Source organism: Oreochromis aureus, linkage group 13, assembly GCF_013358895.1.
Source record: "Oreochromis aureus strain Israel breed Guangdong linkage group 13, ZZ_aureus, whole genome shotgun sequence".
NCBI classification, from domain to species: domain Eukaryota; kingdom Metazoa; phylum Chordata; class Actinopteri; order Cichliformes; family Cichlidae; genus Oreochromis; species Oreochromis aureus.
This window is the reverse complement of record NC_052954.1, coordinates 9817077-9919650: the sequence shown is the minus strand read 5'-3', so window position 1 is coordinate 9919650 and position 102574 is coordinate 9817077. Positions and strand designations below refer to the sequence as shown.

At 40.7% G+C, this 102574-nt stretch overlaps 5 protein-coding genes across 11 annotated transcripts; all 5 read right to left on the bottom strand.

Moving 5' to 3' along the window:
• Positions 1 to 5453: 5453 nt before the first annotated feature.
• Positions 5454 to 14272, bottom strand: sgpl1 (sphingosine-1-phosphate lyase 1). 3 transcript variants are annotated; one of them, XM_031737889.2, is made up of 14 exons: positions 14261 to 14272; positions 11596 to 11761; positions 11109 to 11176; positions 10653 to 10800; positions 10409 to 10488; positions 10051 to 10179; positions 9623 to 9711; positions 9416 to 9524; positions 9233 to 9331; positions 8991 to 9137; positions 8605 to 8843; positions 8361 to 8507; positions 8158 to 8278; positions 5454 to 7283 (listed from the first exon to the last, which is right to left on the bottom strand). In XM_031737889.2, exons 1-14 carry the CDS (start codon positions 14270 to 14272, stop codon positions 7140 to 7142), a joined length of 1698 nt encoding a protein of 565 aa, XP_031593749.1. In that variant the 3' UTR covers positions 5454 to 7139. The 3 variants fall into 3 exon arrangements, with proteins under 3 accessions (XP_031593749.1, XP_039477775.1, XP_031593750.1); XM_031737890.2 differs by lacking the exon at positions 14261 to 14272 and adding an exon at positions 12204 to 14220 and having other exon boundaries at positions 7140 to 7283; XM_039621841.1 differs by lacking the exons at positions 11596 to 11761; positions 14261 to 14272 and having other exon boundaries at positions 11096 to 11175.
• Positions 14273 to 20780: 6508 nt separating this feature from the next.
• pdlim1 (PDZ and LIM domain 1 (elfin)) lies at positions 20781 to 26624 on the bottom strand. Its single transcript, XM_031737920.2, has 7 exons — positions 26383 to 26624; positions 25188 to 25339; positions 24596 to 24680; positions 23397 to 23581; positions 22493 to 22635; positions 22241 to 22358; positions 20781 to 21443 (listed from the first exon to the last, which is right to left on the bottom strand). Exons 1-7 carry the CDS (start codon positions 26473 to 26475, stop codon positions 21257 to 21259), a joined length of 963 nt encoding a protein of 320 aa, XP_031593780.1. The 5' UTR covers positions 26476 to 26624; the 3' UTR covers positions 20781 to 21256.
• Positions 26625 to 32032: 5408 nt separating this feature from the next.
• LOC116318771 (sorbin and SH3 domain-containing protein 1) lies at positions 32033 to 71919 on the bottom strand. Of its 5 annotated transcripts, XM_031737907.2 has the most exons (26): positions 71798 to 71919; positions 61542 to 61584; positions 61206 to 61292; positions 60711 to 60827; positions 59837 to 59943; positions 59531 to 59672; positions 59086 to 59115; positions 57726 to 57868; positions 57200 to 57260; positions 56993 to 57067; positions 54326 to 54361; positions 54115 to 54217; positions 53091 to 53205; positions 51130 to 51213; positions 47211 to 47260; positions 45184 to 45362; positions 40475 to 40539; positions 40090 to 40260; positions 39436 to 39482; positions 39029 to 39143; positions 38750 to 38875; positions 38433 to 38627; positions 36988 to 37083; positions 35878 to 35930; positions 35656 to 35762; positions 32033 to 35331 (listed from the first exon to the last, which is right to left on the bottom strand). In XM_031737907.2, the coding sequence occupies exons 3-26, from the start codon at positions 61237 to 61239 to the stop codon at positions 35264 to 35266; spliced, it is 2319 nt and encodes a 772-aa protein (XP_031593767.1). In that variant the 5' UTR covers positions 61240 to 61292; positions 61542 to 61584; positions 71798 to 71919; the 3' UTR covers positions 32033 to 35263. The 5 variants fall into 5 exon arrangements, with proteins under 5 accessions (XP_031593767.1, XP_039478111.1, XP_039478112.1 ...); XM_039622177.1 differs by lacking the exons at positions 32033 to 35331; positions 35656 to 35762; positions 35878 to 35930; positions 36988 to 37083 and adding an exon at positions 37107 to 38225; XM_039622178.1 differs by lacking the exons at positions 32033 to 35331; positions 35656 to 35762; positions 35878 to 35930; positions 36988 to 37083; positions 59086 to 59115 and adding an exon at positions 37107 to 38225.
• LOC120443448 (sorbin and SH3 domain-containing protein 1-like) lies at positions 40566 to 43399 on the bottom strand. Its single transcript, XM_039622181.1, has 2 exons — positions 41682 to 43399; positions 40566 to 41579 (listed from the first exon to the last, which is right to left on the bottom strand). Exons 1-2 carry the CDS (start codon positions 42745 to 42747, stop codon positions 41530 to 41532), a joined length of 1116 nt encoding a protein of 371 aa, XP_039478115.1. The 5' UTR covers positions 42748 to 43399; the 3' UTR covers positions 40566 to 41529.
• A 1405-nt stretch (positions 71920 to 73324) lies between the features above and the next one.
• pik3ap1 (phosphoinositide-3-kinase adaptor protein 1) lies at positions 73325 to 84215 on the bottom strand. The gene is made up of 17 exons (XM_031737936.2): positions 83831 to 84215; positions 82623 to 83048; positions 82103 to 82347; positions 81797 to 81941; positions 81562 to 81704; positions 81322 to 81454; positions 80660 to 80856; positions 80392 to 80569; positions 80225 to 80287; positions 79876 to 80130; positions 79730 to 79786; positions 78392 to 78585; positions 78224 to 78296; positions 77866 to 78033; positions 76398 to 76465; positions 75456 to 75556; positions 73325 to 73800 (listed from the first exon to the last, which is right to left on the bottom strand). The coding sequence occupies exons 1-17, from the start codon at positions 83859 to 83861 to the stop codon at positions 73686 to 73688; spliced, it is 2592 nt and encodes an 863-aa protein (XP_031593796.1). The 5' UTR covers positions 83862 to 84215; the 3' UTR covers positions 73325 to 73685.
• Between the last annotated feature and the right edge of the window lie 18359 nt (positions 84216 to 102574).

Here is a 102574-nt window from a genome sequence, read left to right as displayed (position 1 = left end):
TGTCGAACTCCAGGCCTCGAGGGCCAGCGTCCTGCAGGTTTTAGATGTGTCCTTGATCCAACACAGCTGATTTAAATGGCTAAATTACCTCCTCAACATGTCTTGAAGTTCTCCAGAAGCCTGGTAATAAACTAATCATTTGATTCAGGTGCGCTGACCCAGATTGATATCTAAAACCTGCAGGACACCGGCCCTCGAGACCTGGGGCGTTTATCAATATGCGTACTTGTGCGTACTTGCGTTCTCGTGTACTCGTGATACGTCATCAGTCGGAGACGAAGTACTGTTCCAATTCGAAGTACGCATCAAGCCGAGAACGCGAAAAAGTCCCGGATGTGTTCTCGCTCCGCCCGTTTTATCGAGCATGCATCGGTGTGGACTTGGTACAGCTAAATATCCCAGAATGCATTTCATCCAAAACTCAACAGCGGACTCCCGGCACATCGTTTTCAACCCGCAGTCAAGTGAGCCCTCACATACGAAGTCACAGTCAAGCTAGCCGCACCTAAAATGTTGTTGCACTATTCTTACGCATATTACGGTACGGGTGCCGAATGACTTAGAAACACGAGTCTTCTGTAAACTGGCATTTCACTATTTTACTGCTCAATCCACTTCGACTTTTGAAATATTAGCAGTTGATATATAACAAATTACTTTATGATTCTCACACTACACATTGAAAATAACAAAAAATGTTACATATTCTGTAAGAGCTGATAATATATACAAAGCATTGTCTTCTCACTATACTGTACATTTCTGTTCAACCTGACCTTGTCCCCTACTAAATAAAATTGCTGTACTGTATTTTTGATATTGTGGTTTTTTGTGTGTGTTGTTTTGTTTTGTTTGGGTTTTTTTTGTTACAAGAAAACCGTTTGAGGTGACGCTAATATTTCAATGGATTCTTACTTCCACTCTTCCTCCTCTGCCTCACAGCCCAAAGAATTGTACAGTTTCAGAGAAAATTATTAGTAAATTCTTTCCAAATTACATTACTGTAATTCCAATACTCTCATCTTTGAACTGATAATACAGGGAAGCTGTAAGAGGTGACGCTAATATTTCACTTGATTCTTACTCTAGGTCATCCTCACTCTTCCCACGCTGACTCACAGCCCAATTAACTGTATGGTTTCAAAAATTAACTCTACCCAATTTACATATTCTCAACTTTCAGCTGATATTACAAGGAAACTGTAAGAGGTGATGCCAATATTTCACTGGATTCCTACTCTGGATCACCCCTCACCCTTCCTCTTCCTCCTTACAGCCCATTGAACTGCCCACAGAAAATTCTACATAGAGAGAGAGACAGATACTGTATTTATCCTGCCACATAATGAAGAGTTATTTTACACTTTTACAGAGAGAACTATAGGAATGATTTCCTGAAGTGTTCTTCATGGCTGAAAGTTTGAATCAGAGGGAGAAGGAGCGCTGCTGCTTCTTTACAAGGGTGGAATGGAGCAGGTGTGATGGGTTGTCCATAATTTGTTTAGTGACCTCTGACCCTCGCTGACTCAAACTCCTCCAAATTCTCACCACTGCTGCTTCTAACCTTGCAGAATAATTTGTTCTTCCATTTGGCATCTCTGGCAAGAGATGCCAAGATTTCATTCACTTTATCAGTTGAAATTAAGTTACAGCGCACTGGGCCTCAAATCAAATCACATCCGTCAGTCCGTCTGTCAGCAATTTGAATATTGTGAAAAAAGAATAGCATATATGTAAAATATGGAGTACACAGTGTTGAAGTTCTGGTACTTGAGAGCGAGGTGTCTATGAAGTGTCACTGTTCAGCAGTCTGATGGCCTGATGGAAAAAGCTGTCCTTTAGTCTGCTGGTTCGGGACCGGATACTGCAGTACCTCCTGCCTGACGGAAGTAGTTTGAACAGTTTGTGACTGGGGTGACTGGAGTCTTTGATTGATCCTCCCTGCTTTCCTCTGGCAACGCTTCTTGTACAGTTGTGGCCAAAAGTTTTGAGAACGACACAAATATTAGTTTTCACAAAGTTTGCTGCTAAACTGCTTTTAGATCTTTGTCTCAGTTGTTTCTGTGATGTACTGAAATATAATAACAAGCACTTCATACGATTCAAAGGCTTTTATCGACAATTACATGACATTTATGCAAAGAGTCAGTATTTGCAGTGTTGGCCCTTCTTTTTCAGGACCTCTGCAATTCGACTGGGCATGCTCTCAATCAACTTCTGGGCCAAATCCTGACTGATAGCAACCCATTCTGCCATAATCACTTCTTGGAGTTGGTCAGAATTAGTGGGTTTTTGTTTGTCCACCCACCTCTTGAGGATTGACCACAAGTTCTCAATGGGATTAAGATCTGGGGAGTTTCCAGGCCATGGACCCAGAATTTCAACGTTTTGTTCCCCGAGCCACTTAGTTATCACTTTTGCCTTATGGCACGGTGCTCCATCGTGCTGGAAAATGCATTGTTCTTCACCAAATTGTTGTTGGAAGAAGTTGCTGTTGGAGGGTGTTTTGGTACCATTCTTTATTCATGGCTGTGTTTTTGGGCAAAAATGTGAGTGAGCCCACTCCCTTGGATGAGAAGCAACCTCACACATGAATGGTCTCAGGATGCTTCACTGTTGGCATGACACGTGTTGCATGACACAGGACTGATGATAGCGCTCACCTTTTCTTCTCCCGACAAGCCTTTTTCCAGATGCCCCAAACAATCGGAAAGAGGCTTCATCGGAGAATATGACTTTGCCCCAGTCCTCAGCAGTCCATTCACCATACTTTCTGCAGAATATCAATCTGTCCCTGATGTTGTTTTTGGAGAGAAGTGGCTTCTTTGCTGCCCTTCTTGACACCAGGGCATCTTCCAACAGTCTTCGCCTCACTGTGCGTGCAGATGCGCTCACACCTGCCTGCTGCCATTTCTGAGCAAGCTCTGCACTGGTTGCACTCCGATCCCGCAGCTGAATCCTCTTTAGGAGACGATCCTGGTGCTTGCTGGACTTTCTTGGACGCCCTGAAGCCTTCTTAACAAGAATTGAACCTCTTTCCTTGAAGTTCTTGATGATCCTATAAATTGTTGATTTAGGTGCAATCTTAGTTGCCAAAATATCCTTGCCTGTGAAGCCATATTTATGCAACACAATGATGGCTACACGTGTTTCTTTGCAGGTCACCATGGTTAACAATGGAAGAACAATGATTTCAAGCATCACCCTCCTTTTAACATGTCAGGTCTGCCATTCTAATCCAATCAGCCTGACATAATGATCCCCAGCCTTGTGCTCGTCAACATTCTTACCTGAGTTAACAAGACGATTACTGAAATGATCTCAGCAGGTCCTTTAATGACAGCAATGGAAAGCAGTGGAAAGGTTTTTTGGGGATTAAGTTAATTTTCATGGCAAAGAAGGACTATGCAATTCATCTGATCACTCTTCATAACATTATGGAGTGTATGCAAATTGCTATTATACAAACTTAAGCAGCAACTTTTCCAATTTCCAATATTTATGTAATTCTCAAAACTTTTGGCCACGACAGTAGATGTCCTGGAGGGAGGGAAGCTCACCTCCAATTATCCTTTCAGCACACTGCACCACTCTCTGGGGAGCTTTGCGGTTGTAAGCGGTGCTGTACCATGTGGTGATGCATTCAGTGAGGATGCTCTCAATGCCACAGCAGTTCAAGGTCCTGAGGATGCGGGGGCTCATGCCGAATCCCTTCAGTCTCCCGAGAAAGAAGAAGTGCTGCTGCACCTTCTTCACTGTTTTGGTTTTGTTTACTGACCATGTAAGATCCTCCACCAGATGTACACCTAGTCTGCTTCACAAAAAGGATGCCCCTCTTAGCAGCCAAAACAGTTTTATACCACAACAAAAACAAGTATTAGTATGACTATCTTCTTCTGGATAGCGACGTGGCGGTCCTGCCATTTCCCCCTGCGGATCTTCTCCTCCACTCCGTCCACGTCTCAGCTCGTCTGCATCTTCTACTTTCCTGGAAAAAAGACAGAAAGAAAAACACCTCCCTAGCCAAACCTGGATTATTAATATTATCTAGCAATTCTTAGCCTGTTATTTTCTACCTACACTGAACAAAAATATAAACGCAACACTTTTGTTTTTGCTCCAATTTTTCATGAGCTGAACTCAAAGACCTGAAACATTTTTTACACACACAAAGGACACATTACTCTCAAATATTGTTCACAAATCTGTTTAAATCTGTGTTAGTGAGCACTTCTCCTTTACCGAGATTATCCATCCCACCTCACAGGTGTGGCATGTCAAGGTGCTGATTAGACAGCATGAATGTTGCACGTTTCCCTTAGACTGCCCACAATAAAAGGCCAATGTCGGAACTGGGTTGACCACAACACCAGCACAATCTTCATATCTGGGCCTCATCTAGTGCTCAGCCAACAGGAGGATATCAGATCGTGCAGCGTGAGACTCATAAAGTAATTTATGTTATATTTCAACTGCTAATATTTCAAAAGTCGAAATGGACTGAGTAGTAAAATAGTAAAATGCCAGTATACAGAAGACTCGTGTTTCTAAGCCATTCGGCACTCGTACCATAATATGCAACAACATTTCGGGCTGTGACATTTCGGACTATGACTTCGTATGTGAGGGCTCACTTGATCGCAGTCCAATTGTCCAGAAATCCAGCTGTTACACACACATCTCAGGTTTTTACAGCGAAGCAACCCTTCTCTGAAGGAAACACACAACCTGCCTCTCTTGAACAGCTGTCTCAACAAGATCACGGTTTTAACCGGTTACAAATTCACTTATTCTGGAAGGAAATAAGCGAGAAACAGAGAGAGCAGGAGGGAACCTGAGTTGAAACTAGTCTAACATTTGATCGTGTGATCAGTGACAAATGAATAAGTATGTAAACTGCCACTATGTTTACATGCTCCGCTTAACGTGGAAATGCACGTGGTCGGTGCGCTCTGGTAGTTTATCACATAGCTCCACACCTCTGGTCCCAACATGTGTGTTGTGTACTACGTGTTTTTCAACTTTGTCATTAAAATGATTTTTTTCCCCGTCACACTGTTTTCTGTTGTAACTTAAAAAGACGACTAAGAAATGATTTGAATCCACTTTATTGAAAACATCACTGTAGAGCCATCTGCTACAGTCAGCTAAGCCCAATCCCCTTTGTTGGAAAGACTGCAATGTCAGCATGAGGTCAAACACATCACTGCTACATAATGTCACTGCCAGGGAAGATTTACTGTGTAGACCTTCAGAGAATCTTTTACAGGATTATCCGTGCCAGCTGCTGCCTAAAACAACAATGCAGAGTTCTTGAACATTCAATCATTAGTTTGTCGCATTTCTTGAACGCAATAGGATTAGTCCTTTTTAATTGTTTGTATCAGCATGGCTTTCTGCACCTTATTACTGACCACAGTATTTCAGGATGAAAGAATGGACACACGATGGTATGAACTTTAACTGTTAGTTGGATTGTTTAATCAGTCTTTAAACCAGGCACTGGCTACAAGATGGGAAATTCTTGCAAGTGTGAGACTGTAATTACATTCATGCCAAATCTCTTCAAAAAGTTCCCAGTAAATAAAAACAGTTGAAACACAAACATTCACAAAAAGAGTCAAATGAAGCAAAATGGAGCGGTCACACAAATGCTTAAAATTTACTAATCAAGGCTGATAAGTTGTCATTCACTACAATGTTTCTGCTAAACATATAGAGCATTCCCATTTGTTACACTTCATCAAGGAGAAGTTACATATTGCACAAACATGGAACTAAATTCAAGGAATTTTCAGCAATGTTAGATGAAAGCATGCGAGAAACAGAGAGCAAGGTCCTTTTGGTGTTACAGTATGCATTGTTAAGTTATCAACCTGTGAGTAACATATCCTGCTGACTAGATATTTACTAGAATACATCATGTCCACAGTAAGTCAGGACAAACAGCTGATTTCTCCCAAGTTTAAAGAATCTCCATCTGTGGATCGGTCACAGCGGAGATGTTCCCTTTCAGTGTATTTAAGAACACTTTAGTGCAGTCTGTCAAATGCCCCAAATGCTGTAACGCTTTTGTTATGTGAGAAATGGAAAAGTGACGCCCAGTTTGAATGGGTTTCACTGGATGAAATAATGATGTTTGCATTTAGTGGAAACTGAGGTAGATTGAATTAGGACACAAATTATTACAACGAGGTGACACACAGGTGACTTTGCAGAATACAGAGGAATAATTGAGTTTCTGCTACTTGATTATCCAAGTAACTGATAAGTGGCTGAAGAGCTTTGGATATCACTAGCCTCTTTCAAAATACTAATGCCCCTGTTCTCTCTTATTAAAATTAAGAGTTTTAGTGGATATTAATAACATTAAAAACTCCCATTCCCACCATCTACAATACCAACCACAGTAGATGGACCACAAATGAAGGTAAATGAGTGCTAACAAAACAAGGACATACATGTTCAGGTTTGCAGATAAACTCTGGTTTCAAGTGATGTACATAATAACCTGATATGTAGTTTTTAGGGCATTGCAGTGCTTTTACATTAAACCACCTTTTGATGATAATACACAGGCATGTACAGCCAGTTCAGAGCAGTACATCAGTTTATAAGCTACAGGCAGCACAGCGATTTGAGCAAATTTTAAGCTTTCGAGTGGTTTGTTTTTGCAAAGTCGTCGTGGACAGCGAAGTGAAGCGGTGACGGCATTGAGTTGAAATGTTCTGGTATTAAAAAAACTGAAAGGTTTTACTATGCAATCAGTAGATATCATGACAGACATGTATTAAATGAAAGCTAAAATTGAAATGAAATGTAAAACAGAAAAAAAACAACAAACACATTTCTTCTACATAATTTAAAATCAAATCATAGGTTAAAACTCGTTTGGACCCAGTCATGTCTTCTCTGTACCATTTAGGCGCAGTGTTACAAGGAATTTCCCTCTAGGCTGATTAGAATGACAATGGCTTGTGCTTCAAAGATTGCTGCAGATGTTTGTTTATATATATATGTATGGTGCAGGTATGCAAGATAAGGCAACCGTTGAATGATTTAAAAATCAGAGCTCTGGGAGGAGGCGAGAGCATTTCCCTGCATGCAGTGTTGTCGGGCCAGGAGGGACCAATCCCTTTTCAGTGGGCTTTGCCGTTGCCATTCATGTGGCTGATGTTTGACTTGGTCACCTCAGTGCTGTAGAGACAGTCCAAGAAACCTCGGGAGATCTCCGTGACCAGGGATCTATCTGGGATGGCCTGGGCCATGCCGTAGATCGCTCCCTGCAAGAGCAGGAACATCAGTGAGCTTACAAACATCCAGACACATCATCTGTCTCCTAAAATAGGTTTTCTCTTAGCTATATACTTTCAGACGCAGAAGGCAGCTGCATTAATAAAACGTTCCAGTTAAATGGCAGCACAGATGTTACAGTTTTGGGGGTTTTTTTTGTTGTGTTTGGATTCATATAACCTCTTGTACCTCTCCAATGTGATGAGTGAACTGACTGAAGAACAAATGAAACTTGAGAAATTGAGAAACTAAACTCTAGTTATATGGAATTCACCTTAATCTGCAGCGAGATCTGTTCTCAGTGTTAACTACACTGCTGACAAACCTGTCGGGCACAGTGCTGCTTGTCCCCACGTGGGTGGAGTTTAAAAGCTGACACACAAAATAGCTGCTTGTGTCGACTCAAATCGAAGGTTTTATACAACAACAATGCAAAATGCCACTTCCCTTCCCAAAATACCCACAGAATGTTAAACAGAAAGGAAAGCTAAATATACAGCACTCAGCATGGTTCCTCTCCAGTGGCTACACTTGCAAGCACTACAAAGATGAAGTCAGCTTGATTTGAATGATAAAGGTATTGTTTGGATCTACAGTAATATGTAATCTCCCTTGGTTTCCTCCTACAGTCTAAAGTCAGGTGAAGTAGCTGAATAAGGTATGAATTTGTCTATATGCAGTAGGCTTAGACTGTGACCCTGTCATTACAATAGGATTACAACATCCTGTCTTCGATCATCAAAGCAAAACTGTGATGTAATGATAAAGAATGATTGGTGTCTTTGTGTTATTTAAACTTCTTAAAAAACCCACATGGTGCTAAACTGTTAATGATGACTATGTAGATAACTAAAGCAAACTCACCTTTCCTGTAGTTTTCTCTTTGGGGTTCTTCATGATGATGGCGACCTGCTCTTTGACATCACGAATAAAGTGATCAGCGACCCCTGGCTGAGTGTGCAAAACTGTGCAGCAAATGTGGATGCTGTGAAAGCGACGATTGTGAGGTGTAAATATTTATCATGCCATCACATTTACTGAGACGTTATCGTTTGTTTTACATCTACCTGGACGGGTACTGCAATGTGTTCAGATTCCAGCCCTTTGACGTCAGTGCGTTAGACAGACGGAAAATATCAAAATCATCCGAGCCGATGGCCACCACCGACACCTCCGGATCCCCAAACACAAACACCCCTTTAATCTTGCGGATTCTGACCAACAGAAAAGAAGACAGAAGAATGTTAAAGGAGATAACAAATTACGGACTCCGTAATTTGTTCTCTTCAGTGTAACAAATCTGTGTCTTACTCTGTTTTGATCTTGCGAGCTGTGCTGACGATCTTCCTGGTGGCGTCTACGTAGCCGTTCTCTCCCATATACATCATGGTCGCCCAGCAGGCGGCGATGATTCCTCCTGGCCTGGAGCCCGCTATAGAGGGTGAGGCATAGATCCCCCCTTGCCAGTCAGCAGCTACAAAGTATTGGTACTGACGGTACTTTTTATCGCTGTAGAGGATCACTGAGGAACCTTTGGGGGCGTAGCCATACTGGAGAGATACATGCACACAAGGTACAGAATTAAAGCAAGCATATCCCTGTACATACCACACATAGATTGTTCTATGTGTGGTATGTACACACATGTATATTGTTCTAGAAAGATTTGATCTGAAGGCTGTTCAGCCACTCCTTACCTTGTGTGTGTCTGCAGAGATGCTGGTAACACCTTTTACCCTGAAGTCAAATGGGGCGAGTGGGTAACCAGCCTTGGCCATGAACACAATAAGAAAACCACCCAGACAGGCATCCACATGCATCGGGATGTTGTAGCGTACAGCCAGCTGCAACACATCGAGGGAAAGTGTGAGGGATTTGACTTCCCAGTTTTTGTCAAGAGTACATAAAAAAAAAAAAAAAAAATTGGTGCACTTCTAACCTTGGCTACTTCCTCAATGGGATCTATGATTCCATGAGGAAACTGGGGAGCTGAGCAGACAAGCATGGCTGTGTTCTTGCTGATGGCTCTCCTCATGGCCTTGAAAGAGAACAAACAACACTGAAATAAATAATGCCTGGAAACAGAAGTCAGCACATGCTGTCTACACGTGTTCTCTCTCACCTTCACATCCACTTTCATAGTTTTCTTGTCGAGAGGAATGTGAACCAGCTTCATCCCAAAATAATGTGCCGCTTTGTCAAAAGCTGCGTGGACGCTCACAGGTGCAAGGCTGCAGAAACAAAAGCAGGACACGAAAATGATTTCATGACTTTTTCTGGCAGGAACAAGCCTTGACATGGCCCCTGTGTCCTGTAAAGCTCGGCTTACATTTCAGGGTGTTTGACACCTCGCTCGTATGCCATGTCTCTGTATGCTTTGCAGGCCATCAGTATGCTCTCGGTTCCTCCTGAAGTGACCTGCACAAAGGAGATGTAAGCATAAGACAAATTCAGTCCACCTTTTCTAAATGTAGGGATAGAGGTTTGTGCATCGGTCTGATAACAGAGTTGCAAAAAAGAAATCTTTGGGATCACCAGAATTTCTGCATTGATCATAAAAGTGGTCAGATATTCAGCAAAGTCTTATTATTACTTTTCATGACTTTGAGTTACTTTTGAGTTCTTTGTATTTCTATTAAGGAGACTAGACTAAAAGTGTATTATTATAATTATTGTATAACTGTGACTGTGACGGAAATCCTGCTGATATAGAAAATCAATCCTTTTCTTGCAAGTGTATACTGTATGGTGACTTACTGTGCCACAGGAGTTAGGCCCACCATGGAAGAGTGTGCAAGCCATTCTGACAACCTCTGCTTCCATCTTCCGTACGCCAGGAAAAATGTCTGGGTGGAGTGGATTGCTCCATGCAAAATCTCCATATACCTAAAAATAACCCCAAACAAACAAACAAATGAATGACAAAAGTAGTAAAGTGTTGCATAAACTGCAACCCTCAAACCAGGGTGAAACCAATGTCATCGAAAGGACCGACCAGGAAATGAAATCAAAAAATAACTTTGCTACTGTAAAAACTCCAAAACGTATTCAAGCTTGACCCTGGCCATTAATGCTTGGAATGCCAAAATCTGCAAATGTATACAGAGATGCATACCTTCACTAGGAGTTTGGTCAGTGACTCATCACCCCAGTACACTGCCCCAGAAACCAATCCCTTCTCCCACTTCACCTCATCTGCAACAAAACATTGAGTCTTGAGAAATCACTGGCTTTCTCAAAGATATCTTTTTATCCTTTTGAAAGATAAGTACACAAGTTTTCTTATCAGCAATGAAGATTAGAAATACTTTGTGATACTGATAAAGAAGCAGGAATCTCAGGGCTGAATGAGGACTTACTCAGGGTGTCATACTCCTTGATTTTCTCCATTACTTTGGCCTGAGAGAGACCTTTGGAGGGAAGCTCTGTGGTGTAGCTCATCCCTTCCTTGAGGGTACATAGACTAGCAGACATGTCATCCAAAGCCTTGTTCAGCTTGCTCTGGATCTGATACAAAGAGAGGACAGAGTTACTTTACAGGCACAAACAGTCACAAACAGCAGTAGAGTAACGTAACCCATAACCTAAAATGGATATAGGAGAAGTAACAATATTGCTGACTGAACAGAAGTAACCACATGTTATCACCAGAGCATCATCTTAATTGTGCCAAAGGTCCTTCATTCCCACCCAACCCCTCCATGACTTTGATATGCAGTCATCCAAGAATGACTCATAATAACCCCAGACACTCATCAGCGCACACCAGAAGGGGGGAAAATAAAAAAGGGAAGAGATTTACCACTGATACTTACTGCCCCGCCGACGAAGGGTATTTTTCTGATGAGTCTAAAGCACTGCTTCTTGATTCGTGATGTCAGACCTATTAATCAGAAAACACAAGGCAGCAGCTGTGGTGAAATGTTGGCATGCATGCACCCACAAATATTAAGCAGCTGACTGTGACCCATAATCACACGTTAAGGGAAGGCGTAGTCATGAGCCCCTTTCGCTCTGCTCGCAAACACACTAAAGAGCTAGATTTTACCAAGAAGCCACACTGACCTTTCCCTCTCAGAGAGCTACAGATGCTGGCTCTGACCTACTCGCTGAGGAATTTAAGCACCGATTCATTGAAAGATCTGGAAAGTCTAGACAAATGATGGCTTTGCTCGGTTGTGCCGCAATTCTAGATAGTGTGCACTACATTAGCAGATGGTTAGCTGATTACATGCGTTATCTAAAGTCTCAAAGACTCTAGCAGGCCTACTTTGGACCCATTCTTCTTGTGTGAAAGATTACTTTCTTGCTGGAAGAGGAAGCCTTTGACCCATAGTGCTCCCACTGTGGTGATCACGGTCACTCCGATGATCTGCCACGGCTCCAGATGGGCGCAGCGCGAGTTCACCTGCTGCCGGCCCTCCTCCAAATACAGCAGCACCATCTCCTTATACACCTCCAAGACACTCTGGACATAGAGACACACAATATGCATTACAACAGAAGTGCAGAGCAACCATCAGCTTTTCTCTAACAACATATTGGATTTACAGAAGGGTCAAACTATTCAGTCAACAGCACTCATGTTTCCTGTGATACAGATCTCTCACACGACTGTGGTGATATGGGGAAGTTACCACTGCGTGCCATGTATTGAGAAAGTTAGTCACTGTTTGACAGCATAATGACTGCTTTTCCTGCAAAATGAGGTAACAGTTAAATTTCAGCTCACTTAATCTGAATTTCTTTTTTAAACAAGACACGTGACTTGTGACTGTGCGATAGGCGCAGATGTATAGATGTCCAGTAAAACACTGCAGGTCAGGCCATAAACCGTCAAAGACAGTGACTGACAACACATCCAGTTACTTTAAAGGAAAGTAACTAATCTTTCAAGTGTGAGTACTTACTTTTGAAGACATTGCCAGACCTACAGTTCCCACCCTCACACACTTTAAACGCACTCTGCACTTTTCCTGACTGTCAGGTGAAGAGACAGCCAGCACTCGGTACACCAGGTGAAAGTGAGAGAACACGTTGAGCGAACTGTAGATCTACAAGAAGACTCCTCCCACTAGTCACATAACACATCCAGCCCGCTAAGGTAATGAGTCAGGATTAGACGAGACGGGAAAGACTGAGCTACAAATTTACGACAAGGTATAATTTACGTCTCTTTCAAAGCACGATCACAGGTGAATGCTTTCCTGTCAGTCCAAATGTGTATGTAGCGATTTAGCCCGAGGAGATCTAAGTGAGCCTTAATCGGAGTGAAATGCCCGTCAATGGGATTGCATAAGCGCAGCAAATTTATCTTTCCATTATCTCCCTCACAAAGTCTTTTTACAACACAACTGCAGGCAGTTTGATCGTGAGGACTTGCCACCTCAGCTGCAATAAGGAAGCTTAAGGTTCAACAGCAGTATCTTAACTAATCACAATCTGTTCTGCCACAGCAAAAATAACACAATGAGGCGAGTCCTCTTAGTGCGACGGAAAGGCAGTTTATTGTGTGAAAGAACAACCTAAGATGTTGTTTCCCCCCCAATTAAATCCTAGGTAAAGGGTTGTTAGTGAGCCATGGGAGTACTACCCCCTGACCAGACAGCAGCTGCCATACCTGCCTGATTTGGACAGCCTGTTCTCATACAGGTTTAGCAAGATCCGCTGCAAAGAGCCGACTGAAGCAACAGAAAATAAGCCACTAACATATGTTGAATGGGAAGCTTGACTTGAGTCATGACAGGCATGTAACTTAGCACACAGCCCATATTTGATCGCTGTCACACATCTGTCAACTAAACAAATAAATAAATACATGAATAAATAAATAAAGATTAGATCACTCCCTTTTTTGACTCTACTTCAGCCTCAGATCCCACACACACAGCTTTCCCTCAGGAAAACTTACACCAAGTTCACACAAAGCCTCTTGTACCAGTTTTGTGCTACTCATTGTTGAACAGTGGACACCCATTCTTTTGCTCACCCCCACCCTAAACAACATTTAACTATTCTTCTAATCAGACCTTTTGTTGTTTCAAAGGGGAGGTCATGTTCTCATGGAAATATACTGGGCGTGAGGTGGCTGCTCCTGGATACATCAAGGAAAAAACAGTCAGCTTGCTAAAACATCACCAAAGCTCAAAGAGAGATGAGGAGATCACTGAGGGGGGAGAATAATTACAGATGTGGTGTCTGGAAATTTTTTATTTAAACCTCTACAAAGCCTCGAGACTGCCACAGTATCAAACGATATTTTGGTCAACATCAAAAGTATGTTTTTTGTTTAGTTTTTTCCCCCCTTGAGATAATTACTTCTCTCTCCTGTGATGACCTGGAGGAGCTCAGAGTGATTTCTGCCCTGACAGCAGATCTGTGTCAGACCAGCTGCCATCTACTGCCGTGTCTTTTGTCTGCCTCTGATGACTTCAATTAGAAAGAAAGAAAAAAAAAAAAACACTGCTTGCACAATCTTAAACAACTCTCCCGTGGGACTACTAAGAGTAGTGCTTTGTTTAAACTTCCTGCAGGTTTATGTTGAACAGGATTTCTACTTTTAAACAGAGGCAGGCCACAATAAACAATAGTGAAGGAGCCGCAAAACACGCACACAGAGAGGAAGGATCTCATTTTATTAGACTTTAAACCAATAAAAGTGCACCATGAACCTGCAGTTACATCTTTTATACCATCTTTTTATACCAGGGCCAAAAAGTATCGATGAAGGTTAAATGTTTTCTGAAAAACAACCATATGTCTGTAACACGAAGCTCTCATAACAAAAGTGCCTGCCAGTGTTTGTGGACTCGGAGCATCCCTCACAGCAAAACAACTCGGGCCATTAGCTCACTTCAGTACTGATAAACAAGTCTGCTTCTTCGGGCGTCCTGAAGCCGCACTGTCATTGTCCCGTCTGCCACACTGCCTGTAACGTGAGACGAAGAGAAAGTACAGAGACACCTACCCAGTAGTCCATGTTCTCGAGGCAAACTGTAACCGAAAGTTCCCTTTATTTAGCCTGCTTCTCGGGAAAGTCACCTCCAGCAGCCTTTGCTATGAGTCCTCTACTCTCATCTACATGCTACTACCAAACACAGCAGCAAGCTAACCCTGATTGAGGAAGTAACAAATAGACACGCGTATAACTGCGCATGTGTAGATCTGAAGACGCTGCGCCGCTGTGAAAACCAGCAATCTGCCAGGCACCGCGTGCTTTGTAGATCTTCCCTCCGAGTCGCAGGAACGTCGCACGTTTTCACACCCACAACTGGATGTGAAATGCTGCGTTCAGAGACGCCACGTAAAAGACAATTCACCATCATGTGAGTCCAGTAATGCCATGGAAACCACCGTATTTATTGAAATATTTACGTCTTGAGTCAGTGACCTTTACCCCAGAAATGTTTGACGAGCAGACAACAAAGTACCTTTTCGTAATAAATCTTAATTTATGGACATTTATTCAGATGTATGACTGTGCATTGCTCAGATCATTTCGGCATTTGAGTTTTCTTCAGGGGAGAACAATCAATATTTTTGGCAAGCTAAAAAAGGTATCTAAAAACATATATTACTAAAGGTCACAATCTCTGATTCTCACATAATTATAAAGACAGATAATGGTTCTCATTCCGTGATAGACACGTTCTTGTTTACAACTGGATCATACTCGTTTACTTTTATTCTACTTAAAATAAACATATTTGTAACATCAGTGAACGCCTCATTTAGCATTTTGTGTAACAAGACGAAATTTTGTCTAGAAGGGAAAACAGCGCCGCAGAGCTGCCGGGTACTGTAACTGCACATCTAAATACACTATAGTTTTCAGTGGAATATCTTCTTTTGGAGACAATTAAAAAAGTAATAGTACTGCTGCCGTTTTATTGATCAAATTAAATTGGTCGTCTTAAAAGCAAATAAATAAATAAAGTTACTAAATTAGGTTGACTTGTGGAATAAGGCTGGACCAACACAATAACCCAGACACATTATGTGTTGTGCTCTTTTGCTGTTGTAGTGGTAACTGAAGTCCATGTAGTTAAATTGCCCTGGATAGTCTGTGCGTCACTTTAATCATATTTACAGTTAAGCTCTTCATCTGTTTGTCATATAAAACAAGTAAAAAAATATCCTAAATATAATTCTTTTTGCCTGAAATGTATTTATTTTTTCCCCCGAAAGTGACCCAAAATATACAAAATTCAAACATTTTAAAATTTTAGCCTGTGGTACAGGTGTTATTAAATCTTGTGCAATGAGGCTGTTGTGAGGTACACCTGAAGCTTTTATGTTTTGTGTTCTAAGTGTTACGCTATTAAAAAAATGTTTATATCAATCATTATAGACGATAGTGATGATATTTTTTAATGATACAGAACTGAGCAGAGTGCTTAATGGATGTAATGGTTATAAATATGTATATAATAATTCCCAATTGTTCCAGAATGATGCTCTCGCCATTTTCACTTTCAATAAAACATATTTGAGTTATTATGACTGTTCTTTTTTCATTTCTTAAGTAAAGGGAGGTATGATATTACTGATAATAGATGTTTTTCCTCTAAAATGAGTGCTGTAATACCGGTAAAATAGATTCCCCCTGCTTTCTGAAACATTCATTAAGGATCAATCATCCATTTATTACAGTTCGATGGGAATTTTTATATTCTAAATAGATCTATTGTTCAAAATTGAGTATAGGCACTTGTTATGAACGAAGTCTTGGCCAGGGTCAATTTTTACATGCATCTTACTATGCGTATATATCATAAATACTATGATGTATACGAATAACCCAAATTAAACACCTAAAATATGACAGGTTTGAAAACTCCTCCAGAATTGTGTTTTTAGGCTAATTACAATTGTTTGGGATTTTGATATGGAAGCTTTCACCCTTTAGATTGTGTTACTTTCATCAAACAACTCAGCTGACCTGACTCTTTTTTCTTTTTCTTTTTTTTTTTGTTAACTGTTCATTGTGATTCACTAGAGTTGTGAAAGAAATTGGGCAATTAGTGCATATGTTTGTTAAATTACAAGTTTATTAAATTATTTCTTTATCGTTGACTTACTGAATATACAACGCTGCAAATAAAATCATATTTTTGATTTATTCAGGTACGTTCCGGCCAGCAGACAGACAGGTAAGTGCAAATTCACCGTATTTCTTTACGGGTTCTGTAGAAGACTAAAATAGTCTTCTTAAATTAAAACCTCCAAGAGAAATAACTTTTTATAAATAGGTTATCTTTACTGTCTAAATGAAACATTTATAACCGATTAAAGCCTTAATGTCACATGTCCCCTGAAGCTACCATCCCCTCGCTGAAAATTCAACATTTGCTCTTTTTTATCTACAAAGAGCCGCTAATGAACACGAGGTTTCGCAAATAAGCTATCAGAAACAAAGAAAAAACATTACGTAGTAGTTTAGAGGGTGAAAGGGGGCGACTTGCAGCCACCGTCCTATTTGTGTTTAAAATCTCCAATCTTTACAAAAAGACAAACTGTCTCCAAAGGACACCTATTCCGCTATAATTGGTGTACACTGCCTTCAAAAGCTGGGGTGAGAGGTACAATGCCTTGCCTGTGAAAGGAAACTCCAAAGCACATTAAAAGTGAATTACTTCTTGTGTAAAGTGTGTTCGGGGTCATGCTGGTCACGACGCGCGCACTTCTCCAAAAGCGCACACGTCTCCAAAGGCGCACTCCATACTTTCTAAAAGGCAGTCATATTGTTGAGGGGTCTCACAAGAGGTGTACATATGGCATCCGGGTTGCAATTAAATGTTTTTAAGATGTTTTTCCTTTCTTGAAGAAGTTTCCTTTTCCTTTTTTTCTCTCCCGGCAGCTCTTTGCTAGAAAGAACAAGAGGAGGGGGGCACATTGAATGGCTTCGCTGCTAGTTTGGGATGACAACAATCTGGTCAGCGAGTTGTTGGACTTTGATTGTCCCCCTCAAAACGTCCTTCAGACAAAAAGCCGAAGACGAAAATAAAGCCCCACCTGGTACCTCTGTTTGCTAAAATAATAATAAATAGATTTCGTTTAATAAATAAGCAAAGGAGACTGTAAAGTGAAGTAGCAGAGGAAGTATTAATCAGGAGCATCGGGCAGGTATCACCTGCTCGGTAGCTTGCTTAGTTTATTGTTAAATATTGTTAAATCACTTTTCGTACCAAGTCTGCTCCGATATCTACCATTACCACAGCAACTGGCCGCTTATGTTTGCCTATACTTTGCATAACAAGCAGGACACTACAGCACACTGATAAAAAATCAAGGAGAGAGACTGACAACTTCAACCCACACCTGTCCACGATATCCTAATATGGATTTGGCATCAATGAATATTTGTAAAGTGGTAATATTCAGTTTACTTTAGACTTTTCGGGCCTTTTATAACAGCAAGGCACCATCTCCTATCTCCCTTGGATATTTGTCTAGTTTATTGAAAGCATATGGTTATCAGATTGTTCCCAAAACACATATTTAGACAGAAAGTTAAGGAGAGCTTTTTGTGATCCTTTGTTGGCAATTGTAAATCATGCTTGAGCCCCGCCACGCTTCCCTTTCCTCCCTTACCCAAGCTGAAACGTATCTGCACACTGTTGACTCGTTTTACTAATCTTTAATGTTGTTAAAATAAAGTTTTATTAGAAAAAAGAAACGCGTCACTGAATTGTGGCGATCTTGGACAAGTTTTTGGAGATGTCATAGCGCACAGACACAGGCTCACATTGTAGAAGAAAACGAGCTTTTATTTTTGCGACACACAAAAAGACCCTTTGTATTATCGATTTACACAGCGGATTTCACCTTCCCACCTCCCATTTTTTAGTTTGCTCCATGCGTAATTGTCTTATCCAAATACCGGAGCTTTGCGCTCTAACGCAATAAACAAATGTTTATCCGAATATATGCCATTTAAAACAACACTTCTTTAATATAGGTAAGGTTTTCTGAGCTAACAAAGAGGTAAAATAATTTTAAAAAGACTCATCGGGGCAATGTTCAAGTAAGGACCAACTTGTAGGAGCTTAAAGTTCTTTTAACGTCCACCTCACCAGGTAGTATAATGTGCGCAGAATCGCAAAGAGTATCTCCATCTTTAATAATAAACAATAATAAAATAATAACTGCAGAGAACTTTTGCATTTTCTTCTTCATCTCCGTTTTTAGCGTACTCTGGTGCACATGGAGCTGATTTTAAAAGCCAGTTTGGCAATAATGTGCCCTGCAGGGCATGTGCCGATGTTTTAAGTGCGTAAAATGTGGCATTACAAGTACCTCTTATGGATAGAGATCGGATAATATTTCCAAAATAAAACTTTGTGTACAGTGATATTTAATTAAACTCAGTACAAATATTAACTATGGTTCCAACTTTTGCGCATAAAACTAAACGTTGCTTATTTTAAACCACTGCCAAAGTCTTTTAGAAAACACAACATTGTGATTTACTATAACAATAAACGATAGCAAAGATTAAGCTAGCCTTGAAAGCTTTAATGGGAATTAAAGATCATCTGTAATCGAGTATCACATCATATATACAAGATCCATATTGTGTCTCGTGTGAAGCTTTTTTTTTTTCGCCTCACTAAACCGAGGTCAAAGCAAAGCTCACAAAATGTTTTGGTTTTCTTTTCCTACCAGGACCTCGGGCATTTGACCAGCAAAACAGGGAAATTAGTGAATGGCTGGCATAATGATAAATACAAGCAATAAACAGATATATTAAGATTCCCAGAGTGGTAGTTTAGAACCAGCAGAATCCTGAACGCTGCATGTTTGTTGCCCCCAGACAAACTTATGGAAATCGTCTCTTAATGTTTACCTTCTCCAAGAAAAAAAACATGACCCTAGTCCATAAAATCGGAGTATTATTAGCCTGGCATACATCCGTGGCACTTTGCCATCCACGTGTATTTAATTAACTATTACAATGAATACACAAAGAAATGCAAGCACACTGAAGGATGAGGGAGAGAGGGAGAGGGTGAAGGACACGCTGCCTGGAAGCTGATTGGCCACTCGACGAGCGCTGTTGATTCAGGCGTCCACGGTGCAAAAAACAGATAAGATAAAGGCCATATAAAGTGACAAGAGATGCGCATCCATCCCTCACTGTCACCTGCACATATACGCTGTCTGCTGCCTCCAGCTACAAGAGCGGACTACCTCTTTATCCCAGCTTCGCCTGTCAGGAGTAGGCCTACAAACGTAAGTGCGACTACACTCATTCAGCAGAAGTTTATTTATTTATTTTAAAATTTGTCCTGTAATGCTTTTCAGATATTTCCTTTCTAGTTACTAGTGCAGTTACATTGTTATTTTTAATCAGTTAAATCGTTTAACTAACTCAGAGTCTAGATACACGTTTCCAGTCTCGTGGAAAAAAATGGGAAACGTGATTTCCAGGATTTGTGGCACATCTCAGGGGATCATTTGGAATTTCTTTTTCTCTTTATAGCCAAGCTGTCTCATTGGCATCACTTTTAATTATTTTCATCTTCTTCGTCGGCACAGGATGTATCCTAAAGTAATCTGCGTCCCCGACGCCCTGCGCAGGTTTTCTCCAACACTGCGTAACCGAGTGAACGAGGCCGATGACACTTCAGGAGACTCACGAGGACAACTCACGCGAAAACCAGCAACTGTTACTCGAGGAGACGTGTCCTCAGTGAAAAACCCCAAACACAGATGTGAGCAGTCCGGGCAGCGGGGCAGGCGAAGGATGAAGGCGAACGACAGAGAGCGCCACCGCATGCATAATCTGAACTCCGCCCTGGACGCGCTGAGGAGCATCCTGCCGGCTTTGCCAGAAGACGCGAAACTAACAAAGATCGAGACTCTGCGATTTGCCCGCAACTACATCTGGGCTCTGACCGAGACTCTCCGGATGGCAGACCAACACGCACACACTCAGGACTATCTGGCATCAGATCTGAGCAGCCCAGCAAGCGTTTTATCTGCCGAATGGGACTCAGCATCATCTTCAGAATGTGGTTATGGGACCAATGCTGACTTTAGCCACAGAAACTCTCTCACCGCTGTTAATGAGATGAGCTGCAGAATCTTCCCAGGAGACGAATCCAGCGCCATCCCCGTTACCTTTTGTTTCAAGTCCCTGTGTGCTGACAATGACCTCACGAGTATGTGGCACTTTTGACTCTCTATATCTATCTCACATAAAGAAGACATTTGGGTGCAAGCAGCAGTTCCCCATCCGCTTTAGCGAGGTTACTCTTAAGACCAGGTCCAAAGACATTACAGTTTCCCGTGTTTATTCTTCAAAAGCACTTAAACTAAGTTTAAAAAAAAGAAACTTTCTGAAGCCACAACTGTAATTCAAATCATTCTTTGTGTTTGAAAGTACTTTAATGATCATGTGACACCCCTACAATCATAGTGTCACTTAAAGAAAAAAAACAAAGCATCAAGGGACAATCAATAAACCAGGACGACAGGAGAGAAATTGTTCAAGCTAAAAAATATTTATTCGGCAATTATATTCAAATGTATTTTGCATTATTTTGCTGTATAAAACAATGTTTATTTATTTAATAAAAACCGTAGAAAACATTTTTTTTCCTTTAACAGGGATGGGAATATTCTGGCTTTCTTTTGCTTCCATGATTCAAAAGACGCTGAAATGTACAAACAGTATCAAAACATAGTGGCTGTCATTCAAATGATACGAAAAAAAGAATGCCATCTTACAGTATTCACTGGTTTTTCTTTCTTATAGGCCAAAGTTTTTGTGCAAATCAACATTTTCAAACACGTAGTTCCTTACTGTCCTGCCTACCAGTGACAGTACTGAAGTATAGTGTGAAAGGAGACCAGTTCATAGTCTTACGAGTAGCATTAGCTAAATATTGTAAGTCTCGGTTTATGTCTTGGTGTCCGATAGTAGCGTGCAGTCCGAGGCCGAGTTCAGTGAGGGGAACTACTTGGGAAAGACTGTGACCACGTCGTAGCCCTCGGGTGGAGTCACTCGCTCGCGTGCGTGCGTCTCACAGTAAATCTGGTTCTCCACAAAGAAATGTCCCTTCTGTTTTAGGTTGACGTTGCAGTCTGTGCAGGTGTAGCACTCAGGGTGACGGAACTTGTCCCTCAGCTTCACAACCATCCCTCTGAAGTGTAAATAAAGACAAAAACAAGTGAGAATGCAGTGAGGGTCGCCGTCATGTAGGAAAGAGCATCCTCTGATCGAAGCTGATCAAGTTAGAAAACCTAAACACATATTTACTTTTAGATCTCAAAGGTGTTTTGGAGAAAGATGAACATCAGGAAATGTCTGAGTCAGAAATTAGGCCTGATTTATAATGTTGCCATTACATGCACGTTCCATGTTCCCACTTCCCAAAACAGTACAGACATGAAAATATCAGAAAATGAAGTGATACTCTCGTACAGCATTTCACAAAGGAAAGGACTGAAATGACCCCGTGGGAGAAAAGATTCAGTGTTCGTATTTTGTACACTAGGATTTTATAATCTGGCTTTAACATCCACAACCATGTTGAAAATAATGGTAAGAAACAAAAGCAATTAAAAAAGGCCAGCACTGGTGAACCCATGGGTAGACCTGTTCCTGGTAAACCCCATACTAAACCCTCGGCATGGCAGATTTAAGTAGAAGTTTCTAAACTTAGATCTTCTGATGGGACAGTGTGTTAAACATCTGTATGAAGTAAGGATTTTCAAGGACACTCTTAAAGAAAGGAAAAGAAAACATTTATGAACCTTTCTAAAAAATATTAAAAGCAAAATTAAAATATCTCCCAGCAGCAGGAATTAGGAAACAAGTGTGTTGTTGTTACTTCATTTGGCCACAAGGTGGAGACAGTATTTCTCTCAAGTGCTGCTAGATTCAGATGAATAAAATCTAGAGGCCTACAGAGTTCAATCTTGACCATAAAATACTTACACAATCCCAGATCCACATTTGTCACACATGGGTAACTTCTCTGTGTTCCCCACTGATGCTCCAACCTTTGTTGTGGGTGCTTTCACACTCCTGAAGCCTGATGGTTTATCAGCATCGCCTACAAACACCAAGAACAGACTTGATTGGAACTAAAAGATAACAGTCTACCAAAAAGCAAACATTGTTTAAAAATAAAATATAAAAACCCCACATTGCCCCTTAAAGTAAATGGAAAAAGCATGGTATCAGTACCTGTCTCAAGAATCTCCTGAAGCACCTTGAATGAAGCAGACTGTCGAGGAGGCTCATCAGACTCTTGATTCTCCTGCAGCATCTTGTAGACTTCGGAATCGGCGACTATGGGCGGCCGCTTACCTGACGGCTCTGATGGAGCACTAGAAAGAAATTGGGCACGTTTCAGCAAGAAAAAAAAAAAAAAAAAAAAAAAAAAAAAAAAATCATATTCAGCGACAGTATTTTGAGACATAATCAGACTGGCAGTAAAAGCCCAGGAGATCACAGTGCTGATTCAGCACGAAAAACCGCCAATGAATGAACCTTCTCTTGTGTTTTACTTGTTTTAAACATGGACTTAAGTGACATCATTTTCTTAAGTCACTGGATCAGTAAATACTGGCTCCATCTGCTTGGAAGCAATATTCACACTTTAATGATTTGTTGAAGCACAGCAGCCTTTTGGGAGCTGGCCTGCTACTGTAAATTCTGCAGTTAGCAGTTAAAGCCAAACAGTGTGTACATGTACTTATACTCCAGAAAGGATTCAAATAAATCACAGTGCGATTAAGAGGTTTTGTGTATGTCAGTATTGAAGTAATCCTCTAAAACAAACGCAGTTCCAGTTTCCCCAATTCAAAATGAGTATTTGGAAAACTACTTAATGAAAAGCTAAGCTTGCAGAATGATCTATAAAAGTCTTTCACAGAGTATCCAAACAACCAAGCAAATCAAAAAGGAAGATGCATGCAAATTCACTTTGCAATTAAATGGAAACATTCTGAATTTGAGTCATGATTTACTGAGTCTACTGCCACAACGATTATTTACTCTGTGACCCAAGCAGAGCCCAGCTGGACTAAACTCACTCATCCTCACATTTTCAATACTGATTGAGTGTCATCATTTAAGCCCATCTTACTTGTTGGGGGGGTCATTAGCCGTAGTAATGGTCTTGACTTCATCCACAGCTGAGTTGAAGTCCTTGATGTTCTCTGAAGAGTACAGCCCAGATGGATTATTGTACTGGTTGGTCACCACTTTGGAGCCGAAACCGGTGAAAGGCAGGGCGCTCCTGTTGTGGGTCGAGCCTATGTGTTTCACCTCCTGCAAAAACCAAGCTCCAAAAGTTAGGAGACTGCAATATTTATGAAATTCAAGCGTGATTGAAACAAGTAATACTCTCTGTGCACACCTGATGAGCTATAAACTAAGTTTTTTTTCTTAACTTGTGCATGTACAAACATGCAGTGTTTGCTAAGTGGGTTAGAAATATTGCTTAAGGTTTGAAAGTGACTGGCCTATTGTGTTTTAAGCTTCGCTTTCAATAACATTTTTCTTGAAAACAGACTTGGAAACTTTGAGCGGTTCTGTCTTTTTAAAGCAGCTTCCAGTCTGATACAAAGTCACACATAATTTAGCAGGATAATGACTGTGGACTCTGCCTTAATTATACCTACGTGGCTAACTTTAACGACAGATGCGTCATGACACTGGCATGCCATCACAGTGGGCATACAAATACCACCAAATCTAGCTCATGCTTCACAGTGGGAACACAGAAATGCCTCCAAATATAGCTCATGCTTCAAGCTTCTAAAAGTGCAAAATCTCCCCGAGTCTCTGTGAGCAAGATAACTTGCGCAAAGGAGCTGACAATACTTACATAAAACAAAAGAGTGAAGCAACAGATTCTAGAGAAGTGCTTGAAATATGTGTTAATATGTGTGTGGGAGAAAAAAAACAAAAAAACACTAGTTTTGTGACTTGTGAAACACACACACATATACACAGGGCCTGAGACACCGTTTCCTACATGAATTCATACTTTGGCCTCAACTTTCCACTCAGCGGGCAGGAACTGAGGCTTGCGTCAGGGCTTGGCTGATAAACTACTGTCTCCTAGGAAACCTCCTGTTGGTAAGTAAACAATGACTTCATCATGAACAGTAGTAGGATATAAATTAAAAAAAAAAAAATCCCCAAGCCTTTGCAGGCACGAGGGGGGGAGAACAGCACTCTGGCTTCCAGAAACTGAATGGCTACTCGATTTCACTCTAAATGACAAAGCTGGAGGAGTCACTTTTTTAAAGCTCATACAGCTTTGATGCTAACACACACCCGTGGTTCTGATGCAAGATTCATCTTGTAGGGATGCGCCTTCCCCTCTTCAGATGACAGCGGTGACCACAGTTTTGTTTCTGACCTGAGGAAGACAGGAAGGCAAAACAAGGCTTGAAAGATGATCTGAGGATTCAGTAACATAAAATGCCAGGATCGCCCGCGTGTTCCTGTGTACCAGCACGTGAACGCAATATTAGGGCTGTGTCTTTGAATGCAACAGAGCCCTTGCAGGCATGCTCATGTTCTTGTTTATCTTGCAGTTAACCCCGCCCTTTCATGCATTCAATATGGCATCGCTTAATGGGAGCAAACATATGTGGTTCAAACCGTCTGTCAATTCCCTTTTGATACGACTCCTCAAAAGTCATCAGTCATGAGTAATTTACAAGACAACACAGCAGAGCGATGCGGGATTGCAACATGGTAAAAACCAGTAAAACAAACAGAACTGCTGTTTAAAAATCACTGAATAAACATGATGTCACTCGCTGAACACCTGGATTGCAGCTGAGCCGTCTCACATTACTCACTCTTTTTCTCCGAGCCTATGGCTATGCAGATCAGAATGGCACATTTAGACACAGCTTACCTGTCTATGGAGAGCACCATTTCCTCTATGCAGCCCTTTATCTTGTTCTGCGCCTCCAAGTGAGTCATGTTCTCTGTTGGTTCTCCATCGATGGCAAGAATTATATCCCCGATGCATAGATTTGCTTGGGCTGCTTTACTCCCGGGGTTGACCTACAACACAGGACATAGAAATTATAAAATTAGAAGCCACTTGTGCACTGTATAATTATGAATATATGGAAAACGCACCTTCTAATTACAGCCTAAAGGCTTCCAAGTCAAAAGAGGAGAGTGCCATTGTTTTAAACCTGACCTTCAAGAACCTTTAAGCAGCTGTCTTTGTTAACAGTAAACAGAAGTGAAGGCACTTGCAGAGTCAGGATAAAAGCTTCCTGGAGCCCAGATTCTCTATCTGAGATAAAGGCCTAAAGCAGGGAGAGGGAGAGGGACCAGTACAGTCCAGGAATTCCTAATCACTTTTCCATGGGTGGGGTGGCCTGACCACAGTAATAACCTTCACAAGAGAGGGGAAAAATGCAGTTTAGGCTCAGACAAAGCACACAGAGGAGTGCTTTGCTAGCTATAATCCGGTTCATTACTGCCACCAGAGCAGCACCCTGTATGAAGCTTAATAAAATCTTAGCGCTAATGAACACCAGTGAGGTGTGTCAGCTGTCAGCTCATGACAAAGAGGCTCCGATGGGTCCATGGTCACACAGTGATGTCAAAGTGTGGAATTTAAACTTTTAAAATCACGCTTTAAATCTTAAGTAAATTCTGTAAGAGACAAAATATGACAACCATTGTTTGGGATGAGTGCATTTCTGGTTCGGCTATTATAAAACTACTATTTTAAAGTAGCCTTAACTCTCAGTTAAAGACCGAAAAAAAATACATAAATCACAATTCATCAGGAAAAAGATATTTTACCTTACATAAAAATGTATGTTTTTAAAATTAAGTGGGGTCCACTAACCACCGTGTTTGCTCCTTGAGGTAGCACTAGCAAAAATTGCCGCTAATTTAACTTTTAATTACAATAAACTGAGAAAGCTAACGCTAGTTTAGCCGTTCGTTAGCCCTCCGGTTAACACAAGCTAACCATTAATCGTCAACCAGCCTTCAGTAAAGTCGCGGGGAAACAATGAGAGGTGAGAGTCCAGGTGCGGTTACACTGAAAAGCGGTAGAGAAACTAACAGTAAAACGAGCTTACCCGGGAAATAGCCAGTGGCTGCTCGAAGTCCTTTCCCCCGACCAGCCTGAACCCCCAGGGGCCGGGACCCTGCAACGCCACACGGAGAGGCATGGTGTCAAAGTTTTGAAACAGAGCCGACGGTGGTTAAGGAGCTGCCTCAGACCTACGGTTCACTTCCTACTGCAATAATGACGTGGAGTAATCGATGGTCAAAAGTTTGAGGCTGACTGCAACTCCACCGCATTAGTGGAGGGGGAGGACCCTCGGATTACAGTTGGACGAATAGATTTTGAAGTTTCCTCCCTGATAAGTGAGACCGAAGATCGTGTATAGGGAAGATGGTTCACTCGTGTACATATGTGTACTCGCGCATACGCCACTAACGTGCAGAATTGTGGGATTAAGCCACCATCCTGGGGGAGTAAGCCCCTTGGACACAGCGACTGAGTAGTGGCCATCATTTTCTTCGTCATGTGTTTATCTTATTAAGAAAATCTGAAGCAATGAAAATACTGTTGTGTGGCTCATGACACTAGTTATCAGGGTCCCTTCCCAGGGCTTCAACGCCTACTCACACCTTGCCTTGTGACCTCGATAGGGTGGGGCAAGCTCTCACCGTTGTTTCACCCTTATTTATTTGTTTGTTTAACCTTTATTTTATTTAACCATGAAGTCGTTTAAGATTAACATCATATTTTCAAGGGAAACCTGGTTTCAAAGCCCAGTGATGGCAATGACCCACGCCTTTCTCCACACAACTCACATGATCAATAGTGGGTCCTTCAGGACCACCTCCAAAGAGGACACCGCCTTTATGAGTTAAATGCCTGGGACACTCCACCTTTTGTTTTTAGAACAGAAGAAATGTCTTATATGAGGGCTGAAACGTCTTCACAAACTTAAAAAAGACCAGTTGCCTTCTTTTTCTCAAGCTCTCAAGACCAACATGACCTGGATGACTGAGAATCTACACAGACATGGTTAGACTTGAGCATGACGTGTAAGTGATTTCAGGATTCACAATCTTTGCACAGCTAATGGCCGCATTAGTAATGCTGGTGTGATAAAGAGAATGCATGTTTGAGCCTGTAATTCTGCCTGGAGCAGTTAAAGCCTAATCAAGACACTTTATATTGTTGTGATTAATAAAATAAAACTTTTCCTGCTACTGGGCTGGTGTTGAATGTGCAAGGATGTCTTTAGTATTGCTGCTAAGGTTAAAAGGAGCATGTGAAGACTGAATCTGCGCTGGACTGGGAGTAAGTTGTTTCATTTTGGCTGTGTTTCTGTATGGACAGCTAAAGTCAGCATGTCTGCTTGAAGGTGAAACACCATATGTGATGGATGAATCACATCCTGACTGGGCTTAAACACTTTGCTTGAGTCACTCTGAAACACAACCTGCAGACTCACAGCGTTACACTCGATTACAGAGAGTATAAACAAAAGTGTCCGTATTAGTGGAGCATGATGGATCCAAAACAAAAGCAGAGGATGAGGAGGGTCAGTCCTTCATAAATGCAGAAGAAAAATTATGGCAAAGAAAACATTTAGAGGAAAAAATACTACAAGAAGTTGCTGATTTTATTACATCTTTAGTAGTTATTAATCTCTTAATTATGTTTTCATCTTGTCACTTTAAGCCTTGATTATACTCAGACATGGACAGCTGGAAACACCTCAGCAGACTAGTAATTCCTGTTACCCTTATTTGAAATCTCTGCAGACGAGTCCACGTGGTCACAAAAACAGGCAGGCACGTGGATGTCTGCACAGCTTAGCCCTTTTGTAATTTTTACTTGTGTTGGAGTTTGTTTATTTTTTTAACAGTGCCGATATGAAGCACTGAAGCATGCTATAGCTGGGTCCCAATTCAGTAACTGCATCCTTCCATTGATGCAGCTTAGCAAGAGGAAAGGACGGTACTGAACAGGCCAGGCAGATGAGTCTGGACACAACCATAGTAATGTAAATAAAGCATATAGAGTATATGGAGGGGCAAAAGTGCCAGTGTAAACACGCTCCCTGCAAAATCCCAACTACGCATTGCTTGTCATGGATGATGCTGTTTGTCAGTCACATGCTGATTGGTTGACAAATGGGCCAGGTTCACCAGAAATGGGTTTCCATAGCCGAGCAGGTACATCCACCAAGTGCAATGCAAAGAGCTGGATGCGGTGGTTGTAAAGCACGCCTCCACTGACCAGTGGAAACATGTTTTCTGGAGTGACGAATCACGCTTCTCCATCTGACAATCCAATGGACAAGTCTGGGTATGATAGTTTCTAGGAGAACGGTATTTGTGTGACTGCATTGTGCCAAGTGTAATTTGCCTGCACAGTCCTGACCTCAATCCAAAAAAACACCTTTGGGATGAATTTGAGCGGAGACTGTGGCCTCCTCGTCCAACATTAGCATCTGAACTCACAAATGTGCATCTGGAAGAATGGTCAGAAATTCCCATAAACACGTGTAAAACTTGAGGAAAGCCTTCCCAGAAGAGTTGAAGCTATTATTATGTAAAGGGTGGGCTAACATCATATTTAAACCCTGTGAATTAAGAATAGGTTGCCACTCAAATTCACATGCATGTGAAGGCAGAGGAGTGAATACTTCAAAGATCTTTATCCTATAACTTGGATTTTTTAATGCTCGCTGTGCCTTGAATTACCTTTTTTTGTTGATGTACATAGATAAATGTGATTAATTTCTCTGATTTTTCATTTATTGTTCTTTATTGGCACATACATCCACCCATAATCTTCGGCTCATCCAATTCGGGAGTCTATCCCAGCGGAAAATGTTAATTGATGACTATCCAAATACAGTTCATGAATAAATCACACCTCTAAATATCAGTACCATACAATTTCCGTATTGAAAGAAAACACTAACTTAAAGCACAGTGGTCTAATCTTTCTTTACCAGCAGTAAGCAAAAGAAATTAATTTTTATATTAAGCAGCTCCACTGCAGTAGCTATGGTGACCCATTTGTTATCATCACATAAGAACGATTGCTTCTGAAGAGACCCCACGGACAGCAGCTTCTTTCCAACAGAGATCGCTTGATCTCCAGGAACTCCTTTAAATTCAGCTTGCCCTTTAGGGGCTTTCGTTTAATTTCTCTGGTGCTCTTGCTTCCTCCCCAGTCCAAAGACATGCACATTAACTGGTGATTCTAACTGGCAGGGGCGTAATTTCCAGGGGGGTTAGTGGTGTTATGACGCCCCCCCCCCCAGTAATCAGACCCAACCAATATAACCCCCACAATAAAATTATGAATGATCTTGCATAAATAGGCTGTTGATTTTCTTTACTTGTTTCAGGTATTACCAGAAAAATAGTTGCATGTTTAATCATCTGGGAATTTACCCACATTTATTTATTTATTTAGACAGAGATCTTGTTCAGCACAAAGTTACACCGAAGCTAACCGGGCTATCGGTGAGGGCTCGATAAGGTGTTTACAGTCTGCGGAATAAAACAAATCAAAGTCTAAAACACTTCGAGTGGTCAGTAATGCTAGAAAAGCATTGGATTGTATGATGACAGCTGTGCTTTTGTGCACACCACAGCAGTTTAACCACTGGAAGGCCACAGCCTCACTGTGTCCATGAAATGCTGCTGCGTTAACCTGGAAGCTAAATGTGTTCAGGCAGGAACTTTGTGTGGTTGAACATAACTGAGACCCTTTTTTGGAGGAACTTGTAGTGTTTCCTCAGAATAATGAGGAAGACGTGAAGCACTTTGCCGACTCATGCTCTGCGGCTTGATGAACTGATCGGCCTGATTGCTCACTTAAAAAAAACACCATTTAATTTTCATCTTCCTGGTGAATGACTGTGTAACACTGTGAAGATAATGATATGACTCAGAACTGCTGTAGTTCCCGTGTTGCTTTTACTTTAATTTTTCATTATTATTAAACTCAAATTAAACAACAGAAAAGTGCAACTTTGCGATGACCACATTACTTTTAATGTAGGGACATTTCTCTGAAAGGAGAGCAGAGTGGTACTTCTTCGTGTTTTGGACCTCTCACAAGAGCTTCAGTTTGTTTTAGAGACGTCGGCCTGCCCTTGCGTCACCCTGTTATGTGCAAACTTACCATTTATGGTAGAGCTAAATCCCAGGATGTGGAATGTGCCGCTCCCAAAAACTGAATTCCTGCCAGTGGGCCTCTGCTGAAAGTGGAGGAAAAAAATAAAGGGGGGGCCAAGGCGGCCAAACTGAATGAAACACGTCCTTTCTTGTGGGTTTTGCTTTGTAATTTTAGGTATGCCAAAAAGCCTGTGAGCCTGTTTTAAAGTGACGCTGTTATCAGTTCAAGTGGATATAGTGCAAGTGGGACTCAGGACTCTGAGCGGCTTTCAGCATTTGTTCACTGAGATTACAGGAGTCTGACATTTATTGCTTCATTTCACCCGACAGCATTCACCCACTTTCCTGCGTGCAGCCACAACAGTGGACTAGATCAGAAATGATCATCAGATAACAAGCTGACGTTCAGCAGTCCAGACGTGAACAGCTCCCCCTTCGACCCTGACTCGCGGGCAAAGTTTGAAGATCTGCTTTTTCAAAACAAACAAACAAACAAACAAACAAAGCATAACCCCCACCGGCCACTTCATTAGTTACACCTTGCTAATACTGGGTTGGCCCTGTTTTGCTTTCACAAGTGCCTTAATTCATCTGGCACAGATTTAACAACTTCAGATTCTGGTCCACGCTCACATGATAACATCATACAGTTGCTGCACATACATCATGCGAATCTCCCGTTCCACAACATTCCCAAGGTGCTCTATTAGATTGACATCTGGTGACTGTGGAGGCCGTCGGGTACAGCGAACTCACTAACATGTTCAAGAAACCAGTTTGAGATGATTTAAGCTTTAGGACACTGGGGCATTATCCTGCTGGAGAGAACCATCAGAAGATGGGTACACTGTAGTTTTTCAGCTTCCTGTTTTTAACTGTCAGCAGTGGGGTCTTCCGCTGCTGTAGCACATCTGCTTCAAGGTTTGATATGTGCATTCAGAGATGCTCTTCTGCATCCTTTGGTTGTAACAAAGTGTTATTTGAATCACTGGAGATTTTCCCTTTTTCAGATCATTCTCTGTAAACCCAGAGATGGCTGTGTTGGAAAATCCCAGCTGATCAGCAGTTTCTGAAATACTCACACCAGCCTGACTGGCACCTATAACCATGCCACATTCACAGTCATTAAATCACCTTTCTTCCTCATTCTCATGCTTGGTTTGAACTTCAGCAAGTTGACCACGCCCCCTTCCCGAAATGTACTGAATTGCTGCTATGAGATCAGCTGATTAGAGTTATTTTAACCAGGAGACAAAGAGGTGTACCCAGTGAAGTGGCTGGTGGTATACTTAGGAGCCCAGTGATCCTGTGTCCAGAAAAACAATTTAAATTGGCGACTTAAGTGCATAAAATACTGTTAATTTACTTTAAACACTTGAATATAAAATGCTGAATTCATTGTTCGTCTTTGCAGGCTTTCTTCTATTACATTTTCTAAACCAACACTCTTTCTAATGAGCCAGGATGGTAACTCACATGCTCACACACCCAGTACAAGCTGGCCAATGCTAAAAACGGACTTTTCCCCTTAGATTTTTGTCAAAAAATAAAACGGGCAAAACATGCAATGGTTTAAATGGTTTATTAAATATTGCATAATACCGAACACAGCAGTGTATAGTATCTTTATTTTATTATTGTCAATGTAACAGCACTGCAAACTGAAGCAAACAAACCAAACCTGTTGCAGGCTGTGCGTCTCATCAAACTAGTCCGTTTTTCCATGAGTGTTAATCATGTCGAAGCGTTATGTCACACTTTTAGGTTCTTGTACAGTAACAGACAAGTTCTTAGTAAATGTTCTCCCGTCACAGAGACTCGAACAAATGGGGAAAATCAGGGTTACATAAAATACGTCATGGATACATTTTAGTGATACTCAAAAAAAAAAAAAAAAAAAATGAAAATGAGGCACAATTTCTCAAACATAAGGCAACATGATCCTCACAAATGGCAGCGTAATGTTTAATCTTTCTGTGCTCAGTAACGCTCCACTCTGTGCTTTGCCAATAAAACAAAAACAAAAACTCCTTCAGGCAAAATAAACCACTGCAAGTGACAGAGAGCTCAATCTGACACTCCTATTGCTCGCAGTCTATTTTTTATTTTACATATTTACAATCCTTCATTTGCCGAACTGTTCAATAACGTTCTTAACGGTGGAAATGCACACGTTTTTTTGTTTTTTTACATATTATGTTTACACTGCCTGCAACACATTCATATATTCATACATTCATACATCCCGTGACGTTTTACGGACACACAAAAATCACAGAAACAATCTATTGCCAGTTGTTTTGTCACTAAACGAGTGATTATTTGCCCATCGTGCAGTGTGTCTGAGAAGGAGCAAACCTCTCTCCGTCGCAACAGGCGACAGCTCAGCAGACTCCCGACTAATCAACACTTTCATGAAGAGCTGGAGTTACAGAGGCGGAGGTAAAATAAAACAAAACAAAACACGCTTTTGTGATAAAAATGAAATGCCTGAACATTAAAAACAGTGCGATAAAAAGGCAAACCCACACTGCAGTGTAATATATTCCGTGTTATGTCTCGCTGGGAAAACATTCCTTTGCTGATGTTGGCAAAGTAGCGGTTGTGATCTGCGCAGGAAGAAAAACCCAATCTCACAGGAAACACTGATTGTACTGACCTGGCTTAAATGAATGTACTTCATCAATTAATAAACTTCAGATATGACCTACGTGGTGGCCACATGCACAACTGTAGCTAACACATTATGGTGTAAAACACAAAGACACTGTCGACATACGCTTCTAGATCCAATACGTCTTATCTGTCGTATGTTTCTATACTTCAGCTTATCTTTCAGATTTTGTGTTCATAAACAGCTACACTATAGGGTAGGCCCTTTCATTAGAGTTTTTGGATAAGAAGGTGATGGCAGCGCTTCTCTGAGTTCCACTGCTCACTACATCAATCTTCCCAACATAAAGTAAACTTAGATTAAAATACTTCTTTAGCAATTGCGCAACGAACTACCCCCGTCTGCTGCTCCGAGCAGGTCATAACAAGCACTAAGGTTTTTTTCTTGGACACGCTACTTGAAAGCTGTACACGGCGCAGACACTGATGATGGGAGGAATTTGATGAGAGAATTAGCAACGAAAACAATAGCTATCATCTTTCTGTGCGCGCGCTCGTGTGTTTGTGTGTGTAGGATTTATTCTGACACGTTACCGGATCTGATGGCGCTGGAAATGTGGGCGCTCTGTATTTGCAGGAAGACGGCTCTGATGCTTTGGTAGCGGAGATCAAAGCAATCTTCCATCGGCTATCGACCATTAAAGGCTCAAAAAGAGCGGCGTTCACCGCGTCATTACTTCTGTTTTCTTTAAGTTAAAAGTGCAATTATCAGGGTGTTGGCTGGCTGATAGTGTTTCATGCTCCAGTGTGATTTGTCAGTCTCTCAATGATCTTATAGTGCATGCTGTATTAATGCTGACCTTACAACTGTAGTCATTATGAATGAAAATATGCAGCCGTACGTGTACAGTTTTCTGTACGCATTTACATATACAATCATGTCAGTAAGGGCACGGTTAAAATCTCAATACGCTCTAAAAAAAAAAAAAAAAAATCACTGTGATCATATACTAAGACACCTTGTTGGCTTTGACTTAAAACTTGAAAGAGTTTTAAGTCATCAGTGCTATTACACTGTTAGGAGGGATCTTCCTAAATGACCAAACAGGAAGTTAAGTGCTACCACGCCTGTCCTGTGGTTGCTCTGAAGCTAGGCGTCTACCACCGGCTACCTTAAAGGCATCAATAATCAGCAAACAGTTTTAAAAATATACAAAATATAGGATGTGCATATACACAGTTTTTGTTTCACTTTTATGACACATGCAATAAAATCTGCGTGTCCTGTAATATGTGTTTGCAGTGGAAACTGAGAAAAAGAGAAGCCAGCAGCGCACATCAACATTTTAGTGTATCTACTCATGCACACGGCTGTTAATAACTTCTCTCTAGCAACCTTTGGATAGAGAATGAAGGCAATACTGTATTCAATTTAACACATTTGGGCTACAATGAGTTGTGAATGCTGCGAGGCAAATACTGACTTTTCTGATGATTCAGAAAATGTGGAGGAAAATAGTTCAATATTTTAAAAAGGGTCTTTTTACATAAGGCTTTAAGTATTTAAAGTACCAAGGGCACTGACTTTAAGCTGTTTTTTTAAGGGAACTGTCTGGTTAACAGGGTCATAGACTGATCATATTACAGGTTTTCTTTAAGAAGCTAAATCGAATCAATTTCATTCACGATACCTGATTTACATCATACTTTGCCAGCTGTGTTAAACACCTCTGGCCCTGAAAGATCAAAATACATTCCGACTCCTCCCCAGGTCCAGTTCAGGTAATAAGATCCGCTCCTTTTATCCATACACTGCTCTGCTGCCGGCCTCTAGACTGAGGTGCTACGCAAACTCTTGCATACTGTAAAATTACACACACACAATGAAAGCTATTACTTGTACGTCGAAAAGCTAATTTGCAGGAGGCTTTCACAGAGAAATTCCACGTATGGAGACCGATGACTTCTGTGGAGACGTGCGTAAAATGTGATGGAGGTGTTTGGGCAGTGAGCTGTCCCCGTCTTCGCCTCGTGCAGTTTGACATACCTCGAGCCGATCTGATCACTTTCCCAGATAAAAATATTCGCCCGGCTAAATGACTATTCTAACCAACAGCCATGCGCGGTAGTTATGACTTCCCAAGCTTGACAGGCAACCGTGTGTTACAGCCAGATTAGATAGCTTTACAGTTTCACCTCCTTCACGTAATTCCCCGGGAAAGTCCCAAACTGTTTTGTCCGCTTTGATGTACCTGTGGAGGAAAAGAAAGACGAACATTGATCAGATTCTTTCTCAGATTTAATGCTTACATGACCTCAGTGTTAGTACCAAAATAACTCCTTTGGGCTTTATTTAAAATTCTGTACAGGACCTCAGCATGCACACTGCACTCAATCCTCTGCTGTCATTCTTTAGAAACTCTATATATGAAGGAGGTGACACACTGAAAGAACCCTGAGCATGCACATTGCACGCGTGCAGTCCTTTTTTGGCATTTTGCAGAAACCCTATATAGATTAATGTGACACACCGAGTGTGACCGCATCTCTGAAGAATCTAGGACTGTGACACATACCAACGAACCAGCCGTCATCGCACTTCTCCATGACGCTGACGAGATCTCCCTCCTGCAGCTCCAGCTCGTCGTCGTTTTGCGGCACGTAGCTGTACAAAGCCTGAAATCTGGAGCGGCATGAAGCAGGGAAGACACAAAGTGTGAAATCAGCAAATCTAGGTCTGTCTTTACCTAGAATATTAATAAGAGTCTGAAAGGGAAAGTGAAACAGATCTTACTCACATTCCACAGTTCAGACGGCTCGGCTCCGGGCTGCTGCTGTGTGACTGGGGTTGCTGGGAAATGATGAGAGATTGTTTACTGGGGTGGGGGTGCAGTCTATGAAGAGAGTCATTATGGTGGTGGGACAGGGTGCTGCAGTACCTCACCGAGGTCTCAGCTATATTCAAGATCTCATTACACACTGCCTCCTAGTAGTAGTAGTAGGTGAAGTCGTCAGAAAAGAGAGAGAGACCCGGCCCACCGAGAGTCCCGGAGGAGGCCGAGGTGAAGGTGAAGAGGGGAGGTGAAGAGTTAGAGAAGGGGAGGTGAAGTGCAAGACAGGAAGGTAGTTCCAGTGAGTAGCAAGACAGAAAAGGATGTGATCCGTTAAAAGCCAGGAGAAAAGGTAGAGGGGGTGTTGGCCCAACCCCGGAGAAGAGGCATGAAAAGGAAGGTCACCAGTAGGAGCATGTAGACAGGAAACATGAAATATTAGTTCAGTTGTACAGGATATAAGGCAGTATGTGCATGCAGTATTAAAGGTGGGCTGACAGGTACAGCTTGAAGGAACAAAATAACCTATCGGCTTTGCTGCTGAAAGCTCTGTGAGCAGACAGCTCAAGTTGGTAGCCTGTTAGCTTAGCTTGACAACTTAAAGGCTCAGGCTTCTACTTAATGATAAAGCCAAACAGAATCATTTAAGAGTAGCTTCACATAATTTTCTTTAAAAAAAAAAAAACCCCATCTGTGTTTTGATCAGCCATGCTGCATTTTAAATTTTGACATAAAGACACATATTAGGACGATAACTGTGCTTTAGAGACGCTGGTGGAGAATTTTATCAGCTCTGGATACATTTCATTTCCCCATTTTTTTGGTATTTATGCTAAGCTAGCTATAGCGCCTTCGTCAGCTGCAAAAGGATTGATATTTAACTATAACTTCAGCAGGAGAGTAAGTTGAACTGTTATATCATACGTCTAATATGTATGGGAGTTCAAGGTGATGTGAGTCAAATGGATCTGTTAAGGTGGTATGTTTAGGATGGCACAAGATGAAGTCAGGTAGCAAACTACACATGCTTTTTGTAAACCTTTAACAGAGGTTCAGGAACACTTTCTATCACCTTACCGCAAACGAGTTAACATTGTTGTTATCTTGGATATCAAACAGCATCACAGGGCTTCTGGTGCTTCGTCCATGATGGTCGGCCTCATTTTTTACAAACTGTAACACACAAAAAAAAAAGAATTCAAAATGAAAGCCTTGCACTGCATATCAACGTGCTGCGAATATGATCAAACTCCAGCTTGAGTCAGGTTTCCTGCAGGTGGATATTTCAGCTTCACAGCAGCTTGTTACTGTCCCAAAAAACAAAAAACGAAAAACCTTCCAACCAACAGAAGCATCTAACTTGTCAAGCTTGTGCACGAAACAACAACATGCATCTGTATGCTGAAATTTACAGTATAAAAATAGGGACTTATTATTATTGCAGATCAACCCTGGAAATGCAAACACACTTGTCTTACAGTTCTCTGCAGCTAGGAAATCTAACACTTAATACATAAGCGCTTAAACACAGTAAACCATTTGCATATTAGTGGCTCACACACAACACCATGCAGACTTGCATATGTAAGCAAAGTGACCAGTTCAGTTACCGTCTTTAAAACTGAAACCAGCTATAGCCTAAAATCGCCTTCAGGTCAGATCTACCAGTTAGTTCTCCACAAAAATGTCTGCGTCAGTTCTCAAGAAAATCTACTTGAATGTCTCAAACTGTGGCATAAGCCGTGTTCCAGAGTGAACTTCAGATGCAACACCACACACCATGCAGACGATACCTCTGCAGGGCTATTTCGCCTGCTGCCCGGGCCTGCGCGGCCCCTGTCCCCCTCTGCGCCTTCCCCCTCTGTCAATTCCTTCTCCCCCCTCAGCCAGCACTCCAGCACCGGCCCACTGCTGGGGCTCACACTGCGTGACACATGTGGGGAGGAAGGAGAGAGCAGGAAGTCCTCCCCTTGAGGTGGGGTAAATGTGAGGGAGGGGGTGGTCGAGTTGGGTCTGGGTGGGTAAGGTGGGGGTAGAGGGGAGGCGGATGGGGAGGCCATGGGGGAGACGCAGTATGGGCTGCCAGTGATGGGAGGCACGGGGCTGGCAGAAAAAGGTGGGGGCAGGTATTCGCCCCAACGGTAGGACACAGTGGGCAGTGGTGGCAGCGGAGGAGTGGGAGCCGCAGGGGGACTCCCACCTCCCACAGTCAGGGAGATCCACTCAGAGGAGACAGCATGGACCTCAGGGGACACAGAGCGGCGGGGGGAGCGAGGGAGAGGCAGAGGGGAGGTGGTGAGACGATTACGGTACAGCTTTTTAGGGCATGATGGAGACAGAGAGAGGAAGAGGGGTAAGAGAAAGAAAAAGCAAATGAAAGATGTGACAAAATCTCTACACAACACAAATTAAAAGGTTGGTGTTGAGGTGTGTGTAGAAGGAAAATAATATTTGGATATTAAAAGCACACAGAGGTGGTGGTAAGAGAAATTGCTCAGTGATCAGTGTGTTTGAATCCCTACCTGTGGTGAAGCATTGGTGCTGCGCTGAGGTGAATGGCTGACAGGTGGATCCGGGTACTCCACCCCGTTTTTGACCCGTGGTCGTTTGTGAACTTCTACATAGGTGACGGGGAAAATGCCTTGACGATTGGTGCCTGAAATTTTGCCCTCATACCAGTTCTCGTCAACTCTGCGAATCAGTGTAATCCTCTCTCCCTGAACACACACAGGCAGATCCGCAAATCAGATTTTTAAAAAAAATCCTTGTTTGGATTAAAAGAAAAAGGGAATAAATTTCTGCTAGTTAATAGTTTATAATAACTCTTATTAAGTCACACCTTTCTGAAGGACATTTCCACCACTGTGTCCCCAGTGAAGTTAAAGCGGGCGACAGCTTCTCCATATTCCAGCACCTGCACTGGGGCACTTTTCTTTGGCTGTGCTTTCTCTGTCGGGGGGAGGAGCTGTGCAAGCAGACAAAAACCCCAAATGTGACCAACCAAGAAAATAAAATAGGGCACAAATTGTGAATGGAACCGATTCTGAAATGCTTTAAAAAAAACGCAGTGAGATATGAACTATGAGTCACAAATAACACACATTAACAGGCAATATACCTCAACATAGCTTCGAGGGAAAATACCAACTCTTCCATGATGTTCACCTTCATACCAGTTCTGATCAACTTGTCGAATGATGTACACAATGTCTCCCTTCTGAAATGGCAGCTCCCTGAAAATACAAAACCAACACACATTTAGAGATGAACCTCTCATAGTGTAACAAGACTGAGAGTACGCTTTGAGGATCACATATACAGCATCATTTCACGGTCAAATGGTAATTTTCTGTCATTGTTACATTTTTTTGGCACTACTTTATTAAAAGTTGAGAAAATTAATGAAGGTCCACTAGGCAGATATTTAACTCAGTGGTGTTATCCTTGCTGCTGCATTGAGCTGCAATGCATTTATGGTGTTTTCTATACAATATATACATATAAATTCTTGTCGTTTCCACTTACTTTAGAGTTTCTGCTCTGAAGTCAAAGCGAGCCATGGCGGGTGTTTTCTGTGTAGATATATAAAAACAAAAATAAACGTCTGTGACTGTTACTATTTGGCAGCAGCTACACCAATGTTATTCTCTAAATCGCACTGAGTGAGTGAAAGTTTCCCTTAAGGCTAAATACCTTAAATGCCTCCATCTTTGTTCTTTTTGGCTACTACGCTCTCTGGGCTTTGGCATTTATGTGCGCTAAGAAAAGCTTTTCCTGGAATTTGTTGTGAGCTGTAAATCTACACTGGCCTCTCTGAACATAAATATTCTAGCAATGAGAAGAATGATATGTCTGTGACTGAAAGGATGACTTGACCTCGGGGGCATGCTCAGTTAGAAGCTATTGTGTGTAATGTGCAAAACAACATGCATGGCCTGCCACTCTGGACGTATAGCTGGTAAACAGAGTCCACTCTGCAACTTGAATCAAAATGTATATGGGAAATATTCCAGTGATAAACAGGTCAAATGTTGCCTTCTATCATGAATTTTTGACCAGGAGTGGAAAAGCCATCTGTGCCTGCAGAGACCTCCCCCACAGCCTGACTCACAAAGTGACAAAGCATCTGCCGTCTTTCTTCCTGCTTACACAAGGATAAGACATTGCCGTGTATTGTACCTCCATGCCCGATTTCCTTTTCTCTGTGTTATCTGTGATGTTAAGCAGGTCTCCAAAGCGCTCGTTGGTGATGAACTGGTGGTGTGTGGGGACAATGCTTGTGTGTCGCCTCGATGCTGTGTCAGCCTCTTCCTGTTCCCGCTTCAGCCGCCGCTGCTCCTCCAAGATTTTCTGCCAGGAAACCAGACTGAACTGTTTGCACCCTCCAGATATGGGTCTCTACTCTTTTATTCACAGATCCTTTGTTAGGCATAACACTCATGTTTAACTCATTCAGAACACAACAATCTTTAACAAAGTATTTGTGTTCAGACGGTTAATTCATGAATTTTCCACTGAGAGGCATCAGTTATGAAAGTCTGGATTAAAGTTGAAGAAAATTCACCTCTTTGTCCCCATGACGCCTCCTCAACACTTCATCCTGGCTTTCTCCGTGAGCTGGGGAGGAGTCTGAAACAGAAACCGTGAGGCGATTATCCCGTGAAGCGTTCTCACTGACCACCTCAAGGCCAACTTTCAAACAAAAGAAGATGATATTGCAGAAAACTCTCAAAGTGAAAGAATCTCAAAACTATACAAAAAATATAACCATGCATGATTTAAATAAACATCTTTTATTTTTGCACCACTAAAACAAACAGCACACGCACATTAAAAAAAGAAAATCCTGCATGCACGTAGGAATGAACACAGAATGACCCAATGTGTGTTCATGACAAAGAAAAAAGAAATGCAGGAAAGAAACAATGTAACCTATTGTGTCATGGTCAAAATAAATAAGGTGACATCATGACTTTACCGATGTTGATCAACCAACCAGCATCCACTATTTTACTAAAGAATCCAGTATTGTAAGTATTGCTAAAACCGCCATACCACCATAGATGTTTCATTTTGTGTCCGAATGAGGGCCACAAGAAACAGCTGTTAATGCTTCAGGGTTTCTATCAGATGCTCAGAGTAGCGTCTGTTATATGAGATAAGTTAAAGCAGGAAACATCCTGACAGGCTAAGGAATGAAACATGGTAGATGTGGACAGTCCCAAAAAGCAGAGAGGGTACAAAAATGGACACAATAAGCCATCAGTTTGAGAAAGCCTTTGCTCTGTTAAATGCCTAAATATCAGAGTCAATTCCTAAAAATGTCGCTTTTACATAGTAGGATGTGCATTTCAATGCAAGGTAATGCATTCAAAGTATTACATTACATCGCATAATATAATAAAATACTGCTTGTTTTCGATGTAATGCCTATGCAGACCTACACAGCATGCAAACAACTCAAATCTGATGTCCAGGGATTATATACATTACCAAAAGCTTCCTGAACCTCCCCTACAGTCACTGAAGTGTTTTGATGCATTTGTGGGACCATACTCATTGACAGTGAAATGGAAGGGCACCGAACAGCACACTCAGAATGAAATGGAGAGTTCCCTGTCACTTTGTAAACACACCACACAGACTTGAGATGGAAGGTGGCGGCATTGCTTTGTGGAGAAAAGGGACACAAGGTGAAGATAGAGTCAAGATAAATGAAAGACCACACAGGGAGGGAGGGTGACAAGTGGTGAAGGGATGGAGATAGCCACCTCTGCGGTGAGCTGCCAGCGGCTGCAGTAGGTTCCCGTTGGCGTCCAAGCCCTGCCCGTTACTCAGGTAGCCAGTGTTGTTTTCCTCTCCGTTACTCAGCCTCTCCAGAACCTCCAGGGAGGACAGACGCTGAGGGATGGAAGGTCTGAGCTCAGGCGAGAGACTGATAGGCCTCTGGGTGCCCGCTGGCACCCTGGTGGCTAACAACATCCTCCGAGTCTGATGGGATTGTGGGTTCTTCCGTAACCTGAAGGGAGCAGGGCCCATGAGGAAGAGGTTTCCGGGTAGTGTGGTCTTCTTCTCTGTGGGTGGCTGCTTCTCCTGCTGGTTCGTGGCCTGCTGCCTCTCATGCCTGAGGATAGTGGTAAAGCGGGTGTAGGAAGCTGGGCAAGAGCCTTTGCATTTGCTGGGTTTGAGGAGGAGTTGATTGTTCAAGTGGTGTAGGAGGTGGTGGTGGTGATGGTGGAGATGGTTGTGTTGCGGAGGAGATGCTGTAAGCATCACTGAGGGGCTCTTTGATTCACTGATGTTTTGGTGATTTAGTTCTGGGGAAATTTCTCTCAGGATTTGTTCAACTTCTGCTTCTGTGTTACAGGGGGATTCAGTTCTGCTGTCATGTCTGTCCTCTGTGGAAGAAGCAGCCTCCTCCACCATCACACTTTCTGGTGACATGTCCTCCTCCCCAGAACTCTTGCCCTCCTGCTCGTCCAGGTTGCAGACATCAGCCTGCGTGTTGTTGGCCACTAAAAGGGACTCCGCCGACACTGCAGAGGCCATGTAGAGGTGGGCAGGGCTGTGGCTGGGGCTGTGGCTGGGGCTGTGGCTGCGGCTGGAGTGCAGGATGGGCAAGGAGGAGGAGCGGCTTGGAGCCGAGGTGGAGCGCTGGATAATCATTTCAAACTCGTTGACCCGTGAGGATACAGTATCCCGTGGAATGCTACCCCCATCATCTGCCTCTGACCTCTCATCCCCGTTGGCCTTTGGTTTTTCAAAAAGCGAGGTCAGGCTACGGACACTGCCGTGTGGACTGCAGCCGGTCGAGCTGGGCCGCTGGATGTGATGCATGGTCCTGTACAGGCTGGAAAAATCTGATGCGCTTCTCCTAATTGCAGGGGAAACATTTCTGAGACCATCGCCACACTCACTCCCACAGCTGGACCTAGAATCTGAATGTTGGGCCTCCGCTTCAGCACAGTCTGTGTCACATTGCCCCGTGTAGATATCCTCACAGCTGTGGGCCTTTGGGTGCCTGGCATCTTTAGTCCTGCTTTCCTTACTGTTGCCACAGGGTGGCAGCAGTTTGGGCTTAAACTTAGAGGGCAGGATTTGGGGTATGCAGGCTTTGGCAGCAGATAGAGGCTTCTTACTCTTACATTGGTTACCTATTGCATTACTGGCAAGACTTGATCGACTATTTACAGAGGAGCAGGGTGAAATTATATAGCTATTCCCACCTTTATAATCCACTGGCAAGCATGCAGGACAACAGAATAAACAACATATTAGATTACAATGGTCACAGGTTTACACACATACACACTAAAACAGTCAGGCACAGTTCTAAAATAAAGACCAAATTCCATCAGAAGTTGATGAGAAGAGGAATCAGACTTGATGCACTGTGCATCAAGTAATATATGACTGTTAAAAAGCTAAAAAACATGGTGCTGCAGCAGAGGATAATGTTTTACAAAGATAGAACTAGCAGATTCCGCCTTTATCAGTATCACTGCGAACAGCAACATAATGAGTGAAACAGGAAGTATCAAAAGGGTAATATACCATGAAATGTTATGTGATGTCAGAGGTTATAAAGGACTCACTCAAGGACTACAGTAACTGACATTTTAAAAACAAACAAAGAATAATGCAAAACCTTTCTGTTATCTATTTGTATTCCAGTAAGCAGTAAAATTATCCTCCATTGCGTTATCCTCCTACACAAATCTCCTCTCCTTTTAGCAATTACACAGACGTCTACAGTGATAAATGGCTGCTGGCACTAGTGCTAATACACCGCTCCTCCTACACGGCTGCAAGAAAAAAAACAAAAAAACAAAATAAACTACTCTGAGTCAACCTGCACAGTGAAAAATGAAAACCTATGAGAAATACTCATGTCAGTTCCTGGCTATACTAAGCTTGTGACAGCACTACAGATGGCACTGGGAAATGACACAACGCTTTCGCATGCTGCGAGCCACTTCTGTAGCATGAGTGACCAATCTGTCGTGTTCGTATCTGCCAGGAAAAACACACGCACTGAGGAAGTTAACTTGATATACTATCCAAGTCATATGGCAAGTAAAGAGTTACCATTCAGCCCACAAAAAAAGCCCAGAAGGAGGCTCCGTTCTTTGAAACACAAAGATATTTTTTCAATTTTATTTTAAGAGCGCAAGGCAGAAACACATGATGATGAAGTGTTCCTTGCACTTGGTTATGTCTTCGGGCTTGTCTACACTCTACCTTCTGTGTCTTAAATAGAAAGAGACTCTAATGATCAAGGTGGCGCCTCAGGCGGGAGGGTGAAACAGGAGTGTGGTAGTCAGTTGACTGGAGAGCCAAATTTATTTACCACAGTTCAAATGGTTGAAAGTCAACACAAATTGGTCCAGAACAGCAGACGTAAATGGCTCTTCTTTTAAAAGATTCCTGTAACAGTCATTTTTAATGGAAAATACACCAAACTTTAACTATTGGTGGGCAGTTTATAATCTGCTATGATCCCTAATGTAATGTACTGACATGCACTGGGTCAAACTGCCCCTTCCACTCTTTTTCTTACATCTCTTCTTCTCTCCACCCGAGTGTTTCTCTCTCTAGCCATGTGCGCAGGCATTCCAGCCCCTGACCCCATACTGACAGCTGACTTCCTCATGCCCGCCCACCCTCTGTGTCCCTTCTGTTTATCTCAACCCTGTCTGGCTGGGTTGTGAAGAGCAGAGCTCGTTTTATCTCACGCGTATCTCCTCGTCCATCCCCTCACTGGCCCTCAGCTCCCTGGCGCTGGAACGCTTTGGAGTCTTGCCCTAAGCCTGCCTAGCGACTGGCAGCTCACAACTGGAGCAAGGGTGGGCGGGTGGGTGGGTGTGGGGGGGAGAGCCCCAAGGTTAGCTTCCATCGACTTAACAAGACAACCTCACTCCCTCCGTGAGTTTTCCAAAGCAGATACAGTACACGCTTGATGAAAACATCCATGGCATTAAAAGCTTCTGGGGGAAATGAATGCTGTGAGGTGATTGGCCAATGCTGTGTGGTCTGGGAGCAAAGAAAAATGTGTGAATTCCAACATAAAAGTAAACAGAAACACATGTATCCCTGTCTGATGATTTGAATGGTCCAGCATCACCGTCTCTAACTGATTGGTTCTGTCTCGGCAGGAGAGGCCTTTAAAGGCCGGCTGAACTGTCTACTATGTCCACATACATAAACATACACACACCTGCTTTTTTTGTTGTTTTTTTACAGGCCACATATGTGAAGTAGCTGCTATCCTACCTTTAGAGGAGGAGGAGCTGCCATGGCGCTTGTTTAGAGCCCGTAGACCTTGTAAGGGAATATCGCCGCCCTCCAGGACACTCTTGTAAACATGACGGTCACATTCTGGAGCCACAGGCTCATCAGTAGATGATCCTCTGTCCTTCTCCACCTCGCTGTGTCCAGACTTGCTTGAGGAGCTAGACAGCAAATCACAGGAACGCAGACAGCTAATTAAACACAGTCAATTTCGTTCAGCAAGAGCTGTTGTTGAATGTTTTTATGATAGCCAAAGGCACACAAATTGGGTAATGGGCTGCCATATGGTTCTTATTTAGCATATCTTGAGGTAATTCCTGTCTTCGCAGACTTGTGGGAGACGAAATAACCAGAAACAGAAAAAAGCTAAACAAGAGAGGGAGAGAGAAAGGCTGAATTTGGAGGCTGATGTTGAGAGAAGACACTGGCTACAACAGATATCTTGGCATTCTAGAGAGGCCAGCAGCAGAGATTTCTATAAATATTCTCCCAACATTCCCACATGGTACATCAGCCCCTGCCATGCACCTGTAAGACTCTCAGGTTAACTCTCTTTCCCATGCTGTCATGTGTTACTCATGCTGCTTCTCTCTCTGTACAAACAATCCTCCCGTTTAAAGAGACGTAGTCGCCAATAACATCTTGGTAATATAAAAACCCATTCAAACCATAGTGTTTAACATCTGCAGTGCTGCCAAGCCAAAGTTTTACATACTTGCGAATACCTCAACAAGACGCTCTTTCATAGCTGTCGGAGAAAAAAAAATATGTGCGCTGCTGGCTATACAGAGCCATTAAAATCACGTTGGCTCTAGGTTACTTGCAAGAATTCACATAAATGGTCTCCAGGAAATGTACAGTACAGGAGCCATGCCAGACTTAGGAGAAGAAGAATCTCTGGGGAAGGTTCAAGGAAAATCAGACACCACTGTGACGCTTTAAAAGCAGCAACACTTCCTGCAGGTTAAAAACAGTAACCCATTTATCTGGAATGATGAGGATTTCCATGAAATGCAAGTCACTGTGTATGTACTGCTCCATCATGACAAATTTCTATTTTGTGCGTTCATTAGATCAGTTTTTAATGGATCTATTTCTAAGAGAATAAGATGCACTCCCATGTGCTGTGCTGCCTCAAAACATACACAAATTTGCTTAGCGTGAGCCTAATGATGCTATTTGGGCAACACACAGATCTTGAAAAGTCTTCAACTTCAGACAGAGTCAAAAAAGTAAAAAAAAAGAAGAGGACTGCCATAAACATATGTGCCTTTGAAGGAAGTCAGTTTATGAGCTGAGGTTTCCCTTGAAAACTTTTGGGTGAGTGAAATTCCACTCGGCTTTCATCAGCCACTTCTTCCTTTCAAATTAACAGCAAATCAGTGGATTAAAAAGCCGGGGTACGAATCTCTTTTGCAAATGCTTGGCCATGATGACATAATGATTGTAGCAGATGGAAACTTCTGGACTGTAAGCGCATGACAGTGACTATTACTCATACCTAAATTCCTAACATTTTATTACACAAACAGAAAAGACAGCATTGCCAGTCTCGCCAGACAAAATTAAAATGATCAAAAGCTTTGTCCTAATGTGAGCTAACATCATCTCTCATAATCCAGTTGCTCATCCTCGTTCTGTGCACACATTGGAAGGGAGATAACGGTTTTCTGAGTTATGCAGCAGCTGGGCAAGTTCCCTCTATCCCAGTGACATCCAGGTTGCTGTCTTTAAATAAATCACCACATAGCAGCCATGTCTCGACACCACAACCACCCACCCACGTAAAAAAGAAATACGGACAGAGGACGCACTGTTCTGGTGGCTTTTTGCCTTATTAACAGGATCTCCTCAGGAAGCAGGAGTCTCCTGGTTGTAGGCGGGCGACCTCACCAGGGTGGAGAAATCTCTCAATGATATTTATACCCATAAGATGACTTAAATAATAATCTACACACTGGAAGGAGGACGCACAAACATTAAAATAAGGAGGAGAGGCATTGACTTACTACTGCTGCAGGTCGGAGGCTGTTTCCAAGGGGCTGAAAGAGGGGGCACTCTGCAACAAACCAAACAAAGAAGTCATTGATAGATCCACAGGAAGGTCTCCTCCAGCTAGAATAGAGGCAGCAGCATTAGCTGTGGCCAGATTCTCTCTTCTCCTCCTCTCTGTCGTTCACTCGCTGCTCTGCCGTTTCTGTCTGGAGCACCCGGGTTTCAGAGCTTCTCTGGTCTGGCTTGGCATGGAGGAGTAAGCGTGTGTTTTGGCCTGCATGCAAGTTGGAGAAACAAGCGGCAGTAAAGAGAGTGGAAGGGAGGGGGGCGGTGGGTGGGCGTGCATCGGTCAGGGGGCGCCCATGCGGGGAGGGGGCTGTCACAGGCTCAGCCAATGGGCTGCTGTCTCCCGGTGAAGCCATCTCTTTTGTCTGATATTGAGTCGCTCTCATTATCACTGGACCAGACCGAGGGACAATTAACCAGCTGGTGGTGCAAGAAGGCCAAATTACACACATACACACACACACACACACTCAATATTCAAGCTCACACACTTGTCAAAGAAAAAAAAATACAAATGCACTGAAACGACATATTATAAAAGAAACAGGTAATTATGTTATAAAGACAGAGAGCAAAAACATAAAAGAAACACCACGTGAAGCACAAAGCGAGTGAAATGTTTAAATAAATGTAAGAGTAGCTGTTTTTAGTAGCTGCTATTATCTCCAAAACATATGGGTGTGGGTGTATTGGGGGGGGTCATTCATGCAGCATGGTCGCACCAACATTTTGAATAGTTTACAGCAGACTAATTTTAGCACACTGTTTCTGTTGCTTTCCTCTTTTCGGACGTCACAGCAGGCAAAAATAACAGACGTGACACGGGCACTATGAATAAGAGCACAAGTGTTGTTTGCAAATACGATTGCACAATCCCTACCCCAGCCAGCCCGGCCTTGCTGTTAATGCCACATCCACTTCCCCGTGGCACGACCTAGCGTCCGCTTCCCACACCAACGACCAGACAAGGAACATTCTGAACAGCTCATTTGCCACAACATGCCTTTCCACTTAGTTGCCAGGGCAGAAGGATCATTAATAACCTTTCAGAATAAGTGCCTGTCTTTATAAGAACGGCATATCGGGCTGGCAGGTCTATAGTCTGATCTATTTATAAAGCTAAATGTTCCATGTAGACTTGGGGAACACACAAGTGTCACTGAATTATCAGTGGCTCTTCCTTGCTCCGCCACGTCTTGTATCCCCCCCCCTCGTATCTGATAGGGAGAAGATGGTGTCCTCTGACACCCCAGGGTAATTGGGCTTACACACACGCACGCACACACACAGCATCAGTGGAAAGTAAACAGGAAACAAGCATGGGGGCTTATCTGGAGTAAATGAATGGAATCTTAATCTGGTTATTTACAAGATGCCTGATTAGTGTCAGTTTATGTAAACTTTTCTTTATATAAAAGGTGGAAACTGGTCATTTTCAAACTAATCCAACACTGAAATCACTTAACATCAATTATTTTGTGACAGCTGACTAATGTTTTTATCCAGCTTGTGAAATAAAAGTGGAAAAAAGAAGATTGTTTGACAGGAAGAGACACGCATAAAGGATGAAACTACATGTTGTGACAAGGGTCCAATGCTGTATATGGACATGGATAAAAGCCTCTGTGAGTCAGTGGAACACCAATGACAGTATTTCTGCAGAATTTCATGTGCATGTTTCCTAACAGGTGTCCCCGTTTACTCAGAGCTCAGACTCCTGTAGGCAGCGTTCATTTTCAAAATAGCGATCGTGAGTGGGTCATGGTAACACGAATCCCATTCTTTCCAGCCCCTTATTTTCTGTTGATATGCTCTCATGAAAACAAACAGCTTCCCCATTGTGAATGGCCTGTTATAGCCATCCACGCCCCTCTTCTCTCCTCCTCTAAATGCTTAAAGGTAAAGGTTAAGTGTATAACATAGGTTAAATATGAAAGCACAATGAGCTGGCTGGCTTACGGAGTTGCCTCCTTTAGAATATGTCAGGTGATATGGGGAGGCTCTATGTAACTCAGCGCTGAGACAGTGTGGCAGCAGCCCTCACGCCAGCATATGCTCGACAGATGGAGTCACCATGTCGGTTGCAGGGGGCCAAAATGCTCTTCCTGACCAGAGATACGTGTGGAATTCCAGTTCCCGCTAGACATGTATATCGATGAGCCAGTGCTTGACCACGACTGCCACTGGATGCGTTTTCCGGCTCTTGTTAAACCTTGAATTTGTGACTATTAATCAAGAGGGCCATCATTGCAATCATACACAGGTCACTCTTACTTAGTGACTCGAAGTGGCCACTAGTGGACAAGTAACGATTTGACAGTAGAATTTACACTAAGCCTTGTTGTATAAAAAGGGACTTCAAATTGTTTTAAACCAAGGAATCAAAAACCTTTTATAATATTTAGGAACATTTATCCTAATAATAACATGAAATGACTTAATCAGTAGAGATTCTTCTTGTCAGCACTCTAGGAGTAGTAAAAAGAGTGAGACCTAACTGAAGACAGTTGAGATTTTTGGAGACTTCCTTCCATATCTCTGCTCCAGTAATACCAAGTGACTACTGATATGTCAATCAAACTCCAATGAGCCAGTGTGTCTGGCTGGCCCTTTAAGGTCAAATGCTGTGCATACCAGGTGCAGCTTTAGAAGTGACTTTGACATTAAACAGGAGCCAGTCATCAAGCCGAGCTCATCTGGCAAACATCCAGGCTGCCATGAGATAGAGACGGCCGCCTCCACCGCTAAACCTCCTCCACATATACACAAACCCGGAACAGGAGAGCCTGCCTCTACGTCTGGCTGATGCTAGGACATGATCTCATGCCGTAGCCAGTGGTGCCACCTCATATGATCCAGGGTGTGTCTCTGACTGACAGAGAGCGAGGAGAATCAACATCTGCTTGTGGGAAGCCAGCGCCACACTTGTCTGGTGCCAACTAATGCCCGAGGCATGGATTTGTCATGACACTGTATACTGCTTCACCACTGCCTGCACGCCGTTGGATATTTTGGTAAAGATAGCAGACAAACACCAATTATTATTTGAAGTGGCTGGGATTATCTTGGAACCTGATGCTCGTTTGGACTGCAGCCTCTCCAAGTGAAGAGTGACTTCTGTGTGAATCAGCCAGTCCAGGCCACTGGCTTATGACATGTATGCTAGTTGGCAGGATGCACATCAAAGGGTTTATCTTGGGTTCTGAGTTTAAGACATTGAAGAACAGGGTGCTTCCACAAAACATCAAAAGATTCCAATCAATAATTAGAACTTTTAAACACTATTAATCGAAATTGCACATGGATAAAAGCCACAGTTTTCTACTGTCTGAATAGAATGTGCTCACTCTGCCTCACAGGTGCAAATAAAAGGCTGAGATGCTCGTTTTTTGTTAAAAAAGGAACAAAAATAGAAACAATCTATTTTAGATGCACCTGAGGAAAAAAAATCCTGTGTATGATACGATAATGAGGGATGACAATAGCTATATAAAGTGCTTTGGAAAGTTTGCTCCTGATTGATACATGTTGAATATTTTTAGAAATTTAAAAGGGAATATAAAAAGATTAAGAGGAGTGAAAAGAGACGGACTAAAGCTTATCAGTCATCGGTATTATTAATCCACATTAATGTGACACATGACAGTAATTTTAGTATAAGAGGAAAGAAAAGGTCCTCTCACACGTTACCATATAACTGTTTTAATATAGGACGATCAGGTCAAAAAAAAAAAGAGGGATGAGAAACTGACGTAGTCCTTACAGACATACACAGTTTGTTTAGACAATATTTGAACATGGATGTTATCACATGCAATAAAAATATAATACAACATGCTGTCAAGTCTGAAGACAGCAGTCACTTACCGCTTTGTCAAACTCCATCTCTGAAAAGAATTTATACCAAGGCTCATTCTCTAAATCTACATCTTCTGGACTTACATCCTGAGTCTAGGGGCATGGTAACAAGAGGAGGAGAAAGACAAAGAGAAGACAGTTCAGACAGCACAGAATATACACACCGAGGAAATGAGCCCATCACATTGACTTGACTGAGCCAGTTTCTAACCAACAGGACAATTTTCAAGCAATGCTGTAGGTGCTGTAAAAATAAATTAAAGATATGATTTGTATTGTTTTGAAGTTGATATTTGAATAGTTCAAGAAAGATCTTAGAAGGCTACTAATTTACTTTCGTGCTAAGCGGAAAATGAGAAAATTGTTATAAAGCAATAGCTAGCAGACAGGTCACTCAGCTTAGCAGAAAGGCGGGAAACAGACAGTAAGAGACCCCAGGAAACTGTTGGCTAAAAAGTAAAGAAGTCATTTCTGACACTTTAAATTAAGTGAACACAATTAAGTGTAACAAGTTATTTAGTTTCATAGGTGTTAGCAGGGTGGCTGTTTCTCTCATTTTCATCCTTTGTGCTATGCTAACCTGCTAGCTTTAGCTAGATATTTTGACAAATGGAGCGGTATACATCTTCTCATTAAAGGCTTGGCAAAAAACAATTAAACACCTTGCCCAAAATGCCAAATTATGCCTTCAACAATACAATACTCACATACACAAACTGTATGTACAACTACGAGCAGCTGGCGATGTTTTCCCTGTCTGCACTGTAAGGCTACGCTCCAGTTTAGAGAGAAAACACTGAGAAATACAAAGAGGATATTTTACAGGAAAATGACTTTAACTCTGAGTTTTATTTACTCATTTATTTAACCACTGAAGCATATTGTTAGCCTCTGCTGAATGTCTAAATGCAACTTTGCATCTTTTCAAATGCAATTACTTTAGAAGGGTGAGAGGAGAAACACTTTCAGCGACCAAAGATAACTTAGTATACATTAATTTATATATACACTATCTGTTATTTAATAAGAACTACATATCAATTTTATTCTAATCTAATTAACAAGCAGATACATAATGTCCAACAACACATGCATACGCAGAAATGTAGTCATTTATGGAGAACAACACAACTTTGTGTAACATGAATGGACTGAAAGGAAAATGACCACCTCCATTAACAAGAGCATTCCGCTATTATAACAATTTGAGCTTGTAATTAAAAACAACAGAGCTCATTATTTTACCCCCGTCCCAGGATGAATTGGAGCACACTCCTAATGAATGCACTGGTTGGCACTGCATTCATTAGGAGAATCAGGCTAGATCTTGGCTAAAAACATCTACTAGTTTGATGTAAATGGGCTTCAGACAGCAATTACATAACCAACTATGTACTTCATTACAATACCGAATATTCCCATGTCCTCAATATTATGTAAGAGGGAAATATAAAAACAGCCACCTGAATCCTATGAGCCACAAAACACAACTCTCAAGGACACTGAGTAATGCTGCATCATTTCTTCATCACAAAGTGTCGAGGTGAGAAATGAACGTAAGACAGAGAGCATTGCATTTCCTCTCTAGTAAACACACAGGATCAATGTTTAGTGTCTGTGCAGGGATGCTCGGGATGCTCTCACGAGCCGATTCAGCCCAATAACCTTAAACTGAACACAGGAAGACAATGGCTATCCTTGTAAGTGATACTCCTCCGCTTGCTTCCAAACAGGATCGTCTGTCACCGCAACAGGACACCCTTAAGGAATGTAGTGGCTACACATACGTCGCCTGCCGAGCCGTTAGTGAAGCTGCCACTCAGGAGCTTAGACACGGTGGCGGGGGGTGCAGGGGGGGGCGCGCATGATGGGTGGAGTGGGGAATAGCTCACACGACATGAAAACACAAAGGCAGGGAGAGGAAGGGAAAGAGAGAGGGCGGGGGAGAAACAGGCAGGAGGCAAGCATACCGTTCTCTCCAGCTTCAGCACCGATGATTTCCCCGGCTCGTACTCAAAGATGCTCTTGGGCTCGGCGCGGTACTTCCTGGTGTCTACCTTTATATCTGGGGGCTCCCACTCATTCCTGTGAAGAGAGGCGGGAATTGGGGAAGGGTGGGGTGTGAGATCGAAGACAGCCAATCCTTATCAAGTAGTCTCCATAGCAACCAGCACAGGCTAAGATATCTTTTTTTTTTACGATTCATATATGACGTCCGCCCTCATTATGCCTGCCTCCCTGTCCTCCTCCTCTGCGTCTAATGATGATAGGACAGAAAATCCAATTCACAGTTGAGCCAAATGAGTAATTTGATTAGGTAAACTAGATTGGACCTGGTAACAAAAAACAGAACGCAGCATTTCCTGGGAGAATTTCTTAACAGACAGTCAAGTATAAAGTGACTATTCAGAAAACACAGAAAAAAATAGGGCAAACAAAAAGCATGCTCTCTTTGATGAGCATCAAGGACGACGCGGGACCTTTCAGCAGCACTGATAACGACACGTTCAGGAGTGCAGTGCTCCATCCATAAACACCAAGGAACAAGGAAGGTCAGTCCTCAACATGTCATCTGCAGCTTTTGTGGGCAACACTTTATCCTCCATCACCTGTCTGCCTTCATCACTCCATCACTCACGTCTCTGAGCGCAGAGTCAGGCCTTTGTCTGTGCTGACATGTGGTGTGGAAGGTTGACACTAATCATACTTCAAGCAAAAAACTAGAGGACACAGTGGTGGAAGCCAATGGGAACAAAGCATGCTCAGATTTTCAAAGTCAGGGAATAAATAGCTTTTTTGCTCCACTACAGTAAGCCCTGCTTATCTACACTTACTAACTCTGTAGGTAAACACAGGCAGTATTTCAGTATTTGAAGTATTCCGAACTGTGAACAGCTTCTTCTTTTGCTAACAAACACAAACAGAACTATGCTGTGCGTTAAGTATCAAAACAAACATCTTTGCTTTGGACTGGGGCAGATGGAAGATGCTGACCTTTTGGCAGAGGGTTTGAGGGAAGACGACCGCATTGGCACGGGCATCGAGTGGCCTCTTGAATCAACCTCATTCTCACTTTTTGAGCGTGGGACTGCTCTCACTGGAAATAGGAACATAAATACCTCAATACTTGCACTGTGTAAATAGTGTCTCCAAATTTAGAACATTATTTTGGTTTAACTCCTACAGCTACTTATCCCAGACTCACCATCTTCCAAGTAACCAAAGGGGGTTGGACCATCATCTGAAAGAGGAGAGTACAGCAATAAAAAGTGATTTATTATTAATTTTATCTCTTGCTGTCTTTGTTACTTAAAAAGCAATGAATATAGCACAGTATTAAATAATTCAGAAGACACTGAAGACATTCTTTTCCTGCGTTTTCCCTTGCCTCACACCTTCCATTAGACCAAACACAGGCAAAGAGTGTCAAATCAAAGCACTTCAAGGGAAGCATTACTGAGCTAAAAAGGGATCCAAGCATCGATGAGCACTGAGGGTCTGACTGAGTAATGCACTGTAGAGCCACAGAGCCAGAACTGTCACAGTCAGAGAGCTCTGGTAAGTGTCACAGCTACACATCTAAGCTGATCACTTCATGCAATTGTTGAGCTGATTCTGAGCATCTCCTTTCATTTTACCTAAAACCTTGCTGTGGTGGCTAGAATGTGCAAATCGAAAACCAAAACTGTGAGCCAGACTCGACCTTAACCATCTAGTGCTTCAACCTAAACACTGGTTAGTAGAGTATTATTATGGAGGATCTTGCATAGATTCAACTCTGGGTGACAGACTAAAAACGTTAATGTAGGACTACAGCAGCACCTAGTGGTTGAAATAATGCACCACCTCCCAGTAACAATGGGCAAATGATGCCTTATTGCAGAGAAGTCAGAATAAGCGTCTACAAAATAATCAACTATTAAAAAAAACGATTACAGCCTGAAATTTGTAGTAATAGATGGTTAACAGAAAAAAAAGAACATGACAGAATTATTACATTTTTCTGATATAAAAGGAAAAATACACTTGAAGGCGTCGTGCATCTTCCATGCATCAACTGGAAATAGTATATTATTCAGGGGATGATCATAACACTTCAGTAGATGAGATAACCTTTTCTTTAATCAATGATTGTTTCAATAATTGTAATAAAACTCAGAATTTAGTTATTTTTATTTCACTCCTGAAGTAGGATTTTTTTGATAATTATGCATAAAAAGTATCACTCATTATATAATTTTGTTATTTACACCTGTCCTTTTCCTACTGTGACATGCCACAGCATACAGTATTGTCCAAAAGTGTTGTGCCACCCCTCATTTCTTCATATTGTTCTTTAAGTAGCTTTGAGGAATAGTTCTCCGTGTATTCTTTTCCACTTCAGTCCAGTTCTTGTACCTGACCATTTTCAGGGAAATGTTTTTTTAAGCCACACTGACCTATGAATCATTTAAGCACCAGGCGCCTAACAAGGGCTGAACCCGTGTTGTTTTTACAAATGACAAAGGACTCAGCAAAGAATCAATTTTTAAACTGCATCTTTAGCCACTTTGTTACCAGCAGCGTGTCTTGGCATTGCAGCATGTCCTTAAAAAATGTGAGGAAATTGGAAAAATGGAGGACAAAAGAAAAAAAAGCCCAAAAAGCTACATACAGCAAATGAACAGCATCTGAAAGTCATGTCCTTAAGAAATTGGAAAAAATCCAGCAAAGATCTGACACAGGACCTAAGAGGTGCATCCGGCCCTAAACTTGATCCATCTACCTTTCAATGAAGCCTCATCAGAAATGGTCTTTGTGGAAGGGTGACTATCAAGAAGCCATTCTTAAGGAAGAAAAGGATAAGATATGCCAAATTACACAAAACCTGGACTGGAAATGAGTGGCTACAGGTCTTAGAGAGTAATGAATCCAAATGTGAAATTTGTGGTTTATTAGTATGTACAGGAGAGGTCAGGAGAGAGGGACAACAGTGAGTCTTTACAGTCATCTGTAAAACATAACAGAGGCTCTGTCATGGTTTGGTGTTGCATTTCAGGTAGGGGTATTGGAGATATGGTCAAAATCAATGAAATTATATACACAGAAAAGCATAATCAGATTTTGGTTTACAATGCAATAACATCTAGAATGCATCTGATTGGCAACAGCTTTGTTTTTCAGCATGACAGTGATCACAAATATCACTGCCAATGCAGTAAAAGCACACAATCAGGAACACTGTCAATCATGGATTGGCCTCCCCAGTGCCTGGACCTCAACATTACTGAATCCGTGTGGGATCATCTTGACAGAGAACAGAACAAAAGGCAGCCAGAATCCAAAGAAGAGCTGTGACTGACCTTCAAGAAGCCTGGAGAACTATTATTAAAGAGTACTTACAGAAATTACAAGAAAACTTGGCAAAAAGAGTTCAGGCTGTGTTGAAGAACAAAGGTGGTCACACCAATAGTGACTTTTAAGTTTGTTAGAATTGTACAAACTCTATTTTTTCCCTATATATTCTACACTTCCATGTATATTTGCAGACGTTTCAATACACCGCTGCACCTAATTCCCATTCTCATCGCAAAATATAAAGAAACAGGGGGTGGCACCAGACTTTTGCACAGTATTAGATACAAACAGATTTCGTTCTGTGATCAGGAGTTCTGCACGAACCTTGCAGTGTATTTAATTACTGTAATAGCGACTGTTAAGAAACACATGTCAGAAAAGATTACATAAAAGCCTTTCTGCGTCTTCGAGCTCTGTTGTTTCGAGGCGAGTAGGTACTAGCGCAAAGATTAAACACAGCTGAAGTATTTAAGAGGGTCCAAGATGGCTGCAGATTAGTAAAGCCAACGAGAGTGGAGTTACTGCCATCAGATACCTTTCGATTTCACCTGAATCTCATAGCTCTCAGGGAATATGTAGGTGGGACGGTAAGGGTTTTCCTCAATAGGCTCTATGCACAATGATGGAGAGACAGAGGACAGCATGACATAACACAGAGACACATATATAAAGACACACAGGGACAGAAACAGACTGATCAAACAGAGAAACAACACAGAGTAGAAAAAAAGAAACGACTTACCAGGTATTTTGTGAATCTGTTTGAACATTGTCTTATACCAGTCTTTGGACTTTTCAGTGTTCTGAAATTACAGTGAGGGAACAATTAATTCACAACCAGTCAATGAGAATTTCAGAAGAGCATCATCTGCATCCTTTTCGAGCAGGAAGACGTTCCCCTGTCTGAGTTTCTCAGAGCATTTTGTTTCATTTAATAAAGTGCAACAAATGAGAATGACAGCAACGCATTTAACATTACTTCTGATGAAGTGCTATTGTGAAGCTGACACCTAAATGTGAGAGTGCTATTAGTAACACACACCTGCTATGAGTGTGATTAGAGGACTATATATTATATTTATTGCAACGATTAAAAAAAATAAAAATAATAATCACATCAAAAACATGACATATGGTCATGCTTTCTGTATAAATACTACCTCTTTTACTGTAGCATTAATCACCCATGTGTTATCTAAACAAAGCACCCATTAAACATTTACAGAGAGTCGATTAGTCTTCATTCGACAGCTGGTTTGGTCGCTCACCCGTACAGGCACAATGGGCTTGTTGAGAGGACTCAGCACAGGGGAGTGCAGTGATAGCCGCTGCCTCTTCCCGTCCATTTCAGGGACTGGACTGACAGTTTCGCTTCTGGATTCGGGGCTTTTGTCCCTTTCTGGGGTTGGATCTGTGAAGCACAAAAAAATAAGCTAAAAGAAAGCTAAGTTCACAACACATTTCCAGTGATGTGGCAGCACAAGCAACCAAAAAGCATGAAGAGAGATTATATAGAATTTGTGCAGGAAATAACTTTTCAGAACATTTCAGATGCAGTACATTATTTACTTAAGTTACTTCCAACACCCGTGTATTGTTTATGCTGGGAAACCACCATTACTTACTGGGATACTTCACTCAATGAAGTGATTCAGATATTAATACCGCTCTACCAAGCAGAGTAAGCCTGTAGCTCAGTTCACTGAGCTGGCTACGTGTGTTTTATACTGCTAATAAACTCAACTTTTAACTTAACAGGGAGACTCTTAATAATAGTGCCACCAGTGTATTTCCAGCAATCCAGAGGAAAAATGTCTGCTGTTAAAGCAACACTTATATTGGTGGATGTGCAAAAACAATATATTGTGAGCATTAAAGCAGAGATGCATGTTTTTAAGGACAGATTTTTGACATTTTGCCTTTATTGAAACCAGAGCTGAATCCAGGCCCCTCCAGCAGCCTTTGGAATATGGGTCACCAGCTCATCCTAGTAAGCTACACAATACATTTTGGGTATACTGCCTTTCATGCCCTTTTTACATAAAATACATGACAAATATCAGAAAGTATATTGTCTTTTTTTTCTACATGACTTCTCACATCTGAGTGGTAAGACAAGCTCAGTCACACACACTTGGATTTAAATGATAAGGATAAGGTTTGTCCAATGTCAAGTAAATAAATGAAAGAACAGAAGTCGGCCTATAAAACTCAAGTTCATGCTAATCAGTAATTTTTCCATGTAACCCACTGGTGACGGGAACAATAACGTCTAAGATTAAAATCCCAGGTTTGATAAGAAGCAACACAAAAGAAAAACAGCATCAAACAAAAAGGAAATGAAATGTGTCCGGTATAACCTGAGCATCGTGCTGCGTTCCCAAAAATGGTAACATGTTGGCGCTAGAGTCTTGACTTATTACTTCATGACGCTCGTATCAAACTAACAAACAAAAGTTAGTCATGAAACCGGGAAGGGGGGCGAGGTGCGCACACAGATGGTTCAGTCGAGAAATGAAAAAGGTGTTGCACTTTAATAAAAGCAGGACTGCTGCGAGCAGTCGAACGAATGAAAAAAAAAACCAAAGTGTTATATGTGTTAGCCATCAACGAGACCTCAGTGCGTACCTTCAGAATGAGAAAGCTGCTTTTGCTGTTCTGTTGTGAAAGAAACACAGACAAAGACATGGCATCAAAGTAAAATGTGACTCAGCAGTGATGTGTGAAAGCAGTTGTTATACATGTAACGCAGACAGAGACAAAGACACCGTTAAATGTTCCATGTGACACAGCAGAAAACATCTCCTCGCTAAGTAAAGATGTAGTGGAGTGACAAGCAGGAAAGCAGCACTCCCAGTGTCTGAACTGTACTCTGAGGTTATTCTGTGTTTTGGTAGCTGGTCCCTCTGCATGTGTGTTTTTGATCTGTCATGCTGGTGCTCCAGTGCAACATTCAGTGGGTCTGAGTGACATATATATGACTTAATACCACCAAGCTTGCCTAAAAGGGCACACGAGCAATTTTAAGCTTCTTAATATCTGTTGCCCCCAACCTACAGACAGGTGTGCTCACCTCTGTTGTGTTGCAGCAGGACTATGGTGGGGTTAACTATGCTGGTGCAGGGATAAACAGAGCCGGGAGTCGATGTGACTGAGTTCTGAACGTCAGTGGAGAATGGAGCTCGATATTCTTTTATGCTCTCAGATGAATTGTTCTGAAAGTGACAGAAGATACAAGTTTACAAGTCAAGAGAAAGAAAAACTGTCCTGTAAAAAAAAAAAAAAAGACATCTAACCAGCACCCTAAAATAACAAGATCTCTCAGTGCTCATAAAATCAAACCAAGATCGTGTGTTAAATGGGGTGGAAGTAAACGTACCTGGCACAGAGTGTTGTTTACAGGAGGTAAATCGGCTGTGTCATTGCTGCCACCCTCAGCCAGTCCTGCTTTAGAGCTGTCTCCATTAATCTGGCTTGTCCAGCCACCTAAAAAGGGTCCAAAACTCTCTTAGTTTGGCAGCCAGCGCGGCAAGAGCAAAAACACTGGGGACGATGCTAAAAAGTAAATTCTCTGACCGAGCTTATGACAGCAAATCATAACAGATAATTGCAGATAAAATAAATCTCCATTTCATCTGTGGGGTGTGAATGCTTTCCTTAGTGGTTTTCATGCATAGGGCTGTTAATATCCCCAGGAAAAAAAAAAAATAAGAAGGATTCTCCCACAATCTCTGAACTTTGTCACAAGAACAAAGTGCCTATTCAGTTAGCTGTTAAGGCCATTTGTTCCACTGGCCTTTATATTCAGACTCTACAACAATTAAAGCATCTCCCCAAAAGCCTTGGCTAGCCTCCAGACCGGTTCCATTCCGCTCTGCACAACAAACGAGCCCACAGTTAAGGCTGCCTGCTCCAAAGTGCAGCGTGGGCAGGCCACAACAAAAGACCTCTTTGACACTTGTATGAAAATATGAGCAGTCGCCCTTTATCATGGCTCTGAGCGTGCCCAGCTGAGCATACACTTTAAAATGTGAGTAGTTATATAATCCTGACAGCAAAACACTTGAAATGCTGACAAACATGACGAAATGCCCGTTAAATTACGGCCACACTCACATCCTCTGTCCACATTTTACACGGATGTGCTCTTGTCCCCCCCCCACACGGCCATGTTATTCTTGCTAACCTCTTAATATTCTCTTCATAATGTGGAGAGCTGTTACGAAACAACTGTGGCAGCTGTCCTGACTTACTTGGTGTTGAGATGACGTTTGGCTCATCGCTGATGCAGTCCTCATCATCGATGTGGACGAGAGTGGCCCTTAGGGTCACCACGCCTTTCCCTTTGCAAACTCTGCTCGGGTCCAAATCTGAAAACATTCAAAATCTCACTTTAGCTGCTACTTATTTATTTTTTTTGGTGGTTGTTAAGGAACGTCTTGCTGCTGAGAATCCAACTTATTGCTACCTCATGCTCCAAATCACCAAAATAGAACTGTTACATCAAAACCAGGCCATCAAATTAATATCCTGCTGTCCTGTAAAACTAATTACCATGAGCACCCCGCCAGAGGTGAAAGTAGAGCGCCTGAAGCTTGTCCCATACAGTATTTTTTTATTCTCCCGTTAAATTAACACCCAATTCTCAACAAGTGACTTTGAAGATCACATCCTATGTCTCCTGTGTGAGTATGAGGTTTCCACAGCTGTAGTAGCTGAAACATTGATGAGCCACATGGATGCATCACCTGGGGTGGGAATCAGGTCAGGAGAGCCTTTCATGCTTTTCACAGGTGTAATCCTGACAGCACAGACTGTTCGAGGACCTGAAGGGACTTTAACACAACAAACACACAGTGTGTGATTATGAAAAAGGGTATATTTAAGCAAACCTCCTACTTTAAGATTTGAAGCAGTTATCTATCACCTGTTCATTAAAGCAATTCACTATCTGATTTAACAAGCGCGCTACATAGTACGTGATCGATTTAATGCCATGCAAGTGATGAATTCACATCATTGTGGTACATAGGAGATGAGGTTAAATTAAATATTTGATAGGCTTAGACTGAGAGCTGACTTACTGGGAGCTGCGCTTGGTCTTACGCTGCCCTCTGCTGGAGAGCCCTGGAAGGGAAACACATGGAAGACTATTAAAGAGGAGGTTTCCTCAAGATAGATTCCTATGATGTATTATTAAGTATTAACCTGCAGCTACACAAAGATCCTGACAGAATTCAGAATAAAAAATTATGAGCAACAGCTAAATAACTTTTTGTTGGAGGCACAAAACAAAATTTTCAATTAATTTCAGGTCCTAGCAGGAAGAGATGAAAGGGTTTGCATCTGTGGGCACCTATAAAGAAATCCACTCATGTTCATTTTAACCTACAGTCACCTGTGCTTCCCTCCAATGCTCATGTGTGACTTAGTCTGACAAACATAGCACCACAGCAGTGGAAACATCTGCATCATTCTCAATAAACTTCACATCAGATGACTGAGGAGCATGAATTTGGTAACCAGGCCAGGTCTCTGCTGCGGTGCCACTTGTTAGAACGGATGACTGTATGCACTGAAGGAATATAACATACACAGAAAATGTCTTATACGGGTAAGATTTGCTTTAGCATTGGCATTAATAGTGAAGGCACTGCAAAGACAGCTTTAATGAGGAACCACATACAGCTAATGAAACTGTGGTTGTGCCTCTGTGGTTGGGTTACACACTGAAATGAGATACAACACAAACAGACAGGAAGGCAGTGAACTTTATCTGTTTAAATCATCTGAAGAACCTTTCACGTTAAGTTATATTAGTAATTCAAAGCGTCGTTTAATTCAGAAAAACTTTCAAACTCAAGAACAGCCATTGTTTGCTTACAACATAATACAGCACAGTCTATATAATATATAATCATGATTTTTTCCATCCAGAGAGATATTACAACTTATGTTACAGATACTAAAAGTTGCAGTGAAACATCCAAACGGTAGATTGGATCAGATGCCAAAAAGATCTGTTCAATGCATTCTTGCAGTACAATGCCACCGTTACTCAGCAAAGATAATTAAGATAAGATTATTGAGGATCAAATTCAGTGCTTTCAGTACTTTCCACTAAAATTGCAAAAATTCCAAAATTGCATATGTGCTTCCCTTTAATGACAAGAAGAAAGGAGAAAAGTAACATGTATTGCTCTAAGCTCCAGCAGTGGTGCATGCAGAAGTCAGAGCATGGCCACCATAAAAGTATCTGTGAAACTTCCTACTGCTCTTCTGGCCGTTGTGCTCAGGCAGCATGGCTGATTTAGGAGACATCCCCATTTCAAATGCCAAGAAAAAGACTGATTAAGACTGCAAACACACTCACCAAGACACTCAAACAGTCACTTGTTCATATACACAAACAGACACAAAGAGTGTTTTCTTTTCATTTTCATTTGTAAACTAAGAGGATAACAGTGAGGAAAAAGCCAGAGCAGCAAAAGCCATCTAGAATTTATTCTGTGATGAAAATTTTAAGCTGCTTTTAAAGTTGTTCCTTTTCTTTTCCAGTACGTTCTGAGTTTGCTTGGGACACTGTGTGCTCTCTGTTTACACATGGCGGTAAATAAGCCAACCTGCAGAACAGGCTGGGGACTGATGTTCCAGCTGGAAGCCTCCACAAATAGGCCTAAAATGGATGAGGGAAAATGGGAGCGATTCCAAACAAGTCCCAAGGGGACACAAAGCAAAAAACCTTTTTAAACGTCTTCCAGTATTGGAGCTGAGCCGTCCCTGAGCATCAGAAACCGTGTGTTTATTTCCCGTCCCTCTTTAATAAAATCAGCTTGCTTCTTGACCCCCTGCATCCCGGAGAGGCAAAGCATCCATGATCTCATTTCCAAAACCATTAACAGGCATTCCTTTGAGGAGTGCTTACACTGATCTCAGTTCTGCTTCCGCTGTATCCTCACATGAACTCCGAGATGGAGGATTTACAGTAGAAAGAGCATTTTGAGTGTGTTTGAAATTCTGGCATATAACAGATAGAGCGAATATGACAGCTGACAGCGTTCAGTTTGCTGTATAAACACACAGAGCGGAGATCATCCCTGGCCTTTTTAGGAAGAGGTGCTTCTGAGCAGAGCAGGGCAGAGAGCGCCATTCATCCAGACTGTAAAAAAAGGGCAGAGCATTGCTAGGACAGCACAGGCCGGGCCAAGGCAAACAGAAAAATAAGAAGACGCTACATCAGCCATCTGATTAAAACATTATCTAAATTCACTGTCATTCTTTATAATCCAGGAAGCTCCTGTGCACTCGGGCTCTGTTATGAGTCTATTTGGCTTAGTGGATATGAAGTTAAGTCACTATTTGTTGAATTTGTTCTAAGTTCAGCAGACCAGTTAGTGGGCCTTGAGTTAGTGGCTCAAAGGTTCCAAAGACAGCCTGATTTTTCTAGCGTCAAGTTGTCAGTTTCCTTTTTTTTAAGCTAGCGGATGTGCTATTTGTGTTGATTTCTCAGAAACAAACAAAACAAAACAAGTCTGACGAGTGGAAACTGGGGAAGTCTCATAACATTTACCAAAAAAAGTTGAATGGAAATTCACAGTTTAACAATTAACAGGGTAGGTGTCATTATATTCACATCACAGTCAGTGAAACACCCTCTCAGCTCTGACCTCTGCCATTATCTAAAAGCAGCAAAGCCCAGATGATTCATCCAATATGCATCTCTCAGTTCCATTACAACACAACACTCTCTCACACACACAGATACATAAACCTCCTACTGAACGAAAGCTCCCTGGTGTAACCAACACTGCCAAAACAAACAACTCATAAAAGCCAACGACCACCCCAAGGCGTCACTGCAAGTCTGGAGGGAGAGATACTTTACCTTCTCGATGATGTGTACAAACAGCCCTTATTCCACGACGTACATCAGGACCCTCTGAAGCCCCACGAGCCGCACGGCCGAGCTTTGAGGGTCTCATGTGGGTGGAACAGTCCCTGCGTTGACCTTGACCCTTCGCTATGTAGGGGGGGCTGTTTGCTTGCGACAACAGGCGTGTTCAGATGGACCTGTCACCACATGCCACCTGGGAATGTTGCACCCACTCAACAACTGTGGAAATCCTCCGGCCTCTTAAAATGCTCACGCAGGACAGCAGATGAGAGACAGAGAGGCAGACCAAAGATGATAGCTGCAATTTGCTACTGGATGATTCAGCCACCCATAAGGTCCTCAATGCCACAGATGCTTTCGGGTTTCCCGGAATCTGCCTGTAGTCCCAGCGCTATTCACAACTCACGTCTGAGCGGAAAAAAGTGGCTTTTTTCTTTTTAATTTACCTGCATTCGTAAACAGTTGCTGGCAGACAGAAATGGAACTCTAAGCCCACTGGCTGGCTACACTGAAACCCCCCCAGCAAGGCCCATTGCACCCAGAAGCTTAGCCAGCACAGTAGCTGATGGGTTCCCAGAATCCCTGATTCAAAAGGGCTCCCTCCCGGTGCGAGGGCAGTATTCAAACACTTGTTTCTGATTCATTTAAAAGTTTTACATATAAAACAGGAAAAACATGGCCACTTTCTCTGTTTTCATGTTGAGTACTTACTAAAATCCCGAATCTTATATTCCCCACAATCTTAAATAATTTTAAGATTGATGGAAAGCCTTCTTCCCCAGCATTAATCTAGCTTCTTAAACATGAAATTTGTCTTACTCTGTGATGGAAAAATACACTGTTTATTGTATTATCGTCAATAAAAATGAGGAAAAGGGTATCTGGCAAAGGCCTTTGACACTGAGGTACTGAAAACAAAATGTTACCAAGGAGTTTAGCTAAAATCTTTCACAAAACAGTCAAGATTGAGCCACTCTTAGTCCTCCTAAATGATGCGGGTGGCTCTTTGTGTCCACAGGACATCTGATTTTATTGTTTAAAGTTTTGCCTCCCCGGATCAGGGAGAACTTCCTTCAGTTATAAAAGGGTACCAACAAATATTTACATTTTTTTTCTGATGAAACACCGCCGTGTTATGAAGAGAAATTTAAACTACTTATATAATCTTTGACAACCCTTTCTTCCCTGATGATTTTACAAGCTCAATGCAGAAAAGAGCCCAAGAATTCATCTGTATAAATAAGTCATAGACCCTGTTTTTCATGTCCTGGTTGTTCCATCCGTCCATCCATCCATCCATCCATCCATCCATCCATCCATCCAGGATTTTTTCGATACATAATAGACATTTTTAAAGGAAATTTTGCAATATCCATGCAGTTCTTCATTTGCTTGAGAAAACATTTCAGATATTTACACGGAGTGGGAGGTGGGGTGTAAAGATGTGGTGGGTTTTAAGATGTTAGCAGTTGTATTTACTGTGTTTATTTAATGTTCTGTTTATATCAACCTAAGCAAACCAGCCTGAAAGCCCCTTTTGTTTTATGAATAAGTTTGCTCCTTAAAGTGTAATAATAAACAAAACGCAACAAAGCACCTGATTTTTAACATTATTGTCTTTCTGTGTGGTGTTTGGATGTTCTGTGCCTGTACAGGTTTTCCAGTCCAAAGACAAGCACGTCATTCCAAACCTGAGCATGAATGGTTTTCTGGATAGTTTTAATATGAACACATACTGTAATTTGTTTATTCTTTTTTCCCTGTGTAATTACACAATGTCTTGTAGAGATTTTCCTCGTCTGAGCCTTATCTTAAACTGGACCTCGAGCTTTGTTTGTAGTTTTGGTGCTTTCCTTTTGGAGCATTTTTATTGAAGTTGTCTGACAAAACTGTGTGTCAAGCACACTCTGACCAAGAGTGCTAATTCTATTTTATTAGATTATTATTTGGCATTATTTAAAAACTCTGTGCATCAATCACTTGTTTGTGAATGGAGCTTACTAACCAAAATGGGTAACTTATCACTTCTAACCTTAGTGTAAAACACTGCATGCTCTTATGCAAATTGATTTTTCCTTGAATTGATTTATGACTTCAATATTTAAGCTCTTGGAGCATTTTTACAGGCACCACAGATTACTCTTATGGATTATCTAAATTTCCTGTCTGTCCATTTTCAAATCTAAACAGAGCAGGGTGATACAAAGTTGAACTGTAATGCATTCCCTCCATGGGGGGTAGGGGTCTCTGTGAAACAGTCAGAGGCTGCCTTAAAAGTGAGCCATGTCAACACAAAAGAGCTCTCTTCACACGCTCAGCTGTACTATAGACAGAGAGAAAGCGCTGTTACGTAACGCAGTTTGACTTCTGCTTTGTCAACAAATGGCAGAGAGGGGAGAAGCTATCCAGTGCTGTGTGCAGATCCCACCAAACAGCTCCAAACATGGCTCGAAATGGCTGCTCCGGAGCAGCAGCTTATCCTCCTAATTGAGAAGAGACCCCCCCACCTACCCTTCTACCCTCCCCACTCTCTTCCATAAACAGCTTCCACACTGGACACCAGCCTTGGATTCTACACATTCCTCAACCAAAGCTATTTGAAGTTCATTTCAAACAACTGCAGCATAAAAGGAAATGTATGTAACTTACACACTACACTCATTACAGTCCTGAGAACAGGATTACACATTCGTGTTGATAATGGAAGGAGCTTAAGCCGGGGTTGTATGAAGACAGCTTCTATGCCTTTGAATTCTTTGAAGAAGAGTTTAAAGCGATCCTACGGTGTCACTATCATATTTGAGGGCTTATTTTGAGGATAATTCTTCACCTGTAGATAAAAAGGTCCTTTTTGGAAGGAAAACAAACCCACTCATGACACTTGTCATTGTATGATGTGTTCCCCATTGCTCGGAGAGGCTAGCGAACTGCCAACGCATCGCCGAGAAGCCCAGACAGTTACTGGAAGTGACCATGGCCAGATCCCCGGGACAGGAAACACTTGGCTGGTACGTGCCGAGGTCCTGGGGAGGACTGCAGTTGGCTGCGTGGACCAAACCGCCTGTTACAGACACTGTGTTAGAGAGCCAGGCTCCTTCTAACATGCCTGCTAGGCTTTTAGAGCCAGCGTAATAAGAATGTCAGGGAGCTGACAATTTACCCAGGGTGATACATCTTCACAGCAAGGGCTCCAGGCTTGACTCCAAGAGTGAGAGAGCTTGGATCACAGGCCTCACAGAGAGGATAAACACTGAATATCCAACTAGCTTTGCGGTGTCTCCTTAAGGGACTTTCAGAGAGTTTACTTTTAAAGGAGCTGAGTTTAGTTTAAAAAGTTTCAGATGAAAACAGAGTGACATAATTGGAAAAAAATAAAGTCCATAAGACAGTAGAGAGGTATGTAATTTGGTAGTATGAATAAGACATGGCGTTTATTTAATGTCATAACTCCATAATGAGCACAGCTGTGCACAACAGATTCCTCCTGGCTTAGATAATGGGAGGTACTTGCACATTAGGTGAGCGGCGCTGACAATTCAAATCATTGTCATAGAGAGCGCTCAAAGTGTTTCCTCATCTCTGCTGAATGTTTTGACTCTGACAGGGACTGGAAGCTCTGAGCGTGTTCCCTAATATAACTCTCCGAGCGCCTATGTGACAGCACTACTTGATAATTGAGTCATAGGATATGGCGGCTAAACGTGAATATAAACAGCGATGTGATAATCCAGCAATTTTAAGTGCTATGAAGGCATCCTCGTGTGAAATGAGCGTGCAGCAGGACTCCAACTGGTCCCCATCATCCATCTATTTCAGGAATGCCGGTGCAGCCTGACTCGTCCCCGCCACACCCAGAAACAAACAGAGGCAGCCAGCTCTGTCTGTAACAGCCCCGCTTCACAGGTGGTGGCAAAATATTAGATGGTCCTTATTCTTTGTTACATTTTGCAGTGAGCGATTGAGAAAGCTGTGGCGTACAAGTGTCACTTGAGAATTCTGGCTTGGTCTGTGAGATTTTTAGTAAGGACGTGTGCTGATTCTCATTAAACTATCTGCCAGCAAATGCTGCGATGCTGGTGTTTTCCATCAGTGCTGACATGGATGGGTTGGGGGTTTGGGGATGGTGTGGGACGTATGGTGCTTGTGACGGCAGTGGAGGCGGGCGCTGGTTAAATCTATCACCAAAGCGTAAATTGTCTTTTCACGGTTTTGTTTACGTGCATCCGTGATCAGGGCGGGGGTTCCGTGCGCCACCGACCTTGAAAAGCCAACGCATAACACTTCATTTCCCCATCCACTTCATCCAATGGCAGGAGACGGTGAAAGCAGACAGGGGGTTCGGCGGTGGGGGGTGGGGGTTGCCAAGCAACCTGTTGTAACATTAACAAGGAGTGAAAACAGAAACCTGGTGTCTGGCTGAAACGTCCGGCCTGATCCAAAGCCATCCGTTATTCCCAGTAAAGCGAAGGCTGTTCTCTACAAATGCTGCCACTACAAAGCTTTCTGTTCAAGTCATGCAAATATCCAGCGTCACCACACAGCTGGTGTACATAAACCGCAGCTAATTAAAACAAGTGATCCTAAAAAAGTATGTCTCAACAAGGAAATACTATCATTTCATTATTCTTCCAATATCCAGTAAAAGTAGTAGTACATATATGACTACATATATCATTCTGAACAGATGGGTACAGTAGGCCTACAACACAGCGACAGTATCCACCTATGTAAACAACAGCAAAAGCTAAATTATCCACACTTTGGCAATGCAAATAAAGTCTGAGGAGACTGCATGACCAAAGGGGTAATTGGACTTAAAATAAAACATATTGTGACTAGCTGTCTGTCAGATTTCCAAACCACATGGAGATCATCATGGAAAAACAAGACTATGCTATTCCCGAGGCCAGCTGGCTTTGGCAAATCTTTGTATTTCAGTTTTGAGATTCATGTTTCCGAGGATCGCTCCTCTCAAATCTAGGGGAACTGTGTAACGTGACTCGTCATAAAATATTAACAACCGTGCTGGGTTCATACTAAACGAAGAGCCCCACGCTCGAGAAGTTGCACAGATCAGGCAGCTGTTTGGTGTGCCGATCAATCAGTTCTGTATCGGCTTTTTTGGATACTGAAAACACGATGTGCACTGCTTCTTGACGTACCAGCTGGACTTGTCCTTCCTCAGTGGTGGATGCTATTCTGTAAATGGAAAAATTCAAGCATACACGTTGCAGCTAAAATTAATGCAGGCTGCAAACTTTACACTCTGTTTGAATATTCTTTGAACTGTGCACTCTATCCTCCTGTTTAGAAACACTAAAACACCTGATGAATCACTGTATCTATATATATATTTTTTAAAACAGGAAGGGAAAGCATTCCTTTGCAAATCATCCAAATTTACTGTTGAAGTAAAAGTCACTACAGTCATGTGTTCAATCTTTCAGAACATAACAAAAATTTTCCTTCACATAGATCATTTTCATCTTGCTTTAATTGCACAACAGAACCTGCAAAATGTCATAAGGGTATGTCTGCTCCCTGACTAAGCAAATGGCTCCTGGGTGAGCTGCTACCAAACATGTGACTGATGTGTTATATGTACACACCTATCAAAATCCCTGTGTAAACAGCCACAGGTCCTCTACTGACATCTTGTAAACCAGAAGTCTTTGTTGTACTTGTAGTAAGGACATGTGGGAAGCTAATGGACTTCCTGATCTTTCTATGTAAACAACGCTTAGATAACTGAATATCTCCATTAACCACGTCCAACAAGTCCACATGATAAGACGAACACAAGTGACTGGGTTATTTTCAGAGCGTGGCAGCTCTCAGCAAAACACTGAAACAGGTGGTTTGGAGTAAAATCCGTCTGAATGCTTTCCCCCTGTCCTTGGAGCGGTTTGATGAATTATTTGTGCAAGGGTTAATATTTTATCACGCCTGTTTAGACTCATGTTACTCAGGGGTAAAAGTGTGAATGAAGACTGAGACGGGGGATCTGTAGAGTTTCACAAGGAGGCGTCTTATGTATTATAGGAAGCTCCAATCTTAGATCTTCAGTTAAAATAGGAAACGACAGGATTGTTTTCCTAAATTGTAGCTAAACTGGCAGGTAGACATCACGCAAAGATGCCTCTGTAATTCTTTAGAATTCCATCACAGCAACGATGAAAAATGCATATTATAAAAAATGACATACAACCATAGTGACAAATGTCAGTTTTGCCTTGATGCAATCCTTTCCAGTGGCGTGTTTAGTGGGACTAGGAGAAAATCCCAGCTAAACTTGCAAGCACAACTTTTAGATTCTTAATCAAAGGAGGCAATTTTTAATTTTTGAGATGCAAAAAAAGACTAAGAAGACACAAATAGCTTAACAGCTCTTCAGAGTCACACTAAAGAGCAAAACGCTTGGCAGGAGAGTGTCCTCTGTGTGTTGCACAGTTAAGATGTGGACAAGACGAGGTGTTTGTTACAGTCTGTGAGTCTGTGTGTGGCCACAGTTGTGCCGCCAAGCAGTTGTTCGTGTCACATGCTGTTCACCGTGAGTCTTCAGACAGACCTGTTTGACATATAGCCCAACATTCAGCTCCTTGTGTCAACACAAAGAATACCCACACTTTTAATATTGTGCAGTTACATAACACAGGTGCTAAGTTAGTCGTGCTCACAAAGATGTCCCTGGACTAAGGAGTGGAAAATGATAACAGTCCTACCAAATCAACCTCCTATCAAGAATATCTCCAAAACAAAGATGACAGAGGTGACAGTTTAGTTTGATCACACTGTTCAGTGAACAGCTCCCAACATCTCCATGCCGCATAATATGCATTCCATTAAGTGGATGGTCTTGATGTCACAGCCCTACTGTATGCATGTAGAGTAGCCTGAAGTCTGCCCCCTATGACTCACAATGATAACCGCCGACGTCCAACTTAAAGAAACCAACGCACGAGATCGGATTTGTCTTAAAATCAATAAATAGATACACAAATGTTATTCAGCAGTGTTATACAGCCAGCAATCCTTTAATTTTCAGATTAAGGATTTAGGTTTTTTCTTCTCGCATTCAGCTTCAGAGTGCGGCACCCATGGCGGGACGCATTCCCACTGTATGGATCTGCCTTTACTGCAGCAACTGTCCCACAGCCAGAGCCCCCATCTGCTGAGATGCAAAATCAAAACCGACTGACTCACAGAAGCATTCATATTAGCTAACCATTGATAAACTCACGTAGCACACTCTGTAATTAATATGAAATACATTATGCAGAACTGGCTTTGCATCACACCTTAACAACTCCCAAGTCAGCTGTTAACAGAGCCAGTGGGAAATAAAAATAAAGTGTTCATGCCCTGATAATAAGAACCTTTCTTTTAAGAGAAAAGCTCAAAGAAGGGCTTCAGAGACGTGCCGCTGTAACGAGCAGGTACGCTCACCTCTCTGTGATGGCAATCCAGCGTTGTGCTCGCTGATGCAGACAGACACACTTCACTGAGCTCTTTGCGACAGCTGCTCTCCACCAGCGTCCTGTCAGCGCTTCACACTCACCGGTTTCAACTGCGTCAACACCGGCGCACTGCTCACCCACCGAGCGCGAGGACCTCTCCTTTCACAATAAAAGCCTGATGCTAGTCGCTTCAAAACGGAATTAACAGAAAGGGTAGAGCGGTAGGTACAGAAGAAAAAAGGTCAAGTGCTAACTTTGTAAGTCTGTTGCGCTGGGTAGAAAGCTGGGAAATATTAAGCACCGACAGAGCCCGGAACACAACATTAATGAAGCAGTGTGGGATCATTTAGTCTGAGAAAAGAACAAAAGAGACAACTGCCAAAAAATTATAAAAATTAAAGAATTACAAGAAAGCTTGTCTAAGATATTTCCAGCTGCACTGAAGAATAAACATTGTCATACTGAATATTAACTTGGAAACTAATTAAAATAGTCTAAAATGTATACGCTTCAATAAATACGCTTTTGCATAGTACTATGTAATCATGTAATTTAAATACACACCACTTCTGCTATTTAGAATGACTTTCAACATGAACTGACAAAATATTTGTTTTAACAAATAATTATGCTGTTAATAGTAGAATAATATTCATATTTACTACTATTATTCAATTCTTACAAATATAGTTTATAATGGAATAGGTTAAATAGTTGTAATAGTTGTAAACTCGGCATAATAATAAGACAGTTGCAGTAGGGGTGGCTTAATACTTTTGTACAGTACTGTATTTGAGTTTTTAAAACAGTAAAGATTTTACTTTGAAGGCCAGAAGTCCCAGCTGTCTACACACATTTCTCTCCTCAAGGCATTTAAAAGGATCTATTTTAGGGTTAATTTATATTCATAACACTATGTTCATTTGATTCATTTAATAATATCAAGTAAAAGGTTTTTACATACAAAAATATGTAAATATAAGCTGAAGTATACCTTTAGAGGGTAACAGAAGATGTGGAGCACCATCCAGTGACCAAATGGTATATCACAATTTAATAAATGAACAGCAGCTGCGTTGTACTTACCCAGCTAAAACATATATTTTTTAATTACCATTTTGTCATGTTTAAAAAATTACACGAAGTCTGATACACAACAAAACTGTCCGACTTCTTTAAAAACATTTCCCACTCCATACATGACTCAGTTTAAGAATGATACTGTACAAACATCACAGCTAAACTGTAAGTCACTAAGCTGTAGGTGAGTAACAGGAATTTAGGCAAAGTAAGTAGAATACCACAAAACTCATAATTAGCACAGGCAAAAATATCACATATTTTTCTGGTAAAGGGAGCAGCATTAATGTCACTTTTCAGTTAAATTACGCAACAGGAGATCGAACACACTGAAATATTATAATTAGAATATCAAGAAAAACAAATGTTTGCTATTCTAATATATCAAAATTTAAACCCATAACAAAAAGAAATTAATACACCTCTACTATTATGATTTTCATTAGGATACTTAATATTTATTACAATTATATTCTTTGAAAATCTAACATTTATTTACAACTACAAACTTACTTTTATAAAATATTTTTTACAGTAAAGACATACAATAACAAATACCGTGGAAACATATCACACATGGATCACAGGCACAGTCATGAGAAATGGATTTGTATGGTTTGGTGAACTGATACACAAGAAAGAAACAAAATTAAATAATATAAAACTATTACTCTGCATGAGTTCATCTTGCTAAAGCCTGATGGTTGTTTACAGCTGTACATTATTTTCTCTATGCCTCTTACACACAAGTTACAACTTGAGAGACCAAATTCAGTAAAAGTGAAGATGTGCGGCTCTCATCGATGTCTGCGAGGTACAGGAGGTGCTGAGTCAGTTGGCCTGTAAGAAGGTCTATGAGGAAGTATTCGTGTCGGGCAGGATATGTAACGCTCATGCACCATCTCTGTCACCCTGCAGGAAATACACTGTTACTGTATAGGAAGGTTATTTGCACTGTAACAGTAGAGACGCTATACAGTAAAGGGTTTGTAAACTGTGACCCTTAATTTCTTATAATTATGCGTGAGAAAAACAAAACTTGGAAAGAAGATGCAAAGATAACATTTCAGACACAGTTCTATTCCATTTACTTATCTGACACCCTACATTCAGGAAATATGAACTATACAAGAATCACTCATTCACTGGCTTAAAATAGCTGATTTCCATACTTTAATAAACTGCATGTTTTAGGAGCTACATTACATGAAGGCTCTGACAGTGGTCACAGCTCCTATGCAAAGCTAGTTAATGTCAGAGCATTTTTTTTTCTATCATTACTGAATTTAGTCATCATCTTATTTAGTTATGTAGGTGGAATAATAAACTGAATTATTTATATTTTTAACAAAATCAATAATTCTTTAATTTACAGCCCATTAAAGAAACATTAAGCAGTTTTACATTTAGCTAAGTTTTTAGCTAACGTTAGCTAAAGTTAGCTAATGTTAGCGCACACACAAGTTGAGCTGTTGCTCGTTTGTATCAATTTACTAAGTTAATTTGGTTGTTTTATATTCCAACACTTTGCACTCCATCACCCTTCATACTGTAACTTCTCACTTACATGTTCCCAAGACAAATATCTTTTTGATCATTTAACCTTCAGACACACAGATGCAAAAAAAACTCTCGATAAGATCACAGCGCCATGCAATGAGTATAAATTGAACCCACGCACGAAGAATTTAGTACACTCTATGTAGCAGCTCATACATACTTGTCATAGTGTAGGTGTTTGTTCATTACTTTTATTTATTCTTTAAAAACGGAATACTTCAATGCCAGTCTGTGGGTATCAAATTACTTAAAATACTGTATACTTATACCAATTTTGCTAACTGTTAAGTCGTTTTTTTTAACAGCACACAAATGTTGTATTTACCCACTAATAGTAATTAAAACTCATCACGCACAATTACTGTACAAATGAAAAGTGTTATGTAGATATTGACAGTATAATATAATATATAATATACGCATCATGTCAGAAAGCAAAACAAGCTGATTGTTTATCAGATTTTAGAGATACATTGTACTGCTACCCAGATTCTTTTTTTGAAAGAGATAAGAGACACAGAAGGGCATTTATCAGTAAAAAAGATCTGCAGCGTTTCAGAAGTTCTCAGGAATTTACGGCAGCTCTTTCTACCCACTTCAGTCACTTTGATCTTTTTCATTTTTAAGTGTTCTCACTATAAGTGGTCGCACCTCTGTGTGTGGAAGTTATTTGTGTGTTTACAGAGTATAAGCATCAGTATCTTGATCACTTTCTCGCTCTGGCTTCCTCTGAAACGCACAGCTGCGAATTAGTGGTGGGTGAACATTTCCTCTTTTACATTTTTCTGTTTCACTCAGTGCTGCTTATAGATCTTTTTTTTTACGTGCTCCCAGTCTTTCTGTCACACTCTAAGACACTTATGATTGCTGCTAGGCACCGTCACATAACTGTACAGTGTATTTGCTACTTTGCGTTGTTTTTTCCTATACCTGATGTCGCATAGTGCTCAGTACTGCATGGTTCTGCTTTCACTTCAGTAATCTGATTTGCTGTTCTCTAGACTGACCTTTCTGGGTTCCGTGGAGGAATCCTGGGTGGAGGAATGGAAGGTGCAGCACTGCCTGGCCGTGGTGGTCGCGGTGGAGGAGGGAAACTTTCTATTGAGTCCTTTAAAAATACAGTGAAATATATATGTGGTCACACTTGAAATACTTCAAAATAAAACAGCCTAAAGCTCTAGTTTAATAGCTGAATCAGTTAATGAAAAAGCTAACATTGTCACAGATTTTCTTGAAACTCAATTATTAATTTAAGAATTTTCTCTACAGAAACTATCAAGAACTTTAAAGTCCCAAATTTTCAGCTAAACACACAAAGATGACAGTTTTGTTTTGTTGGTCTGGAGAATAAAAGATCATTGTTTTAATTACACCCTGAGGAAGTCATTAAGCAGTGTCAGTCAGGCTTCCAAGATGGGTCTCGCAGTTTGAGTCTTTTAACGACAGACAGGGAATACTCATCTTACCCGTCTTGCAATTAAAAGAAGGACAGAATTTGCACCAAAATCTAAGAGATTCTTTGTCTGCCTGTGCCTCTCCTTCAGCTCTGTACTTCTTCTTCAATCGTGATGACAGACAGTAAACGCTAATGAAAATTATATAGAATCTGCTTCAGTAAAGAAGACACATTTATAGAAGATACAGTTAAATACTGTCTGGAAGGTATTTTAGGAAATGAAAAGCTGAAGTAAGAGAGCAAAATAAAACAAAACTTAACACTAGACTTTCTACCTCCTTTTTTCTACCTCTCTACTTGCGCATGCAGTCATGTTGTATAGATGTCAGACATATGCAGCATCAGAGGAGAAAGGGAAGTTTTAATTTGGGTTATAAAGAGTAAGAAGGAAGAAACAGCTAGCTATAACTCATGCAAATGCATTTCTGTGTGAACTTTGCAGTTTCCACGTGCCTTGAAGAAGCATTGGTACCTATTGTTAAATGAAGCTCACCTCGTCAGGTTCTGTACCGCTGCTGTAGCTAAAGGTGCTGTGTGTGCTGAGTCTGTTGCTTTCGGTGCCTGATGACAAGAAGCACAGCAAAAATAAAACACGTGATTCCAAGTATCTCTGAGGTTAGTGCTTGTGGTGAATTATGTTGTAAGACCACTTCGCTAAATGTGGGTAAAATATGTTTTAGGCCTTGACACTATTATACAAGATGTCTGCAAGGTGTATGAAGAATCAGAGCAAGACAAAGACGCAGCTCATATGCATACCACCATTACAGACTTAAAGTAATCATGAAGCAGTATAGCAAGCCATTCTTTAAATCCGTTAATGTTATCAGTGTTTTTGAAAGGAAATTGGTTGCCCCTTTTTGAAATTTATGTGCAAATGTTTACTTAAAAAAAAAGAAAAATAAAACATCTACTACAGCAAAATTAAACATTAATTTAAACCTTAAAATACTTTTGCATTTGTGGGCTAATTAAACAAACTAAGAAATGGTTTTCTTCCTAAAACATTATGACTGAATTATAACTGTTGGTGTGACGTGTAAAAACACAAATAAAGTTTCACAAAAAGTCTCATCCTTTATGTACAACAAAACTATAAAGATGGGAAATAAAATAAATAATAATAAAGCAAAATAAAATAGATACACTGACATTCGAGAACATTAAGTATGCCTGAAAAAGTGGCTGAACAGCAGTAACCGAATCACTAGATTCTGTAACTTTATCATACGGGAAAAGTCTGTTTATTACAATTAACCTAATATTTCAAGCTATAATCTAACTACTTTATTTCTTGCGGACCTATGTTAGGGATTCTGTTTTAGTATATCGTTTTAATTAAAACATTAAAAATAAAATCTCAATTAAGATTTTAAAAAATGTGAGACTAAAATAAATTTTGCCTTTATTTGCCCGCAACAGGAGAAAACACACAGCAGGGCCACGGGTCGGACTCAAACCCGCGCCGCGGCTCTCTTGCCTTGCAGCATGTGGTTGCCTGCTTACCCACTGAGCAAACATGGCACCCTTTTTTTTCTTTGAAAAACTGTGACTGATGTGTTGAATGTTTTGATATAAATAATTTTTCAGCAAGGTGTGCTCTGTCCAGGACCTAATTAAACGCTGGTTTATCAGTAAAACTGCCTCCTACCATCTATGTGAGTATTCTAATGATCCCATCTAGCACTTTTTCATTCAACCACAGCTAAAACTGACGCACAGAAAAGACAGAATGATCAGATCTGGCGCTCAAACAAACCTCTCCCTCCAACTCCAAAGTGGAGGCAGGAAGTCAAACTACAAGCACGTCACTTACATATGTGTATAATTTACATTTCTCCCAATCTGCAATCTAATGGAGTTGTAAAGAAAGCCACGCAAAGAAGAAAGACCGAAAGCTTTAATTCTTTTTGTTTAGTACTTGATAAAAACAGAAAGTAAAGATAAGCATTTGGACTCACTCGATGTGCTGGATGTGCTACCTGTCTTCCAGCTGCCTCTCTGGATAACCTGAGCCACAGGAGGAGGCGGAGCCGTGGCTCTGGGTGTCGACTCATACACAGCACACTCTAATGTCACACTGGTGCCCCAGAATGAGTTTCTCTGAAGGGGTGCACTTATCTCATACTCTACGGGAAAAGACCAGATTAAAAAGATAAGCTTTTTTGACAGCAATGGCATGCTATTTTTCAATATGTGTTTCTCACCAATGAATCCTAACAGTATTACATAATCAACATATATACAGCGGAAGATGTATAATGTGTTAAAGCTGCATTAAAGCGATCTGATTCCAAATGAGAACATAAATAATTTTACCAAGTTCCTTTCCTGTCTTCTCTCTCTCTTTGTGACGTCTGGTGATGCTGTTTCGTAATTTCTTCAGATTTTCCTCAAGTAAGAGAAAACGAAACGCAGGCATTACTTTTATTGCTTAACCCACAATCCACTCCTTGGAAATCCACAAAGTTTGAACATTAGATCTACCTGCTGATAGCGTATGGAGTTTGCCCTCCGCTCATGATCAAACTGCCAAGCCTTAAACTCTTGGACCGCTTCGTCCACAGTAATTTCTCCTACTTTTACCCTCTCTTGCAGAGATATGAGCTGCCTCTGCCCAGGGGTCTTCATCCCAGCGTAAGGATCATATGTAGGAGTGGGGGCTTCCACTACAGGCCGAGCTGAATGGGAGGAAAATAGTGTATAATTTATTCTATTATTAATTTATAAGCAGAAAAACTTTGGAACATAAAATATTGTATTAGTTTCATGAAAATCTTACAATAGTTTGGTATATAATGGTAATGTGGGTGCGAGAGCAAGCTCACTAATATTTTTTATTATTTTAAATTTTAGATGTCTTTACATTTCTGACGTTAATATAAACAACTACTAAATTCTAAAAATTAAAAAAATCACAAAAACAAAAATAAGACCTCTTTTTATGTGTCGATGACAACAGTTCAACAACAGTACTGTATTTTGATTTATGATGAGCAAACCATCTTAAAATCAGACCCATAATCAGTGCACACAGCTAACCAATCCTAATGCAGTATAATAATACAAGAAGATAATCCCAGAGGATGTAATTGACATGTCAGTGACAGTAGTGGACTGTTGCCTCGCTGCAAGAAAGTTCAGGATTCAGACTTTTCATGTTCTTCCTGTGCGTGTATGAGCACCCAGTGCTTCTGGGGGCTCCCAGATACGTGCATGTTATGTAAATAGGCAACTCTAAGCGTGTAACTCTAATGTGCAATGAACTGGTAACTAGCCCAGGCTGCACATTACTTCCTGTCAGCTGGGGTTTGCTCAAGGTTTCAACTTCACTTTCATTTTTACCATTTAGAGTTAAATATTTAAATGAGGAGCGAAAAACACGAACGCTTGTGCCGTACGTGTACATTTTTGCTCTTCCCGTATCACATTCAAGTGTCTGCTGTGAAAAGGGCCTATTAACGTCAGAAGATCACATGAACATTTGTTCTCAGTCAGCTACTCACTCTGACACCAAAAATTCCCCTAACGCACAATTAGCTGTAACCACTGAGTCAACTACAAAGGTTACTGGTTTTGACCATTGTGGTAGTATTAAAAGCCCCGTGCCTCACAGAAACATGCTACAGCACTGTACAAGACTCATGATAAGGAATCAAGATGCAGATAAAATAAAGGCACTTTTTCAAAAGCGGTTTACCAAATGAAACCATGACCAGTTTTAAACTACCTTTATAAAAGTGAAAAAAGAAAAAGAAAAGAAAACAGAAGCATAACAGACTATAATGATTAAATGAAAAGAAAATTATTTTTATTGGGTTTTACCTGCATGATATCCCATGTCCTTTACTTTATTCTCAGATGTACCCTTATCTGAAAATACTATCAAAAAAATAAAAGTTACATATTTTTGACACATTTGTGATATAAAAAAATCCAATGTAATAAATAAAAATCAGACTGCACCATACCTCTAGAAATGTACGTCGTAGACTTTTCAAGCTCAGTGTTACTCTCAGGCCTGGGGATTGGGGCTGGTGGACGGTTCAGGACTACTGGGTTGTAAGTACTATTTGCATCCACGGTATCGTAGATATCCTCTGGACAGAGGTTGTATGGATCTTCCTCTTCCTCAATTTCATCTAAGCTATTATGATCAACTTTTTCCTCTTCCTCACATTGAAAAGGTTCATTGTCCTTCTTGACTTCAGTGCCATTTGGTTTTGCTGAAGGTAAGAGTGTAACCACATGAAACACTCAATGTCATACAGGATGCAATATTACTTAAGGAAATTATTTAAAACTTATTCAAATGTATACCTTGAAAAAACTTCCGAAGCATAGCTTCCTCGGGGTTCTCATCTACTGCAGTCATCACCTCATCTTAAAAAAAAGAAAGAAACAATACAGCACCATCATCATCTGCTGCTAACAGTTTTGCTGTATGGATTATTGTTGGAATTATAATAAAATAATGCCATACTTACATAAATCCTCTGCACAGTCAGGGTCGATCCCCAGCATCGACTCATATATATCCTCTGAGCAACCCGAGTACTTCATCATGATATCTTGAGAGTTAGTGGACATCAACTCATATACCTCTGCACTCTCTTCTGTGTTGATAGCGTCCTGAAAGTGACACTTGAGCAAGTCTGCAGTCTCCTGGATTTGTTTAAATGCAAAAGACAACCACACGCTTAGTACACTTCATAAAAATGCAAAGAATTAAAAAGCTTTTCTCAGTGGACTTACAACAAATTCATCCATGAACTGCCTGAGATCATTAAAACCACTCTTCTCTGCAAGCGTGTTTGGGTAGTCTCCATTCTTGTTCATCACACTGTAAGCCTGCAAAGCTCCAGGACACTGAAGCAGAATGGTGGTCAGCTTCTTCAGGCCATACTTAGCTGCAAAGTGGAGTAAAGTAGGAAGCTCCTCATTCCGCTGATCTGAAGCCCACAAAAAGTCAAACAGATAGAACCAGTTATATATCAGCTGCTCCCACTTTCTGTTTTTTTATCATAATCTTTGAATTTAAATGAGAACTGTTAATGGTGCTATTGCAAAGTGGAAGCATTTGGGAACCACGGCAAATTTGCCACAAAGTGGTGGACCACGTAAAGATGTAGAGCAGGGTGGCTGAGAGCTAAGGCCTACAGTGTATAAAGTCACCAACGTTTGGAGCTATCTAAAGCAGCGGTGAGTAGCGGTAAGTTCCAAGCCTCTACTGGCATTAACATCTGGCCACAAACTGTGCGCCAGGAGCTTTATGGGTGGGTTTCCATGACCGAGCACCTCCTGTAAGTGTAACATGTAGGTGGCCCAGAACTTTTCACCATATAATGTATGTGCGATAACGGGAAGTTTTTGATGCTGACTCACCCAACACCAAATAAATCATGTGTTAAACTTACATGCTGACATATTGTCTTCCTCAATCTGTCTGATTCCGAACAGCTGAAGACCAGTTGGAGGGATCTTGGATTTTAAAGAGTCAGACAGCATGCTGTCCAGTGATTCTGTCGCATGGCCTGTCAGGTTGAATGCCTGGATGTTCAAAATAAATAAATAAATAAATGAATAAAGCTTACACAAGCTTTTACAACATTAATCTAGCACAACAATGCTATTTAAAGCAATAAATAATGTCTCACCTGGCAGATGAAGTTAACAGGATCTGTAGCATTTTCAAGATACCAACTGACTTCAGCCATGCTGGTGTAATATGTAACAGGAGTCAGGCGGACAGATGACTGGCCAGTGTACAAAGTGAGGGATACAATTCCAGCATGCATATCTGAATGAAAGGAAAAAGCAAATTAACAATTAAGGTGATTTCAGATTAAAGCTTTCAACATAAAAGTCCGGTGACTTCCTACAGATACTTGCCAGGTGCAGTAACACTTATGGTGTATTCATTCTCCACGGTGCCTGGCACCCTTTTTGCAGGTTTATTTTCAGAGGAAAACTCCACTTCTGGATCTGTCTGATCATCTATTTTCTCTTTGAAAATGATAAAAAGTGTCTCCTGTTTCTAAAAGAAAAATGGAAAATTGGAATAAAATGTTGGTAATATTTTATAAACGGTAAATGTATCTCTGTGTACCTGTAATACAATGTAATGCAGAAAACTGGATGTATTTCGATGAGCCAAACAAACATTGCATTTGATGCAGCTCTTGTGCAATTACTTACCCCGCACAGAACTCTGTTTGGTTGCACAGTGAGACAGGTGAGGTGCGTGGGTGAAGTTATTTCCTGACTTGCTGATATTACTGCGTTCGCAGGCTCTTCATCCTTCGGGACATTTTCTTCATACTCTTCTGTCACCACTTCCTCTGTTTCATCAGTGCTAGGATTTTCATCTAAAGCTGGTAAGACGTACACATCATCTAGGGCTTCAGGAACTTCACTCTCATGTTCAAGCTCCACGCTTCTGCCTTTAAATTAAAAAGAAGTCGAATGTATTACAAAAATCTTTATTTTCCCTTTAAATTTCTACAAATTACACAATTTTAACATCTGTCTAGATGAAATCGCATTCTTTTAGTTAATCAGAAAGTGTCACTAAAGCACATCCAAGTTTCTCACCGAGAGTTTCTGTTTTATGTTCCAGCTCTAAATGTTTTGCTATCACCTAAGTAAAAACTGAATTAATTATGTTTGCTTTCTGGGCATCGAAGAACACAGTACAAATGAAAAACATTTTACATACTGTCAGCTATTGCTTCCGAAATGGTAGAAACATAAACACCAGGCTCATCCTCTGCGTAGAGCTTCCTCCAGCTTGGCCAGTCTTGGAAAATCTCTGTCAATAGTTCGTCCTCAGACACGCCACACAAAAACGCCACCACTCGGTGAGGAGGATAGAGAATTCTCTGAAGTGCGTCCTGCAGTTCGTGGTCACAGAGGATGTCAAGGAAAACCCCTGTGAGGAGCAGCACGATGCACTTGCAGCTTTGGAAATATTCAAAATTATATCCGTGGAGCTCATCGGCTGTGCTGATCGCATATAGCAAAATGGACCTTTTGGGGAATTTGCGAGAACTTTTCAAAATCTGGTGCAAATATGACGCCCATTCCTGTGCCTCAGTGGTGTGCAGAATTAACAGCTCATATCTTGAGAAGGATTCAGGATGTGCTGAAAAACACAATGCATCACAGTGTGATTGTACGCTCAAGAGATGTATGCAAACACTCTCCAAAGCAGGTATCCAAAACCTGCTGACCCAGCCTCACTGCACACAGTGAATCACAGTTCTGCTCAAAATACACTAATGGCATGACACTAGCGATATTATGTGCTGAGTTCCTTGTTGTAGCAGATTGTGTTTGCCGTGGAAATGCTCCACAACGTACCAGCTGTCCGGCTGTGGAATGTCAAGGTGACTGCGGCTGGAGAATGAATGTCTGATCTGTTTGATATTTCACTGCAGAGCCAACAAGACGTTGTGCAAACATTGCACTGTGTCAACACTGGTCAGAGTAATTTTGTTTGACTCATTACAGTGTTTAATCAGGTCAAGCTCACCTCTGTACACGCTAACTAGGAAAGAGCACCAACACAAGCATTCACTTCATGGGAGTAGCTCACTAATGACAGGGCAGTGAGACCTTACATCGTTTTATTAAAGGAGCGAGAACATGAATGATTTAACTTTACATGTGTGGGAAATACTATATTAATTCAAATCAACCATACAGGACGCCTAAGATGCTTGCTTCCTCTTTTTTAAGCAGAGAAAACAGTTTGCCTTGAATTTTCTGGTAAATTAAACTCAATTCAAATGAACACATCATTTCAAAGTAAAACAATGCAAAAGAGTAAACTATGCTGTTAATAATGAAGGTTTCGGTACATCTTGTAAACTGTAGCACTAACTAGCTGGTGAAAAAAAAGGTACACACGACGGGTCGTATTACCTGATTCAGTGCTTGAGATGGGTTCTCCCATGGTCTTGAAGCCTCAAAGTGAAATAAATAAATAAATAAATCACCTCAAAAGGATCATCATTTGCCCAAATGTTTCTCTTCAGTTCGATGAAGTTTACTGATGCTTCTGCTCTCATCAGCTGAGACTACATTAGCTTTCACCAGCTACAGCTCGTTGCTCAGCAGTATTAATAGCAACACTTAGTTTCCTGATTTTGGTGACTCTGCCCTACTTCCTGAAACAGTTGAAGAAGTGAGAAATGCACCACTGTCATGACAGAATGTGCAACATGTCGGCAGTTACATTAGTTTTAGGCTGCTTTGATCATATCTGTATGTTGTAAACAGCAAAATATTCTAACGAGGGTTTAGCTAAGAATTTGATGTGCTGAATTTTGGGACATGCAGAAACGACACAAAACCACTTGATGTCTTTTATGTAGGCGACACTTTAGATTCGCCTTTGTTCTTGGTTTTCGTGAAGACTGTACGCCCACACACACAAACACACACACACACACACACACACACACACACACACACACACACACACACACACACACACACACACACACAGGAAAACATCAATTCACCTGTTATGAGCCACATCCTTCTTCTGTTTTTTCACTTCCTTACCAAGGTGCTGTCTGTCTAGAGAGTTTTAAGGTCAGAGTGATTGTGTAAAATTACAATTCTTGTAAATGAACATGCTTACCTCAAAAGAGTAGCACTGACTCTACAGTGGGGCTAACATCAGAGCTAATGCTATACATTTGTGGGCAATAAGACTTACTTTAAGGAACTACTGTAAACACATCGTTTCTGTGTTGCAGTTAACTTTAACATGCATAAGACTAAAGTGACAACTTCTGCAAAAAGTGATGCACACCTTAAAAATGTGTTGTTCTGTGATACTGTCACACCTTAAAGCAACACTGAAAGTGCAAAACTGAAAGCTTTCACTGCTGGCGTCATTACATATACACGTGAAGGATGAAACTAATGAGTTCTAACATTATGATTCAGCCTTACAAAATTTGTTGTGTGCTCAAATGCTGACACACACAGGGTACATCCTCATAAAACCACATGCTAAATATTTCTTAAGTAAAACAGAACGCATATGACAAACGTGAATCAGTCCCTGATCATAATGAATCATGTGTTTGGTGTAACTGTTACTCAGTATTTGAAGTTCCAGTTCCCTCATGAATGTCTCCTCTGATAAAAAAAAACAACATCAAAAAAACGCAACTGATTGCAACACATGGTACCACACTAACACAACCACTAGAGGGCAGAAGACACTAACTTAACATTAGATTGTTGTTCACCTATCATTTTGCCTATAGGCATAGATATGTACTTGGTTAACAAGACTGTGGTGAGTTTGGCATAAGTCATAGAGATAGTTTCCAGATACAGACAATCAAAAAATTAAAATAAATAGCTGTATGAGCCTTTAACAATAATGTTTATTTGCTATATGCTTCTTATTTGGCAAGGATATTTGCAGTCATAAGACCATAGGTGGATCAATTTGAAAAAAAAGTTTGACAGTGAATCCAAAATAAAAATGTGAAATTATGAGTATTTTCAAAAATAAATAAATGTGAGGCACATTATACAAACATGTACGTAAGATTTAAAAACTTAGGTCTGTGGTATTACGATAGACTGGGGTCAGCTGCAGACTAAATATTCACTGTTTGTAATGCACCACATTTTATAGATATGAAAATAACTACACCTGGTCTTGAACATCCAATGTGGAGATGACTATGACAATGATTCAGTGTCAGCAATCTGAATTCACTGACCTCTAAAAAATAAGATCAAAATTAGTTAAATTACACAAACAAAAAGAGACTCAACAGATTATGCAGGTGATATGTATAAAAGTTAAATGTTTTTATTTTTATTTTGTAAAACGTCTTTCATGCATGCTAAAAGTGTTGTAGGGTACACTTCAAGTTTTCAGGTATTTATTGAAATGTGCAAACAGAAACAGTAATGCAGTATAGAAGGCAGAAACAAGAGTGTGTACAACACTAACAAGCTTTAAAGTCCATATGACTCCACATTGCTTTAATATTGCTGAGGTTCAGGCTCTGGGGTGGCCAACCCACATACACATAGGTTACACTGAGGGCTAAGTTGCTTTAATTGTAATTACAGAATCAGTCAGCAAGAGTGTCTTCACCTGTCTAGACATTATTTCATTGGCAAAATCAATTCACACTGCTATTCTCCAACAATACGGTCAGTTTTATTTCAGCTCTAACCTCTTTCTGCGATGCAGACCTTATAATGGTCACAGCAAAAGTTCACTTTCTGACTTCTGAAGCTGCCTGTGAAGAGCAGGGTGATCCATGACCCGTCTTTAAGTACAATTTCCTGTAGAAAAAGAGTCCCCTAATTTCTTTTAAATCTGCCATTAGCTACCATAAGCATGACCGGCCCGTTACCTTTTGTTTGGGCTCCCTTGAAACCACTATCTATTAGGTGGCTCAAATCAAATCCCTGCAGCCTGAGTTTAATAAGAGAATAGTTTTGCTCTTATGTTTTAACCTTGTTATCCAATATCCTGTCTTTTTAGTCCTGTGTGTGTTTTCAGCGCACAGAGCAACCCTGCTAGACAGAGTGCGTCAGCCACAACACAGACCTGGCATCCTGCCTCTCGTAGCACAAAAGTTCAGACGTGGACCAACAGCCGAGTGATACTCTGCTGCACTGGCACTGAGTAAGTCAGACCAGCTTACTACTGACCAAGCTAACAGTGAATTTTAGTTCCAGTGTATCTGACCCCTGTCTACAATAGATTCACAATAAAAGGGTGCTTGACTATTAACAGGAAAACACAACATATTAATTTTTTCTTAGTTAAATTAATTTTATTCATTAATCAATTAAAAGAGTTTTGGAATATGAATTATTGCAATCGGTAAAATAAAACTGATATCAAATTGCATCTGATTTCAATGAAATCTATATAATCTGTCTCCTGGGTGGAAAGTTAGCTTTTCCGCTATGCTGTTTTTTTAATGAATGAAAGAAACGTAGACTTAATATTAATGGCAGCACACTTTTAAAGTTCGAACAGTTCTTAATTTTCAGTGATCATAAAGATGTACAAAATAACATTAAAAAAGTCAAAACCAGAGTTAGAGAGTGCTAAGAACTCCAAGATAGGATGCTGTAGCAGAGGGGAGTGAGTGAGGGGGAGGCAGACCACTGTACATCTAATATTGCAGACATAACGGTCATGTTACCGTCTCGTTTACTGTACTTCCCCATCTCGGGAAAGCTCTACCTCATATCTGCACAGCCTCAGAGGCTGTTTGGGAGACTTTTAAAATAGGGGAAACGGGAAAACAAAGCGCAGTCTGAGGACACGGAGCGCAATCTTGAAATGGAAAACTGAAATGGGGAAAGGGTCTCTAGCTGAAAAGTTATTTGGATGATAGCCTGCATAAGAAAGAAACTGTGTTTGGTTTCTCATTCAGAGTCACCAGCAGGGCTCATTGTGATAAGAAAATAAGTCTAATGTTACCTGATCTGGTATAATGTGGACCAATTACCACTCCATTGCACTTCATTACAGGACTGTAATAGGGCCAGGGGTCACTGCTTGAGATGGAGTGGCAGAGGAAAATTGAGTCGTCATTGATAATATGATAAAAACTGACAGTGAGAGGCCCCTCCAACAAATTATTGAAATTTACAGTTGATAGGGAAACACTATAACCTCATTTGGTAAGCAGCTGGCAGGCACTTGTACAAAGCAGGTCCTCTAACACAATGAGAGGCTTATGGAGAGAGAGAAATCCAAAACTATCACAGAATAGTTTTAGAGTCTTGCTCATTGGCTTCTGGCACCGTGTGCGCACGTATTCAGTTTTTAGCATTTTTTTGTCTTTAACAGGTGGATTATGGAGACTTTGTCTGGAATGACTTACCTCTTTAGCTTATGCAGCTACAATAATATGCTAGCAAAAAAATAAAAAAGTCTCGAATAAACACATCAGATCTAGCTAACGTTATTTCCTTTCTGCAGCCGAAAAGAGAAGCGAGCAGGTTAAGAAAATAAAAATCTTGGTTTCTGTAAACTTCAGTGTTCTTGGGAGAGGTATGGGAAACCGTTTGTTTGCCTCGGTTAAAGTCCCCTCCATTTGAGGTCCCCTGAATAAATAAATCAAATAAACTACCGTCAGACATACATTTTCAATCCATCAAGGTAATCAGATTCTGTTTACCTGAATGGGAACTATTCTAAAATGTTATTAAAAACTTAAATGGAGTTTAGGTGTGGAATAACTAGGCGCTGGAAATGATGAGCAAACAGCGGGATAAGATTCCAATTACTATTAAACAAGCATTGCATTGACTAGTAAAGAGGAAAATAGCTTTGACATTTTCCACAGCCAGAGCTCCAACCTGACAGGCTTTGTCGTGGGAGAGCACAACAAATTCAATTCATAGGCTTTTAGACATGAAGTAGTCAAAGCTTTCTTCTGAAATATTACCTAAAGGTCCATTTTCAATTAATGGACCAACAGTCAACATTTGTGTTTGTAATTTAATAGATACTTTACATGGAGTAATTGTATATATTTTAAATATAATAATATTCAAATAATAATATGAATATATGTAGTTTTAATTTAAAAAAAATATTGCAAGATATACATGTTCAAAACGCATCTTTTAAACTTGCCACAATTCTCACGAAGCTTTTACAATATGTCCTAAAATTAAGAATTCAACGAGGCCTTGAAGTCATTACCTCGTACTGAAGGAAACATAATTTGTGAATCATTTACAAGACCAGTTAAGTTTATCTCACATATCTAAATAGGCAATATATTGAATGCATGCTTCATTGATCAAAACTGTTGTGGAACAACTTATCGAGCGGCCATCTTTAACTAGCATTTAAAAGATCATTTTGCTTTCATCTACAGTCTGTACTCAGCTGAAATCACTTCAACATGATAAGACAGTCAATTTGGATGTCAGCGCTGGCTACAGTAATCACGCTGGCCACTAGATAAGTGTGACTTTATTTATTTATATTGAGCCCCGTGCGTGTCTAGTTGAAGATAATAGTTTCATTTTCCTGAGAAAGTTTGCCAGCTGCCCTCATTGTGGAGTAAATGTGACAGATTTGTGCTTCATTAGGATTCATCGGGCTGACAAAGATGGACTCGTAAGATGAATCAAAAATAGCAAACGCGTTATGCAGGAGTCCATGAATGTCTTTACTTTTCTTATAGCAACTTTAAAGCTTGAAATTTATAGATCTCGGGTGACAGCAAAGGAATAAAGATGAACGTGAACTCAGTTGGTCAAGAAGCAAGAACTCAGCACGAAAACATAAAAAACCCACATTTTTCAAGCACATTTCTCAATATCTGCACAGTGACGGTTCAAAGGAAGGAAATATTCTGGTTAGCAGAGATACTCTAGATGTACTTTTATAATTCGGTGAGTGCCTTTAGAGAGCAACACTTTTACGGAAAGGGTTTCAAATTGAAAAGAGACAAAAGATAAGAGAAGAATTTGGAGAATGTAACTGGTTTGTTGTGTTGATATTATTAAAGCTTCTTTAAAGGCAACTCAAAGAAGAATCTATCACAGGTTAAACAAAGTTAATAAAGGGCACATTACAGTTCATTTTAAGCCAGAAGTTTAAAGTTGAAATTGATATAAAAAATATAACTGGATGACATTAGACTTGCTTTTCCTGGTAAAATGAATTTTCTTCATATTTAATAAATAATATTTTACTTAATTTTGCGATGATAAAATAATCAAAAAGAGTTTAATGTGACTGTTTTATAGCAAGAAATAACTCAGTATAACAACACCAACTGTTGCCGATGTCTATGTGATTCAAACTACCAGCTGTAACAAATATTTCCACATCAGTTTCCACATTACCTCATGTTGATCATGAAACCTCCATTAAACTCATTTCTTGAATTGCTTGCAATCAACAGATGACCGGGTCAGCTAACAGTCTACTTTGCTCCTTTTTGTTGAAAGCAGCAACTTGATGTATTACTTCAGTGTGTCCTCCTCTGTCTTATTTATTGATACAATTCCTTCTGTTTAAAATGTTAGACCTTTTGTTGTGTGACATGCTCCATGAGTAAATTGGTGGATTTTTAATTGTATCAAACTGGTCTGTGTCCAAATGTTATCTATGGCCTCTGACAGACTATCATTGACTCCCATTGTTTTGCTACTGACCACGTATAACACTGAGAGGCAGGGCTTAGAAAAAAAGTTACACTGTTTCGTTGCATATGACAAGAGTTAGAGCTGTACTGTTGAAGGATTAAGGGATATTAGGAATATTTAATGGCATTTTGCTTTAACTGTGTGCACTGGAGGGTGACTGCTGGGGATGTTAGACAGCAAAGGTCATGAACAAAGAAGTTAAAAAAAAGTAGGACCATAGGGCAGCAGATAAATGTTACTTAAATACAGATTTGATGATGACATTGACTGCAAATTTGTTCAGTTACAGCTGGTACAGTAGCCTGGGTTACGCAGCACTCTCAAGTACCCTTTCAGAAACTTATAAAGGTTCCTTCACAGTTCCAGTGTGAACAGCCTATAAATGGATCCTTGTGGATCATTTCTTAGGGCCTTTCAAAATATCACCAAACCTGTGCCTGGGACTATTATGGTAGTTTTCTGGATGTCACCTGAGGGGTTCCTAAAGTGCTACATATAGAGGAACTGTGAAAGGGGCCTCTAAGAAGATTTAATTTCTTAAATATAAGTTCCTACTTACAAAGATATTGCATGACAGAGTCTGTTATTACCAGCACTGTGAGAATAGCACAAAGAGTCTGCACTTCCACAATAAAGCACACGAGGTCAGAGTTCCACTACAAATACTATGAAATAGCTCAGCACGGGCTCCACGGCTACTGTATGCCAGACATGTACTATTCATCGTTATCACGAAGGCCATTGCCTGAAAGATGTCTGGTGAAATAGGTTTGTCTAAAACATCATTACAAATCCAATTAATACTGTCATTAGACTAGATGAAAAGAGTGACAACATTGTACAGATTGGAATTATTTGAAATTACCAAAAGCGGCACACTGTACCAGGTAGCAGTGTAACTGGTATGCGATGGTGAAAAGTAGATGTTATCGAAGAAAGGGAACGCGACACGCTTTACCGTGTGCTGCACTGGTATATTACACAATTATCAGACTGATTCAAAATAGTAGTTATAATATACAGCGCTTTGATTGTCACTAGTAATACCATGCCATTTTTAAAATATCTGACACAAAGATTTAAAATAAATAAAATTTACAGCACTGTAAACTGATATTGTCAAAGCCTTTTTATGCCTTGTCCACACTGCGTGACATATTTGTAACCAGCACACAATAAAAAAACAACAGAGTGACGTCCATACCACGAGAGGGTCCACAGGAGGATGTGACTTCCAGGAATTTATAGTTAACGGCAACACTAGCTTATGACAGACAACACTGTTTTTGACACATTTTGATAAAACAAATATTGTTATATTAGATTGTGGCACTTGCTTGTTTTTAATGCATTATACGGTGACGTGTGAATGCAACACAACCAAACACTTAGTTTTTCATATTTGTACAGCAGACTGAAAAAATGTCTCATACTATTGTGGTTATGATATCCCTTTAGTAACATTTTAATATTTTGTTATAGCATTTCAAATGTATTCTGTAATCTTCCTGAGTGTAAGAAAAACACACTAAAAGTCATATGTGTGACAGATGATGAGTAACAGAGAAAAACAAAGCAGACACAATGAAGACTCATGAAACTTTGCAAACAGAAAGCTCGTAAAGAAACACTCATCAACTACAATTACTTAATTTTAAAGCTAGTTAGCTTATTGTTTCAGTGTTTTTGCTCTATTGCAATGCATAGTCTGCATTTTTTACACCAGAGATGCACAGCAGCTGACTCATTATGTTATTTACCATTTTTAAAACACATATTTCTGTTCTACTAAGTGTCACATGGGAGAGCATTAATGACATCTATTCTGTTCAAACTAATCTGTTGTCTTGTTTGGCTGTCAAAAAAATGCACTCCACCTAGCACGCCATTCCTATTTTCGCTTCCGTCAATGACGACATTGACACTGAGAGGATTACAGGGTAAATCAATAAACACTACTGCTTCATGAATGAGCACAAGTCTCAGTGAACTGATACCTTCACACCAGGTTAGGCCTATTTACCTGTGATACCAATCCACACAGCGATCCCAAGGGCCTCCTCTCTATAGTGGAGATTAGATGTCACCACACTTAACAATGAGAAGACACCTCACTGCTCTACAGCACAAATCCACATTGTGTTGGTCAATCGGCAGGTTAGCATCACCTCCATGTTTAAGCAGGGACAGACAGAGCAAGTATGAAACTACCTCGATATAAATGTCGAAGGTATCTAACACCAAAAAGACTCTGTCCCCCTTTTCTCTCTCTTTAATAAGCTCACTATCTTTGCGTGTATTCTGGTTTGGAGCCTTAGCGATCACGCCATAAATGGGTGTCTTCAACTAGATATTCTTCACTTCCTGCAACTTTAGCAACTTCATGTTTCCATTTTGAGTAGAAAAGTAGATCTCTAACTTTAAGCAAATCGCACGGGACAAGAAGAGGCAAGGCTGCCGACCAGACAGACGAGCGTTCCACTCTCTAGCTTTTAACAAGCATAGTAATACATCAGTCAAAAGCAATAATTTTACTATTAATGAAATTCCAATTTGCCTTCAGTGCATTTCACATTGACATTTTCCACATTGCAACAGTGCTTTGATAAAGTTTTTAAAATGCAAAAACGCATCTAAGAGGCTAAAGACCAGCCCGGGTGTCAGCGTGCCTGGCAGAGGACTATGGTACTTAATTTTTATCGCCATATGCCCGGGGCATTGGAAGCCTGAATGTTAACATTGGCTCCATTTTCATTATCATCGTATGATTATGGATTTTACTGCATTTAGCTGATAATACAACTAGGAGCTCACCTTAAAAGAAGTTGCTGGAAGGTTTCATTTCTGCCCAAATGAAATTTTCATTTGACAAACAAGTATAATTAGGCTGCACTTCTTGTTCAGTGTCAGTCTGTTTTCTGATTGAACTTAGACCAATTTGCTGCCACTAAATGAGTTTGAATAATTTCCATTCTGAATGTCTTGGGGACATTAGCTTTAGGAGTGCTAAGTGGCAGCATGCTTTTTGAAGTTGCTGATTATTTGATGCCACCCCTGTCTACCTATACGTTTTTGAGCTTACTTCAAAGTTAACAAGGGGGGGAAAAAACCTCTGCATAGCCTACCTTGGAGTACAATGAGAATTTGAAAGTGTTTTTGGCCAGGTCTGGGAGGCAAAGTGAAAATTACTTTAATAAGTGTGTAATACACTTCGTTAGCTTCAATACTCTTTGCTTCTTCACTTTATTTCTTTCATGTGGCCACTTTTATTGTACTGAATGAGCAGATTTGTTTCTGTTGAAACTGTACACCTAATAACTAATATTGCGATATCACTTTCATTAAACCGGCTAATTATAAATTAATATATTATGAATTATGAGAACTGCTACAGCTGGCTCTCATACAGCGCTTCTGTTATTGATAATAATGTGAGACACTTCAGTATCCATACTGAACAAGAGCTAGAGCTGTTAATATATCACATAGCCTTGTTCTCTTAAAAAAAACATTTGTCTTTGATAGCACAATAACCTTAAATTTCTAAGGTGACAAAACTGTGGGAGATGACTTATATCACTGTAAAACTCTGGAGCCAAAAGATGAGAAACAGCAGAGCAATATGCATGGCAGGAAAAAAACACGGGGTTATTTTCCCCCTAATGGATTTTGTAGATGACCTAAAATCTGAGTAACAGCTATTTCGGCAGGGGTAATCCAGTCAACCTCGAAAAAAATAAACACCAATGTGCAGCAAAACTGAACGAGAGAAATGGAGTGAATAAAATGAGTGAGGGCAAAAGAAAGAGAGGATCACAAATAAAGCTCAGTGTGGGATTGATGAGAGGGAATGGGGATTTTGACAATGTGATTAAGTAATGGCTTCAAAATATGGAGGTAAGGGTAAAAAGGGAATAATTTACTGAGCATAAGAGCGCTGCATGTCAGTAAAGGGTGGAATTACATTTCATTATCATAAATAAGGAAACCCAAACTGTATCTTAGTTATGAGGAGTTTACAAGCGAGCGAGCCAAAGACTCAACCCCAGCTCCTCCAACGCAGCTCTAAATGTTTCTTTTAGAGTTTTTTTCTTGGTTTCATGTGAAGATTTTGGTACACCGACAGCAAGTGTGTCGCTCTGAATGGTTTGACAATGACAAACATTTAAGTATATGAAACGACTGTAGGGTTCATTTAATCTACCGATATATATTTTTTACATTAGAAAGCGCAAAGGAACAAATCCCATTGGATTATAACATTAAATCTATTTTCTGTGTGGTTCTGGGTTGCTAACACAGATCTATCCACATTTGAAAAGTGGCACAAAGTAACAAAGCTACACACAAAGCAATGGTGGTTTACAGCACATAGGGCTGCTGAATGAACTTGACAAAGGGCCCGCATAATGCTTTGCAATTGTCTCAAGACGGAGACACCAGTGACTGCAAAACATCTGTGATTTATTTGCGTCGTACTCATTTTTCCACGGAAAAATGAAACCGCTCCAAACTGCACAAGCTGACCTACACAAAGATACACTGTGGCTTTGTCAGTTCTCACACCAATCGTTCAATGAAACTCATTAGAGTGGAATAAAATGCCTTCAGTTCATTCACCTTCTAAACAAAGACATTAATGAATAAACAACATTTCACCAAACGGCAACATTAAGCTGTTTTTTTTTTCTTTCTTTTCAGACTGGAATCAAAACATCTGTGAGCACGTAATGATGCAGTAATGATCGTTTATTTGCACAATTAATTAGTGTTTTGCACTTTGGGTTTATTTGGTGGTTTCATGTCATTTGTACTTGTCCTAAATATAAAAAGCAATCTTCACAACTTCGTGGCACAAAAACTGTTTATACAATTAAAAGTATATTCCATACACATGCCAAAATCAGTACTATTTTATCGCACAGCTTTCCAAATATAAATCATGCAATAACAGTGTCACTCTGCCCATCATTAGCCAAAGTCTCATCGGCTGAAGCACCATGCAACTCTCATAATGAAGCTGATGTAAAAAAAAGAAGCCATTTTTAACACTACAGCACCTCAGAGCACAGAATTTTAGTCAGCATGGTGAAATTTGATGCAAGAATCTCTGTCTAGTGTAATTCTATGCCAGAAAGTGTTGACTTTTACATCTGCCATAATGATTACCTGAAGCTCCACTGTGTCACCTAGACAGGCAGTTTGCTACTGCTTTCTTCTGCCTGGCTTTGAGATGTTGGTGCTGGATGCCAAAATATAAGTAATTTCTTGAAAAGGCACTGCAGCTCTTTCCACATAAAGTAAGTTCTCGTCACCTGGAGAGAACTAAAACACACTGACAGTGTGTCATCTATGCGAATTTTGCAGTCATACATGCAGACATTTCTGAATCAGGTAAAACACTGAAAAGTAGTGACATACTTAATATCCAACTACCAGTGTTACATATGCATGTACGTTTTTCTGTTTTTCCTCCACTCAGAATAATATTGGGTCAAGTTCACAGTGAATACCCAAATTGGCATCTAACAAAAGCCAAGACCAAGCTGTATGTTGTTTATCACAGTTACTCTCTGAAATCTGAGCTTTCCTAATAAACTTTTACAACTACATTATACATCACCGCACCTTTGCCTGCTAACTACAGTGCAAACAAAACTTTTAGAAGTAATTAGAGCAAACTAGAGATGATTTTTCAACTCCCTCAGTAAGGATTTCTAAAGATTAAATCTCTCTTAACCCACTCCACAAACACAAACAATGATAAAGCCAAAATCTGATTCTGGTATCTACAGCCCACAGTTTCTATCCCTATCCATAAGAAAGCTGCTTAGCTTTGGCAGCTAGCACACATGTGCATTGCTCCACTGGTAGCTGAGCACAAAAAACCCAAAACAAAACAAAAAAATCATCATCTGAGCTTACTCATAACTGAGCTGTTAGGAGCTCAATAAATACATAGAAAGAAACAATGGAAATGATTTACAGTTGTAATTACCAAAGGCCCCAAGATCCAACAGTTTTAAGTAGCCTTTTCATCATTAATAGGAGGGTTGGTCATATGCTATTGCTGCTGGGAGTTTACACAGCTTCAATAACTATCAAAATTCTCCCTCTATTCAGATCTATGGCTAAATCCCAGGTGAGTGACAGGTGCCAGCTACAGGGCTGTTAGGAGAGAGTGTTTGTTGATATAACCATGTTTTCCTCTCTTTGAGCGACTGATCTGCAAAGGTACACATAAAGGCCCTCCTTCAGCAATGTACACAGAGCACTTCGAAAGGAGTACATAAAAATGTCCCCCCCCTCTTCCCTGCAACATTAAACAGTGTGGAGGGGGAGTGGCGGTGTGCAGCAGGAGTCATGGGAGGAGGAGGAGGTTTGGTGGGGGGGACTCAAACAAATGCTGGAGAGTGGCAAGTTTGCATTTGCCCATACCAACAAGCTCCTATCTCATTAACAAACCGCTGAAATAAAAGAGTGCTTTTTTGGCTCACAGCTATAAAAAAAATTATCATAGTGATGATGTTCCTCAGCCGTCAACAGAGCTGTGATAACGTTGTTTGATGATGACTTTCCCATGAATGTTAAGCAGCCGCCGCGGCAGAGGAAAGGAGCTTATCAGCGCCTAATGCCCATCTCTAATTCCTGCCCTTCTTGAACTAGCCATTTTCTAACAGCGTTAACTGTCAAATTTACATCCCGTCTTAATGCCACTAAAGAGTACGGGGGATGAAGAGTAAATGACAGCAGTGTAATGAGGAAGGCAAGGCATTCCTTCTTCCACTTTCTCTCCCCTTCTCTTTCTCCAAGGAGAAGGAGATTTCCACAATATGGGGGCTTTTTTTGCCATGATGCCGTGATGGAGAGCTTACCTGTGAACTTACTGCAGGTGTGTGTGAGCGTAATTAGTACTGGACTCTTTTGTGAAGGAAGGGAGAAAGAAAGAGGAAAAAAGGAAAGGGAGAAAGAGAAGAAAGAATTCATTCTTTACTGTAACACAAACACAAGGCATCTAAAATATTCTAACAATGAAGCACATGTGGCTTTAATAAGAAAATGCAGAAGAGCTGCCTGAGAAACTAAAGGTAAAAGAGATTGACTTGGACCAAAATATTGCCAACAAAACCCTTATTTTATTATGACAAAAGAAAACCAGCAAGGTATATTTAGAAAACAACATGATTAGAAATCACTTCATATGTTGGATTTCCAGTGAATTTTTAGGGAGACATCCTCCTGTCAGATCTCGTCCACCAGACCTCTTTTACATGTGTTTTTATTCGACTTTGGTGCATAGTGCACATAACGAAACAATGCAATGAGTTACATCAGTATTTTGATTCAGTACATTTGTTATCTGGGAAATAACCACTTTAATTTCCTGTTTCTAAATTGCCATTTGTGCAATAAGTCAATTAAAATTTGAGAACTGTTGCAGGAAACAATCACTTCTGACATTCAAACATAGTAATAGGAAAATTGCCACAGCGTCATTAGGAAAACAAATTTAGTTTTAAAATAATAAGCGATAACCTTTGTGATCTGTATGTGTATATATGCATATGTATGAGACACATAAAAACATACATACAGGCTTTTATACACATGCTATCATTGTGTCTGTCATTTCTAATTTCTACATTAAGATGAACTGATCAGGTTTCCTGGTGAGTATAGGTCTCCTTCACCATGGAAGCCTTTATATTTATGCATAGTTTTGCCTCTTTCATGCAAATGAGACAAGTTGAAAGTTTTCTAATGTTTGCATGTAATTTAAGATGGCATTTAAGCCTCCTATCCTAGATGCTATCATCATAATTAATTCATCAGGTAATATTCCCCCATTATTTCAAGACATTATTTTATGTCAGGGTAAATAGCTCTGAGAGCATGCTAACTATTTCGATATAAATACAATGCTGACTTCTATGTGTATTATACAGTAGATTTTAAAATGTGGATGTTTAAAAAAGACACAACTTCAAAAATGGGATCAGATGTGCACTGTGTGTTTGCGTAAATTGTGATTTGCTCATATTCAGTGAGGGGGAATGCACATTTAATATTCAGTCTTCACTCTCAGACAGAGGAAAATTGGAATAAAGAAAAACAGAAGAGAGGTTGTACCTTCCATCTATGCTGCTATAATCAACCATGCAAGTGAACCTATGAATATGTAGTCCATTTCATCTGAGGGGTCGGACTCTGGTAGGGCAGGCCAGCAAAGATTAAATCTCAGCTCATCTGATTGGACCATATAAAGATTCAAACTGAGCTAATTTCATGCCGATCTGGCTGCCTCCAGTGAAACTATCCAGAAGGCAAGAGGCTATAATGATTTGGAAAAGAACAGACAACAGATAAATGGTGAAATAAAGTTGAAGGCCCTTCTTACCTTTGAGAAGAAATATTTCAATTTAAATGTATCATTTTATCAGCGTAAGGTCCTCTAGCTTTGCAGCTCTGAGATTACACCAATTAAATACCAAATATGGTGAACTAGCTGCAAATGAACATGTGCTAATGTTTAGCGCTATGCTGTTCAGAAGCATGCAGTTCCAACTAGGTTTGAATCCGGTGCACATCTATAACAACTATTGCCCTGAAATGAGTGAACTGATAAGTCTCATTCAGCTAGAAACACAACCTTAACGTTGCAAATGTATCTTTTTTGTCATTTCATAAAGCTTTATGAATTTAACTGGATTTTTTTGCAAATAATTATTTTTTAGTCATTACATAGTTCATACACAGATTTAATTATACTCAATATTTTGTTCTTTTACCAAAGCTTTAAGCTGAAAACCAAAATTTTACACACAGTATTTGTGTTTATATATTGTACTGTACGTAGGAAAACTCACAATATCATACATCTGTAAGAAAAAAAAATGAACATGGATAGATAGTTTCTTGTTCAGCTCTTATCTGCAGGGCATATAACAGCTTGTATTTGTATTTGTTGCTGTAAATTTGGCGTCTGCACTGTTTGGTGTGAAATATTTCTGACCAGCAAGGTTTATTGTAAATTTAAGTAAACAAATTTAAGAAACTACTTTGGTATCTGGTGGCTTTTGCAAACACTTCATATTTGATCCAATCCTTGTATTTCATTTGTAATTAACTGAGTAATTAATGATGAAATAGTAAACTGGTGAATTAACATAAAAAAATAAATCTTTTGATCGTTCAAGCCAATGTTCTGACCCTACACTGGCTAAACATTTCTGCTCTTCCAGGGGTAGCACCGTGTATCATTATCAAACTCTGAGGTTCCAGCTGATCACCTGACTCTGTTTGGATAAACCAGCAAACATCCAGAGGAAACAGCACTGGTTTGTCGCCAACCCTTCTCTTTCTCTGCACTTTGCTGCTGCTGAGCTCTGCCTTTGGGCACGATAGATTTGACACAAGAGTGCTGATGAATCTCATCAGTTTAATGTGTTTATGCTTGCTAAGCCCTAAAAGCTTATTGCTGTTCAATGGAGTGCTACAAAGTTACCTAATTTCCCCCTGGTCGTCTCTCAGCACGCAGACTCTCTCTGGGTTTGCTGGCAACACAGACTCCCAATAACACGATGTACTCTGCAACCTGTGGAAGACAGAAGGCACGCTGTGTCTCACTGATTTGTGTTATTGGCGAGAGAATAGACCTTGACAGAAATACAGTGAGCGCAGATATTACTGTTTTTTCTACCTTAAATTCAACCCATGACTGTCTCTCTCTTTCCACATTGATCCCTTTTTACAGCCTTTTCACTGTAAGTGCTTTAGTCTTATCTCCGCTGCCCCTACCTCGCCTGTCTCATACTCTAACCAATGAGGCTGGCGGCCTATATGACAGCTAACACCCAGTATTAATTAAAATGTCATGCCTCCAAATCAATATTGTAAAACAGTTCAAACACAACTCATCGCCACTGCTGTGATAAGTGCTTTTGGGTGACAGGTAAGTCCAAAGGAAGAGATACGAGAGAATGGTGTGACGGAATTATCCAGGGAGAACATGTAACATTAAAATTTATGACCCCCCTATGTGTTACTTCATTGCTCACAATTGCAAATTATCCACACTGTCATGAAGTATGCGGCGCTAAACTGACAGATCCATAAGTCAGCAGCAACAGGCCAGGAGGCTTGACGTAAGAACTCTTTAGCCTTACTGCAATGCATTAAAAGTGACTAATACATACTCATTTAAGAAGGGGGCTGTCAGAGGGCAGATTTATCAATGCTACTAAAATATTCCATCTGATTACGTTCACGCAATCTCGTCTCTATTAGGACAAAAACACAAAGCGGGATGTCAGCTATTACCAAAGTACTTTTTAGAGGACTTCTGTGACACACGGTTCGAGCTTCTAGCAAAGTTTCCCTTAAAAGTCAAAAAACCGCAGAACTCCTGTCGCAATATTCCAACTATTATGGAGGCAAATTGGGCTGATACAAAACTTTGTGAGGCCGTACGTGTTCGCACATACTCATTGTAAGACAATGTTCAAAAGCAATGCTCAGGATATGGATAGAATGTGACAAATTCTGTCAGAGTAAATATGGTTTAATAAATGAATTAGCTTCATAAATAATGGCTGTAATGACATTTTAGGGGACAATAAGCCTAAGCGTTGTCAGGAAATAGTTGATGTATGAGTTTCATGCCTCAGTGGTTCCTCAAAATGAATAGGCATGGGAAGATAGCAGGGGCCTGCAACCAGCCTATTTCCTCGAATTATCTACTTGTTGTCAATTTGCACAGTGGAATTACACATGCAAATTGAACTGCCTGCACAAACACCACTTGGAGATGATAAAAACAAATTAACAAAGGCTATAGAAGGAGGATTTATTTCACTGGCTAACCCAGGTCAAGCAATACATGTATTTTACGATTGTGTGTACCCAATTTTGGTGTAATTATATCAGCAAATTATTCTTTGTAATCTTATTATTTTTTCCCCAACCTTCTCCTTACACACATAATTAACTCCCTTCATATCCTCACAGAAAAAAACCCCAGCTTGCCTCTACATCAGAGTAACACAGTGTAATCTGATTTGGGGTTCATTTTTGTCACCTTTCTGCAGCTGAAGTACAGAGTGAGGTGAGAGGTCGACAGTTTAGTGGCACTGTTTAGTGTAACTGCTTGGTGAAGGAGCAGACAAATCTACACAGTGTTAAAATATATATATAATCACCTCTTAACATCATCCCTCATACTGGGGAGGAAATTAAGAGTCCCCAGACCTCCACGTTTGCTATTAGATATCTCATTTACTTTGTACACACAGTGCTAATCTGCACTAATGAATTCTGCCACACCAAGCCAGATCGAGATGACTTAAAATTATTACCACTTCCACAGATATGCCTTTCCTCATTTGAGGCTCAATTTGGCTGCCTCGCAAAAACAGTCTGTCACAGTAAGATACTAATAATTAGGGTTTTAAGATGATTAGTTTATCTCTGTGCTCTTACAGTCCTGCCTCTTATCCACCATGGCCAAAACTTAATAAGAGGCTCTAAGTTTTAAACAGCCAACTCCAAATTACCAAGAAATGACAGAAATAATGAACTGGAGCACATGCCAGGGAGAGAGGGAAACACGGAGAGGGAGTCAGCTAGAGAGAGAGAGAGGTGGATGGTGGGAAAGCTGAGAGACATTAATTCAAGTGTGAAATAGAACACAAAGTCTAGTAATCAATAAGGAAATGATTCAGACCTGCAATGCCAAATTTGTTTAGTATTAACAGGACTTTGTGGCTCTCATTTACCTTCAGACACTGATGTGCTCATCAGCTTGTCACACATGTAATTAACGCAGCGATTATGCTGAGTGAGTGATGCCAGTTAATGGTTGCATATTTCCGAGGATGAGATAGAGAATTTTTTTTCACGTTTTCCATGACATTCAATATAGTATAAGCCTTATCAGTCAGCTTTAATGTGCACTGCATTTAGCAAAAGCAAACTAAGTAACATCTCTCATCTGAGGCTGCAGGAAGGTCAAGGAGAGAGCAAGGTCTCCATCTTTTACTTTTTTTTTATATTACATTAATACAGCAACACTCTTACTGAACAACTTACCAATTATTTTTTGAAAACATAGCTTATAGCTCATAAAATATGCCCACTATCAATCCCTAAACCCTGAATATAAAACCTTGTACAGGCTCACTAACCCAAGAAATGTGTGTTTAAGAGAGAACAACAGATTTCAGAAAGTGGAGTGAGAGAATATTTGACATTTTTTCTTGATAAAACAAATTACTCAACTGCATTTTCTATAATGTATTTCCATAGATTCAGCAGTTAATTATTTAAAAAGTGATAATTTTACAATACATCATTTTAATTGAGGAAATCTTTATCTGTGGCTTATAAACATTTGAAGTTTGAGGAAATAGACTGAAGAAAGAAAAACGGAGGTCCTGTAACTCTCCTCCAGTACAGCACCCAATACTGATTAAACTTAAGGTGTAAACACAC

Bases quoted from the DNA above. Each gene is read 5' to 3' on its own strand.
- sgpl1 (XM_031737889.2), bottom strand. The intron at 9,138-9,232 runs GTTAGAAGTGCA...GATGTGTTGCAG, and splicing joins CCATTGAGGAAGTAGCCAAG to CTGGCTGTACGCTACAACAT. The intron at 8,844-8,990 runs GTAAGGAGTGGC...GTATCTCTCCAG, and splicing joins TCTCTGCAGACACACACAAG to TATGGCTACGCCCCCAAAGG.
- pdlim1 (XM_031737920.2), bottom strand. From the start codon at position 26,475: ATGCCTCTCCGTGTGGCGTTGCAGGGTCCCGGCCCCTGGGGGTTCAGG. The intron at 22,359-22,492 runs GTACTGATACCA...TGGTGTTTGTAG, and splicing joins TCAGGAGATTCTTGAGACAG to GCGATGCTGATAAACCATCA. The intron at 21,444-22,240 runs GTAAGTATTTTA...TTTACACTTCAG, and splicing joins AAATGTGGATCTGGGATTGT to AGGGATGGTTGTGAAGCTGA.
- LOC120443448 (XM_039622181.1), bottom strand. From the start codon at position 42,747: ATGCATCACATCCAGCGGCCCAGCTCGACCGGCTGCAGTCCACACGGC. The intron at 41,580-41,681 runs GTGGCTATCTCC...TTCTCCACAAAG, and splicing joins GCTGGCAGCTCACCGCAGAG to CAATGCCGCCACCTTCCATC.
- LOC116318771 (XM_039622177.1), bottom strand. From the start codon at position 61,239: ATGAAAGGCTCTCCTGACCTGATTCCCACCCCAG. The intron at 38,628-38,749 runs GTGTGACTTAAT...GTGTGTGTTCAG, and splicing joins TGGAAATGTCCTTCAGAAAG to GGAGAGAGGATTACACTGAT. The intron at 38,226-38,432 runs GTAGGGATTCAA...TGCCCTAAAAAG, and splicing joins GCACCAATGCTTCACCACAG to CTGTACCGTAATCGTCTCAC.
- pik3ap1 (XM_031737936.2), bottom strand. From the start codon at position 83,861: ATGGGAGAACCCATCTCAAGCACTGAATCAG. The intron at 82,348-82,622 runs GTATGTAAAATG...TTTAATTTAAAG, and splicing joins TTCGGAAGCAATAGCTGACA to GCAGAAGCGTGGAGCTTGAA. The intron at 76,466-77,865 runs GTGAGTCCAAAT...TCTTGTCATCAG, and splicing joins TAGCACATCCAGCACATCGA to GCACCGAAAGCAACAGACTC.